This window comes from Mus musculus, chromosome 6, assembly GCF_000001635.26.
Source record: "Mus musculus strain C57BL/6J chromosome 6, GRCm38.p6 C57BL/6J".
Taxonomy (NCBI): domain Eukaryota; kingdom Metazoa; phylum Chordata; class Mammalia; order Rodentia; family Muridae; genus Mus; species Mus musculus.
The window spans coordinates 19,216,344-19,360,522 of NC_000072.6; the positions used below are offsets into that span (position 1 = coordinate 19,216,344).

General features: G+C 37.9%; 1 long non-coding RNA gene and 1 pseudogene across 1 annotated transcript; both read right to left on the bottom strand.

The window, feature by feature from the left end:
- Nucleotides 1-31,555: 31,555 nt before the first annotated feature.
- Nucleotides 31,556-62,500, bottom strand: 4930524B17Rik (RIKEN cDNA 4930524B17 gene). The gene is made up of 5 exons (NR_126084.1): nt 62,364-62,500; nt 60,950-60,993; nt 53,476-53,665; nt 52,421-52,452; nt 31,556-33,022 (listed from the first exon to the last, which is right to left on the bottom strand). It is a non-coding gene; the product is annotated as an RIKEN cDNA 4930524B17 gene (long non-coding RNA).
- Nucleotides 101,678-103,057, bottom strand: Eif3s6-ps4 (eukaryotic translation initiation factor 3, subunit 6, pseudogene 4; annotated as a pseudogene).

Here is a 144,179-nt window from a genome sequence, read left to right on the forward strand (position 1 = left end):
AGTAAACTCTTTTTTATTTAATTTAATTGTATTTTTATTAGGTATTTTCCTTGTTTACATTTTCAATGCTATCCCAAAAGTCCGCCATACCCACCCCACAATGCACTACCCACCCACTTCCCCGTTTTGGTCCTGGGGTTCCCCTGTACTGGGGCATATAGAGTTTGCAAGTCCAATGGGCCTCTCTTTGCAATGATGGCCAACTAGGCAATCTTTTGATACATATGCAGCTAGAGTCAAGAGATCCGGAGTATTGGTTAGTTCATAATGTTGTTCCACCTATACGGTTGCAGTTCCCTTTAGCTCCTTGGGTAATTTCTCTAGCTCCTCCATTGGGGGCTGTGTGACCCATCCAATAGCTGACTGTGATCATCCACTTCTGTGTTTGCTAGGCCCCGGCATAGTCTCACAAGAGACAGCTATATCTGGGTCCTTTCAGCAAAATCTTGCTAGTGTATGCAATGGTGTCAGCGTTTGGGAGTTGATTATGGGATGGATCCCTGCATATGGCAATCAATAGATGGTCCATCCTTTCGTCACAGCTTCATATTTTGTCTCTGTAATTCCTTCAATGGGTATAGTTCCCATTTCTAAGAAGGGGCAAAGTGTCCACACTTTGGTCTTCGTTCTTCTTGAATTTCATGTGTTTAGCAAATTGTATCTTATATCTTGGGTATCCTAAGTTTCTGGACTAATATCCACTTATCAGTGAGTACATATTGTGTGAGTTCCTTTGTGTTTGGGTTACCTCACTCAGGATGATGCCCTCCAGGTCCATCCATTTGCCTAGGAATTTCATAAATTCATTTTTTTAATAGCTGAGTAGTATTCCATTGTGTGAATGTACCACATTTTCTGTATCCATTCCTCTGTTGAGGGGCATCTGGGTTCTTTCCAGCATCTGGCTATTATAAATAAGGCTGCTATGAACATAGTGGAGCATGTGTCCTTCTTACCGGTTGGGACATCTTCTGGATATATGCCCAGAAGAGGTATTGCTGGATCCTCCAGTAGTACTATGTCCAATTTTCTGAGGAACCGCCAGACTGATTTCCAGAGTGGTTGTACAAGCGGCAATCCCACCAACAATGGAGGAGTGTTCCCCTTTCTCCACATCCTCGCCAGCATCTGCTGTGACCTGAGTTTTTGATCTTAGCCATTCTGACTGGAGTGAAGTGGAATCTCAGGGTTGTTTTGATTTGCATTTCCCTGATGATTAAGGATGTTGAACATTTTTTCAGGTGCTTCTCTGCCATTCGGTATTCCTCAGGTGAGAATTCTTTGTTCAGCTCTGAGCCCCATTTTTTAATGGGGTTATTTGATTTTCTGGAGTCCACCTTCTTGAGTTCTTTATATATATTGGATATTAGGCCCCTATCCGATTTGGGATAGGTAAATATTCTTTCCCAATCTGTTGGTGGTCTTTTTGTCTTATTGACGGTGTCTTTTGCCTTGCAGAAGCTTTGCAATTTTATGAGGTCCCATTTATCAATTCTCGATCTTACAGCACAAGCCATTGCTGTTCTATTCAGGAATTTTTCCCCTGTACCCATATCTTCAAGGCTTTTCCCTACTTTCTCCTCTATAAGTTTCAGTGTCTCTGGTTTTATGTGGAGTTCCTTAATCCACTTAGATTTGACCTTAGTATAAGGACATAGGAATGGATCAATTCGCATTTTTCTACCTGATAACCACCAGTTGTGCCAGCACCATTTGTTGAAAATGCTGTCTTTTTTCCACTGGATGGTTTTAGCTCCCTTGTCAAAGATCACGTGACCATAGGTGTGTGGGTTCATCTCTGGGTCTTTAATTCTGTTCCATTGGTCTACTTGTCTGTCACTATACCAATACCATGCAGTTTTTATCACAATTGCTTTGTAGTACAGCTTTAGGTCTGGCATGGTGATTCCACCAGAGGTTCTTTTATCCTTGAGAAGAGTTTTTGCTATCCTAGGTTTTTTGTTATTCCAGATGAATCTGCCGATTGCCCTTTCTAATTCGTTGAAGAATTGAGTTGGAATTTTGATGGGGATTACATTGAATCTGTAGATTGCTTTTGGCAAGATAACCATTTTTACAATGTTAATCCTGCCAATCCATGAGCAAGGGAGTTCTTTCCATCTTCTGAGATCTTCTTTAATTTCTTTCTTCAGAGACTTGAAGTTCTTATCATACAGATCTTTCACTTCCTTAGTTAGAATCATGCCAAGGTATTTTATATTATTTGTGACTATTGAGAAGGGTGTTGTTTCCCTAATTTCTTTCTCAGCCTGTCTATCCTTTGTGTACAGAAAGGCCATTAACTTGTTTGAGTTAATTTTATGTCCAGCTACTTCATTGAAGCTGTTTATCAGGCTTAGGAGTTCTCTGGTGGAATTTTTAGGGTCACCTATATATACTATCATATCATCTGCAAAAGTGATATTTTGACTTCTTCCTTTCCAATTTGTATCCCCTTGATCTCCTTTTGTTGTCTAATTGCTCTGGCTAGGACTTCAAGTACAATGTTGAATAGGTAGGGCGAGAGTGGACAGCCTTGTCTAGTCACTGATTTTAGTGGGATTGCTTCCAGCTTCTCACCATTTACTTTGATGTTGGCTCCTGGTTTGCTGTAGATTGTTTTTATTATTTTTAGGTATGGGCCTTGAATTCCTGATCTTTCCAAGACTTTTATCATGAATGGGTGTTGGATTTTGTCAAATGCTTTCTCAGCATCTAACGAGTTGATCATGTGGTTTTTGTCTTTGAGTTTGTTTATATACTGGATTACAATGATGGATTTCCTTATATTGAACCATCCCTGCATCCCTGGGATGAAACCTACTTGGTCAGGATGGATGATTGTTTTGATGTGTTCTTAAATTTGGTTACCAAGAACATTATTGAGGATTTTTGCATCGATATTCATAAGGGAAATTGGTCTGAAATTCTCTATCTTTGTTGGGTCTTTTTGTGGTTTAGGTATCAGAGTAATTGTGGCTTCATACAATGAGTTGGGTAGAGTACCTTCCGTTTCTATTTTGTGGAATAGTTTGTGAAGAACTGGAATTAGGTCTTCTTTGAAGGTCTGATAGAACTCTGCACTAAACCCATCTGGTCCTTGGCTTTTTTTGTTTGGGAGACTATTAATGACTGCTTCTATTCCTTTAGGGGATGTAGGACTGTTTAGATCATTAACCTGATCTTGATTTAGCTTTGGTACCTGGTATCTGTCTAGAAACTTGTCCATTTCATCCAGGTTTTCCAGTTTTGTTGAGTATAGCCTTTTGTAGAAGGATCTGATGGTGTTTTGGATTTCTTCAGGATCTGTTGTTATGTTTCCCTTTTCATTTCTGATTTTGTTAATTAGGATGCTTTCCCTGTGCCCTCTAGTGTGTCTGGCTAAGGGTTTATCTATCTTGTTGATTTTCTCAAAGAACCAGCTCCTTGATTGGTTGATTCTTTGAATAGTTCTTCTTGTTTTCACTTGGTTGATTTCACCCCTGAGTTTGATTATTTCCTGCCTTCTGCTCCTCTTGGGTGAATTTGCTTCCTTTTGTTCTAGAGCTTTTAGGTGTGTTGTCAAGCTGCTAATGTGTGCTCTCTCTAGTTTCTTTTTGGAGGCACTCAGAGCTATGAGTTTTCCTCTTAGGAATGCTTTCATTGTGTCCCATAAGTTTGGGTATGTTGTGGCTTCATTTTCATTAAACTCCCAAAAGTCCTTAATTTCTTTCTTTATTCCTTCCTTGATCAAGTTATCATTGAGAAGAGTGCTGTTCAGTTTCCACATGAATGTTGGCTTTCTATTATTTATTTTGTTATTGAAGATCAGCCTTAGTCCATGGTGATCTGATAGGATGCATGGGACAATTTCTATATTTTTGTATATGTTGAGGCTTTTTTTGCGACCAATTATGTGGTCGATTTTGGAGAAGGTACCATGGGGTGCTGAGAAGAAGGTATATCCTTTTGTTTTAGGATAAAATGTTCTGTAGATATCTGTTAAGTCCATTTGTTTCATCACTTCTGTTAGTTTCACTGTGTCCCTGTTTAGTTTCTGTTTCCATGATCTGTCCATTGGTGAAAGTGGTGTGTTGAAGTCTCCCACTATTATTGTGTGAGGTGCATTGTGTGCTTTGAGCTTTACTAAAGTTTCTTTAATGAATGTGGCTGCCCTTGTATTTGGAGCATAGAAATTCAGAATTGAGAGTTCCTCTTGGAGGATTTTACCTTTGATGAGTATGAAGTGCCCCTCCTTGTCTTTTTTGATGACTTTGGGTTGGAAGTCAATTTTGTTAGATATTAGAATGGCTTCTCCAGCTTGTTTCTTCACACCATTTGCTTGGAAAATTGTTTTCCAGCCTTTCATTCTGAGGTAGTGTCTATCTTTTTCTCTGAGATGAGTTTCCTGTAAGTAGCAAAATGTTGGGTCTTATTTGTGTAGCCAGTTTGTAAGTCTATGTCTTTTTATTGGGGAGTTGAGTCCATTGATATTAAGAGATATCAAGGAAAAGTAATTGTTGCTTCCTACTATTTTTGTTGTTAAAGTTGGCATTCTGTCCTTGTGGCTGTCTTCTTTTAGGTTTGTTGAGGGATTACCTTCTTGTTTTTTCTAGGGCATGGTTTCCATCCTTGTATTGGTTTTTTTCTGTTATTATCCTTTGAAGGGCCGGATTCGTGGAGAGATAATGGGTGTATTTGGTTTTGTCGTGGAATAATTTGGTTTCTCCATCTATGGTAATTGAGAGTTTGGCTGGGTATAGTAGCCTGGGCTGGAGTTTGTGTTCTCTTAGTGTCTGTATAACATCTGTCAAGGCTCTTCTGGCTTTCATAGTCTCTGGTGAAAAATCTGGTGTAATTCTTATAGGCTTGCCTTTATATGTTACTTGACCTTTTTCCCTTACTGCTTTTAGTATTCTATCTTTATTTAGTGCATTTGTTGTTCTGATTATTATGTGTCAGGAGGATTTTCTTTTCTGGTCCAGTCTATTGGGAGTTATGTAGGAGTCTTGTATGTTCATGAGCATCTCTTTCTTTAGATTTGGGAAGTTTTCTTCAATAATCTTGTTGAAGATGTTTGCTGGTCCTTTGAGTTGAAAATCTTCATTCTCATCTGCTCCTATTATCCGTAGGTTTGGTCTTCTCATTGTGTCCTGGATTTCCTGCATGTTTTGAGTTAGTATCTTTTTGCATTTTCCATTTTCTTTGATTGTTGTTCCAATGTTCTCTATGGAATCTTCTGCACCTGAGATTCTCTCTTCCATCTCTTGTATTCTTTTGTTGATGCTCGCATCTATGGTTCCAGATTTCTTTCCTAGTGTTTCTATCTCCAGTGTTGCCTCACTTTGGGTTTTCTTTATTGTGTCTACTTCCCTTTTTAGGTCTTGGATGGTTTTATTCAATTCCATCACCTGTTTGGTTGTGTTTTCCTGCAAATCTTTAAGGGATTTTTGTGTTTCCTCTTTAATGTCTTCTACCTGTTTGGTTATGTTTTCCTGCAATTCTTTAAGGGATTTTTGTGTTTCCTCTTTAATGTCTTCTACTTGTTTAGCAGTGTTCTCCTGTATTTCTTTAAGTGAGTTATTTAAGTCCTTCTTGATGTCCTCCACCATCATCATGAGATTTGCTTTTAAATCCAGGTCTAGCTTTTCAGGTGTGTTGGGGTGCCCTGGACTGGGCAGAGTGGGAGTGCTGGGTTCTGATGATGGTGAGCGGTCCTGGTTTCTGTTAGTAAGATTCTTACGTTTACCTTTCATCATCTGGCAATCTCTGGAGTTAGTTGTTATAGTTGTCTCTGTTTAGAGATTGTTCCTCTGGTGATTTTGTTACACTATATCAGCAGACCAGGGAGACTAGCTCTCTTCCCTGAGTTTCAGTGGTCAGAGCAGTCTCTGCAGGCAAGGTCTTCTCTTTCAGGGAGTTGCACAGTTATCTGGTGTTTGGACCTCCTCCTGGCCGAAGATGAAGGCCCAAAACAGGATCTTTCCCAGAAGCTGTGTTGCTTTGGCCTGTAGACTGCCTGCAGTGGAGTCCAGGAACCAAGGTGACTCCCGCAGAACGTGAGGCAGAAGCCTCTCGGGCTGGGCAGACACCTGTGCTCTGACCAGGAAGGTGGCAGGTTTTCTGGAGCCGAAAATGGCGCCGCCTCAGAGGCTCTGTGGCTCTCACCTGTTCCAGAAGCTGCTGGCCTCTGTGTTCCACACTCTCACCCGCAGACTGCCCGCCGCGGAGTCCCGGAACCAAGGTGGCCACCGCGGAACGTGAGGCAGAAGCCTGTTGGGCAGGGCGGACCCTTGTGCTCTCACCAGGAAGGTGGTCGGTTGTCTAGAGCCGGAAATGGCGCCGCCTCAGATCCAGAGTAAACTCTTGTTCTTTACTTAAGTTTAAGAGTTAAATGATGACTGAAATGGAGGAGACAAGACTTTGGGCAGATTGCTTAGATTTGATAGAAAATAATGCCAATATGTGCTCATATTGTCTTGGGCACAGCCCAGTACTGAGTCTAGCCTTTAGTCTTGTCAAGCACTCCTCTCTTTCTTTCTCTTTATATCTGGCTTGGCCTTGGCTGCCACCCACAGGAATCTATTTTTCTAGAATATACCTCAAGCTTCCCTTCATAGATTTTATTTCCTTTATACAGTAGTTCTACTATTTGTTATTTCCAATTGAAAGTTTTCTTTTTTCTTTCTTTTACACACACAACAAACACATACAAAGACACACACACATATCTATCCCTATCTATCTATCTATCTATCTATCTATCTACCTATTTATCATATTAAATTATCTATCTCATATTAGATCCTCACCACAGTTCCCCTCCTTCTACTTTCTCCCCAATCTCCTCTCTCCTCCATACTCATAGAAAAATGAACATTAAACCTACATTGAAATCCATTTCTTATTATGCCATTATTTTTATAAAGTGAAATGTCTATGGTTTCTTTCTTTCTTTCTTTCTTTCTTTCTTTCTTTCTTCCTTCCTTCCTTCCTTCCTTCCTTCCTTTCTTTCTTTCTTTCTTTCCTTTTTCATGGAGGGATGTTCTTTACTGGCTTGCTTTCTTATAGAACCCAAGACTCGGCCAGCACCAGGTCACCTTGGGCACAGAGTCGGTGGACACCCCTAAGGTCCCCTAGAGGACTCTCCACGCAATCTCAGGACCACCTGTGAGTGGAGCACAACTTCTGTTCCAAACCAATCGCACGGGACCTGAGAAAGCACTAGGGAAGCAGGAAACCTGGCCTGACCAGGGTCACAAGTCCCTTCCGGTCAGTTACAGCAGTGGGTCACCTGGGCGCAGACTCAGCAGACACCCCCAAGGTCCCTAGAAGACAGCTTCCAAGACAGACCCCGTTTCAGGCTCCAGACATCCGGGCACCTTCCTGGCCAGAGGAGAGGTGTCCACCCTGCCCAGGAGGGCTTTTGGAGCACCTGGGGGAGCCATCTTGGTTCCTGCATCCCTCTGAGACTAGTCAGTGCAGGTGAGAGTGTGGACTACAGAAGCTAACAGCTTCTGTGACAGGCAGACACAACACAGATTCTGGGTCAGGTCCTGTTTCAGGCCTTCATCTTCTGCCAGGAGGGAGGTCTGAATGCCAGATATCTTTGCACCTTCCCTGTAAGAGGAGAGCTTGCCTGCAGAGAGTGCTCTGACCACTGAAACTCAGAGGAGAGATCTAGTCTCCCAGGTCTGCTGATAGAGGCTAACCAAATTATGAGAGGGACAATCGCTAACCAGAGACGACTATAACAACTATCTCCGGAGATTACCAGATGGTGAAAGGCAAATGTAAGAATCTTACTAATAGAAACCAAGACCACTCCGCATCTCAGCACTCCCACCTCACCCAGTCCTGAGCACCCCAACACATCAGAAAAGCTAGATCCAGTTTTAAAAGCATATCTCATGATGATGGTAGAGGACATTAAGAAGGACTTTAATAACTCACTTAAAAGAAATAAAGCAGAACACTGCTAAAGAGTTACAAGTCCTTAAAGAAAAGCAGGAAAACACGACCAAACAGGTAGAAATCCTTAAAGAAAAACAGGAAAACACATCCAAATAGGTGATAGAAATGAACAAAACAATACTAGACCTAAAAAGGGAAGTAGACACAATAAAGAAAACCCAAAGTGAGGCAATTCTGGAGATAGAAAACCTAGGAATGAAATCTGGAACCACAGATGTGAGCATCAGCAACAGAATACAAGAGATGGAAGAGAGAATCTCAGGTGCAGAAGATTCCATAGAGAACATCGGGACAACAATCAAAGAAAATACAAAATGCAAAAAGATCCTAACTCAAAACATCCAGGAAATCCAGGACACAATGAGAAGACCAAACCTACGAATAATAGGAGTAGATGAGAATGAAGATTTTCAATTTAAAGAGCCAGCAAATATCTTCAACAAAATTTTAGAAGAAAACAGCCCAAACCTAAAGACAGAGATGCCCATGAACATACAAGAAGCCTACAGAACTCCAAATAGACTGGACCAGAAAAGAAATTCCTCCTGACACATAACAATCAGAACACAAATGCACTAAACAAAGATAGAATATTATAAGCAGTAAGGAAAAAGGGTCAAGTGACATATAAAGGCAGGCCTATCAGAATTACACCAGACTTTTCACCAGAGACTATGAAAGCCAGAAGATCCTGGACAGATGTTATACAGACACTAAGAGAACACAAAATGCCAGCTCTGTTCCCACTATTATTGGTCCCATAAATAAACAAGCTGAACATTCAAAATACATATGCAGAGGACCTAGGTCTTACCTGCCCAGGCACCTTGACTGTTATTTCAGTCTCTGTGAACTGCTATATGCCCAGGTTAGTTGATTCTGTGTGATATTTTCTCATGGTGTCCTTGACTCTTAAGGCTCATAAAATCCATCCTCTCCCTCTTCTGCAGAATTCCGCAAACTCATCTCACGTTTTGCTTTGGATTTTTGCATCTGTTCTCAACCACTCACAGTTGTTGGGTAAAGCCTATCCCATGAGCAACATGCTAGGCTCTGGTCTACAAATATAGCAGAGTATCATTAGTAATCATTTTATCGACTTTTTTTCCCAGTTGTGCTTGCTGTGTTTGTGTTTGGTTTTATGATTCCCCCATTGCCATTTTCCTGGCCATGTACAACAGCAAGCTAAGTTGCCATCTGATTTTCTATTCTCCACAGAAACTTAATTCATTTGTGATAAAAAATATCAGTTCTTTATAACTTCTCCATTATTATTGTGAGTTATTATTTGATCCTGTCCCCACATATACACTAAAATTCAAAGGTTGAGGAATAGTACTAAGGAGTATGAGTAATATTGTATGAAACACTGTGAAGAGGTAGTTTCCCACTTAATAAGCAGCCTCAAGAGCTAGTTCTTGTTTTCTGTTTTGTTGTTTTTGTTTGTTTTTCAGAGCAGTTCTTCTCTTGTTTTCAGTTAGTTATTTGAAATGACTTACTGAATTATAGAATCATTCTCTACTAGTCACTCAAAGGAATGGTGTAGAATTAAAATGAAAAGGTTTCATACTTGATCCAGAACACATTTTGGGTTGTAGTGTTTGCTTCTTCATTACCTGTAAACTGTGTAATAGCAAAGGCTCAGGTAACACCTAATACTGGACATTAAGGTAACTGAGTAAGAAGGACACTACTTACATTCTGAAATCAGCTCCAGATTGATGGACATAGAATTCTGCTGCTGGCCATCCCAAGACATTTCTACAACATGCCTTTAAAGAAACACACTCTTAGGTTTGAGTCAAATATTATTTGTTATTTGATTTTTCACCACCTAATTATTAATAAAAGATGAGTTATTTCCATTCAGTTTCCTGGCCCTCTGGCCCTCTTTTCTGCAGCTGGCAGGTATGGGAGTGTATGGGGCATCTTTAGGACATGCCAGAGATTGTGGATGGGGGAAGATACCAGGACAATGCAGGTGACCTTAGCTGAGATGTATAGCAGTGGATTTGTGGAACCTGAAAAGACCACCTCACATAGCCAGGCAAAATCTCTCATTAGAGAAAAGAAGACACTGCCCTACCCATAAAACTTGCTCTCTCTCTCTCTCTCTCTCTCTCTCTCTCTCTCTCTCTCTCTTCTTCTTCTTCTTCTTCTTCTTCTTCTTCTTCTTCTTCTTCTTCTTCTTCTTCTTCTTTCTTCTTCTTCTTCTTCTTCTTCTTCTTCTTCTTCTTCTTCTTCTTCTTCTTCTTCTTCTTCTTCTTCTTCTTCTTCTTCTTCTTCTTCTTCTTCTTCTTCTTTCCTTTTTTTTCATTTCTAAAGTTGTCTCTTTTCCTGGTCTCACCATCATGAACACCCCCATACCACTATTCTCCCTTTTGCCTCTAAGAGGGTACACACTCCCACTCCTACCTCACTCCTTTGGAGCATCAAGCCTCCACAAGACCAACTGCCTGCCCTCATACTAATGCCAAATAAGGCAGTCCTATGCTACATATATAGCAAGAGTCATAGACAGGCCCATGTTGGTTAGTGGTTTAGTCCCTAGGAGATCTGAGGGGTCTGGGTTAGTTGATATTGTTATTCCTATAAGGTTGTAATTCCCTTCAGCTCCTTCAGCTCTTCCCCTAACTCTTCCATTGGGATCCCCCAGCTCCATCCAAAAGTTGTGAGTATCTGCATCTGTGTTAGTCAGGTGCTTGTAGAGCCTCTCAGAGGAGAGCTATATCAGGATTCTGTCTGCAAGCACATCTTGGCATCACCAATAATGTAGGGGTTCGGTGCTTGTAGTGCCTCTCAGAGGAGAGCTATATCAGGATTCTGTCTGCAAGCACATCTTGGCATCACCAATAATGTAGGGGTTCGGTGCCTGCAGGTGGAATGGATCTCAAGATAGGGCAGTCTCTGGATGCCCTTTCCTTCAGCTCCTGTTCTTTTACCCACCCCCCATTCATTTCCTTTAGTCTGGAACAATTCTGGGTGAAAATATTTGAGATGGGTGGGTTGCTTCATCTCTAAACTGAGGAACTCGTCTATCTACTGGAGGTGATCTCTTCAGTTTCGATCTCCTCTCTGTTTGGCATTTTGGCAAATGTCATCCCCGTTGGGTCCTGGGAGCCTCTCATATCCCTAAAATCTGGGACTTTCTAGTATTTCTGCTCTCCTGTTTCCCACCCCCTATTGCTACATATTTTTATTCATTCTTCTGGCACTCTGGACTTCTTGCCTTTCTCCTCCAATACCAGATCCTGTAGCCCCCTTTTTCCCTCATCCTCCCCTCTCCCACCCAGGTCTCTCTTTACCTCTGCCTCCATGATTATTTTGTTCTCCCTTCTAAATGAGATTTAAGCATCCACACATTGGCCTTACTACTTATTAAGCTTCACATGGTCTGTGAGTTATATCATGGGTATTATGAAAATTTTGGCTAATATCCACTTATCTGTGAGTACATACCATGTATTTCCTTTTGGGTCTGGGTTACCTCACTCAGGATGATAATTTCTAGTTCCATCCATTTGCCTGCAAAATTCATGGAGTCCTAATTTTTAATAGCTGAAGAGTGTTTCATTGTGTAAATATATCACATTTTCTGCACCCATTCTTCTGTTGAGGGGCATTTAGGTGGTTTCCAGCTTCTGGGTATTATAAATGAGGGTGCTATGAACATAGTGGGACATGTTTCCTTGTGATATGTTCTAGCATTTTTGGGGTATATGCCCAAGAGTGGTATAGCTCTACAGATAGAACGATTTCTATTTTTCTTCAGAACTGCCAGATGTGGTTGTATTAGCTTGCAATCCCACCAGGAATGGAGGAGTGTTTCTCCTTCTCCACATCCTTGCCAGCACATGCTGTTTTTGATCTTAGCCATTCTTATTGGTGTGCGGTAGAATCTCTGGGTTGTTTTGATTTGCACTTTTCCCTGATGACTAAGGGGATTGAACATTTCTTTAGGTGCTTCTGGGCCATTTGAGATTCTTCAGTTGAGAATTCACTGCTTACTTCTTAACCTCATTTTTATTTGAGTTATTTTGTTTCCTGGCATCTAATTTCTTGAGTTCTTTGAATATTTTGGATATTAGCTGTCTATTGGATGTAGGGTTGGTAAATATCTTTTCCCAATCATTAGGTTGCCAGTTTGCCTTTGTCTTACAGAAGCTTTTTAGTTTCATAAGATCCCATTTGTCAATTATTGATTTTAGAACCTCAGCCACTGGTTTTCTGTTCAGGAAATTTTCTCCAGTGCCAATGTGTTTGAGGCTATTTCCCACATTCCCTTCTCTTAGATTCAGCATATATGGTTTTATGTTTGGGTTCTCAATTCACTCTGACTTGAGCTTCATACAAGAAGATAAAAATGGGTAAATTTGCATTTCTCTATGTGCAGACAACCAGTTAGGTGATTTAATGATGATAATTTCTTTTTTCACATGTCATAAAACTTTCCAGATTTTTCCTGTCTAATAGGTTTGCACGAACAAAGATGGAGCAGAGACTGATGGAATGGCTAACCAATAACTTGAGACCCATTGATGGGCAAGCACCAATCCTTGAGACAATGATACTCTGTTATACTTGCATATAGGAGCCTAGTATAACTGTACTTTGAGAGGCTCCACCCAGGAACCACCTGGAACAAATGCAGAGGCTACAGTCTAACACTGGATGAAGCTCGTGAACTTTTATGGATGAGTTGGGAAAAGGATTGAAGGCCCCAAAGAGGAAAGGAACTATACAGGAAGACCACAAAGTCAACTAACCTGGACCCTTGGGGCTCTCAGAGACTAAGTCACTAACTGAAGAGAATACAGGTGCTGGAATGAAGTCCCTGTCACATATGTAGCAGACATGCAGTCCAGTCTTTTGTGGGTCCCCCCTGACACATATGTAGCAGACATGCAGTCCAGGCTTTTTGTGGGTCCCCCCAAAATTGGAGCCCACTGCTTGATTTGGGCTGCTCAGTCTGGCCTCAATAGGAGAAGATAAACCTAATACAACGAGACTTGATGTACCAGGGTTTACAGAATACTCAGGGGGAAGTGAGGCATGCTTTCAGAGGAGAAGGGGAGGAACAAATGTGGAAAAGACTGTGTGATAGGGGAACTGGAAATGGAACAAGATGATCAAGATGTACAATGAATAAACAAATGAATTCATGGTAAAAAAAAAAGGTAAGGTATATTTCCATTTTTAAATGAACATATTTTATAAAATAATTTGTCAGTAAATGTGGTATCGCAAGTTAGAACTTATTTTTGGTACAAGAATATTTGAATAATATACTGAATATTTTCTTCATTTTTCTTTCAACTGTCTACTTATTTTAAAACTGAGAGACATTTAATATTTTAATAAAGGAAGATTTTGGAAAACATTAGTATTTGTATAGTGTTGACAACCTGGGTATTTGTAAAATGTTATTTTATATAAACTCATTTGAAAGTCCAATTGAGTGGCTTGGAAATTTTCCTTTTCTGTATTATGTGAATGCATTTATATCTGTATGGGGAGTTACAGAAAAGGTATGCATTATTCTGTTCTAGAAATATAAGAACTTGAATGTGCACATGAGTGTTAATTTATATACCAAATGTGTGTTTCTACAAAAAAAAAGACACATATACTGTAAAGTGTTTTTTATACTTTATATATTGCTTGTTGTATTCTGTTAGTAGTATTCCTTGACATTTCACACTGATACACTCAAGGAATTACAACTGCTAGATAGTGTTTAATTGTATTAATATAGAGCAGGTTATATAACACTTTAATATATATTTACAAATTCCTTGCCTTTAATTTATTACTGATCTGTCTTTCTTATTCCTGTAGTTTATCTAAAAATAAAATTTGCCAATTAGATGAATGAATGTAATTTAAAGTACAGTTTGAGTTGTTCTAAAATTATATTTCACTAAATATTAAAGTAATAGTTCTCCATAATTTCTCTGATTTTCAGTGTCTTAAAACTCTGAGGGTTTATTTCACTTGAATGTGTGAAAATTTCTATGATATGTGCAATATATCTCTGTACTATAGCTACTTTTAGTTTCAGTATCTCCTCTACATATTTATTTGCAATATTTTAAAGAACTAACAGCTCTTCACTATGCTTTATAAGAGAATTTTCTTTTTTAATAATGAAAATAAATAATATAGTTTTATATTTATTTATGGTATAAAATATTTTCTAATTTCATTCAACTATTACCTTAAACTAATTTTATTTATATGAAGTTTTAAATAAACATGGATTAAAATTTATGAAAATAGTCTTAATGTCTTTTGGAAAGTTATTTTAGAAGACTTCTTATTTGTTAGTTTAAAAATATATGTGTGTGTGTAATTTTCAAAGTATATTAAATATATATTTATTAAATAGTTATAAATTTTAAATATATATATTTTAAATGAGAAAACTTTCTCATCTTATCAACTGAAAATAAGTTTGAAAAACAATGTGTGACTGTAACAGAAACCTTATATAGTCTAATTTTTTTAACAAGGGCATGGTAGTAGTTTTATTAGCTACATTATAAATTGCTAAGACCATATTTTTCACAGAAAATAAATCACTTTTAACAAAATGAAACTTTAGTAGTATAAAAAAAATCACAAGAAATTAGAAATGCAGTGGATACATTCAGATGCCTCAGTGGAATTTTAAGCAAAGACAAACAAATTTAATTTAGTAAAAACTATATTCCCAAGATTTAAGTAACATTCAAGTAGCATCTTAATTCTAGTCTTTTCTAAAGTGTTAATGTATTTTTCAAAATTCAGGAATTTTTCCTGCATCTAACTAGAGTAGACACTTGTGAAAACAGTAGCTTGAGAGCCTCTGCTTGAGATCCAGTGCACCTGAAGTACTGTAGTTTTGGACTGGATCAATTTTATATCTATGTGTGTATAGAGAAGGAAGCAACTACAAAATTAGACTTTCAAGATTTGCATTCTTTACACAGGATCCAAGAATTCAATGTCCAGTGTCTGTCTAGCTAGAGAATTTTAATCACAACCTTATTGACCTTGATATAAATGTATAGTATCATCTAGTAATATAAAATTATCATTGGTGCAGAATCATGAAAAAGTCACAGTCTATTTTTTTAAAAAGCTATTCTTTCCCATTATTGTTAGAAATGTCAGTGTATGACATTATATGAAGAAGACATCTAGTTAGACAATCCTATGTTTGTACAGACTGCTCTATCATTAGACATATTAGGTCTTGGCATGAGTTACTTGCGTGGTTGTTGTAAGAAAATATCTGGCAGAAACTACTGAAAACAAGAAGCGTCCATTTAGGCCAAAACCTTATAAGTTTCAACTTCAGAGTTACTAGGCTGTGTGTCTCTGGGCTGACTAGGAGGTAGAACGGCATGGTCATAGATGTCCGGAAGCTTTGTTATAAGAATACCATGGTGGTAGGTTTATGTGGAGGGCTTCTCCATCTCAGGACATCCTGGCAATGCCTGTGGAAAGCTTCTCATCTCTGTACAGCGTGGTTCTATAAATGCATTTTCAATTGCAAAAGATGTATCAGTGCTCATGATTTTTGACTATATAGTCCTGCTCCTAAATTTACCATTGCAATTTATTTATAGAAACAACATTTGTAATAATTTATAAGGACAAAACTTTTCTTTTGACATTTAGCCACAGCACTGAATCATTTCTCAAAAGAAAGCAATGAAAGACTAGGCAAAGAGGAGTCATAACATGCCATTGCTAATAAGCAGTTTGCATCTAGAACTCATCTGCTCAGATTTACTCCTTTGACCATTTTCTCATAAAGGCCCAGTATCCTGCACCATCTCCTGTCATTTGGATAATTCTTACCAGTGATCATATTTAATTATCTCTCACAGTTTAAAAAGATTCTTTAGTTCCATGTCAGATTTTAGCTCCAAACGATTTTCATGCAACCTTTTACAGCAATCCTCCTTGATGGAGCTCTTTATCCTCATTTTCTTCCTTCTCCTTCTCTTCCTCCTGCACCTCCTCCTCCTCTTCCTTCTCCTCCTCCTCCTTCTCGTTCTTTTTATTCTTGCTGAAGCAGCTCTCTTGATATATTTATGTGTCACACTGCAGTAAGTCTGAAAATACTTTATATTTGGCTTTCAAGTGGCTGTTCAGGGTTCTTAGCAAGGTTACTGTTCATCTTAGCTAATGCCTTCTCTGTACTCAGTGTGTTAGAAAGAAACCCAATGCTATCATTAGAGGCCTGGAAAAACACGCATACTGCATTCATTTCTCTCTGTCAATTATTTCCCATCATTACAAACCTCAGGAAAAATTAGAGTCAAATTTCTGCAATAATGCCTAAGCTACCTAAGTGTGGGACCACTGCTCATTTTAAACTGTTATCATTATCAGAATCGATGAAACATATATTCTGAGAAATATAGGACAGAAAATATAATTAAGATCGGTGACAGTCTTTACACATTCATTAGCTCAAAATAAACCTAAACCTTTGTGAGTATGATTTTCTTTCTCTATTTAGTGATAGGTTGATCAATGTGTCTGTCCGTCCTCATCTGAGAAGCTCCTGTGTGCTGTGGAAACTAAAGAAGTAGTGGCTACATAGCCTAGCCTCTTTCTCCTGAGTGGACTGATGCTGTCTCCAGTGAGTAGGTCTGGTCTCCTAGGGATCACTGTTGCTTCTGCACACATAGATTATGATGAATGACTTCACTGTGCCCTACCTTAGCCTTTGTTTCTTTGCTCGCAGAATCGTCCCTATGCATGTAGATAGTCAACTTTCCACTTTTTCTGCCATGATGTGATGCTGTCTGAGGGTCTCCACCTGAATGGTGCTATCACAATGATTTTTTAAATTTATTTTTCAGCTCCACAACCATAGGTTATATAAACTTCTTCATAAAGTACTCACCCTTGAGCATTCCTGTGTAGCAACACATAACACACTAAGACAAAGGACATCTTTAGCTTGTCATTACTGTAACTATGTACTAAACCAATGTCCTTGCTCTCAGTGCTGTGAATATTTTAAAAATTATGGTCACAGAGAGCTATAGCACAGCTTCTGAGGTCCTCACTGTGCTGAAGCTGTGAGGCCATGAGTCTTCGTCTTTTCTTCTTCTTCTTCTTCTTCTTCTTCTTCTTCTTCTTCTTCTTCTTCTTCTTCTTCTTCTTCTTCTTCTTCTTCTTCTTCTTCTTCTTCTTCTTCTTCTTCTTCCTCTGTTTATGTTTTGCTACCTGAATACAATCACTGTAAGACACAGCAAAGAGACTAAGGCCTTCTAGTTTTCAACTCTTTATTACTACTGTTTCCTAGGGTATCTTTTGTAATGGCCTTTTGTCTATGTGCCCAGCAAAAAAACTTTTAATGAGTATTTATTTGTCTAATATGATAAAATAATATAAAAACTAAAAGGCAGGAAGTTTCTGGTAGAAATATATTCTAACAAGGGAGAGACAATCTGTATATGAAGAAGCACTTGAATATCCTTTCAGAACACTTTGTCAAAGACACATTTCATGGACACAGCATCTGAGATAGAAAATATGTAGAAGTAAGAAATTCAACAATAATCAATAGACAGCTGAGAAAAAAATCACAGGACAAAGTCAGGAACTTAATTAATAAAACCAACATTCAAACAAGAATAATAGTCTAAGAAGAGGATAAATGTTGTGAATGACAAATATAAATATCTAGAGATGTATTGAAGTTAGCAATTCTCTAAAAATAATCACTAAAAACAATCACCCCAAGAGCTGAATAATTAAATCACCATTCTTAATGACATGGAAAATGGATCAGATAATTCATCCTGAAAAACAAAAAAAAAACATTTAAATTCAATATAGAAAAATATATATGATCAAATTTTGCTTACTACTTAAATGGAGAAATAGGCTTTGACATTACAATGAATAAATAGCAAAGCAATTAAATAAATATAACACATCAAGAATGAAATGCAATTTTTAGAGGGAAATGAATTTCAAACACTAAGCAGGACGCAAGACTACTTTCATCTAGGCAGATCTTAATCAAATTTTTGACATCAAGAATGAAAGATTAAGACACTTTTTAAAAATCCAAAGAGACACTCATTAAATCATTACCACATCCGATGTTTAATGTAATTAAACAAAATTAAACTGATTTACAGTGCACAGTGCCAGCAGAAAATACAGGAGTGTTGAGAAAGGTTTTAGCTATTGACTCCTAAAAGGCATCAAAATAAATGTATGGAATTGGAAAATAAAATTATTTTCAAATATATGAGTCAGAAATAGTATTACCATCTAAATGTCTATTAGAGAAATAAATGTAAAAAAGACTTACAATGAACCTAAAAATCAATAACAAAAGAGAAATAGAAAGACTCAGAAAACCAGTGAAGACAGAGCAACAGAAAACAAAGTAATTCCAAACTGATGTTTGTAATTCACATTTAAAATAATAACATGGGTAATGACTATTTGATTATGGTTGTTATCTGCATTATTAACTCATGAAAGCATTACCTAATAAGTTTGTTAATATATATTTTCCTTTGAGGACTTTAATATACGAAGCAGACCAATGATTCTTTTACTACTGATGGGGAAATAAATAAACAGTGAAAATTCCTTACAAAGGACATACAGTTGGTTTCTAGTACCCATGTCGTTACCTGAGAGATGGCTTTAGCTCTAGGTCCAGAGGACAAATTGCTTTAAGCCTCCATGACCACCTATACTCATATAGACAGACAGATGGACATAATTAAAAATGATAAAAATAAAATGTTAACAAGTACGCTCTTCTTAACTGTACAAACCTTTACATACAGAAAAACAAGAAAAATTTTATGAATGCATTGGGTCTTTTGTAGAACAGCTTGATGTGTAGATGGAAGGAGACCTCTAACTTTTAAACAATTAAGCAAATAAACTCTCTGTGTTGGGTTATGGTGTGTCCCACATCCACTCGAGGTTCTGGAGGCTCCAGATGCTGAAGTGCTTACCCCACTTTGGCACCAGGCTGGAATCAGGCTATGAGAAGCCGCTGGACCCTGGTTGGGGGATGAGAGAGTGAAGTCTGAAGTCCTGGGGAACAGCCGCAGCCAGCGGGCCTGCATGGAGGCTGGAGCCATCTGGTTCTCAGGCTTTTGGTCACCCAGGTGCCACTGGGAGCTCCAGAAATCTGAGAACCAGAGTGGGGACCCAAGGGCTGGATCTAGTCTGGGGCCAAAGGGGAAAAGCATGGAGAGATCCAGCTGGATCCTGAGAGAAGAGTCCTTGGCTTATTTGGCCGGGTGTTTGGCTTGGTGGAGGTGGTGACTGGGAGTGATTAGAGACATCCTGAGGGAGACTAGATAGCTGGCTCTTTAGGTGAAGACCTGTTCCATGTCTCCCCACTGTGGATTCCTCCTTAGAATAGGGATCAAAATACCCAAGGCAGGAGTTACAGAGACAAAGTTTGGAGCTAAGACGAAAGGATGGACCATCCAGAGACTACCCCACCTGGGGATCTATCCATAATCAGCCACCAAACCCAGACACCATTGCATATGCCAGCAAGATTTTGCTGACAGGACCCTGATATAGCTGTCTCATGGGAGGCTATGCCAGTGCCTGGCAAATAGAGAAGTAGATGCTCACAGTCATCTATTGGATGGAACACACGGCCCCCAATGGAGGAGCTAGAGAACGTACCCAATAGCTGAAGGGGTCTGCAACCCTATAGGTGAAACAACAATATGAACTAACCAGTAACCCCAGAGCTCGTGTCTCTAGCTGCATATGTAGCAGAAGATGGCCTAGTTGGCCATCACTTGGAAGAGAGGCCCCTTTGTCTTGTAAACTTTATATGCCCCAGTACAGGGGAATGCCAGGGCCAAGAAGTGAGATTAGGTGGGCAGGGTAGCAGGGTTGGGGGAGGGTATAGGGGACTTTTGGGAAAGGATTTGAAATGTAAATGAAGAAAATATCTAATAAAAATATCAAAAAGAAGAAGAAGGAGGAGGAGGAGTAGGAGGAGAAGGAGAAGGAAGAGAAGGAAGAGGAGAAGGAGGAGGAGGAGGAGGAGGAAGAGGAGGAGGAGGAGGAGGAGGAGGAGGAGAAGAAGGAGAAGGAGAAGGAGAAGGAGAAGGAGAAGGAGAAGGAGAAGGAGGAGAAGAAGAAGAAAAGAAGAAGAAGAAGAAGAAGAAGAAGAAGAAGAAGAAGAAGAAGAAGAAGAAGAAGAAGAAGAAGAAGAAGAAGCCGCCCTTGGTCTTGTGAAGATCATATGCCAAGAAGAAGAAGAAGAAGAAGAAGAAGAAGAAGAAGAAGAAGAAGAAGAAGAAGAAGAAGAAGAAGAAGAAGAAGAAGAAGAAGAAGAAGAAGAAGAAGAAGAAGCAGCCCTTGGTCTTGTGAAGATCATATGCCCTAGTACAGGGGAATGCCAGGGCCAGGAAGTGGGAGTGGGTGGGTTAGAGAGCAGGGCAGGGGAGGGTATAGGGGACTTTTGGAATAGCATTTGAAATGTAAATGAAGAAAATATCTAATAAAAAAGAGAAACCTTCATTTAAGCAAGGAAAAAAGAAAAGAAAAAAGAAAAGAGAGAGTCCATGGTTTTAAGACCATCTATTGTCTTGGTGGAGAGTGGATGAGTAAAACCATACCCCCTTTCTCAGGGCGGGCCTGAGGTTACATACCTTTTGCAGGGAGGAGTGTCTGGGAAGGAGAGTTTATTGGCTAAGCCTCCAGGCCTTTAGGTGCCTCATTAGAATATATACATACCTGAACCTTAATAAATATCATTTCCTATGAATGATATTTTCAGAATTTGTTTTCTCCTTAAATTTAAATTTTTCTATTTTTCCTATTCAGATAATTAATTTGAATTGTCATATGTACATAGTCTTTTATTCTCCTATTCACTTTTATTCATCTTGAGCTTTAAGTTTAAAGATTGATACTCATCATACTTACTCATATAAGTATTCATTCTACCTGTTCACATACTTACTTCTTCACTATCATTCTGAAGAATTACTGGTTATTTTGAGGTGAGAATGTTTTCTTTCTAACATTAGAATCTTGACATTTTAAAATGCTTTATTTTATTTTATTTTTACTCTGGGTGTTTTGCCTACTTGTATGTACTTGTACCTCTTGAATGCTTGTTACCCAAGAAGGATAGATGAGGAGTCATATCTTCTGTAGCTGAATGGTTATGAGCTACCCAAATGGATGTTGTCAATTTAGCCTGTATCCTTTGGAAATGATTTCTTTACTCCTGAACCATCTCTTCAGGCTCTTGAGTAACTTTTCTTCGTCATCTACATAATCTTCTCAGTCTTCTGTTCATACCCGCTGTAATAAATCTAGGGTCAACATGTATGGGGTAAATTAAAAATTGGCACTTGTATTAAAAAATAGTAGATGATTTGGGTAATTAGATGTAATTGTCAACAGAAAAATATTGACCAAATCTAGCACTCAGTACATTGAAACAGGAGAGAAAATCACACAGTAAGATAGTCTGAACTACAAAGAAAATTTCAGGTTGCCCTGACTTATACAGTACACACCAATTCAAAACCAGAATACAGAAAACACATAGAGGCTGGGAGATATGAATGGAGGGAAAGGGTACTGTGATAGGAATGGTGGGCTTGGAAACAAAATCTCAAGTTAATCAAAGCGCTAAGACCTTGAGAGGGCAAGAAGAGAAGATATCCACACAGTAAGAACATTGTCAATGTAGCGAATGAATGAGTAAATGATCCATTAAATGCTCTCAACAATCTATCTGAATGTCTATTTAATTACAATTTTACCTCTCCTGTTTGGACCATGTTCCAATTCTCACAAGTTTATCATGTTCTTTCTTTCAGAAAGAACTACCCGTTCTGCTTTTACAAGATAATTAAGGCTTTAAAGTTCATTTTTACCCACTGGCATATATCATATCTATGACATTCAAATTGCACATACTTCTACAGTGGGGAAGAAACTAGAGTAAAGATTAGGGGAAATAAGCATATTAGTAGGTGATAATAGGCCATGCAGAGAGAGTCAGACACGATTGTATATCATGCCATTTTAGTTGAGATGTTTATTAAAGCTTTCTTTAACAGACGATCTTTGAGTTATCCTCAGTGATATGAACAAGGTTGACCATTTTATGCAGAAGTTTCTTAAACAATTTCCTCTATGAAATATACATGTACAGGTACATATACATATACATATACATATACATATACATATACCCTTCACTTGTTCATGCAAGTTATTTGTGTTCAGTTTATTTTCCCTCACAAACTACTCATTTACTTTGCAGCCTTAACTGATTTTCAATATATAAAGAGTCAAAAACATTTCCTCTCTCATTTGAAAACCTTGTGATGGTTTTCTCCTTTAAGCTATTCACTAAAGTCATGTTAAATTGTCTAATGATCCTACTGCTAGAGCAGCCTCTACTGGTACCTTTCTGACCACTGGATAGCTGCTGACAGTAGATAGACTGGATAAGGGCTTTCACAGCTGTGTGGCCAAACTTCTTTATTGCATTTTTCTGAACTTTAGCAATAAATTACTTCTCTGTAATGACTTTTGTAAATGAAATAATGTTGTCTGTTTCTTGCTATTGTCTTCATATTAAATTCTGAACTATTAATAATCTACACAAGTCTCCTAATGGTTGTTGTTACAGCTTACCATTTCATTCTCATCTCTTCGTGTTGAGCTTCCCCAAACCACACCTCTTATCACTACACATCTCTGAATGTGTCACACTTATATTTATTTAAGAAATATAATGTGTCATACTTATATTCCCTTAAGTACCATCTGTTTCCTTGATGTCTGAATAAGTTTGGTATGGCTATGCAAAAATCTCAGGAAATAGGTAATTCATAATGAGAGAAATTTATTTCTCAGGAGTCCAAGTTGGAGGTACTAGCAGGTGATTCCAATTCCTTTTCTTTATGGTTGTTCCTTTAAAGTTTCCTTCTCCAGAAGAGAAAGGATTCCTTCTCCAATATCAGAAAAGCAAGAAAACCTCCTCTATGATGTCAGTAATTTGTTCATGAGGAAACAGCCCTCCCAGCCTTACCCTCTCAAAGACCCCCATGTAATTTTAGAAGCTTATAATTAGTCAGATTATATATCACCAAATTATCAATTCATAAGATGCCCACACAATAACTTCAGAGCCAGTTGATAATTGTTTTAAATTAATATTTTTATTACACATTTTCCTCAATTACATTTCCAGTGCTATCCCAAAAGTCCCCCATACCCTCTCCCCCACTTCCCTACCCACTCATTCCCATTGTTTTTGGCCCTGGCGTTCCCCTGTACTGGGGCGTAGACAGTTTGTGTGTCCAATGGGCCTCTCTTTCCAGTGATGGCCGACTAGGCCATCTTTTGATACATATGCAGCTAGAGTTAAGAGCTCCGGGGTACTGGTTAGTTCATAATGTTGTTCCACCTATAGGGTTGCAGATCCCTTTAGCTCCTTGGGTACTTTCTCTAGCTCCTCCATTGGGAGCCCTGTGATCCATCCATTAGCTGACTGTGAGCATCCACTTCTGTGTTTGCTAGGCCCCGGCATAGTCTCACAAGAGACAGCTACATCTAGGTCCTTTCGATAAAATCTTGCTAGTGTATGCAATGGTGTCAGTGTTTGGAAGCTGATTATGGGGTGGATCCCTGGATATGGCAGTCTCTAGATGGGAGCCAGTTGATAATGATACAAGCTGTCCACCTAGAGTAGACAAGTTATCCCCATTATTCTACCCTTTTGTGATATTCACCTGTGGATATTTAAAACCATTTGGAATCTGGATTGTCTTCCTCTCCCTCCATCGTCCTTCCTCCTCCTCTATAGCACTGGGGAGGGTGTTTCTAATAAACAGATTTGGTAGAACATAATCACCCAAAAGTCCTATGTTTTCTACTTCGACTTTTTTTTCCTTATTTTATTAGATATTTTCTTCATTTACATTTCAAATGCTATCCCCAGAGCCACCTATTTCCTCCCCCTGCTCTGCTCCCCAACCCACCCACTCCTGCTTCCTGGCCCTGGCATTCCCCTGTACTGGGGCATATGATCTTCACAAGACCAAGGGCCTGTCCTCCCATTGATGGCCGACTAGGTCATCCTCTGCTACATATGCAACTATAGACACAGCTCTGCAGGTTACTGGTTAGTTCATATTGTTGCTCCTCCTATAGGGTTGCAGACCCCTTTAGCTCCTTGGTTACTTTCTCTAACTCCTCCATTAGGGGCCCTATGTTCCATCCAATAGATGACTGTGAACATCTACTTCTGTATTAGCCAGGCACTGGCATTGGAATATACCCAGAAGATGTTCCAACTTGTAATAAGAACACATGCTCCACTATGTTCAGAGCAGTCTTATTTATCATAGCAAGAAGCTGGAAAGAACCCAGATGTCCCTCAACAGAGGAATGGATATAGAAAATGTGGTACATACACAATGGAGTACTACTCAGCAATTAAAACAATGAATTCATGAAATTCTTAGGCAAATGGATGTATCTGGAGGATATCATCCTGAGTGAGGTAACTGAACCACAAAAGAACACATATGATATGCACTCACTGATAAGTGGATATTAGCCCAGAAACTTAGAATATCCAAGATACAATTTGCAAAACACATGAAACTCAAGAATAAGGAAGGCCAAAATGTGGATACTTCGCTCCTTCTTAGAATGGGGAACAAAATACCCATGGAAGGAGTTACAGAGACAAAGATCGGAGCTGAGACAGAATGAAGGACCATCTATAGACTTCCCCACCAGGGGATCCATCTAAACCCAAACACTATTACATATGCCAGAAAGATTTTGCTGACAGGACCCAGACTTTTTTTTTCTTATGTTCACTCTATGTCCTAAAATATGGAAAGCAATGAGAATTTTTCTCTCACATATGCACACTTTTGTCTCCCACATTATGGGTGGGTAATGAGTATCTCCCTAGTCCTGTATTCTTGTAAGGAATCCATTATTACAGAACTCATTGCATAAAATTAATGTTAATGTTTCTCTTCTCTCAACCATATGTAGAACTGATAAATTATAAAAGCATTGAATTAAAATATTTTCAATTTACATTGTTATAAAAGTAATTTTTCTACAGTCCATATAAATATCTTTCATAATATATTTACCAAAACTTATAAGTACACAAACAACTTTATCTGAGGAAATCTGTTTCTGCAGTTGCTGTAATGGCTTTCTCCATTTTAGGCTTCAGGATAAACTCTAGCCTCATAATTACCAGAATGCATATACTTTTAAAGCACTGTTTAAGCCATAAATATACTTTTCAATGTGTTTTATATTTTCTTTCACATTTAATCATTTTCTGTCCTATATTTACTTTTATATTTATTTATAAAGTCACATGATTATGTAATACTTTGTGTGTGTGTTAGTAAAATTAGGACAAATTGGTACATATGTCCACCATACTCTAGATAGCTTTCTGTCCAATTATACATGATATTATAAAATAAACATGAGTTGATTTTCAGAGAAAATATATTGAAACAGAATAGAATTAACTACTTTCCCTTCAGTGGATTACATAGCTATGACTGTGCCTAGGAAATTAATCATGTAATCTTTTATAATTTAATTTAAAAAATAGTAGAAATTATATTAAGCGTTATGGTAACCCGAATGGATATAGGCTTTGTAAGGTATGGGTTTGGACTTGTTGGAGGAACTGTGTCACTAGAGTAATCTTTGAGGTTTCAAATGCTCAAGCTAGGGCTAATGTCACTCTTTCTTCCTGATGCCTGACAGTGCAGATATAGAGTTCTTGGGTACCTCTCTAGCACTATGTCTGCCTACCATGTCTGCCCACATGATGATAATACATTAAACTTCTGAAGTGTAAGCCAGCTCAATTAAATAGTTTCCTTGTCAAAGATATCATAGTCATGGTGTTCTCCACAGCAGTGGAAGCTCTGATTACAACAGAAGTTGGTGCTGGCGACCATGTTTTTGCCTGGAGAAAAATGGAACACGTTGAGACTTTGGGCTGTGTAAGTGATTGCACGAGTTAAGCAGGGCTTAATGAGTCATAATTGTAGGAGCATGGAAGACAGTGGTGTTGAAGATGATTTGAACTGTGTGGCCTATCTCATAAGGTTTTAGTGAAGAAGAATATTAATATGTGGCCTAGAAACAATTATTGTAATATTTTAGTAGAGAAAGCAGACAGGGTGCTTTCTGCCTTTGTCCAAAAAAAAAAAAAAAAAAAATTCTGCCTGAGGCTAAATTAAAGAGTTATGGATGAACAGTTTTGGCAAAAGAAATTTCCAGTCAGCCCAGCCTAGTGTTGACTGTATTGGTTGGTTATAAGCCATTCTTATGCACACACATATACACACACACACACACACACACACACACACACACACACACACACACACACACATATGAGCAAAATCAAGAAGGAAAAATATCAAATATACAGTTTGAGTAGAAAAGGGATACCAGGAACTGAAAACAGATTATTAGAAAAGCTTGATGCTGAAGTAAACAGAGAATTCTCAACTGACGAATCTTGAATGGCTGACAAGCACTTAAAGAAATGTACATCATCCTTAGTCATCAGAGAAATGCAAATCAAAATGATCCTGAGATTCTACCTCACACCAATCAGAATGGCTAAGGTCCAAAACACAAGTGACAGAAGATGCTGGTGAGGTTGAGGAGAAAGAGGAACACTCCTCCATTGCTGGTAGCAATGCTAGCTGGTAAAACCACTTTGTAAATCAGTCTGACAGTTCTTGAAAAAATTGGGAATAGTTTTACTTGAAGAACTATAACAGAATTTTCCCTGTTCAATTAATTTAAATAACAAAACAAGAAGCCTGAGTTTGGACAGAGAAAAGGGATGTTGAGCTAATTGTTTCAGAGACAGAGACAGGGACAGAGAGAGAGGAGAAGGAAGGAAGATGGAGGGAGAGGAAGACAATCCAGATTCCGCGTGGTTTTAAATAGCCGTACATAGCTATGAGTATCATAAACGGGTAGAAAAATTGGAATAACTTGTCTAATCTATGTGAGCAGCTTATATTATTATCAATTGGCTCTGAAATTATTGTGTGGGCATCTTGTGAATTGAGAATTTATTGATATATAATCTGATGGACTAATTATAAGTTTCTAGAGTTTTGAATTACTGGATTAAGGGGATTTGTGATAACTAGCTACAGTGGATAGGTGTCTGAGAAGGTACAGGCAGCTCTGAGGCAGGTGAACTGGAGCAGGGAAGACCACCAAATGGACCTGGCCTAGAGACAGAGAGACAACAGTCTGAGAGTAGCTGGGTATAGTGCAAGATGGAGTTGATTTTTTAATGATTCCCTCAACAAAGACTATATCACTACTGGGCCTATACCCACAAAATGCTCCAACATATAACAAGGACACATTCTCTACTATGTTCATATCAGCCTTATTTATAATAGACAGAAGATGGAAATGAACCAGATGTCTCTCAACAGAGGAATGGACACAGAAAATGTGGTACATTTACACAATGGAATACTACTTAGTGACTTACTTCATGAAATTCACAGGCCAATGGGTGGAACTAGAAAATATCATCCCGAGTGAGGTAACCCTGACACAAAAGAACACACATGGTATGTACTCACTGATAAGTAGATACTAGACCAAAAGCTTACAATGTCCATGATACAACCCACAGACCATATGGAGCTTAGAAGAAAAGAAGACCAGGATATAGATGCTTTCCTTCTAAGGTGAGGGGAAGAACAGGATGATCATGAGAGCTGGAGAGAAAGGGGGAACTGGAAGAGAGAGAGGAGGAGCAGGAAATAATGGGGGCAGTATCAGGAACTGGTGGGGATGTGACAGATGTACAGGGGGTCAGGAAATGGAACAAAATATGTAGTGGCGGGGGTATGAGGAACTGGGGATAGCCACTTGAGGGTTCCAGACACCAGAGAATCATGAGGTTCCCAAGAGCCAATGGGAATGACTTTAGCTGAAATGCACAGAGAAGGGAGAGATAGAACCTGTAGAGAGCACCTCCAGTAGATAGGCATGGCCCCTGGTCGTAGTGATTCCTTGAGAGGTCTGGCTAGCAACTGACCAATGCAGATGTAAATGCTTGGATCCAACTATCAGACTGAGCTTAGGGAATCTTGTTGGGGAGCTGGCAGAAGGACTCGGGGAATGAAGGGACATTGCAACCCCATTGGAAGAACAACAGAGCTTGGTTTGACCACCAGTTCTCCCAGAACCAACCAAGGACTGTGCTTGGAGGGAACCATGGCTACAGATACATATGTACCTTGACTGAGAGCAATGGGAGGGGAGGCCCTTGGTTCAGTAGAGGTTTGATGCCCCAGCATAAGGTGATGCTACCATATTGGGGTGGGAGAGGGTAGGTAGGTGGGTGAGCACCCTCATACAAGCAAAGTGTAGGCAGGAAGGAGGTTGTGGTATAGGGGGTTGGTAGAGGGGTAATGTCAAGAGGTGAAATAGAATATCATTTGAGGTGTAAATAAATGGAATGATTAATTTGAAAAAAGAAAAAAAAAAAGAAAAGAAAAGCCTGATGCTAGATGAAATAAAGGGAATGGTAACCTCAGAGCAAGACGTCATATAGCTAAGGTTCCAACTTGTGCAAAGCAATTAAAGAAAAGTTAGGTCCTGGCTTTGTGCTGCATACCTTTCAGCCCAGCACTCAAAAGGCAGAGGCTGATGGGTGTTTGAATTCAAGCCCAGCCTGATCTACAGAGTAAGTTCCAGAACAGCTAAACCCAGTTAACGAAGGAGACCATCAAACAGAGAAAACTGGTAGAGATGTAACAAGGGCGGTATATTCCATCCCCAGCCAGCAGCAGAATTTGGCAGCTTTGGCCATGTTCTGGCTTTAAAGTCAATGATAGAAGAAGGGGGTTATGGAATCTCTCTGTGTCACTAAGGAAAGCCACTAGTTCAGGAATTTGTCAGAGTTGTCTCTGTGTGGACATCAAGTAAGGGCATGTGTGAAACTGTGAATGTAGGCCTAGATTGTCTCGGGACCCCCAAAATGTTGGAGATGCCAGAGTCATGAGATATCCATGGAGGAAAGCTGTTAACAGGGAGTCGAACCAGCCTAAAAAGAAAAAGAAATATATTATCAGTAATAAAAATGAAGGGAGTTTGAGATCTGACATCTGACATGTATGTAGACACAGAGCTGAGTTTGCCCAGCTGCTTTTCCACCTTGCTTTGGTCCAGTGTTTTTTCACTCCACTCTTTTTTTTTTTTTCATTGAAATGGTAATGTATATTCCATGCCATTGTATGTTGGAGGCCTATGATGTGCTTTTTAAAGTTTCATTTTACAGGGGCTACAGTTAAGAGACTACCATGAGTTCTCCTCCACCCTTCTAAGTAAGACTAGGTGCATCTTCTTCTATTGAGGCTAGACAAAGCAGCCCAGTTAGAAGAAGGGGATCCAAAGGCAGACAATGTAATCAGAGCCAGCTGTTGCTTCTGTTTCAGGAGTCCCACAAGAAGACCCAGCTGTACAACTATTACATATGTGCAGAAGGCCATCTCATGTCCTAGGCTTATTCTATAGTTTGCAGTCCAGTCTCCATGAGGTCTTATGTATTCTGGCTAGTTGATTCTGTAGATTTTCTTGTGGTATTGTTGGCCTGTCTGGTTCCTTCAATTCTTCCTCCCATTCTTTTACAGGATTCCCCAAGCTCCACTTAATGTTTGGCTGCTGATCTATGTGTCAGGTTCCAACAGTTGCTGGGTGAAGTCTTTCTGACGATAGTTATGCTAGGCAACTGTCTCAAGTATAGCAGAATATTATTAAGAGTAACAAGGGTGGTCTCAGACTCATGACTGTGATACCACTCCTGGGAATATACCCAAAGGAAACTCCACCACACCAATAGGGTACCTGCTCTAATATATTCATAGCAGGTTTATTCGTAATAGAAACTGGAAGAAGAGTGGACAAAGAAATGTGCTAAATTTACACAATGGAGTATTACTCAGCTATTCAAGACAAAGTTATCACGAAATTTTCAGGCAAATAGAAGGAACTAGAAACATTATCCTTAGTGAGGTAACACAGACCCAAAAGACAAACATGGTGTATACTCATATACAAATGGATATTAGTCATAAAGTACAGGATAACCATGCTACAAACCAGAGACCCAAAGAAGCTACATAACAAACAGGGACTAACGAAAGACCCTAAAATCTCATCGAGAAGAAGAAATAAATTAGACATCTGATGTGGATGAAGGGGTTGGGGAGGGGTAGGGATAGGAACAGGAGGGATGAAGTAGGGGAAAGATAGAGGGAGAGAGTATTTGAAGAGGCAACTGCATTTGGGGTGACAATTACAAGTGAGCTAGAAACCTAGGACAATAAAATTGCCAGGAATCTCTAATGATGCTCCTGGCTAAGACTCTTAAGGTATATGGAGCCTGAAGTGGCTACCTCCTGTAACCAGGCACATCTTCCAATGGACAAATTGAACACTAACCTAGCCATTATATCTTAAATCTACAATTTACCCTGCCTATAAGATGAGCAGGGATAAAACATGGAGCCGAATTTGAGGGAAAGACCAACCAATGACTGGCCCAGATTGAGACTTAGGACTTCTAAGAAGGGTTGATATTGTTATAGACTATGAGTGCTTTTGAAACTGTACTGAATGCATTTCTGTATTATGATGTGGCTACAAACCTATGGGCCAAGGACTAGAAATTGGTGGTTTGAATGGAAATGACCTCATAACACCATAGGGAGTAGATGTTGATTTATTTAGCATATATTTATCAACCTTTCTATCTAACTGGAAGCTCCTACTGATAACAAAGTCAAGTTGGAGACATACGGAGGGAAATTCATGTGAGTAGAAACACACTTTTCCTTCAAAATATCACATAGAATAACATTGCTGTGTTGTAATAACACAATTATAAATAATTGCTTTATTCATAAAACCAGATAGACTACTTCATTTTGTCTTAGGTAAACTTTGCACTATCCATGTAAAATAAGCAGATTGTTCATAGGACGAAAATATTTCTAAAGTTAATAGTATACACTTCAAGACAGTGTATGCTAGAAGCACTGAAATTCTAATATTCTGCCTTTCCCTTCACTATTTGTCAGATTTCACCATAGAAATAAAGACATGCTGATAATACTCAAAGAAGCTAGAATCTTACCTGTAATTTAAATGACTTTAGCATTTTAATACATACATCTTCCCATTTCTTGATGGGCTATATAAAATTAACTGATACCAGCTAATTTCAAATCTTCATTTCTGTTTGTTGTTCAGCACTTAATGAGGACAAGCAGGCAGAAAAAAACATTTTTCCATATTTATCTTTTTGTATACTGAGCATAATGTTGGCTAATAGTACACTCCTAAAAGATAGATAAAGAAGGGGGGGGGGGATAGAACTACCTGTACTATTATTGCAGTCTCTTTCTGTAAAAGAAGCATTCATATTAGGTACTGGGTTAAATATTTCTAACTTCTGAATGTGGTTTGGAGTAAGAGACTATAACCTGTCAATGAAAAAAAAAACCTGGCCATAAATCATTTTTTATTCTGATAATACATTAAAAAATACTGGTAGAATCATAGAACTTCTTCAAAGTCTTAGACATTTTGAGTAAAATTTATAACATTGAAAAAGTACATAAAGCAGTATTATCCCTTAGGGGAAGGTCTGTGATTGCCTGACTTTCTAGTTTGAAATGCTTCACTGACTGACATTTTCATGCACTGAGACTTTGGTTATACAAAAGAATGAAAATACTTAGGTTGGAAAATTACATGACTTCTGGAATTAAATATTCATAAATCCAGACTTAATTATTTTTTCAAAAAGAAGTATCTCGACTTTAAGCATTTTAGCATGCTATTTTATTCATTTTGTAGCGTCCTATGCATGGGAGAATTGTGAACACTGACAGTGTGTTTGACCAATCAATTATGAACACTTTCAGTGGAGAGCTCTCCAGTAAAGGTAATAATACAGAGAAAGTAACATGGCTACTTGGTGGAACTGTGTAGTCATTTCCTCTGACAAACAATGGGAAAGCTTCCTTGGGGAATCAACTAAGAAGGTCTCATGGGTTTTACAGAGACTGAAGGGGCAATAAGAAAGTCTGCATGGGTCTGAGCAGGGTCCTCTGCATATAGATTAAAGTTGTTGGCTTGGTATTTTGGCTGAACTCTTGAGAGTGAGAGTAGGGGTATCTCTGACTTTTCCTCCTATGGGTTTACCCTTTTCAGCCTTGATGTGAGGGCTTGTGCCTCTTCTTATTAATATCTTATTGTGCCTTCTTTAGTTGATGTCTCTGAGGGTGGATGCGGATGTGTACATATGGGGTAGAGGGGAATTGGAGAGGGTCTGGGAAGAGTGGACATAGGAGAAGCTGCAGTCAGAATGTATTGTATGAGAGAAAAATAAATAAAAATTAAAAAGAAATGAGTTCCTTTGATCATAGATTATAACATGAGGAATCAAGGTGATTATTGTAAATTTACATAGAAAATGTGTTTAAATAAATGACCCATGGGGTAAAATTATACATTATGGAATGACGAAAGCAGGCAGAAGATTCAATGAGAAAGCCTGAACTGAGATGAATATTGTGGTCATATGAAGATTGGATAGTTTTGTCAACTTGATACAAGTTAAAGTCCTGTGAGTGAAGGCAACCTCAATAGAGAAAATACCTCCATAAAATTGGGTTGTAGATAGGGCTGTACGGCATTTTCTTAATTTTGATGTGGGACTGCTCAGCCTAATATAGATAGTGTCATCTCTGGGTTGGTGATCTTGCATTTGATAAAAAAGAAGCACAAGTAAGCCATGGAGAGAGCAAGGCAGCACGCAGTATCACTCTGGTCTTGCATCAACTCTTTCCTCTAAGTTCCTGCCTCATTTGAGTTCCTGTCCTGATGTCTTCCTTTGATGATGAATACTGCTGTGGAAGTAAAAGCATTTCCATTTCCTTCCCACATTGCTCGTTGGTCACTGTGTTTCCTGCAGAAACAGAAAGACTAAGGTCATATGCTAAGGTTTCTTTGGACACAGAATGTTCATGAATCGTCAATCTCATCTGGCTTATTATATTCCTTTCTAAGGAAAGGGTGACAATTTTAAGAAGAATGAGGTGACTCATACTTTAAACGATTATCCTTAACATCAGTAGAAATAGATGACATCATAGCGTATTTCTTCGTATATTCTATCAAAACAAACAAAGCCATTAATCATCTAATTTACAGCTCACTTTGTAAAATAATTGGAAAGTATTCTTTAAAATAATTAATGTGATGAATGAAGCCAAAATGCCACAAAGTGATTATAGATTAAAATAAGTGAGACATTAAATCTCAGAATAGTACAGGATTGTGAGAGTTTTGGTCTCTCTCTCTCTCTCTCTCTCTCTCTCTCTCTCTCTCTCTCTCTCTCTCTCTCTCTCTCTCCCCCTCTCCCTCTGTGTGTGTGTGTGTGTGTGTGTGTGATTGTGTATTTAGGGATGTATGTTTGTATATGTGTTCATGCACATGTGAAGATACATTTACATGTTGATGCACATGTTTATGGAGGAAATAATGAAACCTCAACTATTGTTTCTCAGGAGTTTTCCAACTTGAATTTTGGCATGTGGATACCTCAATTAGGCTAAATCAGCTAGCCAGTGAGTGCTTGTCTTTACATCCCTGGAACTGGGATTACAACTGTAAGCCACTGTACTCAATTGGATTCAGAATTTTTCAATAAAATTGCAATAAATCCTATTAAGACAACTGGAATGAGAGGAATATAATACAGAAAGTATATAGCACGATAGAAATTAATTTGTCCAACTTGCTAAGAACTTGAGTTTCATCTCCAGCACTAAAATTCTATCTGTCATGCAGCCATCCAGTGCTGTACTTTAGGTAAATTATCTGAATAGGCTCATGAGTTCAAATACTTGTTCTCCAGCTATCACTACTGTTTCCAAAGGGTCTGCAACCTTTAGAGGGTGGAGGAGCCCAATTTGAGTAAATAGGGCACTGGGTACAGCTTGAATGTATAGCCTAGCCATAATCCCTGTCCATTCTCTGCTTCCTGGATGCAGATAAAATTAAAAAAGAATGAAGACTGAAGTGTGGACACCATGTCCCTCCTTAGAATTGGGAACAAAACACCCATGGAAGGAGTTACAGAGACAAAGTTTGGAGCTGTGATGAAAGGATGGGCCATCTAGAGACTGCCATATCCAGGGATCCACCCCATAATCAGCTTCCAAACACTGACACCATTGCATACACTAGCAAGAATTTGCTGAAATGACCCAGATATAGCTGTCTCTTGTGAGACTATGCCGGGGCCTAGCAAACACAGAAGTGGATGCTTACAGTCAGCTATTGGATGGATCACAGGGCTCCCAATGGAGGAGCTAGAGAAAGTACCCAAGGAGCTAAAGGGATCTGCAACCCTATAGGTGGAACAACATTATGAACTAACCAGTACCCCGGAACTCTTGACTCTAGCTGCATGTGTATCAAAAGATGGCCTAGTCGGCCATCACTGGAAAGAGAGGTCCATTGGACACGCAAACTTTATATGCTCCAGTACAGGGGAACGCCAGGGCCAAAAAAAAAAAAAAAAAACAATGGGAATGGGTGGGTAGGGAAGTAGGGGGTATGGGAGACTTTGGGGATAGCATTGGAAATGTAATTGAGGAAAATATGTAATAAAAAAATGAAACCAACTTGATCATGTTCCTGTTCCTGATCCCAGGCTTTCTAACATGGAAAGACCATCTTTTATCATAGCGTGCAAATAAAAGCTTCCTCCTTGAAGAAAACAAACAAGCTAACCAAACAAAAGCCTCTATTATCATTGCATTTTTGTGTATGAAAATTATATTCTTTAGGTTTATGATTAGAAAATATCTGTGAAGTATTTAAAGATTGTTGGAACAGATTAGAAGAAATACATGTTTTTTAAGAAACCTGTTAGTGATGATTTATCCTAGATGAAAGCATACAGTATTAATTATGCTACACTTTTCTAATGTTATCTGTGTCTATGAAGTATTTCTAATTATCTTTATAGTCAATATCATTAATATTTATTGATCTTTTGTGAAATTTTGAGTATTGGGTGATGAAATTCTAAGAATACCGTTAAAGGAAAAATGACATATATAGCATGTATAAAATTTTATATGGGATGAGCATGTTTCCTAGATGCATATAGATGTCCCTTCTGTCCTATTTCCTAAGAAAACACCAAGGATACCAAAATTCTTGAATTCTTTTAAAAAATGAAAATGAAATCTTCATTAGCTTCACAGTTTAAAGTATCAATAAAACATGCAGTTTTTGTAAATTTTTCACGAAAAAATTCAATGATAACTTTTTGGCACTTAATGGGTACTTAACGTTGACTAGTTCTTTCTCTTATTTTTTACGAATCTCCCATGAATCCAATAATAGCTCTGTAATAACTACTATATTTTAACAAAACCCCTCAAACTTAAATCATATTAGTCATAAATGTCTGAGCTAGAGTTCAAGTAATATCTGCTCTTTCAAATACTTTGCAATTCCCAATACATTCAAATAAAGATGACATCTTTTAAAATATCAGGATGCAGGATTACATAGCAAAAAATAGATTTAACAAACCATTTATATGTTAACAGGGGAAAGAAATAAATTGAGCTATTTCCACTGTCCCTATTGAATTTTGACACTCCTCTTGAAAGATTATTCTGCCTAAAATTAAACCTATGGGGACAGAAATAATAGTGGAGTGTTTGGAGACGATTCCCTGTATTGAGCAGTGTTATAATAAATCTCCAGCTGGAATCACTTCTTCAAACTAAGAATGCAAAACTACACAATGTCCACTTTGCTTCTATATCTCGTCCTTCACTCTCCTCTCCTTACTATCCACAGTTTGTATAGACAAGACAGTGTGATTGGTTTGTCTTTTTAATTAGATTAGGCACTATTTGCTGTGATAAACACTATACTGTCATTACTTAAGTATTCACAACATATATCCTTATTGCAGTTTATTATTTTTGACTTCTTTCATAAGTACAAATTGAAAATAGAATGAAATCTCCATGTCTGTCTGTCTCCCTGTCCTCTTCCTCTCTGCCACATTCCCAAATACCCAGTTTAGTCACACATATGAGGTTTAGTACTACTTTCTTCCTTACTGATGCATAAAAATATAATAATAATACATGTTAATGTAGTACCATGTAATATGTTAAAACATATATACTCTGTGTAATGTTCAAATGGAATCAACTGTATCTCTCTTATCAAATAGTTATTATTTATTAGAGAGAAAGACATTAAGTCTGTTCATCTTTCTTTATGAATTAACGTCACTTTATATGTATTTTAGCAGAGCTAGAGATTACTTTTCTACACCAAGCAAGTGAATATAGAAATGTACTTTTTAAAAATAGCAAAATGTGGGTAATATAGTCACTCAAGAATATTGTTTCCAAAAGAATACTCAGGTTAATCACTGAAATACGATGACCTTAGATAGCAAGTGAAAAAAACAATGGTCCTAGATGAACCAAAAGGTAGCAAGAACTATCAAAAAATGTGGAAGTGAACTTGGGATAAGGAAAAGCTCAGCTCACAGATAGGAAGGGAGACCATGGTGAGACAGTGCAAGAAGACTTTTATGGTGAACTTAGTGGGACTTTTACGGTGAATTTAGTGGAGGTGGATTTTTCGATAGGACCTCAAGTGGAGGGACAGAGTTACTAACCAACAGTCAGAATTTCTGATCCAGAATTGTTCCTGTATCAAAGAACTTCAGGGATAAAAATGGAGATAAGACTGAAGGAGAGGAGGTTCAATGACTGGCCCAACTTGGAATCCATTTCATGGGAAGACACCAAAGCCTGACATTACTATGCTATGATGTGTTTACAGACAGGAGCCTGGCATGGATATCCTCTGATAAGCTCTACCAACAGCCTACTGAGACAGAAGCAGATACTTACACCCAACCATTGAACTGATGTTGAGGAAGCCCTTAAGGTTGAATTAGGGGAAGGATTGAAAAAGCTGAAAGGGAGAGCAACCCAATAAAAAGACCAGCAGTCTCAATTAACCCAGACCCCAGGAGCTCCCAGAGACTGAGACACCAACCAGGAGTGTACAGGGGCTGGTCCAAGGTTCCTGGTACATATGTAGCAGAGGTCCTTAGTGGGAGAAGATGTGCTTCATCCTTGAGACTCCAGAGAATGTGGAGGACAGATTGGGGATGCCCTCTTGGAAGAGAAGGAATGAGATTAAGAACTGTGGGAGGGGGAGATGAGGGAGGGCAATGACTGAAATGTAAATAAATATAATAACTTAAAAAACAAAAAGAATAAAAGGAATAAAGGTATTCAATTAGAAAAATAAAATTTCATTCCATTTATACTTAACTGTGGTCATACTACAGGTTTATTTTAAGTTATATAGTTATATAATCATAGGATGAGCAAAAACACTGTTCACTCTTATGAACTTTATTTACTTGTTTTCACGCAGATTCACATTTAAATTTCTAATTTATGTAGTATATAATTATGCAAATATTTTGTTGTTTGATATTTGTTTCATAATTTTATTTACATTATTCAATTCACTCATGTTGTTACAAATTACTTTATCCATTTTTTTTAAAGAAAGAGGCCAAAACTAAGTATAGTATTCACAAGCTATCAAAAATGGTGTACTTACCAGATAGTTTTAAAAATGTAAAGTCAAGTCATGAGTGAAGAATAGGTATGAAAATTTTTTTTATTAGGTATGTTTACATTTTCAATGCTACCCAAAGTCCCCCATACCCACCCCCCCCCAATCCCCTACCCACCCACTCCCCATTTTTGGCCCTGGCTTTCCCCTGTACTGGGGCATACAAAGTTTGCACGTCGAATGGGCCTCTCTTTGCAGTGATGGCCGACTAGGCCATCTTTTGATACATATGCAACGAAAGACAAGAGCTCCCGGGTACTGGTTAGTTCATATTGTTGTTCCACCTATAGGGTTGCAGTTCCCTTTAGCTCCTTGGGTAATTTCTCTAGCTCCTCCATTAGGGGCCGTGTGACCCATCCAATAGCTGACTGTGATCATCCACTTCTGTGTTTGCTAGGCCCCGGCATAGTCTCACAAGAGACAGATATATCTGGGTCCTTTCAGCAAAATCATGCTAGTGTATGCAATGGTGTCAGCATTTGGAGCTGATTATGGGATGGATCCCTGCATATGCCAATCACTAGATGGTCCATCCTTTCGTCACAGCTCCAAATTTTGTCTCTGTAACTCCTTCTATGGGTGTTTTGTTCCCATTTCTAAGAAAGGGTAAAGTGTCCACACTTTGGTCTTCATTCTTCTTGAATTTCATGCATTTGGCAAGTTGTATCTTATATCTTGGGTATCCTAAGTTTCTAGGCTAATATCCACTTATTAGTGAGTACATATTGTGCGAGTTCCTTTGTGATTGGGTTACTTCACTCAGGATGATACCCTCCAGGTCCATCCATTTGCCTAGGAATTTCATAAATTCATTTTTTAATAGCTGAGTAGTATTCCATTGTGTAAATGTACCACATTTTCTGTATCCATTCTTCTGTTGAGGGGCATCTGGGTTCATTCCAGCTTCTGGCTATTATAAACAAGGCTGCTATGAACATAGTGGAGCATGTGTTTTTCTTACCGGTTGGGACATCTTCTGGATATATGCCCAGGAGAGGTATTGCGGGATCCTCCGGTAGTACTATGTCCAATTTTCTGAGGAACCACCAGACTGATTTCCAGAGTGGTTGTACAAGCTTGCAATCCCACCAACAATGGAGGAGTGTTCCCCTTCCTCCACATCCTCGCCAGCATCTGCTGTCACCTGAGTTTTTGATCTTTGCCAATCTGACTGGAGTGAAGTGGAATCTCAGTGTTGTTTTGATTTGCATTTTTCTGATGATTAAGGATGTTGAACATTTTTTCAGGTGCTTCTCTGCCATTCGGTCTTCCTCAGGTGAGAATTCTTTGTTCAGCTCTGAGCCCCATTTTTTAATGGGGTTATTTGATTTTCTGGAGTCCACCTTCTTGAGTTCTTTATATATATTGGATATTAGTCCCCTATCCGATTTGGGATAGGTAAAGATACTTTCCCAATCTGTTGGTGGCCTTTTTGTCTTATTGACAGTGTCTTTTGCTTTGCAGAAGCTTTGCAATTTTATGAGGTCCCATTTATCGATTCTTGATCTTACAGCACAAGCCATTGCTGTTCTATTCAGGAATTTTTCCCCTGTACCCATATCTTCGAGGCTTTTCCCTACTTTCTCCTCTATAAGTTTCAGTGTCTCTGGTTTTATGTGGAGTTCCTTAATCCACTTAGATTTGACCTTAGTACAAGGAGATAGAAATGGATCAATTCTCATTCTTCTACATGATAACCACCAGTTGTGCCAGAACCATAGGTTGAAAATGCTGTCTTTTTTTCCACTGGATGGTTTTAGCTCCCTTGTCAAAGATCAAGTGACCATAGGTGTGTGAGTTCATCTCTGGGTCTTCAATTCTGTTCCATTGGTCTACTTGTCTGTCACTATACCAGTACCATGCAGTTTTGATCACAATTGCTCTGTAGTACAGTTTTAGGTCCGGCATGGTGATTCCACCAGAGGTTCTTTTATCCTTGAGAAGAGTTTTTGCTATCCTCGGTTTTTTGTTATTCCAGATGAATCTGCCAATTGCCCTTTCTAATTCGTTGAAGAATTGAGTTGGAATTTTGATAGGGATTGCACTGAATCTGTAGATTGCTTTTGGCAAGATAGCCATTTTTACAATGCTGATCCTGCCAATCCATGAGCATGGGAGATCTTTCCATCTTCTGAGATCTTCTTTAATTTCTTTCTTTAGAGACTTGAAGTTCTTAACATACAGATCTTTCACTTCCTTAGTTAGAGTCATGCCAAGGTATTTTATATTATTTGTGACTATTGAGAAGGGTGTTGTTTCCCTAATTTCTTTCTCAGCCTGTTTATCCTTTGTGTACAGAAAGGCCATTGACTTGTTTGAGTTAATTTTATATCCAGCTACTTCATTGAAGCTGTTTATCAGGCTTAGGAGTTCTCTGGTGGAATTTTTAGGGTCATTTATATATACTATCATATCATCTGCAAAAAGTGATATTTTGACTTCTTCCTTTCCAATTTGTATCCCCTTAATCTCCTTTTGTCTGTCTAATTGCTCTGGCTAGGACTTCAAGTACAATGTTGAATAGGTAGGGCGAGTGTGGACAGCCTTGTCTAGTCCCTGATTTTAGTGGGATTGCTTCCAGCTTCTCACCATTTACTTTGATGTTGGCTATTGGTTTGCTGTAGATTGCTTTTATCATGTTTAGGTATGGACCTTGAATTCCTGATCTTTCCAAGACTTTTATCATGAATGGGTGTTGGATTTTGCCAAATGCTTTCTCAGCATCTAACGAGATGATCATGTGGTTTTTGTCTTTGAGTTTGTTTATATACTGGATTACGTTGATGGATTTCCGAATATTAAACCATCCCTGCATCCCTGGGATGAAACCTACTTGGTCAGGATGGATGTTTTTTTTTTCTTGTTTTTTCCCAGCTATATCACAAAGATCGATAGATGATAAACTAGTTAAAGTATGATTAGATTTTTCCATGTAAGTTTTCTTATTATGTATTAAATAGTCTTAAAATCCTTATGGACTCAAACGCCAGCCTGTGTAGGGGATAGTTTTTCCTTGGCCTGTATCAAATGTGATAAAGCTTAAGATGAATATATGCAAGCTCTGTTTTGTTTGGAATCAGTCCTATAGAACATTGCACAGGTGTTCAGAATGTGCCGAGATGGCTAGATTCTTAATTCTGCTAACGCTATTAGAAAGAAGTCTCTGAGGAACCGCCAGACTGATTTCCAGAGTGGTTGCTATCCCACCAGCAATGAAGGAGTGTTCCTCTTTTTCCACATCCTCGCCAGCATCTGCTGTCACCTGAGTTTTTGATCTTACCCATTCTGACTGGTGTGAGGTGGGATCTCAGGTTTATTTTGATTTGCATTTCCCTGATGATTAAGGATGTTGATCGATTTTTCAAGTGCTACTCAGCCCTTCAGTATCCCTCAGTTGAGAATTCTTTGTTTAGATCTGTACCCCATTTCTAATAGGGTTATTTGAATTTCTGGGGTCCAGCTTCTTGAGCTCTTTGAATATATTGCATATCAGTCCCCTATCAGAGTTAGGATTGGTAAAAATCCTTTCCCAATCTGTTGGTGGCCTTTTTGTCTTATTGACAGTATCTTTTGCCTTACAGAAGCTTTGTAATTTTATGAGGTCCCATTGGTTGATTCTTGATCTTACAGAACAAGCCATTGCTGTTCTCTTTAGGAATTTTTCCCCTGTGCCCATATCTTCAAGGCTTTTCCCCACTTACTCATGTATAAGTTTCAGTATTTCTGATTTTATGTGGAGTTCTTTGATCCACTTAGACTTGATCTTTGTACAGGAGATATGAATGGATCGATTCACATTCTTCTACATGATAACAACCAGTTGTGCCAGCACCATTTGTTGAAAATGCTGTCATTTTTCCACTGGATGGTTTTAGCTCCCTTGTCAAAGACCAAGTGACCATAGGTGTGTGGGTTCATTTCTGGATCTTCAATTCTATGCCATTGATCTACCTGTCTGTCACTGAAAATTGGACATAATACTACCGGAAGATCCAGTAATACCTCTACTGAGCATATCCCCAAAAGATGTTCCAACTGGTAATAAGGACACATGCTCCACTATGTTCATAGCAGCCTTATTTATAATAGCCAGAACCTGGAAAGAACCCACATACCCTTCAACAGAGGAATAGATACAGAAAATGTGGTACATTTACACAATGGAGTACTACTCAGCTATTAAAAACAATGAATTTATGAAATTCTTTGGAAAATGGATGTATCTGGAAGATATCATCCTTAGTGAGGTAACCCAATCACAAAAGAAGTCACTTGATATGCACTCATTGATAAGTAGATACTAGCCCAGAAATTTAGAATATCCAAGACACAATTTGCAAAACACAAGAAAATCAAGAAGAAGGAAGACCAACGTGTGGATACTTCATTCCTCCTTAGAATAGGAAAAAAATTGTCCCTGTCTCCGCAGTCCTCGCAGCCTGTGGAGACATGAATGACAGGGACACCAAGATGGCTTCATGCAACAGCTTCTTTACTTGTTCTCCTTCTTGCAGCTTTTCTTACAACAACTGCCCTTACAACAGCTTCTCTTACTACAACTAGCTTCTACTTAGGGCAATGGCTAAACTTCCTCTTCCTCCCCTCGAGCTGGCTGACCTCATCTAGCTCCACCCCACCTCATCCAATCAGAATTTACACATGCTCCAGGCACAAGCTCAGGTTGGTCACTGATAGGCTGACAGGTTCGGATCACAAGGAACAGTCCAGCCTAGCAGGCAGCCCACACATTCTTTTTCACTGCTCATGCTCGGGCAAGGCAGAAAACAAGTGGTTTTCATGGGGCCTGTGGCCGCACCCACTTCCCACACAAAATACCCATGGAAGGAGTTAAAGAGACAAAGTTTGGAGCTAAGAGGAAAGGATAGACCATCCAGAGACTACCCCACCCTGGGATCCATCCCATAATCAGCCAGCAAATGCATACCCTATTGCATATGCCAGCAAGATTTTGCTGAAAGGACCCTGATATAGCTGTCTCTTGTGAGGCTAGGCCAGTGCCTGGCAAATACAGAAGTGGATGTTCACAGTCATCTGTTGGATGGAACACAGGGCCTTCAAAGGAGGAGCTAGAGAAATTACCCAAGGAGCTGAAGGGGTCTGCAACCCTATAGGTGGAACAACAATATGAACTAACCAGTACCCCCAGAGCTCATGTCTCTAGCTGCATATGTAGCAGAAGATGGCCTAGTCGGCCATCACTGGGAAGAGAGGCTCCTTGGTCTTGCAAACTTTATATGCCCCAGTACAGGGGAAAGCCAGGGCCAACAAGTGGGATTAGATGGATAGGGGATCAGGGTGGGGGGAGGGTATTGAGGGCTTTCGGGATAGCATTTGAAATGTAAATGAAGAAAATATCTAATAAAAATTGTAAAAAAGAAAGAAGTCTCTGAAAATCATTGTTCTACATAGTATATCCAATATTATTGATTTCATGAATCACATCTCTCTAGTAATCATTATCTAATTGATTATAAATTAAAATAACAATATTATAAATCAGTTACTGTTCTGCAACATAATAAAACCAGTGATGATGATGAAGTACATGTTGGAGTATATTCTGAGTATATGCCCAGGAGTGATATTAGTGGGTCCTCAGGTAGTCCTATGTCTAAATTTCTGAGGAACTGCCAGACTGATTTCCAGAGTAGTCATACCAATTTGCAATCACACCAGCAATGGAGGAGTGTTTCTTTTTCTCTACATCCTCTCCAGTATCTGCTGTCACCTGAAATTTTAATCTTAGACATTCTGACTGGTATGAGGTGGAATCTAAGGGTTGTTTTGATTTACATTTCCCTCATGACTAAGGATGTTGAACATTTCTTTAGGTGCTTCTTGGCTATTCCATATTCCTCAGTTGAGAATTATCTGTTTAGCTCTGATCCCAATTTTCAATAGGGTTATTTGGTTTTCTGGAGTGTTATTTATTGAGTTCTTTGTACATATTGGATATTAGCCCTCTATTCAATATAAGATTGATAAAGGTCTTTTCCCAATCTGTTGGTTGCCATTTTGTCCTAATGACAGTGTTCTTTGCCTTACAGAAACTTTGCAATTTTATGAGGTACATTTGTTGATTCATGTTAGAGCACAAGCCATTGGTGTTCTGTTCAGGAAATTTCCCCCTGTGCCTGGGTTCTTGGTTTTTCCCCACTTTCTCTTCTATTACATTCAGTGTATCTAGTTTTATGAGAAGGTCCTTGATCTACTTGGACTTGAGCTTTGTACATGGCAATAAGAATGGATCAATCTGTATTATTTTGCATGTTGACTACCAGTTGAACAATTACCATTTGTTGAAAATCTTTTTTTCCAATGGATGGCTTTCATTCCTTTGATAAAGAGCTATTATAAATAAGGCTGCTATGAACATAGTGGAGCGTGTGTCTTTATTAAATAGATGTATGTGTTCATTTCTGTGTCTTCTATTCTATTCCATTGTTCTACCTGCCTGTCACTGTACCAATACTGTGCAGTTCTTTTCATTATTGCTCTGCAGTACATCTTGAGGACAGGGATGGTGATTCCATCAGAAGTTCTTTTATTGTTGAGAATAGTTTTTGCTATCTTGGGTTTTTTGTTATTTCACATGAATTTGAGAATTGCTCTTTCTAACTGTATGAAGAATTGAGTTGGAATTTTGATCGGGATTGCATTGAATCGGTAGATTACTTTAGGAAAGATGGCCATTTTACCATATTATTCTTGCCAATCCAGGAGCATGGGAGATCTTTTCATCTTCTGAGGTCTTCTTCAATTTCTTTTTTCAGAGACTTGAAGTTCTTGTCATACAGATATTTCATTTGTCTGTTTAGAGTCACACCAAGATATTTCATATTGTTTGTGACTATTGTGAAGGGTGTTGTTTCCCTAATTTCTTTCTTAGCCTGTTTATCTTTTAAGTAGTGGAAGGCTACAGATTTGTTTCAGTTGATTTTATATACAGCCATTTTGCTGGAATCTTTTTTCAGGTTTAAAAGTTCTCTGGTGGAATTTTATGGTCATTTACATATACTATAATATCATGTTCAGATAGTGATATTTTTACTTCTGCCTTTCCAATTTGTATCCCTCTGACCACCTTTTGTTGTCTAATTGCTCAAGATAGAACTTCAAGAACTATATTAATTAGATAGGGAGAGAGTGGAAAACCTTGTCTAGTCCCTGATTTTAGTGGGATTGCTTCAAGATTCTCTCTATTTATTTTGATGTTGGCTACTTGTTTGTTGTATATTGCTTTTAATATGTTTAGGTATGGGTCTTGAATTCCTGACTTTTAATATGAACAGGTGTTGAATTTTGTCAAATGCTTTTTTCATCATCTAATGAAATGATCATGAGGTTATTTTTTTTCTTTGAGTTTGTTTATGTAGTGGGTTACATTGATGGATTTCTGTATATTGAACTATTCCTGTATCTCTGGCATGAAGTCTACTTGATTATGGTAAATAATTATTTTGATGTGTTCTTAGATTCAGTTTGTGAAAATTTTATTGCGTATTTTTACATCTATATTCATAAGGGACATTGGTCTGATGTTCTCTTTCTTTGTTGGGTTTTCGTGTGGACTTGGTATCAACATAACTGTGGCTTTATAGAACGAGTTGGGGAGTGTTCCTTCTGTTGCTATTTTGTGGTATATTTTAAAGAATATTTGTATTAGGTCCTCTTTGTAGGTCTGAGAGAATTCTGCACTAAACCCATCTGGTCCTGGGCTTTTTAATTTATTTATTTGTTTTTAATTTTCTTTAAATTTTTATTTATTTATATATTTTTGGTTGAGAGACTTTTAATGAGTTTCTACTTCTTTAGGGGTTATGTGACTATTTAGATGGTTTATCTGATCACGATTTAACTTTGGCACATGATATCTGTCTAGAAAATTGTCCATTTCATCCAGATTTTCCAGTTATGTTGAGTACAGGCTTTTGTAGTAGGATCTGATGACTTTTTTTCTTTTAATTTCCTCATTTTCTGTTGTTATATCTCCCTTCTCTTTTCTGATTTTATTAAATTGGATACTGTCTGTGTGCCCTCTGGTTACTCTGGCTAAGGCTTTATCTATTTTGTTGATTTTGTCAAAGAACTAGCTCCTGGTTTGGTTGATTATTGTTATAGTTCTTTTTGTTTTTACTTGATTAATTTCAGCCCTAGGTTTGATTGTTTCCTGCTGTCGACTCATCTTGCATTTATTTGCTTCTCTTTGTTTTAGAACCTTTAGGTGTGCTGTTAAGATGCTAGTGTATTTCTGTTAAATGGGATTTCTGTGTGTATGAATGTGTGTGAGTCTCAGTGTATATATGTTTCTCATGATTTTTCTTTGGCTCTTTTTCTTCTGTCCCATTCTTGGTTTTTGTTTTATTTTATCTTATTTTATTTTATTTTTGATACCTTTTCATTTTCTAGTGAGAGATAAAAAGGATGTGGTTACAGGTGGGAAGGGAGGTGGAAAGATTTCAGTAGAGTCTGCAGAATATATCGTATAAAAATAGTAAAAAAAAAACCTACATATGCCATAAGGAATCTGAATTTCCAAATTATTAAAAGAAAGCACTCTAAAACAAAAAGGAAATGTCTCCTTTTGACTCTAGGGAGAATATTTATTTCCACCTAAGTTTTGTAATTACCCTTACATCAGAATTTCTGCTGAATCTCCTTTTGTGGTGACAAGAGATGAGGATAGTTCCTACTTAATGTTTCCAAGCCAGCTGACTGCAAATGGTCCTTTCCTAACATCTCAACAATGCTAGTGGAAAAAAGTGATATTTTGGTGCCCACTGGCTGTGGAAGTGTCCTAGAAGTTATACCAATTTGAAACAATTTCTGGTCACATCACAAAGCATTGGCAGCAAGGCACACCAAGAAATCTGCAGTCAGGAACATCGTAGGAGAGAGAGTATGCTTCTTACACTTCACAGACTATCAGGAAGAATACTCTTAACAGATGCATGGCCCCAAAATGTGAAACATTTCAGGCATACAGAAACTGGACTGGTACCCTATATATCTACCTCCTTTGGTTTTGGATTGGTCAGCACAGATATGCTTTTGAGAATATCCACGGGGACTGAAAGGACTGGCTGGAGAGTTCTGTCTCCCCTGCGATCGCTTTCAGGTTGAACAAAACCTGGAAACAGAGCACTGTTTCAGCACATCAGATTAATGGGAAACTCAGCATACAGAATTTCAGCACTGATAGCAGAAATTAAGATTGCACAGAAGAAAAACTTTATTCCAATTTGACATTAACTCTCCGCAATCATATATATAGTTGCTCTTTATCAGAAAGACAGACAGACTGGGAACAATGGAAATGCCTTTGCAAATTAACTTACCCACAAACAGATTTCCAGTATCAGGAAATTTATTTAAATCCCCTTCTCAATTCTCTTAGTTTTAAAATGAACATGAGGCAAATGTAAATGATTTATCAGTGAGTTATGTGTAATTGATGATCCAGAAAGAATGTCAGAATTATTAACAGATCATAAAAATTCTACCAGATACTTGAACACTATTCCACATCCTTAAATAAGGGCTATTAAAATGAAAATACTAAGCACCCCTAATATCTCCAAATTTGAATGCAATATAATTTTAAGTGTTTCCATTTTTAAATTTCTACTTCATTTTGTTTATTACTTAGTATTTTTATGGATATACTTTCTGCTAATTTCTATGTATTTACCTTAGATAATTTGTTATTGCTGTGGCAAATTGTAATAAAATTTCTAAAAACTGTTAGAAAGCAAATGGATCTCTTAGATCCTCCCCATTGCAACACATTGTATGCCACTGACACAAACTGGAAAATGTAATAAAGTTAAACACACAAAAAAGCAAGTTAATGAATAAATGAAATTTATAAATTTTGTTCTCAGGATTGTTCCTTATATGATGGGTTTCCATTCTCAAACAATCAGATAAAATGAAAAATAGTGCTAGAGTTTATAACAAACATCCTTGCTTTGAAACTCACTGATGATTTAAAAGTTATGCACAATATTAAATAAACTATCTCAGTAAATATCAAGTTCCCCTTTAAGAAGCCTTTAACTGAAGAAGTTTATGCGTCATTAACCTTACTGTAAAGCTTCCTAGGGCTGCTGTGGTAATTCTGTTTACAGAAAGCAATAGAGGTTTGGTTTGGTTTCTTTACAGAATTAACAGCCTCACTAATTACTGGAAAACCATTCTTGCTGCATGTGAGAGTGGGTGCTTAAAACGAAAGAGATTGCTACTGCAGCAGCTCACATTTTTTTTTAATATACATAGTATTACTTTGGGATCTTTAAAACTTTATAGCCTCAGCTCTACCCCCTTCCCTCCTATGCCACTGGACTCATAACCCAACCAAAATTAATTAAGTTATTATCTCAAGGGGTGAGAAGGCAGACACATGCGTATGTTTCCTATTCATTTTTATTGAAGCTGAAGGTAGGCACATTCAGAAACTACCAATGGCTTGACATATGGTTCGGATTTCATGGCTTATATTAGTAGTAAGAGCAGGCACTCTGCATCAAATTTAACATTCCACTAAGGCGTGTTAAGACTTTATTTGTGTGCCTACTGGAACTGCTCAGGAGAAAAAAATATCTCTGGAAATCCTGATTTATATATTTATTATTCTTTATGCTATTGCTTTCCCAAGTGGCAGGAGCATATTTATCTGTCATGAAAATAGCAACATCTAGATCCACAGTCCAATAGCACATTTGCAACCGTTTAGCCTCATGGTGTAATAATATATGAGTAAACTCAATAATAGCAGTAGCCAGCCTAGCTTATAGTGTGGTAAAAAGTGATATCAGAATATTCTTCAAAAATATCAAGAAGTGCACATCTCTAAGGACTTCAAGTTATGGTTTTTAAAACGACATACGTTGCTTGTCATAATTGTTATAACAACCTTGTTTCTCCACCCCTCCCCAGATTTTGTGTATTATATGTATGTGTATGTACGCACAGGTTTGCATGAGTTGGGATGTATGTAGAAGTACACATGAACACACACACATGAAGACCCAGGGTTTATGTTAGGAGTCATCTTTGTTAACTTTCATAATTTAGTAACTGAGGCAGGATCTCTCACTGAAACGCATAATTTACTGATGAGTCTAATCTTAGCTGGTTTGCTCTGGAGTTCACCTGTCTCCGAGTTTCAAGATTGTAATTATACCTGAGAAGCTATAGCTACATAAATGCTATGTACATGAATTTCTAGAATCTGAACTCTGTTCCACACACATGCATGACATGCTTGAAATGCTTAACTCATACCACAACCAGATCTATGGCTATCAATTTCTTATCATCTATGCATTTAAAAGTTGTCTATTACTAAAAGATAAAAGTGTCTAGATTTCTATGATTTATAGATAATATTTGGTTGGTAACTAATATCTCAAAGGAACTTATAGACAAGGAAAGGGCAGTAACACTTATTTACTTCTGAAATAATGCAAATGTGACATGAGTAGGATTCTTCTCCTTGTTTCACAGACGCTGAAGCTAACACTTGTAAAAAGTAACTTTTATTTACCCAAGTGGCAATTTGTTCTCTCCTTTTGGTTCCTTCTTCTTCGCTGACTTCAACTGCCTCTGCTGCCATGCACTGAACTGAACGAACTCAAGGCTGAATTTGATTTCACTGCACTGCATTCACTGCACTGACTCCGAACTGACTGACTCCCTTCCTCTTCCTGGCTTGCTCTTAAATAGCGTCCCTTTCCTGTGCTGTTCTCACGAGAGTTTGGCTCATCCTATCTCTGACTCATTCTGTTCAGTCTTTCTCTGATCCATGACTTTGTCTGTCCCTCAAATGGACTTTGTTTTCAAACATGGCTGCTTCCTTTTACAAACTAAGCTTACCTACATTGTTTGGGGTATTGTTAAGATATGTACTGATGGCATATCTGCATTCTAGCCAGAAGGATGAAATGAGTGTCATTTCAGCCAGATTACACAGACCTAGGTCTTTGGATGTGATCCCTTGTTGGAGTAGCCATGTTGCTGGATTAAAATTTTCTACATATACCTCTAGGTATGCCTGGAAGACGTTTATGGCTACATTTTTTTCCTTGAGAGGACCACATTTGTGCTTCCGACTTTCCTCACTGGTCCCCTCTTTAGTTATGGTGGGCTGAGTAGGTCAATGACTCCTCTCTCAGTATATGGTTATGTTTGTTGTATAAAATCTTATCACATAAGCAAACAGTCTCCAGGAATCACAGCATTGTCACACAACATCACTTATACTCTTTATGCTGACCTCTAAAATGTCTCATGCTTTCAGCCTTTCTGATCTTTTGATCCAGGTCAGTTTGCCCATTTTAAGAGGGTTTGTGGCCTCCCTCTTATGAGAGATCTTAATAAAGATGAAAAACTGTATAACATACACTGGATGCTCAGTATATACACTACATCTCAGAGTATCTAGAATCAAGAAGCCTCTAGCATCAGCTTCCCATGTAACTGTGACAACATACATTTGCCATCCATCTTCATCTCTGAGTTCACTGATTGGTCATACCTCAGTGTTTGCTCCTTAAAAAGGAGGTGGGGATATCTACTTTTTTGAAAATAACTTGTATGCACAGAAATTATTTTCATATGTAGAGAGATATTATATTTAATTTCCTGTGTATTGAGTAAAAAAAAAGATTAATTGTACTCTAACATATATTTATATTCTGTCTCTGGTGATAACTCATCTCCACCATTCAAGACAAAAAATTAGGTGAGTAGTCTCACTCACTCATCATTTAAGGGGGTTTCTGAGGATCTAAACACTTTAAGTATCAAGTCAAGCTGTTGACAAGAAGAACAAGAAGAACAAGAACAACAAAAACAACAATGCACAGAGACAGACAGAGAAACAGACAGATAGAGATATAGGTCAAGAGAGATGGAGAGATACAAAGACATATAATTTCTTCCATTACTTATGAAAAAAAATCAAATGCTGAAACTATAGAGTCCACTAGAACTTCATTAGTATCTAGGGTCAGAGAAGTAAGTATGTAGTTAAAAGACATGTATATTTTCAAACTGTTAAGAAAATGCAATTATATTATTTTCAGGAAATGGGCAATAATGAAGATAATCACATTAAAATTTACCTCATCTCACAAAAATAGATATCATATATTTTCTCCCATTTATGCTCCTTAGACTTTCTGTAGACACATAAGATTAGGTATGTGTCCATGGCATGAAGGCAGATGGAAAAATTTCTAGATTAATAAAGCAACTAATGGAAATGGGGAAGAATGATGAAGTGGGTAGTGGGTAGAGAAAAATGCTCAACATACAACGTGTACTTGTGTGAAATAAGAAGATAAATACCCCCCCAAATTAAGAAGATAATTTATACCATATTAAGGAGGTACGATGAAAAAGTAGAAACACTTTTTGTAGAAATTGAAATATCAGAAAAAAATTCAAAGTTGAGATGGCATTTAAAGTGAATCTTAGAGATTATATGTGTATAATTATGCTGTCAAAGTCAATGTCCAATTGTTGGAAACATATTTTCCAATCATACTGCTCTAGGTTGCTTATCTTAAATTGATCTATAAAAAATAATAGGTTTGGATGAGCAAAATTAAGTTCAATTAAAATGACATTTCAAGGTAGGATAACACCTATGGACACTTATCTTTATCATTTTAAAAATAATTTATAATAGAAAATAACTATTGTATAGGAACAATTGAATTAAATATGTTGAAACTTGCTGGGCAGTGGTGGTTCATGCCTTTAATCCCAGCACTTGGGAGGCAGAGGCAGGCAGATTTCTGAGTTTGAGGCCAGCTTGGTCAACAGAGTGACTTCCAGGACAGCCAGGGCTACACAGAGAAATCCTGTCTCAAAAAAAAAAGAATATATATATATATATACATATATATATGTTGAAAATTTAATTATATCATTGTGTCTTCTAAAATTGTTTCTTCTAGTTTAATTTAATTGCTTCCCACCATATTATGAGATCTATCTGTGGCTGTGTCTGATTCTTTGGAATATAAAAGCTTAATATTTCTGTGTGATTTTTTAAAGAAATTAAAGTAAATTTGAGCTTGGCAAAACAGTGTATTTCCACATGTATGAAGACATTATAATATGAAGAATAACTTGAATTTTTGGAAGGTTTATTTTGGATGGGAACTAGGCTAAGAGGTTTGAATAAATGCTCTTTTTTGATATCTACATAACCCTTGTAAGCTAGAGAGTATAATATTTGAAACTACATTTGCAGACAAATAGATGGAAGATCCAAAGCAATGCCATCTCCCCAGTCATAGGCAATAGATGGCTGAGTTCCAGCTGAGGCAGCATAAATTCTATGAAGTATTATTAACTATGACTTATTACTCTGTCTTATTTCTGCCTATAACACAGTATCCATATTGAATTAAATGATTCCTACACATTAGTTTTTATACTCTTGCTGATATTATGAATTAGATTTGGAGATTATTTGTATTCTGGTAGACACTATATATATATATATATATATATATATATATATATATATATATATGACATCCTAATATGCACCATGAATTGAAAGTCTAATTTACTAAAACATCACTTATTTTTCATTAAAAGCATATCAAATGTTACGTACCTCCACTGTAAGTGAGTTACTGAATGAATGACCTAGGACATAAAAGGTCAGAAAAGAAAGCATTATTTAAAGTCATGAGACAGTATTTTTTTCCTACTTGAATTTTCCAACAATTACAGGTATCTTGATTTGGTTTAAGCACTTCTTCAATGGAAAAAAAATTCCCTGCTCCAGTTTAAAGTAAATAGATGTAGACAACATGTATAATATCTTTCTTATACATTTAGAGACCAGATATTATTAACTTAATATTATGCAGATTGTGGGGAAGGTAATAACTGCCCCTAAAACAACAACCATAAAGCCATGTTGTATATTAGCATCATGAGTAGATTGTTTAAAACACAAGACCAAAGCTGCTGATGAGTAGCAGAGAGGTAAGAAATTTCACTTCAAGTACAGCTCCTATCTATAGAAGTTAAATTGTTCCCTGATCATGTGATTGATTCTTTTCCACTTGGAAGGATTTTACAAGACCCATAGGGATGACTATAAGATTACTTCTCTTACTAAAATCAAAACACCAGGAATTAAGATCCTACCCACTGGCAAAATAAATAGTTTAATCGACTATATATCCATATCAGTGCGGCTGCTGTAAGCTGTCATTGATAACTGTGCTATTTAAAACTTTAATTTTAACACCACGCATGGTCATGCATTTCAAATCAGACAGCCAAGAAACCCGCATTCCTGTGTCATTAAACACAAATTTAATTCTGGAAAATATACGGGTGTCATTTTACTGTTCTGAAGTACTTTAGGTTGGGCATAATATTATTAGCTCTGGGATTCATAGTTTCTCATCTGCCTGGCATGTGCTGTAAGGTGGATAGTACATTCTAATGCTGCCATCACAGAATGATCTTATGCATGTTTATAAATCTCTGACAATATCATTGTTTCATTTGTACAATACTTATATTAAGACATAACATAGATTCATTCACTGTAAAGAAAAAAATTAAATAGGGTGGAAAATCCAGTTGCAAGATTCAGAAAAGTTTTTAATTTATGTGTCTTATCTTTGTATTGTACTATAATTACATAATTACATAATATTCTCATTCTCTTTCCTCCGTCTATATTCTCCCATGTGTTCCTCCTCAGCTTCTTCCAGCTTTTCCCTAAGTCAACCACATGGATCAGCAGCTTCTGTCCATTGGTTGGGTGCAAATAACTGTATCTGACTCTTTCAGCTGCTTGTCGGATCTTTCTGGATTATCACCTTTGACTGAAGACTTTCTGATAAAAAAAAAAGTAGGGTTTTAACCTACACATTCACAGAAATGCCAGAAATTTTTCTTATACAGGTAAACAACAGAGGGTTGGGTCAGATAACTGATTTCAAAATGGACCCCAATGGAGGAGTTAGAGGAAGGACTGAGGAAACTGAAGGGATTTTCAACCCCATAGGAAGAACAGCAATATCAATTAAACAGACCCCACCCCAGAGCTCCCAGGGACTACACCACCAACCAAAGAGTACACATGGAGGGACCCATGGCTCAAGCTGCATATGTAGCAGAGGATGGCCTTATCTGGTATCAAGGGAATGAGATGCCCTTGGTCATGTGGAGGCTTGGTGCCCCAGCATAAGGGAATGATAGGGTGGTGAGGTGGGAGTTGGTGAGTGTGGGGGGAGCACTGATATAGAAGCAGGGGGGGATGGGGGATATAAAGGGAGTTTGAAGAGAGGAAACTGGGAATGGGGGGTAATATTTGAAATGTAAATAAATAAAATAACCAATAAAAAGAAAGTAAAATCAAACAAACCAAAGACCCCAATATGACCCCCCCAAAAGAAAACCTTTAATAAAGGCAGTTTACCAAAAAAATTTTTTTTGTAATTTTCTAATCCACCAACCCTAACCAGTAGGCCACCAGAGTTGCATTTTAACAACTCTCTGAAGTCTCTCTTGAAAAGCAGCAAGGATTATTTCCAGGTTCTGGCTATTATAAATAAGGCTTCTATGAATATTGTGGAGCATGTGTCCTTGTTATATGTTGGAGCGTCTTTTGGCTGTATTCCCAGGAGTGGTATAGCTGGGTCCTCAGGTAGTACTATGTTCAATTTTCTGAGCAACTGCCAGACTGAATTCCACAGTAGTTGTACCAGCTTTCAATTTGACCAGCAATGGAGGAGTTTTCCTCTTTGTCCACATACTTGCCAGCATCTGCTGTCACCTGAGTTTTTGATCTTAGTTATTCTGACTGGTGTGAGGTAGAATCTAAGAGTTGTTTTGATATGCATTTCCCTGATGACTAAGGATGTTGGACACTTCTTTAGGTGCTTCTCCAGCCATTTGATATTTCTCAGTTGAGAATTCATTGTTTAGCTCTGTACCCCATTTTTTAAATTCTTTTTTAAAAAAATTTTTAATTAGGTATTTTCTTCATTTACATTTCAAATGCTATCCCAAAAGTCCCCCATACACTGCCCCCCCACTCCCCTACCCACCCACTCCCACTTCTTGGCCCTGGTGTTCCCATGTACTGAAGCATATAAAGTTTGGAAGACCAAAGGGCCTCTCTTCCCAATGATGGCCGACTAGGCCATCTTCTGCTACATATGCAGCTACAGACATGAGCTCTAGGAGTACAGGTTAGTCCATATTGTTGTTCCACCTATAGGTTTGCAGACCCCTTTAGCTCCTTGGGTACTTTCTCTAGCTCCTACATTGGGGGCCTTGTGTTCCATCCACTACCTGACTGTGAGCATCCACTTCTGTGTTTGCCAGGCACCAGCATAGCCTCACAAGAGACGGTTCTATCAGGGTCCTTTCTGCAAAATCTTGCTGGCATATGCAGTGGTGTCTGTGTTTGGAGGCTGATTATGGGATGGATCCCCAAGTGCGGCAGTCTCTAGATGGTCCATCCTTTTGTCTCAGCTCCAAACTTTGTCTCTGTAACTCCTTCCATGGGTGTTTTGTTCCCAATTCTAAGAAGGGGCAAAGTTTTCACACTTTTGTCTTCGTTCTTCTTGAGTTTCATGTGTTTTGCAAATTGTATCTTGGGTATTTTTAATAGGTTTATTTGATTCTCTGCAGCCAGCACCATATGTTGAAAATGCTGTCTTTTTTCCACTGAATGGTTTTATCTCTTTTGTCAAAGGTAAAGTGACCACAGGTATGTTGGTTCATTTCTGGTCTTCAATTTGATTCCACTGATCTTCCTGCTTGTCTCTGTACCAGTACCATGCAGTTTTTATCACTATTGCTCTGTAGTACAGCTTGAGGTCAGAGATGGTGAATGTAGCATTTACACAATGGAGTACTACTCAGCTATTAAAAAACAATACATTTATGAAATTCTTAGGAAAATGGATAGAAGTAGAAAATATCGTCCTGAGTGAGGTAACCGAAATCACAAAAAACCACACATGGTATGCACTAACAAAAGCTCCGGAATACCCAAGATACAATTCACAGATAACATGTAGCTCAGGAAGAAGCAAGATCAAAGTGTGGATCCTGTGGTCCTTCTTAAAAGGGGTAACAAAAATCTCACAGGAACAAATATGGAGACAAAGTGTGGAGCAGAGACTGAAGGAAAGGCCTTCCAGAAACTGCTCCATGTGGGGATCCATCCCATATACAGTTACCAAACCCATACTCTATAGCAGATACCAAGAAGTTCATTTTACAGGAGCTTGATATAGCTGTCTCCTGAGAGTCTATGCCAGAGTCTGACATATATAGAGTTGGATGCTTGCAGCCAACTATTGAACAGATCATGGGGTTCTCAATGGAAGAGTTAAGGTAAGGACTGAAGGAGGTGAAGGGATTTGCAACTTCATAGAAAGAACAACCATATCAACCAACCAGAGCTCCCAGGGTTTAAACCACCGACCAAGGAGTACACATGAAGGGACCCATGGCTCCAGTTATATAAGTAGCAGAGGGTGGCCTTGTCAGGCATCAATGGAAGAAGAGGCCCTTGATCTAGTGAAGGGTCAATGCTCCAGGGTAGGGGAATATGAGGTCAGGGACATGGGAGTGGGTAGGTTGGTGGGGGTACACCTTCATAGAATCAGGGGGATGTGGGATGGCATAGGGGTATTCTTGGGGGGATTGGGAAAGGGGATAACATTTGGAATGCAAATCCAATAATATAAGAAAAAAGAAAAGCAGGAATGTCATCCACATGACCATGTTCAATTTTGTTGTCCTTAACAAGGTATCTTCCAGTTGTTGTAGACTATGACCATCATTATCTATTAGCAGTTATTAATACAAATACAAAGGGATGAAATCCTACTTTTTGTGTAGAAACACAATTGGGGAAAAAACAAGAGTGTCTCACCAATGAATCAGTTTAGGATCACACAGACCAGGATCTGATTTGAATATTTTGAGTATGCCTTTCTGTTTGTTGAAGGTGTGAAAATGAACGATACTGAGAAATACACAGCCTTTAGTTAGATTTCAGAAGCAAAGATGAGAAGCATGAGGAGAGAAATGTGTACTCTTTCACTGTCAGCAATGCAGCTGAGCATGCTCTGTATCCAATGCTGCAATGAAGAGTTGGCTATTTAAATTTATTTGGCCTCTTCTTCAATAAGCTGACACTTACTTGAACCTCCCCGAGTGGGTCATTCGAAAATTCAGATGTCCCTCTCCACATTGCAGAGGCACACAGAAATGGAGAGCAAAATAATGTTTATTTTTAGACTAGAACTGGGCACATCTGTTCCAGTTAGACTTTCTGCAAGAAAATAAAATGAACTGTATATAAAGGGACAGGCAGGATGTAACTGTTATGCCCAGAAAATTTATATCTGGCTCAGAGCCTGTAACAATCACCTTACAGATACTAGAAAATGACTTTTCAAGTTGAATCAGCCAAAATGTCAGAATCTTAAGTCACTAAGGGGAAGAAATTAAGGGAATAAATACAACTGCAGGAATGTGAATATTCCATTGAAGAGAGGCAGAAACTGGTTCAAATCTTTTTCTTGATGGATCCCTTTCCAACCTCACTAAATAAACTGACATTGGGTGACATGCATTTCACAGACCAGCAATGACACATACACATTCACAAACCCAGTCAAACTTGCAAGCCAAGTGCCTGCTGTGTGCAGGGATCAAATTTACTGAAAAGAAGTAAGAAAGACTTGCACTTGAACATCACATATGTCTTCAAAACTTACTTAGAGAAAATAATCATATTTTTTTCATATTGATTTATTTTTTAAGTACTGATTTCTCTGGCATTTGGAATCAGGAGGCAATTTTATTATATCAATTATTTAAGAATCTGGCATGTGCTGTAGCGTATAGAGATACCTAATTATCTAACAATGGAATTGTTTAGAGATATTGTTGCCAGATGGTGACAACAAATGTTATTGATATCTAAAGATCTCGATAGCACAGAACTTCCTTTACATTGAAGTAGATGTTAAATATCACCTCCATCTTCAACAGTTCTTAGTGACATGAAACATATGTGGTGCTAGACATACACACAGACAAAAAAACAATACAAAACAAAACAAACAGACCGACCGTATGAAATAGAAATAAATAAGCCTTCTAAGAAACAACAATTCTCAAAGACCAAAATAACTTTCATTAAGCAATCTTAACTCCACTAAAATTTGAGAGCACAGAAAACTTCTAAATGGATAAACATGTATCATTCAGTTGACTTCACAGAGAACATTTGAGTTTCTTTCTCATCAAATATGAGCAGCTAAATTTGCCAATTTAGAACAAACTAAAAAGTAACGCTAAAAACTTTCTAAAAGCAGATTTTGGAAACAACTTAAACTCCGACAACTAAGAATAGATATATAGAAAATTGGTAACTGAAATAACTAAAAAATGATAGACTTTCGATCCAGGCTTGGTTTTACCTGCCTTTTGTCTCAGAAGTTGGAGACAGGCACAGTTGGATTTCTGTTACTTTGAGGCTATCCTGGCCTAAATAGTGAGTTCTAGGCCAGTCAAACCTATATAGGAAGATTTCATCTTTAAAGTAGAATAGTATAAATAGTTTCTGACACATCATTGTTCTCAATTAATATCTCATAAATCATTTAGATAATTGAAGCAGAAAGTAAAGTATTGAAATGGTCAAACTAGAGAGTTTTTTTTTATTAATGTAGTTACCTATACATTAAAAAGGCAGTTTTTAATTGAATTGCTATATGTCAATTACTGTAGCAGGGAACAAACAAACAAACAAACAAACAAAAAAACATTGATAGTGCAATTACCCCTAGTAGACTTTATTCATTTCAAAAGAATATAGTAACAGAGTAAGAAATTACAATGGGTCCTCACTGCCCATGTAAGATGGTTAGTCATAGTTGTCAATCTGATGGCATCTGGTAGTAACCATGGTTGGTCTACCTGGACCACTGCCTATGTACCTGTCTAAGAAATCCTCCTACTTTCAGTTCAATTTCTTTAGAGAAACCCGACTAATACACTGTGCAAATCAGAATTCCAGTGTTTTAGTTGGTTGTCTCAAAAGTATATTCTGAAGGTAGAAAATGACTCCTGGACATTGGCTACAATATTACCTCTTGAACATTTCCTCTTTTGATATGTTTCTCTTACTTCCCAACAAACTGTTACTCACATGCAATATACACAAAATGATCTCAGTGCATGGCTCTGGGTCAGGTAGGTGCAGAATGCCCCTTCATTTACTTTCTGGAATGTAAGTGAGATGGACAACTAGGTACATGTTAAGCATGTGTTCTTCCTTTGTGACACAGTGGTTGTTCAAGACTGGGAATTTCATAAGGATTACTTATATAACAAATGCACACTATTATCTTACCTAGAAATGTATTTCTCAAAAAAAATTACATTGGCAGAGCCAGGAGCTTAGTATAACCATTTTAAATGTTTAAACAAAGTTGGTAAAATGAATAAAATTGCTCAAAATTACAATTTGCAGATTCTTGAAATTTATCAACAGTTCACAAAAAATTAAAATGCATTTACCGTTAAAGGAATACTGAGTCTGAAGTACAGCCAACCAATCAACAACAACAGAAAAAAAACAAAAAACAAAAAAACAAAAACACCAATGGAATAGAAACCTATTTAATTTTCTCTGAGACCTCTTTCACAAATTCATAGCTCATTTTCTTCAGAGTAGTAATTTATATTAATTGGTAAGACAACATGACATTTTTAACATGCAAAAACTGTGAAATTAATATAAAGATTAAACACATGCAACAGACAGTATAATTTCAGTTACATTTCTAAGAGGAAATGTTATCTTTATTTTCAAATTAATGAAAACACAAAGATTCAATGTAGTTTTTTAAAAAATTACTTCAAGATTTTATCGAAAGGACCCAGATATAGCTGTCTCTTGTGAGACTATGCCGGGACCTAGCAAACACAGAAGTGGATGCTCACAGTCAGCTATTGGATGGATCACAGGGCCCCCAATGGAGGAGCTAGAGAAAATATCCAAGGAGCTAAAGGGATCTGCAACCATATAGGTGGAACAACATTATGAACTAACCAGTACCCCGGAGCTCTTGACTCTAGCTGCATATGTATCAAAAGATGGCCTAAGTCGGCCATCACTGGAAAGAGAGGCCCATTGGACACGCAAACTATGCCCCAGTACAGGGGAATGTCAGGGCCAAAAAAAAAAAAAAAATGGGAATGAGTGGGTAGGGAAGTGGGGGGGAGGGTATGGGGGACTTTTGGGATAGCATTGGAAATGTAATTGAGGAAAATATGTAAAAAAAAAATTACTTCAAGTCCACACTAATCAAGACATTATGATACTCTCAAGAATGTACATATTGACTAGAAAGGAGCGTTCAAGAATTGCCTACTGCTTCTGTAGTGAGATGCTTTTGATAAAGGATGAAAAGATATCTCCAAACAGATTGAATAATCTTTTCAACAAATAGTCTTTCAAGAACTGGATACATATTTGCAAAAGAATGAACTTGTGTTCCATCTTATGCTTCATGTAGGAATAACGCTGGGGATCAAGTGGATGGCATGGTTAACTAAAGTCTTGCTGCACAAGCAGACCTGAGCCCTATGTAATTGTGTACACTTGTAACCCTGGTCCTGGGAGGACGAAGATATGCCTGGCTAGCCTGGCCTATTCAGTGAATTGCAGGACAAGGAAGAGATTTTGTCTCAAAACACAAGATGGTTGGTGACTGAAGATAGTATATGAGGTTGATTCATATCAGTTCAAACATAAAGACACACACTTAGACAATGTCCTGTGCATTACGTTTTACAACATAATATTTTTATTGATTATTTGAGAATGTCATATTATGCACACCAATCACAAATATTTCCCAGTTGGAAATGATCTGAACTTGTAAATTAATTGATAGACAAAATTTGGCTACCATATAGTGGAATGGTATACTCTATAGAATTTACAAGAATAATGAACTACTAATGGGTGATACAATGCAAATAAAAGTTTAAAACATTATGCTAAATGGAATAAATCAATGTAATAAGTTTTATATGTTATGATTCTGTGTATGTTAAACATTAAGGAAAAACAAACCTATATGCTGAGATTCATGATGGCATTGGGCATTAGGACAGCAACTGTAAAGAAAAAGCGAAACATTGTTTACATGAGGTTAATAAGCTATAATTGGGCTATGCTGCTGATGACACAATCTTAAAAATATAAAATTATACAATGAAAATGGCTGACATTTTATAGCCTGTAATTCATTTCTCCTAAAGAAGTTGGAAAAGACCTTGCCCTGATTTTTTTAATACTTATTTTTTCTTTCACAGAGTTGATGATGCACACAAATTGGATGGGTATTTTGGGTGGGTATTCTTTTAACAACAGGCTTCAGCAACACTGTTGTTTGTTTCTACATGAGAGTTCCTGCCACAACTTGCTGGATGTCTCTGCTTATCAAAATGGTTATCATGGGTAAGGCTCTATCTGTCATCTATCATCTGTTACCTGTCTGTTTATCATCTATCTATCTATCTATCTATCTATCTATCTATCTATCTATCTATCTATCTATCTATCTGTCTGTCTGTCTGTCATCTAATCTATCTATCTATCATCTATTTATCTTTTGGAAAAATTAAGAGTTTTTCTATTAGTCTGTGCATTTTTCTGCTTTTATCTGGACCCAGAGCAGTAAGCAGAAGGATGAGTTTTAGCCTCATCCAAGTTCAAATCCAATATGCAAAGGTAAATTGCATCTTTCAGGAGATTTATTTTTCTCTCTCATGAACACAGGAATTTAAGTGAGCAATTGTGTTCAAATAAGCAGAGAAAAATTGCTGTGGGCCTTCCCAGAAAGTTGTGGAGTAGGCTTGTGGAGTATACCATGGCACATTGAGAAGAAAGCTGGAGTTTTCAGCCAGTAACTAGGGGAAAGGACCAGTTGGCACAAATGAGAGGCATGCATCTACAATGAAGTTTCACTTTAGCTTTCTCTTAAAGAGATTTTCAACAAACATTTCTTACAATGAAATGCATTTGTTACCCTGAGACTTTTAATATGGCTATACTAAGTATAGTACAAGAGTCGTGGTAAGTAAAACAAAAAAGGTTAGACTCAAGACATATACAAGTATAAAACACCTCGTGTACCTTCCTAAGTAATGCAGACTCAATTCTTTAATATAAGGCTTTCATTTTATTTTAAACAAATAGAAAATAGGTTTGCATTTTGTAAAATAATAACTTTCAAGTGTTCTATTAAAAGGTGACAATCATAATGTCTTAGTTTGTTTACTTGTTATAATAGTAAAAACCAGACAAAACCACCTTAGAGGAGAAAGGGTTTATCCTGCCTGACAGTTCCGGTTTCAATAGTACATCATGGCAGTGAAGAAAGTAGAGAAGTAACTTGAAACAGCTGGGTACACTGCACTTACAATTAAAAGCAGGAAGAGATGTTCCTACTACATGGCTCCCCCAGTGCCCATCTTCAACTTACACAGTGCAGAATCGCCTGCTCAGAATTTTTTTTTTCACAATTAAGACGGAGCTCTTCATATCAGTTAGTGTAAGCAAGCTTCTCCCCACAACCGCACCACAGAATCTCTTTTTCCTTCCTTGTGGTTCTGAACATTTAGACAGTGTCATAAGGGCAGGGAAGTTGAAAGGTAACTCATTTTTGTGACCTTATCTGATGTTGCCATAGATTTCCACTGACTTAATTATGAACCACATCACTATATGACTTCATAATGAAACCAGAGAAGAAGGATGATTCACTGTAAATATCCAAACTAGGAAAATATTTAGAGAATATAACTCTTGTGCAGTATGAATCTCAAAGTAAGGTGAGGTGTATTTGAATATTTCTTCCCATTCTCATTCTCTCTCTCTCTCTCTCTCTCTCTCTCTCTCTCTCTCTCTCTCTCTCTCTCTCTCTCTCTCTCTCTCTCTCTCTGCCACATACACATTTTTCTCTAAGCTTGTCCAAAATTTAGCAAATGCATGGCAAAGAGAGAGCTTTCCACTAAAAAAAAAAAAAGAGTGAAAAATCATCATATATGCAAAACATGAAATTTATTTTAAACTAGTTATGTAAGATGCCTTTTGGTTTATGATGTGACTGCTTTCTCTCCGTGTACCTTGGGCTAGTCATAAACCTCTGTTTACTGAAGTAGAAACCCAAGTATCAATTACAGGATTATGTGCAGTACTACAATATTGCGCACATTACATGAATTGATCCACATAGGTGGCACATGCTCACAAAATTTAAGAATAGCATCATGGTACAATGTGTAAGATGCAAAAGTTGAACTAACAGTCATATTCTATAGAGAAATTTGATTTGTTCATGTAGTTCAACAAATTTCTTTAAAATTAGAAAGTTTTTCACGGAAATAAAGTGCTCTGGACCACAGACTTCAGTTTAAAACCAGATACACTGAATCTGAAAGAAAAGAAAGTGTGGAATAGCTTTGAACTCTTTAGCACAGAGACTCTCTGAACAGAACATTGTTAGCATAGACACAGTTTATACATGGGACCTCCTGAAACTGAAAAGCTTATACAAAGCAAAGAATAACATCATTTGGACAAAGCAAAAGCCTAAAAATTAAAAAAAAAACATTTTTTTACCAACTACACATGCAATAGATGATGCCCAAATGTGTAAAGAATCCAAGTAACTAGATATAAAGAAAATAAATAGCCCAGTTAAAAATAGGGTACAAATCTAAACAGAAAATTTAAAAATAGAAAAATTCAAATGCCTAAGAAACTCTAAAAGAATTTTTCAATATCTTTAGTTATCAGAGAATACAAATCAAAATTATTTTGAGATTTCATCTTATATCACTTAGAATGGCTAATATATATATAAAATGATAGTTATTTCTGGGGAAGAGGCACAGTAAAGGGAACACTCACCCATTGTTGTTGGTGGTAAAAATTTGTACACCTACTCTGCAAATCACTGTGATGTTTCATTGGGAAGACGGGAATCAATTACCTCAAGATCCAGTAATACTACCATTGGCTATATACCCAAAGGTGGCTTTATCCTACTACTTGTTTCACCACATTCATTGCTGCTTTATTCATAATATCCAGAAATTGGAAACAACCCAGATGTTCCTTGAAAGAATAATGGATAAAGAAAATGTGGCACATTTACTTATTAGAATATTATTAAAACACTGAGATTTGCAGGTAAAGAGAGAGGTCTAGAAAAAAAAATCATCCTGAGTGAGGCATCCCAGACTAAGGATATATTAGCAGTGCCTTGCTAAGGATAACCAGAGAACCTTTCTGCCTGCAGCACATTGGAGCAATCACAGAGATCCACAGCCAGACATTATTAAAAAGAGTAAGAGATCTAGATCACAGAGTCCTAAATTGGATTAGTCTGCCAAATTCCTTCTTTTAAGGCTCAAGGAAGACTATAGAAGAGGAAGCAGAAAAAATATAAGATTCACAGGCTATGAAGGACACGCAAAAACAACGCCTTTAAATCAACTTTATCAAAGCTTGGATGAACTCAGAGATTGCATAGGTCAGCACGCATAGGGCCTGCATGGATGTGTGTCAGGTCCTTTGTGTATCTATTATGGCTTCAAGCTTAGTGTTTGTTTTGATGGGGTTCAGAAGTGTGTAAATAAGTGGTTCTCTGTTTTTCTTTCTTTTTTTCCCTTTCTTTTGTGTGTGTGTGTGTGTGTGTGTGTGTGTGTGTGTGTGTGTGCCTTTTCTTGGGCTCTTTACCTTCTCATTGCTTGTTTTACCCAATTCTGTTGTGTTAGCTTTTGGTTTTTTTTTTTTTCTTATTTTATTTTATTAATATTCCTTAGAAGCTTGTTTGTTGTCTAATGAGACAAAGGGGTGGAAGAGAAAGGAAAGAGATAGGGGAAGGAGTAAAGGAGCAAGGTCAAATGGGAAAAGCGAGAGAGAAAGAGAGAGAGAGAGAGGAGAGAGAGAGAGGGAGAGAGGGCAAGAGGGAGATAGAAAGACAGGGAGTCAGGGAGACAGGGAAAGAGGAAGAGGGCAAGGGAGAAGGAGAGGAAATAGGGAGAAAGAGAAGGAGAAGAAAGAAGAGAGGGAAACAGAGAGGCTGCAGGTGTGATGGGAAGTAGAGGAATTCTGAAAGTAAAGGAGAGGAAACTTAATGAGGATATATTTTGTGAGGAAAATATCTGTTTTCTTTGTTTATAAGATATTTTTTTTCATTTACATTTCAAGTGTTGTCCCCTTTCCTGGTTTGCCCTCTGAAAACCCCCTATGCTCTCCCCCTTCTCTCTGCTCACCAAAGCCACCCATCCCCACTTCCTGGCCCTGGTATTCCCCTGGCATACAGCCTTCACAGGACCAAGGGCCTCTCATCCCATTGATGACCAATTAAGCCTTCCTTTGCTACAAATGCAGCTGGAGCCATGAGTCCTACCATGTGTGCTCTTTGGTTGGTGGTTTAGTCCCCGGGAGCTCTGGGGGTACTGGTTAGTTCTTTCTCCTATTGTGCTGCAAACCCCTTCTGCGCCTTGGGTACTTTCTCTAGCTCCTTCATTGGGGATCCTGTGCTCAGTCCAATGGTTAGCTGTGAGCATCCACTTCTGTATTTGCCAGGCACTGGCAGAGCCTCACAGGAGACAGCTATATTGTTGGTATCAACAATAGTGTCTAGGTTTGGTGATTGTATATGGGATGGATTCCCAGGTGGGGCAGTCTTTGGATGGTCATTCCTTCAGTCTCTGCTTCATACTTTGTCTCTGCCACTACTTCCATGGGTATTTTGTTCCCCTTTCTAAGAAGGATCAAAGTATCCATACTTTGGTCTCCATTTTCTTGAGTTTCATGTGGTTTGTGAATTGTATCTTGGGTATTCCAAGCTTCTGGGCTAATATCCACTTATCAGTAAGTGCATAGCATGTATGTTCTTTTGTTATCTCACTCTAGATGATATCCTCCAGTTCCATCCATTTGCCTAAGAATTTCATAAATTCATTCTTTTTAATAGCTGAGTAGTACTCCATTGTGTAAATGTACCACATTATCTGTATCCATTCCTCTGTTGAGGAACATCTGTGTTTTTTCCAGCTCCTGGCTGTTATAAATAGGGCTTCTATAAACATAATGGACCATGTGTGCATGTGTTTTCAATAGAAGAATAAAAATAAGTGAAGTGCTCACAATGTAAGGTATTCCGTATGTGAGGTCAGATTATTTTCCTCTAATGGGAATTTCAAGTGTGTGTTGAAATGGGTAGTCTTCAAATTTTCTGAGGAACCTGGACTGTGAATGTAGTATCCTGGTAGGTATTTTAGTTACTTTAATTATAGTAAAAATCATAATGACTGTGGTTCTCAACTTCAGAATAGGCAATTTTGATATAACTATTATTTTTATTTCAGCTTTCTTTTGTATATTTCAACCTATTGCCAATTGAAATCTTACTTTGTGTGCTGTGTGCAGGGATATGTGTGTATGTATATAAAATGTATGTATATATATATGTATATATACATATATATGCATCAGAAATGTTCTAGTCTGTGGTATTTATCTTCATTTTGTTTGAAGTTCAAAGCAACACTAGCATCTAGGTCTGGCTTGTGAGCAAATGAATTTGGTTTTGCTTCTAGCAAAGAAGTCCTGAAACAGAGCCCTGCACAACAAGACTGCACTGTCTGCATTGTATTTTCTTTTTATTGACTATTTCATTATGTATGAGGACATGTTCCACCTTTGTTAACCAGTCTGCTTACTCTTGCTAAATATCTCTTTCTTAAAGGGCTTTTGGAATTGAAAACAACCTGAAGCTCTGCTGAGATTTGTGACTGTCATCCTTCTGGCTAGAATTGCTCAAAGCTTGTGTAACAGTAGCAAGGATACATCCGTAATAGCTGTCAGCAGAATGGTCATTAAGCGCAGTCTGCCGTCAAGATTTCTGTGCCAGATGGCACCTCAGGAACACTAGACAGAGCATTTGAAGCTGCCAAGATTTGTGCTGTGCCCTTTTAACTTAGTGCTGGTGGAAAGATAAAGCAAGCTCCCTCGAAACTCAACTCCAAGCAGTAGCTTTCCAGCCCTGTGCTCTTTGTAGATACACAAAGACAAGTCAACCTTTATATTTAGTAATATATATATATATATATATATATATTTCTCCTAATATTATACCATATGCAACATTAACTAATTTTCTAAAACATAGTTCTTGCAGTACTATAATGAGAGGTTGGATTTTTTTCAATTTTTTGTGACATATTTAGAAGATACTTTTACCAACATTTCTGACTCAAACATTTTTGTTTTAAACTTTTCTTTTCTTTTTTTTTTTCTGTATGTGAAAGTTTTGATTGGCATGGTTTTGCAGCCTAACCTTCTATCAGTATACTGTTAGTTACCTTAGGAGCCCTTATTATACATCTAATTGTTGTGTTTTATATTTCCTATATTAGATATTAAAACTAGAGTCCTTTTTAGAATATTATTCTTGAATTAGAATATAAGTTTCCTTATGTCTGCTACTGTAGCATTTTTATTTAGTATCGTCTTGTAGCACATTATGAACATAACCAGGGGATAAAATATTTTGCAAATATTAATTTTAATTTTATCTATTGTGAATTCCTTCCAATATATTTCACTCTACTTTATCCTTAAGACAACAGCCTGTTGAGAGGTAGGATTACAAATATCATGATAATCATGCTTGCTAATTTTGTGATTTTGAAAATAAATCTCAAAACATTTCTCACTGATTAATACTTATTTTACAACACACATTCACATTGTAGTATCTTGGAAAATTAATTTTAAGTCTAATTATATCAATTTAATATTTCAATATTAGAATGTATTTGAACTTACAACAGTGAATATATTATAAACATCACCTTGAAGAAATTAACATAATTACAGTCAAATAATGGATACTTATAAAATCTTGTTTTCTTTATGGAAAAGCTGCCTCAAGCATTAGTTAGGTATCACTTTATGTTAAAATGCATAGAATTTTCTGTGTGGTATCTAAAAACCGTGTGGAATATAAACTGATGTGAAAATAAATTCCTGGAAGAATTATAATGTTATATGACTGTGTAGATAGATAAGAAATTGAATCTGCAATGCAGAATAGGATATCAACTGCACTATTTGGCTGACCTAATTTCATCTTAAGAGTAATATGAGTTTTGGAGGGGATATTTGCAGAAGGGTAGATGATTATGCAGCCAGACTTCCATGAGTCATTCACCTTGTTCTTCCAAGCTCTTATTTTAAGTGTTTCAAAGAGACTAGAGAAAACTGATGCAGACCTGCCTTGAGAGTGAGACCTATGTGTTAAGGGTATTGTGGCACCACTAGGTTCACACAAGATGGGGTACAAACAAAGCAAACTCTGTGAAACACACATCTTTATGTGAACTAACCTTGCCCTTATCATGAATCCTGCTGGTAACTCTGTGCACCTCAAGGAAGAATGGACTGCTCTGATACAGTCTTGCGTGTAGGACAGATGGACACTGGTTTGTTGGAACATGGAGCTCCTCTGACTGGAAGCTGGGGATGAGGCCCCCTAGAGATGGGTTATATTAAGGAAAACATGGGTAAGTACTTTCTGATTGGCAGGCACAGGAAATTCCAAGGTAAAGAATAGCTGTTAAACAACTTAGAAAGTTAATTTCTTTTACTCTTATTTGAAGTTCTTTTTAAAAAGACCACAACATCTCTTCCTCTAGATCATACATGGTTAGAGTAAGAATGGAAGTGATGAAGGGCTGGTACTTTTCAGTCATGATAATTCATATCCTCATGTGGCTGGTACAGAAAGGAAACATTGAGTCTCCTAAACATCAACAAACTGAGGATTATAAACATACAAAGGGACTGTACAATGACCTGATATCTGGGATAGAGGTGTGTAAATGGACTGTAAAGGAGCTTCAGATATGAAGATGGGGCAAAAAATGGCTTCTTAGAAGGTCTAATTGGAAAAATCTAAAACAGCAACTAACATGTTTCTAGAACAGCATAGGAAGTGTGGTGGAAATGTCTAGATGGAATGCAGGTTGGTATTCAAGGTACAATAAATGATGATACACCCAATAGCCGTGATGTTATTAACTAGTGCATATCTGCTCACTTTGCCCCACTCTCAACTTACTAATTTCCAAAGATCTTTCCTTGGATACATGACCCAGTGAGTCTTTCCTTTGTTTCCAAAGAGTTAAGTTTTGTGTTCTGGATTGTAGTTGCTGATCATTAATCTCTCTAAGGATTGCCACAATGAAAATTAGTCCAATGGTATCTTATGCATGTTCAGGAGGTCTCTTATCTGTGAACAGGTAGAAAGTAGGAAAATAGACAAATGCTATTGTTTTTCTTGCAAATTTACTATTCCTAACATGTTGACTAATGCATCAGCTTCATTTTAAGGCCAGAGTAAAATACAAGGATGAACCATGAAAGTGAGCAAAGTAAAAATCAAAAAGACTTTCTACACGTTAAGTTATTCTTCTCAAGCATTCTTAATAATTGTCCTTGGGTAATCCACTTGTTACTTAACTATTTATTGAATATTTTAATCAAGGTTAAATTTTAGGCAATGTGGTTTGAGGAATAAGACAATTTGGTTTAACTTTCAACTCTGCCTCCTATAATATGCTGAAATATAAAAGCCCTGGAGTGTCAAATTCATCATTTTTAAAAAGGGCATTTTCCAATTCACAGAATTTTTCTCCACAATTAATTATTCACATTTGACAAAGACTTCAACTCAGATTACTTTCTGACTAAATTCTTGATTCCTGTCCTCACTTTTAAGAAGTAAGTGGGATATGAGAACTACGTATATTTCATCAGGAGGGTTTATTGTTATTTTGGACTTTCTTGCTCAAATTCACAAACAGTTGAAGAAAATATAAAATCATAGAAAACAATAATATTAATCTTAATATTTTACTATCATCCATTGATTACACATAGCAATGATTTTGTAATCACACTGCCATACAAATATAAAATGTATTTTGATCACATTCAATTCCTTCACTGCTTGTTGTCCACTCCTTTTATGATCAATCAGTCTTCTTTTTTTGTGTTTGAGTATGCAGGAGTCTGTGAGTTTAATAGACTTGCTTACAAAACTGTCAGTGGGAATTCCTATGCAGGAGTGTGTACCTCATCAGTAGGTACAATGTTGAAGAGCATGCTCTCTTTTCTATTAACCTTTAACCAGCCAGAAAGTCTTAAGGAGTGATGGAGACATGTGAGGGCCTTCCCCTTCCATGACAGACAGACTCATGTTTTTTTTTGTTTTTTTGTTTTTTTGTTTTTTTTTTTTTTTTTTTGGAGATTTTGATAAAGTGGCCTTTTCATTAAATTTGCTGTTAAAATTACTGCAAAACCTTTGGATATTTCTCTTCACCCTGTACAAGAATACTTGTTTAATTGTAAGTTAGTAATTCTCTTTTAGGGAGCCCCCCCAAAACCTGTGAGTTATATGCTTTTTATTTTTTTATGGAACTTTAACCATTTTCAACATATTATCTCAACATTTCGGTTATGTGATTTGTTAGTAATAAAAATAACTTTTGATTATGACTATGGATATCTCCAAACTAGAAATCAAGAGGCATATTAAATATAATTGGCATGACAATTAACTGACTTTTTCACAAAATAAAATGTCAGCATGTGCTGCCTGTAAGTTATCTTATTTGACACTAAAGTTAGGAGAAGTAACCACTTTAGGATCCTTCTCATTTGATCCTGTTTGGTTATGTTTTAGCAATCTAAAAGATATACCTTTTTTGTTCGTTTGCTGTATGAGCTAAATATTAACAAGAACTAACTATGCATACTAGGCATGGTATTGCAAAGGCAGAGGGAGATAAATTCTTGTGGAAGGCCAGCCTGTCATATTGTAAGTTCCAGACCAGCCAGGGATGTATAATAAGACCTTGCCTTCCCATGAAAAGAGAATAAATTGTCCCTAAATCCTAAGGAATAGTCAATAAATTATCAAGAAAAAATGGAGGGCACACTTTGGCTTATATCGATAGAGCCAGGTAGGACTGAGTCAAGAGAAGGCACTCCTCTATGAACTCTGTCAACACTAAGATTATTTATATGATTTCTTTAACACTTTTGTTCAAATATTCTTATGGTCATGAGTGGCAGGTTTTATGGTTCTTATTATAGTATTGGGAAATCTGATTTAGAGTTTTCTTCTCATGCAATTTTTAGTTAAGCACATTTTCAGATAACTAAGCCTATGACTTCTTGCTTTGAAATGTGCTGAACTAGTAATAGTTTTATTTCTAAAGATCAAGTTCAGAAGATCCATATAAAGTTATTGATCTTAGCGGTCAGTGGCAACTGAAGTTGAGCTTCCAAGCACTAAAAGGATTTGATTTTATCTCTCAAGCAAAAATATCTTCTAACAGTTAATAGAAATTGTTTGAAAACTTTGTTGTTAGGCTAATGCATTGTTTTGATATTTTAATTTTAAAGGAAAGAATGATTAGGACATTGGAAAACAGCTGTGTTTACTCCATGCATGGCTGACATCAAAACAAAGTAACTAAATAGTTAATACCATTACCACTTACTAACCTAAAAAAAGAAAGCAAAGGAAAGGAAAACAAACAACTTTGTAAGCTGTTTCACAGGAAACAGACACTCTCCTTGTAAGAATCAGTAACTTCTCTATGTTATTAACTACAGACTGTGAGGACCTGGTCATTCGGATTTCTAAGTGTTTCAAAACATTTGAAACTAGTATTTTCTTCCTTTCTACATGTTCCTGGACCAACTGAGACATCCTTCAGCAAACAAAATACATTGATTCCATTATTGGTCACTGTGATCACTCAATGGGAAGTCTGCAGCTGCTGATTTTCTATGTAGGTCATGCTTTTAGTGTAAGTCCTTGACAAAAATAAATTTAAAATAGTCCTTGTGGTAATGAGAGGATCTTTTTACTTACTTAAGTAAGGTGTATTTTTTAGAAACAAGCATACAAAAAAAATTACCTTATAATGCAAGATAATAGTGTTGGCTTTGAGACCAGAGGATTTAGTTCCTAGAATGACAAAACATATTGACTCAAGGGAGAAATAGCTTAGATGTTTGGATGTTAATAGTACTTCATTATTATTGCTGATTGGTTATAGCTTTCTGTGTCTTTAAAGTTACCATAATCACTGATGTTACAAAGACAAAAGAAACATAGACAGAGACCCTGTTTTGTAATGATTAATATGATATTAAAAGTAATTATTAGAAAAAATATCACTGAAACAGAAAGTAAAATGCAATAATGTTGGATTTCATTTAAAGCTTTCAACTGTAAATTCCCACATTTATGAAAGACACTCCAGAAGCAAAAGTGGACAAAAACAGAGAAGTTCAAGGATGAGACAAAGATCACAAACAGATTCCCATTTTATTCAGTTAATTGAGGTGTTCCTCATCTCATCAGCATGTTAAATGATACATTTTGGAATAACCTGTCTTCGGTGAACAAGTATCAAGATGTTTATATACATCATCATTTACACTAAAATAACAATTAAGACTCCATGAAGAAATCAACCAATCTTGGAGTTGAGATTGTAGTCCATTATCAAGATTTAATTGACATGTCCACTTCCAGTGAATTAAAAATGACATTTGTCAAAGAGCATGAGGAAGGAGGGTAGCACAATGAAGCTCAAAAAGTTTTGGAAAATAAGAGGATGATAGTTGTGAAAAAATAAGCGAGATGTCATAGTGACATTTCATTCATATACAACTCTTCTTCCAAAAACAAAATAAAACAATAGAAAACAAGGGACACGACCTTTAATACACAAGGTAAATTCGCAGTTCATAGCTGGACTATAAAGATACACTATGACCATGAGTTAAGTAAAAAAAAAAAAAAAAAAAAAACAAAAAAAAAACTATGGTCAAAGCAATAACTTGGAACTTACAAAGTACTTTTAAGCTTTAAAACATAATAGGTTTCATAACTGGCAAAACTATCCGATACAGATTGCTTTACTATTGAGAGGGGATTTCTTAGAAATCTTCTGAATGCCAGACTTTTCACACAATACTTGAGGTCTTGCAGTCATAGACTCAGCATGGTCCTTTGTCAGCAAAACAAATGGCCTTGGTTGAGTTGGAAAATGGGAGGTTTTTTGGATCACTCCTGCTTGCTCTTCTCTTACCACATTCTTTATCTGCACCTCAATCAAAGTCCTCTGGGACTGAGTTCTATAGTGCTGCAGAATACTTCACATGTCCCAAACAAAGACAACAAGCAAGCTATCTATCAAAACCAGGAGAATGGAACCTGCTACAAGGATGACAGCAGAGGGTGGGTTGGAGGAGGTGGGAGTGGATGGGGGAACTCAAAGAGAATGAAATTTCACTGTGGCATGGATCTCAGAAGCACTGATGAATTCATTTCACTGTGATTTTAATATGATTTCTAAAAGATCAGTTGTATCCATAAAGATATCATACAAGGTAATTAATGAGAGTAATCAACAATTGAAAGCATTTGGACAACTGGACTATCAAGTGCTTTCTTCCCCAGCCTCCAAGACAGGGTTTCTACCCTGATTCTCAGGGTTCAGTGATGGGCAGCTCTAAGCTGTGTTACTTTACTAGTTTGTTTTCTAAAAATTACACCATCTGAGACACAACTCATTTCTTGAAAACAAGCTGGTTTTCAGATTTTGAAAATTATAAGGCTAGAATCTGTTTCAGGCACTTAATTATATATCTTTTTCTTTTTAAAAAAAATTGGATTCTTCTCTCATAGAATGCTCACAATCCTGACAATAGTTTCCTCTCCGTTTACTCTACTCAGTCCCAAGCTCCACTCTTCCCTTGCTTAACTGCTCCTCCATTTCTCTTCAGAAAACAGCAGGGCTCATGGGGATAACAACCAAACTCTGCAGAACACAAGGCAGTAAGACTAGGCACAAACTTTTTTTTTTGTTTTCCTTTTTTTATTAGGTAGTTTCTTCATTTATATTTCCAATGCTATCCTAAAAGTTTCCCGTGCCCTCCCCCCCACTCCCTCCCCCCCCCATTCCCAGTTCTTGGCCCTGGCGTTCCCCTATACTGAGGCACATAAAGTTTGCAAGACCAATGGTCCTCTCTTTCCAATGATGGCCAACTAGGCCATCTTCTGATATATATGCAGCTAGAGACACGAGCTCCGGGGGTACTGGTTAGTTCATATTGTTGTTCCACCTATAGGGTTGTGGGTCCTTTTAGCTCCTTGGGTATTTTCTCTAGCTCCTCCATTGGGGGTCTTGTGTTCCATCCAATAGCTGACTGTGAGCATCCACTTCTGTGTTTGCTAGGCCCAAGGATAGCCTCACAAGAGACAGCTATATCAGGGTCCTCTCAGCAAAATCTTGCTAGTGTATACAATGGTGTCAACGTTTGGAGGCTGATTATGAGATGGACATCAAAGTTTGGATGAGGAGAGTCAGGAGAAATGGTGCCAAGAGCAGCAAACAAGTCATAGATACTCCCAGTCCCACTGTTAAGAATCCCATAAAAGCCCCAAGCTAAACAAAATCCTGCATGTATGCAGAGGGCCCACCACAGACCCATGCAGGATCCGTGGCTGTGATTTAGTAAGTGGTTGTGCTTTAGTGTCTGCAAGTCCTTATGAGTGCTGCATAGTTGACTCTGAGGGCCATGTTCTCTTGCTGTCCTATACCAGATACTTAATTTTTAAAGGATATGATTTTATATGAAAAATATCCATGTTATGGAAAGCCATATCCCTGAAGTATAGAGCATATTAATACTGCTGAGGTAGATGTTATTAGATGTCGTATGCCAATTTTCTTATTCTAAACAATACTCTCTCCAAAGTTTTCTTGCTGTAAAAGCTTAGTAATCAATTTTTTCTTATTTGATCAGTATCACAAGTTAGGTGAAGGTACTGACAATTAGCCTCAGACTGAACTATGATCATAGTAGACTGCAGTATTATTTGTTATTCTTATTTCTTATCATACAGTTTTTCTCTTTGCATTTTTTATTAAGTGGGAATGCTCAGGGATGACTGTAGAATTTACCAAATATTTATCTCTTTTACAGAGATTAGACAATATATTGCTTTGGGCATATTTACTAGTTCTCAAAAATAAAAATAAACTGGAAACATAACTACTTCCAGTTATTTTTCTTGGCATAACTATAATCAAATCTATATATGTCTGCTTTATATTCAGACAAGTTTTCAAATGGTAACAAATATTTCTTTAATATTATTTTGCAGAACATCATTATAGTCTGCTTTGCTCTCTTTTATCTTTCTCGGTAAAAACAAAAACAAAAACAGAAAGCTTCACTTAAAAAAAATCATAGGTTTTGCTTCTCTTTGTAAAGCAGGGGCATATTAAAATAAGAAGATTGTATGCTACACAAATGCAAAGAGGAGACAATAATTTTATAGGTAATTATAGGTATTTCTGTATACCTTTACTAAGTAGTAATTTGTTATTTTAAATTGTACATTTTAATGGAATACAAAAGACAGCAATGGATTCAAATACAAAATACTGTTTCAGCTAAGTGGGGAAAATTATATTTCCTCAAGACTAGGAATTCTTTACTTGTTCCTATTATGTACTATAATGTTATATAAAAGCCACCCCCATTGGCTTTGTCAAACTCTATAGTTATCTTGTCTTGATGCTTCTTTACTTTTACCCGTGTGGCTATAAATACGACATAAGCTGTGGCTCAGTGAACAGCACTGGTGGGTCCTGAAGCAGTGATTCACTTCACTAAGTCCTACAGCCACTCTGTGAGGAAGCTACAGTGACAGTAAGGGATCTGAAAAGTGAAATGGTTGGGTGATGTAGTGGCTATTTCTGGTTGTCAACTTGACTATATACAGAATGAACTACAATCCAGAATTGGAGGCTCAACAGTGATCTAAGCTGGAGACTGGGAGATACAAGTTTCAGACCTGGATCTTGGCATGGAGATCTTGAGGCATAGTGGCTATGAATTCCAGAAGATTAAGACAGAGAGACCTCTGAGTTCAAGGTCATCTGGGATTAAAGGTGTGGTGGCACACACCTTTAATCTGGGCTACACCTTCTGCTGGAGGCCTACATGAGGACATTGGAAGAAGGAAGATTTACTCTCTCTCATCTTTGCCTGCTTGCTTTGTGGGACTGAGCAACTGCTAGATCCTTGAACTTCCATACACACCTGCTGTTGACCATTGTTGGGAGTTGTACTACAGACTAAATTTCATCAATAAATAACCTTACTATATAGAGACTACCCATAAGTTCTGCGACTCTAGAGATCCCTGACTTATACAAAAGAGTCCCAATTAACAAATAATCAAATTCTTATTTATCAAGTTGAACAAATACAATATATACCATGATGATCAGTATGCACAATATTTAATAACAAGGTATAAAATCAGATTCAGAGATGAGGTACCTAACTTTTCAGAGGTATGTGTTTAGAAAAAGATAGTAAATAACTCTAAAGAGCAACTGAAGAGCATTACATAGCTTCATATGTTTCTATGTGTTTTATAGCCTATATTCATCTTATGGACAACCAATATGCATAATGCACAATAAAATCAGAAGTGATTTCTGTCATCGCCTATTAAATGACATTTATAATATACCATTACTTATTGTATATTCAAATGTGTACTTCTCAACTTCATAATTAGAAATTCTTAAGAACATGAAATATTTGCTATTCATTTCCCTAAATACTTAGGACTCTTCCAATCTAATTACCCCTGCTTTGAGAAGTTTCCTCAGAGTCACTGAAGTTTAGCCAAGCTGCCACGTAATTTTGTTCTTGTCACAACCTTGAGGAACACTTTTTTCTTGTTTGCCAGCTTAGAGCTATTTCTACTGTAAAATACAACGGATATTTTCTGCTTTTACATTAAGCCTTTTATTATTTTCTCTCTTTGCATGCAAATTATATCCTTCATTGGCCCCTGTGCTGCCCACATTTTTATATGACCAAACCACTCATCTTTCTAAATTTACCTTTAGACGCAAAATACACACCAGTCATAATCAGCTTCTTGTTAATCAAACTGAACAAATACAGTGGATTTAGAGACTCAGTAAACAGAATGTTTTTTTTTTTTTAACACAACATTGTTTTTATTTTTTAAAAAAATTCCCCTTATTTTTATTAGATATTTTCATTATTTACATTTCAAATGTTATTCCATTTCCTGGCTTCCCCTCCAAAATCCCCTATCTCACCCATCCCCTTGCTCCACAACCCACCCACTACCGCTTCCTGGCCCTGGCATTGCCCTATAATGGGGCATAGAACCTTCACAGGACCAAGGACCTCTCCTCCCATTGATGACTGACTAGGCCATCCTCTGCTACAAATGCAGCTAGAGCCATGATTCCCATCATATGTTTTCTTTGTCTATGTAACTCCTTTCATGGGTATTTTGTTCCCCCTCTAAGAAGGATCGAAGTATCCACAGTTTGGTCTTGCTTCTTTTTGAGTTTCATTGTATCTTGGGTATTCCAGGCTTCTAGGCTAATATCCACTTATCAGTGAGTAATATGAAGAATATTTAATAATAGTTGGGGTATAAAATCAGTTTTACAGATGAGGTCCTAACTAAATCAATGAGAGCTAATATGGCTATGTTTGTTCACACCAATTAGCTGTCAGACTTGAAAATATACACGTTCACAGAAAATCAAGAGAACTGAGAGGAATCAGTTTTGAAGACTGAGCTGCTTTCCTAGAGCAGCTGTAACCAATTATTAGGAATTTGATATTGTAAATTAGTATAAATATGTCCTGCCCAGCACTGGAGGCCAAAAGTCCACACTTACCTTGTTGGCCAATACTGATTCTTTCTGGAGAGGCTTAGGGAATCTCACTTGCTAACTGCTCTACCAACCTTTTGTGACTGCTTAGAACTCGAAAATTGATTGAGAGCAGTGTCATAATTTCTACCTGTGCTCATTTTTCCCTATTATCTATGTATCTATGTATATAACTCTAGCTGATTTATTTTTTAGTTTCTGCTCTCTTTTTCTTTTATAAAATTTTATTTATGAGTACACTGTCACTATATTCATTCACACCAGAAGAGGGCATCAGATCCCATTACAGATGGTTGTGAGCCACCATGCGGTTGCTGGGAATTAAACTTAGGACCTTTGTTTAGCAGTCAGTGCTCTTAACCACTGAGCCATCTCTCCAGCCCCCTTAGCTTCTGCTATTAAAGTTTATCATGTTTTCCTGCTTCTGTGCTTTCTTGCTTGGAAGAAGCTTAATAGGATAAGAAAATAAGAGAAAAATACATTGCTATTTTTCTCTACAACAATTTCCTTTGAGTGTTGAATTAGAGACTTTTGCATAGCCATTCTTCCATGGTTGCCTTGTCCTAATCCTTGTTTACAGAAGCCCTGTCAATAATTGCAGCCTTTCTGGTCACATTTTTTATTAATATATTTCACAAAAGTTTTCAAGTGTTTTTCTGTTGTGTATTTTCTCATCTTTTAGCTTTGTGTTAGTATAAATAATGTATGGTAGTATATATACATATATGTGTTTGATAAATATTACATTTTTAAATGCTTGGCCAAATACAAAGTACTTTTAGGTTGTATTTTATATATACTGTTTAAAATATTATATTACCAACAAACCTAATTATAGATATGCTTACCATAAAGTTACAAAGGCATGATTGAACCTATTACATTAAAATTTGTATGATGAGCTTGGTGATTATAAAAGGCTTTCAGCTAATGATTTGCTCTTTTCTATAGAAATTTTAGTTTATAACATTAATGGAAAGGCAGACTCCAGGAACTACTCAATGGGTTTTTTTGAAGCTTTTAAAAGCCTGTTATGGTATATTTACCAAAATATGAGTTTAGCTGGCAATATAATCATATGGTAGAATGCCTCATTAGGAAAGACCATACCTTAGTTCTGACAAAAAATATTAGTGTAAGTAAATTTCCAAATAATTAGTCTTGTGATAACATTTTGAATACATGGGCATATTGCAATTTTGATGAATATATTTTATTTGTAAAACACAATATGTGTGATAAAATATATTAAAATCACCTGTGTATTTTCAAAATACTTCTAGTCAAGAAAGACATTAGTTTCTGAAACTTTTATAGTCCCAACTGAGTTACTGATTGCAAAGATTTGTATATAAGGATAAAATTGCATCCCTTCTATGAGATCCATGTAGATCTTGCTCAGAGCTTGGAACTTGCTCTCATTGTTCAAGTGTAGCCGAGAGCCATAGTTTTATTTACAATGTTTGTCCTAATCATGTAAAGAGAAACAAAAGCAAATCAGAGGAAAGCATTGTTTTGACAAATTTTAATATCTCATACAAATATAGACATATTTGTATGAGATATTAAAATGATGCCCCATTGAGAACAGAGATTGCACAAATGGGCATTTGATGAGTAGACACACACACCCATTCTTTGATAGATGGCTAGTTTTACATAATTATAGTCACCTCATCTATGAGTGTGAGGTTTTCTTCCTCTTCATTGCCTTCTTTGTTTCTTCTATTTCTCTTTCTGTTATGCTGCTAAACCTGGGTAGAAAACGCTAATAGTAAATTCAGGCAATTTCACTCCTTTGCACTGGAACATATTAAAAAGTTGAGGCATGGCACTTTACTATTATTATTATTTTATAGTTCATTGATTATTATTCTTGGCAATTTAAACTTGTATATAATGAAGTCTTATAATTTTCATCCTCCACTATACCATTTCATCTCCTTCCTCTGAAGCTCTTGACTACAGCAATTCCAATCCTTCTTTCAAGCTTTATTTTTACATTTTTAAATTTATTATTCTCTCATATATCACATCATGACTGTACACCCCACGACCTCTCCCACCTCCACTTTCCCTCTACCTGGATCTCCTCCTCCTTCATTTTTCTTCAGAAAAAAGGCAGGTCTCTAGGGATATCAACCAAACATGGACTATTATGTTGCAAAAAGACTAGGCACCTTCCATCACTAATGCTGGAGGAGACATCCCAGAAGGAGGAATTGCATTCCAAAAGCAGGCAAAAGGAGTCAGAGACTGACCCTCTTCCCACTTTTAGGAATCCCACAAGAATACCAAGCTACACAACTATAACATATATGCAGAATGCCGAAGTCAGACTTATGTACTCTCTCTCAGTATCTGTCAGCCCTTATGAGCCCAAGTTATTTGATTCTGTAGGTTTACTCTTGGTGTCCTTGAGTCCACTGTCACCTACAATTCTTCCTCCTCCTCCTCTTCCACAATAGTTCTCTAGTGTTTGACTTTTAGTTTCTGCATCTGTTTCCAGTAATTGAAGTCTCTGATGATAATTATGCTAAGCTCCTGTCTATCAGGATTTTGAACATCATTAGTAATCGTGGCATAGGACTCAAGCTGGAATAGTCATTGGTTGGTCACTCCTACAATTTCTGTGCCACCTTTACCCCAGCATATCTTGTAGGCAGGGCAAAGTATAGGTTTATCATTTTTGTATCTAGTTTGGTGTCTCAATCCTTCTGCTGGAAAATTTGCTTGGTTACCATAGATAATCAATGCAGGCTCCATATTCTCCCCTTACTAGGAGTTTTAGCTAGCCTCATCCGTAGAGATTACTATGATTTCTATTGCTCTATGTTTCTAGCTTGTCCTCAAGATACACCTCAATTCCAGTTGCCTTTCTCAGTATACTTTTCTTCCATCTTTCCCATACTGGATCCCTTTCTGTTCCTTTCTCCACCCACACCTGCTATATCAATTATATTTCCTCTTCCCAGGGAGATTTTTGCATCTCCTCTTGAGTCCTTTTTATTACTTAGCCACTCTGAGTCTATGAAATATATAATGATTATCAATGCAAAGCCTATCAAGAGACACCCATATCAGGCTCCCATATTTTTATATACAAAGAACTCAAGAAGGTAGCCTCCAAAGAACCAAATAACTCTATTTTAAAAATGGGGAAAAGAGCTAAACAAAGAATTTTCAACTGGGGAATATCGAATGGCTGAGAAGCACCTAAAGAAATGTTAACATCTTTAGTCATCAGGGAAATACAAATCAAAACAACCCTGAGATTCCACCTCACACCAGTCAGAATGACTAAGATCAAAAACTCAGGTGACAGCAGATGCTGGCAAGGATGTGGAGAAAGAGGAACACTCCTCCATTCCTGGTAGGCATGCAAACTGGCACAACCACTCAAGAACTCAGTCTGGCAGTTCCTTACAATATTGGACAAAGTACTACCTGAGGACCCAGCTATACCATTCCTGGGCATATAACCAAAAGATGCTCTAACATATAATAAGTACACTTGTTCCACTATGTTCATAGCAGCCTTATTTATAATAGCCAGAAGCTGGAAATAATCCAGGTGTCCCTCAACAGAAGAATGGATACAGAAAATGTGGTACAGTTACACAATGGAGTCCTACTTAGCCATTAAAAACAATGACTTCATGAAATTCACAGGATGAAAGTAGAAAATATCATCCTGAGTGAGATAACCCAGTCACAAAAGAACTCACATGGTATGTACTCACTGATAAGTCAATATTAGGAAAAAATCTTGGAATACCCATGATACAACTTACAGACCATATGAATAAGTGGATATTAGGAAAACATCCTGGAATACCCATGACACAATTTACATACCATATGAAGCTCAAGATAAAGGAATAAAAAACTGTGGATGCTTCAGTCCTATTTACAAGGGGGAACAAAATAATATTGGGAGGTAGAGGGTAGGAGGGACTTGGGAGGAATAGAAGAGGGAAGAAGAAAAAAAGTGGCAGGATCAGGTATGGGAGGAGACAGGGCAGATGTTCAGAGGGTCAGGAAAATGAACAGAGGTGTATAGCAATGGGGAATGGGGATCTGGGGGCAGTCAACAGAAAGTCTCAGAGGCCAAGAAAGCAAGAGGCTCCCAGGACCCTACAGGGATGGCATTAGCTGAAATACCCAACAAAGTGGAGAGGGAACTCGTTGAGAGCATATCTAGAGGTTAAGCATGGTCCCCATTTGAGGGATGATGAGGACACTCACCCCTCACCCGTCTCAAAATTTTAACCCAGAATTGCTCCTGTCTAAAGGAAATACAGGGACAAAGAGTGGAATCAATACTGAAGGAAAGGCCATCCAGAGACTGCCCCACCTGAGGATCCATCCCATATGCAGCCACACCACTGCTGCTGTCAAGCAGTGTTCTTTTGGGGGGATGGGGAAGCTAATTTTTAATTGGATATTTGTCATAGCATTATTCCACACTGGGGTATCAAGTCTTCACACAACCAAGGGCCTCTCCTCCCACTGATGCCAGATAAGGCCTCTTCAGCTCCTTCAGTCCTTCCTTTACTTCCCCCATTGGGGTCCCTGTTTTCAATCTGATGGTTGGTTGTAAACATCCTCATCTGTATTAGTCAGGATCTTCCAGAGCCTCTCAGGAGACAGCTGTATCAGGATCCTGTTATTAAACACTTCTAGGCAAAGAGCATAGAATACCCACAATACAACTTACAGACCACATGTAGTTCAAGAAGAAGGAAGACCAAAGAGTGCATTCTTCAGTCCTACTTAAAAGGGTGAAAAATATTATCAAGGGAAGTAGAGGATGGGAGGGACTTAGGAGGAAGAGTGGAGAAGGAGGTGGAAGAGAGGGGCAAATCAGGTATGGGAGGAGACAGAAGAGATGTACAGATGGTCAGAAAATTGAACAGAGGTGTGTAGCAATAGGAGATGGGGAACTGGGAGTAGCCACCAGAAAGTCCCAGATGCCAGGAAAGCTAGAGCCTTTCAGTATCCAACAGGGATTGCATTAGCTGAAATACCCCACAAAGGTGAGGGAGAAACCATTTAGACCATATCCAGAGGTTAGGCATTGGCCCCCCCATTTGAAGGATGTGGCCACCCACCCATCTCCAAAACTTTAACCCAGAATTTCTCCTATCTAAAGGAAATACAGGGACAAAGAGTAGAATAGAGATTGAAGGAAAGGCCCTCACAAGACTGCCACACCTGGGGATCCATCCCACATCCAGACACCAAAGCCAGTCATTATTGCTAATGCCAAGAAGTTTTTTTTTTTTTTCTTATTGTATACACTGATGGATTTTCAGATGTTGAACCGTCCCTGAATTTCTAGAATGACACTGATGACACTGGCTTGGTCATGGTTTTTAATGTGCATTTTGATTTTGTTTGTAAATATTTTATTTTTATTTTTGTTTATTTTTGCATAAATGTTCATAAGGGAGGCTCTCTTTCTTGGTTGAGTATTTCTCTTTCTTGGTTAGGTATCAGGGTGACTGTGGCCTCATTAAATGAATTCAGCAATGCTTCTGGTTTCTATTTTGTGAGTTACCTTCAAGAGTTGGTATTAACTCTTCTTTAAATGTCTAGTATAATTCTGCACTAAAGCCATTTGGTCTTGGCCTTTTGTTTTTGTTTGGGAGCATATTAATGGCTGCCTCTATTTCCTTAGGGTTTATAGTCCTAATCAAATTTTTTACCTGATATTAATTTAACTTTGGATGAGTGGAAAATATCATGAGTATCATCTCTTTCATCTAAATTTTCCAGTTTTGTGGAGTACAGGTTTTTGAACTAAGACCTAATGAGTCTTTGGCTTTCTGATGTGTCTATTGTTGTACCTCCCATTTATTTATTTTTCATGTTTTATTTATTTACATTCCAAACATTGCCCCAGTCCCAGTCCCCCTTCTACGAGTTTTTCACTGCTGCAGACCCTCTTGGTCCCTTGTTTGCATGGAATGGGTCTCTGATCACAGGTGGGCAAGGAATCAGTGGGAATTGACAGAGAGTCTTGACACAAAGGAGTGTGGATCTGAATGTAATTTGTCAAATCAAGCATCAAACTTTTTATACAGAAGAAAATAGGGAAGTTGGGTGACACACCGGCAAGGTACAAAGAGGTTGCTGGATTTTTACATGAAACAGAGGAATGCAAACATGGAAGAACTGACAGGAACCAACTGGGATAAAATTCAATGTTAACAACTGGGATCAAAAACAGCTCCACCTAAGATTCACTTAATCTTAGAAGACAGGGGCAAGGGCTTTGTGCCCTAGCCATAGTTCCTACTCTAGTCTATTGAATAGTCCACCTTCCCCCTAGGCCATTTTAAATACTTGTATATGGGTGTAACTCAGCTATCTATAGTTCTAAGTATCTACTATGGTTCCTCTTTAGGTCACAAACTTCCTTATTCCTAGATAATGGTAAATATCTGTGTAGGGCAGTGACTTAGCTATCCATGCCCAAGGTTGATCAAGGACTGCCTAGAATCTAACTTAGCTATATGTCAAAATATCAATCCTTAGGAGCACTTGTAATAAAGCAATATTAAGGGAAAGCACACAGATCCGTTTACCAACTAAAGCAAGGACATTGGAGCATTCTTTATACAGGATGCCACCATTCCAGGAGACTAAGTTTTTGTGAACTTTTCGCCTAGGGACAGCACCCAGGTTTTCGGGGCCTGTCACACTTGTCACTACTGGAGTGAATGTAGCATTTCACCATATCCCTTTCCCCTGTGACTCTAAGAGGGTGCTTCTCACCTGTAACACAACCCTACCCAACTCCCCCACCTTATTCCCCTTTCCTGGGGCATCAAGTCTCTACAAGATTAGGCATATCCTCTCCTACTGAAGCCAGAAAAGGATGTGCAGAGGGCCTTGGCACAGCCCATGCATGCTCTTTGGTTGGTGGCTTAGTCTCTGGAAGGTCCTGGGATCTGGGTTAGTTAACAAAGTTGGTCTCCCTATGGGGTTGTCATCCCCTTCATCTACTTCAATCCTTCCCCTAGCTCTTCTATAGGGGTCCTTGATCCCTGTAGTATCTGCCTCATAAATGTACTGGTAAAGCCTCTCAGATGATAGCCATGCTAGACTCCTATCTGCAAGCACAATTTGGATTCAGTAATAATGTCAGGTTTTGTTACCAGCCCATGGACTGTATCCCAAATTGGGCCAGTCACTGGATAGCCTTTCCTTCAAACTTTGCTTGATTTTTGTTCCTTTATTTCTTTTAGACAGGAACAATTATGGGTCAAAAAATTTTAAGGTAAGTCGGTGACCTCATCCCTCTTCTGAGGACCATGTTTATCTACTGGATGTGGGATACAAATTTGAAGGAAAGAAGTCAAGCTATCACTATTTGTGAATAATATGGTAGTATACACAAACAACCCCAAAATTCTATTAGAGAATTCCTACAGCTTTTAAAGAAATTCAGCAAAGTGACTAGATATAAAATTAACTCAATAAATCAATAACCTTTCTTTTACAAATGATAAATGGGCTAAGAAAGAAATTAGAGAACTAACACCCTCACAATAGCCACAAATATTATGAAATATCTTGGTGTATCTCTAATCAAGCAAGTGAAAGATCTGTATGACAAATATTTCAAGTTCCTGAAGAAAGAAATTAAAGATCTCAGAACATGAAAAGATCTCCCATGCTCATGGATTGGTAGGATTAACATAGTTGAAAATGGCTATCTTACCAAAAGGAACCTAGAGATGTCCATTAAAATTCCAACACAATTTTTCACAAACATGGAAAGAGCAATTCTTAACTTCATATGGAATAAACAAAACAAACAAACAACAATACTAAGCAAACAGTAGGATTACCAAAATAATTCTGAACAATAAAAGAACTTCTAGAGGAATCACCATCCCTGAGTTGTACTACAGATCAACAGTGTTTAAAAAACAAAAAACAAAAAACAAAAAACAAAAAACCAACCAACCAAACAAACAAAACCCCCAAAACTACAGTAAAGGTACATAGACAGACAGATGGATCAATGGAATGGAACTGAAGACCCAGAAATAAACCCACACACCTATGGTCAATTGATATTTGATAAAGAAGCCAAAACCATGCAATAAAAAAAGAAAGCATCTTCAAAAATGACTCTGGTCTCACTGGTGGTCTGCTTGTAGAAGAATGGAAATTCATCCATATTTATCACCTTGGACAATGCTCAAATTCAAGTGGATCACAGACCTCAACATAAAACTAGTCAGATTAAATCTAAAAGAATAGAAAGTGAGTAAGAGGCTCAAACACACTGGCACAGGGGGAAATGTCCTAAACAGAACACCAATGGCACCTGCTCTAAGATCAACAATTGACAAATGAGACCTCATGAAACTAAAAAGGTTCTGTAAGGCAAATGACACTGTCATTACGACAAAATGGAAACCTACAGATTGGAAAAAGATCTTCACTGAAAAATAGTGGGCTACTATCCAATATCTATCTATCTATCTATCTATCTATCTATCTATCTATCTAGAGAGAGAGAGAGAGAGAGAGAGAGAGAGAAGGGGGAGAGAACTAAAAAGTTAGTTCAAAAAATTGAATAACCCAATTAAAAATGGGGTACAGCGTTAAACAGAGAATTCTCAACAGAGGAATCTCAAATGGCTTAGAAACACATAAAGAAATGTTCAAGAATCTGAGTATTCAGGGAACTTCAAATCAAAATTATTCTGAGATTCTACATTATACCAATCAGAATCTAAGATCAAAAACTCAAGTGACAGCACAGGCTGCCTAGGATGTGGAGAAAGAGGAACATTTCTCCATTGCTGGTGGAACTGCAAACTCTTACAATCACTCTGGTAGTTTCTCTGAAAATTGGAAATAGTTCTACCTGAAGACAAGCTATATCGTGCTTGGGCATATACCCAAAAGATGCCTCCTATACCACAAGGACACATGCTCATGTGCACAGCAGCCTAATTCATAATAGCCAGAAGCTGGAAAGAATCCAGGTGTCCTTCAACCAAACAATGGATACAGAAAATGATTCATTTACACAATGGAGTACTAGTCAACAATTAAAAATGAGGATACCATGAACTTTGTAGGCAATGGATAGCACTAGAAAATAGCATCCTGAGTGAGATAACCCAGACCCAAAAGGACATACATGGAATGCACTAACTGATAAGTGGATATTATCCTAAAAGTACAGATTGTGTTACAACCCACAGACCATAAGGCTAACAAAAAGAAAAGTCCAAGTAAGATGTTTCAATCACACTTAGAAGGGAGAGCAAAATAATCAGGGAAAGCAGAGGGAAGAGCGGACATGATTGGGACAGGGGAGGAGAACTGGAAATGGGAAGAGGATCAGGTATGGGGAGAGACAGAAGAGAAGCCCAGGGACCCAGAAAAATGAACAGAAATATGCAGTTGCAGAAGGTAGGGGGAACCTCTAGAAAGTCCCAGACTCCAGGGATGTGAAAGGTTACCAGGACTCAACGTGGATGGCCTTAGCCAAATGATCACACCCTTTTCATTTCTGATTTTGTTAATTTGGATATTCTCTCGCTGCCTTTCAGTTTGATTGGCTAAGGTTTTTGTCTAACCCGTTGATTTCCTCAAAGGACCAGTTCTTGGTCTTGTTGATTCTTTGTATTGTTCTCTGTTTCTAATTCATTGATTACAGTCCTGAGTGTGATTATTTTCTGCTATAGTTTCCTCTTGGGTGTGATTACCTCTTTTTCTTCTAGTGTTTTCAGGTGTTATGCTAAGTTGTTAGTATGAGTTCTTACTAATTTCTTTATTAAGATACTTAGTACTATGAAGTTTTCTCTTAGCACTGCTTTCAATGTGTCCCTAGGTTTGGGTATGTTGTGTCCTCATTTACATTGGAGTCTAGAAATCTTTAGTTTCTTTATTTATTCCTATGAGTTTATAGGCTTTCTGTTGTTTTGTTGTTCAAATTCAGCTTTAATCTATTGGGTCTGAAAAGAAATTATTTCAATTTTCTGGTATCTGTTGAGACTTTATTTGTGTCTAAGTGTATCATCAATTTTTGAGAAGGTCCCATGAGTTGTGTTTTATTTTCTTTGAATTCTTATTAAGTTATTTATTAAGTTAAGTTATTTCCCCTTCCCAGTCCCTTCTTCTCACCTTCCCTCCCCAACATCCACCCCTCCTGGGATTCCATTGTTCTAATTTCCCTACTTGCCCCACAGATGCCTCCCTGCCCCAAGTAATTTGTATCTTGCAGGACTCTCTCCCTCTGTTCTCCTTCCATCTCATCCCTCCTGCTCCCATTCCCACCCCATCCCCCACCAAGACCCCAGCTTCATTCACTCCTGTTTAATCTATTTCTCCTCACTGAGATTCAAGGACCTACATTGGATCCTCCTTGTTACTTACCTTCTTTGTGTCTGTGGTTTGTAGCATGGTTATCCTGTACTTTATGACTCACATTCACTAATACGTGAGTACTTACCTTTCTGGGTTTGTCTTTCTGGGTCTGGGTTGCTCATTGAGGATAATCTTTACTAGTTTGAATCACTTGCCTGAAAAGCTTCTTTATGTCAAAGGAAATTTTTAAAAGGGGGAAACATCAGCCTACAAAATGGGAAAGAATTTTTGCCAACTCTAAATCTCAATGAGGAGTGATTGTAGAGAGAAAGTGGGTTTCTTTAAAAATCACATAAATATAAGAAAGTTTTCGTTTTAATCTCAAGTGGGGGATATGGAGATGCTTCAGATCATCTACAGCAGCTCGTTATAATTTGCCTTTTGCTCTAGCAGGGGTGTGGTTTTGCCAGGTGCAGATAGTTTCTGCAGCTGTGTAATATTGGAATTCTTGGTTCTCTTCAGAAAGTATATGAATGCTGCATCCCATATAGTGTCTGGTGCTGCTAGTTATCCAGTTAGTGGTTGGATTCTGTTGTTGGTTTTGGTTTATTGCAGTTTCTCAAATAGTGGTGTACAAAGAGATGAGAATAAAAAACTAGATATCCTGATGGTGAAGATCAAACTTTCTCCAAGGAAGTAGATGACCCCTATCAGCAGGAAATAGTCTAATGGCTTTTCTACCCTGAATATTTATTCAGGGATCTCTCTCTCTCTCTCTCTCTCTCTCTCTCTCTCTCTCTCTCTCTCTCTCTCTCTCTCTCTCTCTCTCTCTGTCTCCCACCTACCCTTCTTTGTCTCCTATCTAGTAGTAAGTGGTTTGAAGGAAATACGAGGAATAGTAAAGGGTGAAAGAATAAAAAAAACATAAAATAATAAAAAGTCAAGCTACATATGCAGCTAGAGTCAAGAGCTCCGGGGTACTGGTTAGTTCATAATGTTGATCCACCTATAGGGTTGCAGATCCCTTTAGCTCCTTGGGTACTTTCTCTAGCTCCTCCATTGGGAGCCCTGTGATCCATCCATTAGCTGACTGTGAGCATCCACTTCTGTGTTTGAGAGGCCCATTGGACACGCAAACTTTATATGCCCCAGTAAAGGGGAACGCCAGGGCCAAAAAGGGGGAGTGGGTGGGTAGGAGAAGGGGGGTGGGTGGGTATGGGGGACTTTTGGTATAGCATTGGAAATGTAAATGAGCTAAATACCTAATAAAAAATGGAAAAGGAAAAAAAAAGTCAAGCTACAGTTGATATCTAAAATATATAAAGAACTACAGAAATTAGATATCAGCAAATTAAATGAAAATTTCAAAAATGGGGTGTAGATCTAAACAAAATTGTTATTCTCAACAAAGGAATCTCTAATGACTGAGAATGACTTAAAGAAATGTAAAACATTCTTATTAATCAGGGAAATGCATATCAAACATCACTAGATTCCATCTTACACCTGTAGGAACGGCTAAGATCAAAAATTGAAGCAAGAGCTCACACTGTCAAGGATGTGGACGATTGTGAAAACTCCTTCATTGTGGGCTGGAGTACAAACTTACAAAACCACTTTGGAAAACATGGGATAGATCATTCTCACTACCCAGCAATATCACTCCTGGGCATACAACTAAAAGATGATCTGCTATGCCACAATGAAAGTTGCTTAATTATGTTCATAGCTTCTTTATTCATAATAGGCAGAAACTGGAAACAACCTAGATGTCCCTCAATCAAAGAATGGTCAAAAGAAATGGGGTACATTTACACACTGGATATTTCACAGCTATTAAAGGCAAGGACAATTAATGGCACATCTTCAGACCCATCCCATGGGCAAGCGCCAATACCTGATACTTCCAATGACACTCTGTTATACTTGCAGACAGGAGTCTAGAATGGCTGTCTTCTGAGAGGCCTGACCCACCAACTAACTCAGACAGAGTCAAACAACCACAGCTAAACAGTCGATGGAGCTTGGGGACTGTTGTGAAAGAATAGGAGAAAGGATTGCAGCCCCTAAGGTAATAAGAACTCAACAGGAAGACCAACCTGGAACCTTGGGGATCTCAGAGACCAAACAGAGAACATAAACAGAATGCACATCTACCTGCTCATATGTAACAGATGTACAGTTTGGCCTTCATATATGTCCAAGCAACTGGAATGGTGTCATATGTTACCTGTATGTGGGATATGATCTTCTAGCTGAGCTGCCTTGTCTGGCCTCAGTGGGAGAGGAAGTGCCTAGCCTTGCAGAGAGTTGAAATGCTGGGGTCGGTGGGCGGGAGGGTAGCAGGGGGGTGATACCCAGAAGGGAGTCATCTCCTGTACTGGCTAGTTTTGTGTCAACTTGACACAGCTGGAGTTATCACAGAGAAGGGAGCTTCAGTTGAGAAAATGCCTCCATGAGATCCAACTCTAAGGCATTTTCTCAATTAGTGATCAAGGGGGAAAGGCCCCTTGTGAGTGGGAGCATCTCTGGGCTGGTAGTCTTGGTTCTATAAGAGAGCAAGCTGAGCAAGCCAGGTGAGGCAAGCTAGTAAGTAACATCCCTCCATGGCCTCTGCATCAGCTCCTGCTTCCTGACCTGCTTGAGTTCCAGTCCTGACTTCCTTGGTGATGAACAGCAGTATGGAAGTGTAAGCCGAATAAACCCTTTCCTCCCCAACTTGCTTCTTGGTCATGATGTTTGTGCAGGAATAGAAACCCTGACTAAGACATCTCCATAGAGGAGAAAGGGAGAGAGGGGAAGGAGAAGGAATGTGGGAGGAATCAGGAGGGGGCAGTGAACAGGATGTAAAGAGAATAAGTAAATAAATAAATAGACAAATACAAACAACAAAAACAACAAAACAAAGCAAAAAACCCAAGGACATCATGAAGTTTGCAGGTAAATGGATGTAACTAGAAAATATCATCCCAAGTGAAGTAACCCAGAGACATACATGGTATGTATTCACTTATAAGTACTTTATTAGTCAGGAAGTACTGGATAGCTATGCTACAATTCATAGACCCAAGGAAACTAAGTAACAAGTAGGGCCCAAGAGAAGATGTTTGTGTTTCACAGAGAAGGGGAAATAAAGCAGTTGTCTGAGATGGATGGATGAATGGAAGGAACCAGGTGGTAGAGGGAGTGGAGAGGGAAATGGAAGAAATCAAATCTGGAGAGGGTGAAGAGAACTGGGAGAGAAAAGTGGGATTCATGGTGATGGGAGAGTCATCTCTGGGATGAACTAGAAACCTAGCACAAGGGAAATGGACAAGACTCTATCAGGGTGACCCTACCTAAGCCTCCTAGCAATATGGGATATGGAACCTGAAATGGCTAACTAGGAAAAACTTCTAATGAATGAAATCTAATGAAATCTAATGAAAACTAACCCACCCATAAAATCTTCAACCCACAATTTATCCTGAATATACATGTCTTAGGGTTTTACTGCTGTGAACAGACAACATGACCAAGGCAACTCTCATAAGGACATTTAATAGGGGCTGGCTTGTAGGTTCAGAGGTCCAATCCATTCATCAAAGTGAGACTGTGGCAGAATCCAGGCAGGCATGGTTCAGGAGGAGTTGAGAGTTCCATATCTTCATCTGAAGGCTGCTAGGCAGCTAGGCTGAGGGTCTTAAAACTCCTACACACACTGACACACCTACTCTAACAAGGCCACACTTCTAACAGGGCCATACCTTCTAATAGTGCCACTCTCTGGGCAGAGCATATGCAGAGAACATCATGATAAACAGGAATAAAGATGGGGCAGGAATTGAGGAAATGGCCAACCAATGATTGTCTCAATGTGAGACCCACACCATAAGAGATACCACCTCTGACACTATTAATGATATTCTTCTATACTTGCAGACAAGAACCTAGCAAAATTATTGGCTGATAGGCTTTGTTCAGCCTCTGTGGAAACTGATTCAGAAACCCACAGTAATACATTAGGAAGTAGACAGAGCCAGAAGAATCTTATGGAAGAGGAGAGGGAGTCAGAGTCGTTAAGGACACCACAAGGAAACCTATAGAATCTACTAGCCTGGATGAATATGGGCTCACAGAAACTGAATCATCAACCAAAGAGCATGCCTGAGTTTAACCTAGGCCCCCTACACATATGTAACAGATGTGTAGCTTGGTTTTTCAAGTGGAACTTCTAACAACTACAGCAGGTGCTGTCTCTGACTCTGTTGCCAGTGCTTAGACCCCTTTCCCCTAACTGGGCTGCCTTGTCAAGTCTTAACAGGAGAAGATGTGCCTAGTCCTACTGGAATTTGATATGCCAAGGTTGGTTGATATCCATGGGAGACATTCTCTTCTCTGAGAACAAAAGGAAAAGAGGATGTAGGGAGGGAAAGGTTAGGGAGGGGTTGGGACGAGAGGATGGAGTTGTAAAGCAAATAAATTAAAGAAAGAAAGAAAATAAGTAAAGGAAAAAAAGATTATTCTCCTTTTTCTATTTCAGTTGCTCTTATGTTTGTTCTTTAAATGTGTCCGAATTTTTTGGATGTTTTGGTGTCAGGAATATTTTAGATATAGCATTTTCTTTGACCACTGTATTTGTTTCTTCTATCTTATTTATTATGCTCTAGATCCTCTCTACCATCTCTAGTATTCTGTGAGTGATGTTGTAACTGTTGTAGTTCCTGTTCATTTACCTAGATTTTTTGGCTCCAGGATTTCCTCAGCTTGTATTTTTTTGATGCTTCTATTTTCATTTCCCAGTTTTGAATAGTTTGATCATTTTGCCACCTTGTTTAATGTTTTTGGCTTTCTCTAAGGGATTTATTCATTCCCTCCTTCTGTTTGCTTACTTAATTTTTTGAAGGTACTTATTCATTTGCTCATTAAGGCCTCTCTCATCTTTATAAAGTTAGTTTTAAATCATTCTTTTATGTGTGGGAAGATCCATGCCCTGCTCTAGTTAGGATTGCTGGGCTCTGGTTTTGCCATATAGAAATGGCTGCTGTACATTGTGTTCTTGTGCTGGCGTTAGGAATATGGATGATGGGAAATTATAGGTATAGGTGTTGATTTCTGGGTTTATGTTTCTTGAATGGATGTTTTTACCATTAGTTTCTGTTTCCTTTCTAGTCTTGTGGCCTAGGTAGAGTCCTGGAAAGTCCACAGGGCAAGCAGGGTGTTTTTGCTGAGTTTTTGGTGGCCAGTGTGAACTCTGGGGTTTTGGAGACTAGCATTGCCTCTGGGATCTCAGAGTTATAATGGCTTCTGAGTTTCTTTTTTTTTTTCCCATTTTTTATTAGGTATTTATCTCATTTACATTTCCAATGCTATACCAAAAGTCCCCCATACCCACCCACACCCACTCCCCTACCCACCCACTCCCCCTTTTTGGCCCTGGCATTCCCCTGTACTGGGGCATATAAAGTTTGCAAGTCCAATGGGCCTCTCTTTGCAGTGATGGCCGACTAGGCCATCTTTTGATACATATGCAGCTAGAGACAAGAGCTCCGGGGTACTGCTTAGTTCATATTGTTGTTCCACCTATAGGGTTGCAGATCCCTTTAGCTCCTTGGGTGCTTTCTCTAGTTCCTCCATTGGGGGCCCTGTGGTCCGTTCAATAGCTGACTGTGAGCATCCACTTCTGTGTTTGCTAGGCCCTGGCATAGTCTCACAAGAGACAGCTATATCTGGGTCCTTTCAGCAAAATCTTGCTAGTGTATGCAATGGTGTCAGCTTTTGGAAGCTGATCATGGGATGGATCTCTGGATATGGCAATTACTAGATGGTCCATCCTTTCGTCACACTTCCAAATTTTGTCCCTGTAACTCCTTCCATGGGTGTTTTGTTTCCTATTCTAAGAAGGGGCAAAGTGTCCACACTTTGGTCTTCGTTCTCTTGAGTTTAATGTTTTTAGCAAATTATATCTTATATCTTGGGTATCCTAAGTTTCTGGGCTAATATCCACTTATCAGGGAGTACATATTGTGAGAGTTCCTTTGTGATTGGGTTACCTCACTCAGGATGATGCCCTCCAGGTCCATCCATTTGGCTAGGAATTTCATAAATTCATTCTTTTTATTAGCTGAGTAGTACTCCATTGTGTAAATGTACCACATTTTCTGTATCCATTCCTCTATTGAGGGGCATCTGGGTTCTTTCCAGCTTCTGGCTATTATAAATAAGGCTGCTAGGAACATAGAGGAGCATGTATCCTTCTTACCGGTTGGGGCATCTTCTGGATATATGCCCAGAAGAGGTATTGCGGGATCCTCCAATAGTAATATGTCCAATTTTCTGAGGAACCACCAGACTGATTTCCAGAGTGGTTGTACAAGCTTGCAATCCCACCAACAATGGAGGAGTGTTCCTCTTTCTCCACATCCTCGCCAGCATCTGCTGTCACCTGAATTTTTTCATCTTAGCCATTCTGACTGGTGTGAGGTGGAATCTCAGGGTTGTTTTGATTTGCATTTACCTGATGATTAAGGATGTTGAACATTTTTTCAGGTGCTTCTCTGCCATTCAGTATTCCTCGGGTGAGAAATGTTTGTTCAGTTTGTAGCCCCATTTTTTAACGGGGTTATTTGATTTTATGGAGTCTACCTTCTTGAGTTCTTTATATATATTGGATATTATTCCTCTGTCCGATTTGGGATAGGTAAAGATCCTTTCCCAATCTGTTGGTGGTCTTTTTGTCTTATTGACAGTGTCTTTTGCCTTGCAGAAGCTTTGCAATTTTTTGAGGTTCCATTTATCGATTCTCGATCTTACAGCACAAGCCATTGCTGTTCTATTCAGGAATTTTTTCCCTGTACCCATATCTTCGAGGCTTTTCCCTACTTTCTCCTCTATAAGTTTCAGTGTCTCTGGTTTTATGTGGAGATCCTTAATCCACTTAGATTTGACCTTAGTACAAGGAGATAGTACTGGATCAATTCAAAATCTTCTACATGATAACAGCCAGTTGTGCCAGCACCATTTGTTGAAAATGCTGTCTCTTTTCCACTGGATGGTTTTAGCTCCCTTGTCAAAGATCAAGTGACCATAGGTGTGTGGGTTCATTTCTGGGTCTTCAATTCTGTTCCATTGGTCTACTTGTCTGTCGCTATACCAGTACCATGCAGTTTTTAATCACAATTGCTCTGTAGTACATCTTTAGGTTGGGCATGGTGATTCCACCAGAGGTTCTTTTATCCTTGAGAAGAGTTTTTGCTATCCTAGGCTATCCTAGGTTTTTTGTTATTCCAGATGAATCTGCCGATTGCCCTTCCTAATTTGTTGAAAAATTGAGTTGGAATTTTGATAGGGATTGCTTTGAATCTGTAGATTGCTTTTGGCAAGATAGCCATTTTTACTTTATTGATCCTGCTGATCCATGAGCATGGGAGATCTTTCCATCTTCTGAGATCTTCTTTAATTTCTTTCTTCAGAGACTTGAAGTTCATGTCATACAGATCTTTTACTTCCTTAGTTAGAGTCACGCCTAGGTATTTTATATTATTTGTGGCTATTGAGAAGGGTGTTGTTTCCCTAATTTCTTCTCAGCCTGTTTGTCCTTTGTGTAGAGAAAGGCCATTGACTTGTTTGAGTTAATTTTATATCCAGCTACTTCACTGAAGCTGTTTATCAGGCTTAGGAGTTCTTTGGTGGAATTTTTAGGGTCACTTATATATACTATCATATCATCTGCAAAAAGGGATAATTTGACTTCTTCCTTTCCAATTTGTACCCCTTGATCTCCTTTTGTTGTCTAATTGCTCTGGCTAGGACTTCAAGTACAATGTTGAATAGGTAGGGAGAGAGTGGACAGCCTTGTCTAGTCCCTGATTTTAGTGGGATTGCTTCAAGCTTCTCACCATTTACTTTGATGTTGGCTACTGGTTTGCTGTAGATTGCTTTTATCATGTTTAGGTATGGGCCTTGAATTCCTGATCTTTCCAAGACTTTTATCATGAATGGGTGTTGGATTTTGTCAAATGCTTTCTCAGCATCTAATAAGATGATCATGTGGTTTTTGTCTTTGAGTTTGGTTATATAATGGATTACATTGATGGATTTCCATATATTGAACCATCCCTGCATCCCTGGGATGAAACCTACTTGGTCAGGATGGATGATTGTTTTGATGTGTTCTTGGATTCGGTTAGCAAGAACTTTATTGAGGATTTTTGCATCAATATTCATAAGGGATATTGGTCTGAAGTTCTCTATCTTTGTTGGGTCTTTTTGTGGTTTAGGTACCAGAGTAATTGTGGCTTCATAGAATGAGTTGGGTAGAGTACCTTCTGTTTCTATTTTGTGGAATAGTTTGGGAAGAACTGGGATTAGATCTTCTTTGAAGGTCTGATAGAACTCTGCACTAAACCCATCTGGTCCTGGCCTTTTTTTGGTTGGGAGACTATTAATGACTGCTTCTATTTCTTTGGGGGATATTGGGCTCTTTAGATCATATCCTGATCTTGATTGAACTTTCGTACCTGGATTGTGTGCTTTGAGATTTACTAAAGTTTCTTTAATGAATGTGGCTGCCCTTGTATTTGGAGCATAGATATTCAGAATTGATAGTTCCTCTTGAAGGATTTTACCTTTGATGAGAATGAAGTGCCCCTCCTTGTCTTTTTTGATGACTTTGGGTTGGACGTCAATCTTATCAGATATTAGGATGGCTACTCCAGCTTGTTTCTTCATACCATTTGCTTGGAAATTTGTTTTCCAGCCTTTCATTCTGAGGTAGTGTCTATCTTTTTCTCTGAGATGAGTTTCCTGTAAGCAGCAAAATGTTGGGTATTGTTTGTGTAGACAGTCTGTTAGTCTATGTCTTTTTATTGGGGAGTTGAGACCATTGATGTTAAGAGATATTAAGGAAAAGTAATTGTTGCTTCCTGTTATTTTTGTTGTTAAAGTTGGCATTCTGTTCTTGTGGCTGTCTTCTTTTAGGTTTGTTGAGGGATTACCTTCTTGTTTTTTCTAGGGCGTGGTTCCCATCCTTGTATTGGTTTTTTTCTGTTATTATCCTTTGAAGGGCTGGATTCGTGGAGAGATAATGTGTGAATTTGGTTTTGTCGTGGAATACTTTGGTTTCTCCATCTGTGGTAATTGAGAGTTTGGCTGGGTATAGTAGCCTGGGCTGGAATTTGTGTTCTCTTAGTGTCTGTATAACATTTGTCCAGGCTCTTCAGGCTTTCATAGTCTCTGGTGAAAAATCTGGTGTAATTCTGATAGGCTTGCCTTTATATGTTACTTGACCTTTTTCCCTTACTGCTTTTAGTATTCTATCTTTATTTAGTGCATTTGTTGTTCTGATTATTATTTGTCGGGAGGAATTTCTTTTCTAGTCCAGTCTATTTGGAGTTCTGTAGGCTTCTTGTATGTTCATGGGCATCTCTTTCTTTAGATTTGGGAAGTTTTCTTCAATAATTTTGTTGAAGATGTCTGCTGGTCCTTTGAGTTGGAAATCTTCATTCTCATCCACTCCTATTATCCGTAGGTTTGGTCTTCTCATTGTGTCCTGGATTTCCTGGATATTTTGAGTTAGGGTCTTTTTGCATTTTCCATTTTCTTTGATTGTTGTGACGATGTTCTCTATGGAATCTTCTGCACCTGAGATTCTCTCTTCCATCTCTTGTATTCTGTTGCTGATGCTCGAATCTATGGTTCTAGATTTCTTTCCTAGGGTTTCTATCTCCAGTGTTGCCTCACTTTGAGTTTTCTTTATTATGTCTACTTCCCTTTTTAGGTCTAGTATGGTTTTGTTCATTTCCATCACCTGTTTGTATGCTTTTTCCTCTTTTTCTGTAAGGACTTCTACCTGTTTGATTGTGTTTTCCTGTTTTTCTTTAAGGACTTGTACCTCTTTAGCAGTGTTCTCCTGTATTTCTTTAAGTGAGTTATTAAAGTCCTTCTTGATGTCCTCTACCATCATCATGAGATATGCTTTTAAATCTGGGTCTAGGTTTTTGGGTGTGTTGGGGTGCCCTGGACTGGGAGAAGTGGGAATGCTGGGTTCTGATGATGGTGAGTGGTCTTGGTTCCTGTTAGTAAGATTCCTACATTTACCTTTTGCCATCTGGTAATCTCTGGAGTTAGTTGTTATAGTTGACTCTGTTTAGAGATTGTTCTTCTGGTGATTCTGTTACCGTCTATCAGCAGATCTGGGAGACAGATTCTCTCCTCTGAGTTTCAGTGCTCAGAGCACACTCTGCTGGCAAGCTCTCTCTTACAGGGAAGGTACGTAGATATCTTGTGTTTGGACCTCCTCCTAGCCGAAGAAGAAGGCCCAAAACAGGACCTTTCTCAGAAGCTGTGTTGCTTTGGCAGGTCCCAGAAGCTGTCAGCTTCTGTGGTGCAGACTCTCACCTGTGCATACTAAATTCCTAAGTTCGGTGGAGTCCAGGAACCAAGGTGGCTACCGCTGCTCCTGAGGCTGAGGCCTTCTGAGCCAGGCGGACACCTGTCCTCTGGTCCTGACGGTGGCCGGCTGTCTGCGGCCCGCAAAGGGTGCTGCCTAAGTGGCTCTGTGCCTCCACCTGTCCCAGAAGCTGTCCGGTTCTGTGGCACACCCTCTCAGCTGTTCAGACTAATTTCCTAAGTTCCGGCTTCTGAGTTTCTATGTAACTTTGTGGCCTCTGGTGGGGTTGAGGCTTCTGCCAGAGTTTTGTGACAGAATATGGAGACTAGGGAAAGGCGTGCTCTTGGGGAAGCTGGATAGGCTCTGAGGGAGAGTTGGATGTCTGTGGGCAGTGTTTTACCTGGGCTTCTGGGTACTGGCTTAGTCTCCTTTAGAGCATCGCCAGGGCATGGATCTTTTAACATGAAGAAATCATTCTTTCAGTTACTATTGCAGTGATAGCTTTTCCTTAAAAAGAGGAGTGGAATGATTAAGAATCAAAGAAATTTACATAAAAAACTGTAATTAATGTTTGTATTTGTAAAATAATGTGAAGGCAGGTCAGGAGTTGATTTTCTTCATTAAGTCTATCCATATCAACCAGAAGAACATATTTATGACAAGATAAGTGAGTTTCCCTGTTGAATACTGTCTGAAGGTCCAAGATTTAGAGAATATAAAAAACATTTAAAAAGTGTTTGCACTAGCCTTGGATGACAACTGTTAACAAAATAATATCTATCAATAGATTAGAGAGATGAATTATATGTAATAAATATGAAAACCAATTCACAAATCCATGTTTAGAAAATCAGGCCTTTAAGTTATTGTAAACAGTATACTTTATAGATTATTACTACAATTAGTGTTGTCCTAAATTAACTCTTGCTGTAAGAAGCTACACTTCCTCCTTTGGCTTTGAATTAAGTTCCTCTTTGAGAATTACTGCCAGAGAGTAATAACCTGCTACTGTGATGAACTCAAATCCCATCCACCATTGAAACTGAGTAGATCATCTTAGACACAGTCCAACAAGGCAGTATTAAACTGAAAGAATTTTAGAAATATGAGACTACTAGAAAACTCGAAAGGGCCAAGAAGCCAACCATAAAATGACAGTAACAAACTGAATGAGACAGGGGGATACAGCCTAATACTAGACAAACTTCTCAATACAATTATTGTAAAATCACCACCTGGACTTACAGTTGTAGAGGGATTGATCTTCATTTAAATGCATTTAGATCTAATCTGTTAATATTATGTCACATTATTTGCTATCTATAATGGAATCATGGGAGTAAAACCAATAAATAAAAATTAGTCCATGAGAAATTTGACTATTTTGAAAGTCCTGTGCAGATATCAGAAAAGACTCCATTATTGAATACAAATTAGATGAACACAGGGGCCAGGAAAACTCCTCCCCTTGAAGCTTACAGAAGCTCATTATCTGCTAAAGGGTTTGCCACTGATTCTGGCTAGATGCAGCCCTCACTTCTACTGAGGCCAAGCTCGTGTTCTTTGTTCCCATTTATGAATAAAGAGTAGGAGCTTCCTTAGCAGAGGTAAATATAGTTTTCCGCAAGTGAATCAAAGGAGCAAAGTTCAAACACACAGGACACACCTCAGTTCCAAACAGACAGAAAAGATGAAATAAAGAAGCAGAGGAACTGTTTAGTTTTGCATTTTACAAAGTTGTTCAGGGTCTCCTTCACAAGCAGCTAGATAAAGCTGCAATAAATTAGAACCACTATTCCCAATATTCAATTTGTCTTCTAAATTGCATTTTGCCTTGAACAAAGCTTGAGTGTATTTTCCAATATTGTAATAATGACAAAGGCCACATCAATTCTAGAGACTCCTGTAGCTCACCTCTCAAAAATAAAGTGTTAGACTGAAGTCTATTCATTTGGTTTAACATTTTCTGAAAAACTAATTCAAGCAATTGTCTCCACAGTTTGACCTAAGATATGTAGCTGGAAGGGAAACTCAGATACTATTAGAGGAATCTGATTCTTGCTCACGTTCGCCTATAGTCTTCAGCCAGTTAATTACCTACATGAAGTGTTTTCTTGAAATATGAAAGATAAGGAAATATGAATTAACTCTACAGTTTTTTTATAACTGGAAATTTACACGTAATTATTGAAAATGGTATTCAAAGTGCAGTTTAATTTGATCTGGACATTCAGTTGATACATTTTAAATCTTGTTTCTCAAATGTTCCCATAGATGTTTGCCTGCCTTGCCAGGTAATGGTCTTTTACTTTTTATAAATGAATAATAGCCAATTTTATTTAAATTCTCCAAACTTTGTAGAAAACATTTTAATTGCTTCTAAAAATTTATGTCATCTTTTATACACAATGACTACTGTGTTTTTCACCTATTCCATTTTCTTCTTTTCTTTATAATCCTTTAATAGAAGCCAGAATCTTGGGTTGGGGAGCTCTGATGTACTGTTCTGATTAAGTTTCTTTTTGTTATTCATGGCCAACATTTGGCTTCTTTTTTTTTTAATATTTTTTATTATGTATTTTCCTCAATTAAATTTCCAATGCTATCCCAAAAGTCCCCCATACCCCTCCCCCCACTTCCCTACCCACCCATTCCCATTTTTTTTTTTTTTTTTTTTTTTTTTTTTTTTTGGCCCTGGCATTCCCCTGTACTGGGGCATATAAAGTTTGCGTGTCCAATGGGCCTCTCTTTCCAGTGATGGCCGACTAGGCCATCTTTTGATACATATGCAGCTAGAGTCAAGAGCTCCGGGGTACTGGTTAGTTCATAATGTTGTTCCACCTATAGGGTTGCAGATCCCTTTAGCTCCTTGGCTACTTTCTCTAGCTCCTCCATTGGGAGCCCTGTGATCCATCCAATAGTTGACTGTGAGCATCCACTTCTGTGTTTGCTAGGCCCAAGCATTGTCTCACAAGAGACAGCTATATCTGGGTCCTTTCAACAAAATCTTGCTAGTGTATGCAATGGTGTCCGCGTTTGGAGGCTGATTATGGGTTGGATCCCTGGATATGGCAATCACTAGATGGTCCATCCTTTTGTCACATCTCCAAACTTTGACTCTGTAACTCCTTCCATGGTTGTTTTGTTTCCGATTCTAAGAAGGGGCACAGTGTCCACACTTTGGTCTTCATTCTTTTTGAGTTTCATGCATTTAGCAAATTGTATCTTATATCTTGGATATCCTAAGTTTTGGGCTAATATCCACTTATCAGTGAGTACATATTGTGTGAGTTCCTTTGTGATTGTGTGACCTCACTTCTAAAAGAAAGGCTTTCAGTCTTTTCAATCACTTGCTGGTAGGGTGAGACTGCATTGTTGCCCATTACCAGATGACCTAGTTTAGAATCAATCTTGTCATCCTACCTCGCATTTCTAATCAAATTCACATCCCATCTTTCAGCTTCTTCTGGAGTCATATTCAGTTTGTTTGCTAACATATCAATGCTGATAAACTAGTGGATATGACAAAAAGTCTCAAATATGAAGACACTTAAATTCTCAATGAAGTCCTCAAGACAAGCTACCAGGAAGAAGTCATCTAGGAGCACTGATTCACATTCTCCCAGATTTTTCTGAGCCCCGTCAAAATCAAAGTTAACATATAGGCATTCAACAAATTCTGTAATTGGGTCTTTATACGTGTAAGACTCCTGTTGACTAACTTTCACTCGATCTTTCAGCACCTGCCAGTGTTTCCGCACATCTTTGTTGGATATGATGGCAGTGGTCAAATAGCGGAGAATATGTGGACACGTTGTCTGAATTGCGTTAAGGTACTGTGGTTGGTAAAGGAAGACATCAATAATATTATCACGGCCCTTTGGATGGTTGAAAAAAAAAACAAACAGAGACCAATGAACGAACCACATTCGGTGCTGAAGAGACTGGAGTGGAGAACTCACAGAATATTGTCTATGGTCTCTTTTAATCGAGTAAGGTCTTCCATGGCTGCATCCCAATTCTGCATTAAGATTTCAGAGGCCAGTTTTCCCCAGAGTGAAGTTACAGCATTTCTATCTGTTGCTGGGACCAAAACTCTAAAGAAGTAAAGATACTCTGTGGCTCCAGAGTAATTTCCAAACTCATACTGGAATTTTGAGTATCTGTAGAGTGTATCTAAGTACTCTCGCCTAAACCCATGTTTGTCTGCCAGGTAGTCAAATAACAAACATCCTGCCATCCCTGGTTGGCTGCATCTGCCTTGTAGTTTCTGGATCTTCAAACATCTTCACAATTGGTTCTGTTTCTGCCTGGAGCTGGTTCAGGTGTGCAACAACTGTGGTTTTTTGTTTGTTTGTTTGTTTGTTTTTGTTTTCTCTCAAAGAATGAAGGATATCATCAGAATAAAGGATTTTGTAAACATCAATAGCAAAGTCCACCATATTGGTATCACTAAGAAGATCTAATTTTTCTTATAATAATTCTTTTTCATTATAAATCTCTTTTGCAGAGAGAAACTCAAGAAGCAGAAAGACCGGGTGCCAATCAAGAAAGTGCACAATGCAAGTAGTTAAGTCATACTCTGCCTTCTTGCGGGGGAAAGGAGTGCTTTTAATTACTTGGATCTTTGACCTGTGAGCATCAAGTGTCTGGCAAGGTGCAAGGTAACCTAATATTTCAATGTAGATAACAGGTTGTAATTAATTCAAAGGATTATTTTAGTTGAGAAGACAACAAATTTGAACAAATTATAAAAATAGAATAGACAGAAAATGCTGAGGATGTGAACAAAGGAAAGGGTGGAATGCAGATGTTTGGAGAGCTGACTATTCTTCTAGGCAACTTACTGCTCACCACAGATCGCATAACATGGGGAACATCCACCGAGTACCAGTAATGTGTCTTCTCTCTGCCCCTGTGTTCCCATTGATTTAGATTCCCCATTTAAGTGCAAAGGAAGGTGTTTCTCTATCTGAGCTGGTTTCTTTTATTTGTTAGAACACTTCACAATTCCATGCACATACACAAAGATGGTATATTTATTGGTAAAGACCAAATAGTCATGCATATGGGGCTTTAGTTATGCTTATACTGATTTAGATTATTTTATTCCAGGGACTGACATCTTGATTTTGTCAGTGGGATGTTAACACAGTGAAAGTATCTTTGACTCAATCTAACTTATGTAAGACAAGAAAAAAGGTACCATAATGTTGCGGCCGCCAGCAGCTCGCAACGTGAACGGTTCGACTGAGAAGGCCGCTCGAGCTGTAAGAGAGGAATCTAGACGGGGCGGAAGAAAAAACGGAGCTAAGACAAATTCATTCTGATCAAAGCTCAAATTTTATTGTTGGGACACTAGTTATGAAGGAAAGGGGAGGGGACCCGATTCCCGCCGAATAATCTCGGGTCCAGTAGAAAGGTGCACGTGTGTGGCTCCTCAGGTTCCAGCAGTGGGCGTGGCAGAACGAATGAGCAGGAAGCTCCACCCCGAGCAAGCAGGTTTCAGGCTGGGGGAGGGGAGACTACATCTCCTCCCTATTATTAACAAAATTTAAAAAAAGAAAAAGCAGGCCTGAGGGGGAAAATTTATCTACGCTCAATAGTTCTGCCTGGAATCTAGGGCTAAAGAAAAAACTTGCTTCACTGGGATTCTTTAACTTTTCTTATGGTAAACTGTATCTGGCTTAAGACTGTCCTTTCTAGTAAACAACTAACTGAAAGGCCTGGAGCTGCAGACTCTGACTTTATAATGCTAATTAGTACTTGGTAGGTAACTTTCTATTTGAATTTTAAGTAGGGTGTTGGAACTCTGGCTAAGTTTGACTGAACGATGTGAAAATAACACTAAGTTGATATTCCTCTGCATTTTTGGAAGATAGGTGGGAAACAGGGAGAAGGCGTTCGACCGGCTCTTTTATTTGGGTGGGAGGCAGTGAAGGGCTTGCCCTTTCAATAGTACGTCTCCAATCTCTCTCCCCCCTATTAATTAAGTTAAATAAGGCAACGCTTAACTGAGGTGATCAAATGATTTTCTCATCCGTAGATGAGTGGGCTTTTAACCTTGGCTTGGGTGGACATGGACCCGATTCCTCCCGTGGGTAAAACCCACACATGTGGCTCTCGGTACCTTTTGGGGAGGCGAGGTAGAGCCGGAAAATATTTTTTATTTTTAACCAAAATTTGGTACCAACCTCTTTCAAACCGGGTTTATCTCACAGGAAACTCAGAAATGGTCAAGCCGGACCTTCCCTTGCAGTATCTCTGCACCAAGAAGTGCCCATATTGAATTTGTACAATCACAAACCAGTATGCACAGTTCTGAGTGCTGTGCAGCTCCTAAAGGAGAATTATCAACCTCAGAATTAGCAAAGCCTAAGCAAGAATTATGTCGTTAGTAACACCACGATTTGTGGCTAAAATAGGAGCTGGAAGTCGTTCCTCCTCATCCCTGTTTTTTCCACAGCCTATTGAGCTAAGGACACCTTGCAGTAACAGCAAGGGTGAAAAGCCAGAGGTCAGCTAAGGGGCTAAGCCTGTCTATCAAAATAAAAACCAATCTTTATTAATATAGAAATATCTACTCTTCTAGCCCTCTAGGTAAACCTAAATTTTTAACTCAGACTGAAAACCACGTGCTGGAAATGTCCTGAGACTGGGGATAACAGCTGCCACCTGTGTGCTCTAGGGGGGTGGGGATGCACATCCACTGGTCCGCCTCGAGAATGTTGATTTACCTGCTTGAAAGACAAAATCTTGAAAGACAGTGAGAAAGTAGGAAAGCAGAACTTCTTTCGGGGAAGTCTAGGTACTTTATTCAAATGCAAATTGTAAAGCTGAGGCTAGTCTCCGGCCTCCTGTCGGGAGCTGGCTCAGAGAGTAGCTGGAGAACAGCTTTGAGAGCTGTTGCTCTCAGCTGAATTTTAAGCACAAAAGGAATTTTAGTCTTTAGAATGATACTTACCAGAAGAGTCAGAATCTGTGTTCATCTGACTAATTAATCTCTCTGGCAGCCACCACGCTCCATCTTCATCTCGTGAAAAAACACAAACTGAGCCCCTACCCCAAATTAGAACTGGATCTGGACCCTTCCATTCATTAGTCAGGGGGTCCTTCCATTTTACCAATGCATAAGAATTAGAAGTAACTGGATGCCAGTGGCGATCCGCTGCAGACTGGCCCTTGATATCGGTGTGCAAGAAATTTAGGACAAATAAAGTGAAGGCAAGGTGGGCCTTTGGTGACCTTGGGGGATATAGCTGCCCCTCTTTTGTCTTAAAAAGCCAATTCTTTAAGGTGCGATGAGCACGTTCAACTATTCCTTGTCCCATGGGGTTGTAAGGAATTCCAGTTTTATGTTTAATACCGAATTCTTTACAGAATGAAATAAAGTTTTTACTGGAATAAGATGGCCCATTGTCTGTCTTAATAAGTTTAGGCAATCCCATGGCATTAAATGCTTGTAGGCAATGATCAATTACGTTTTTTGAAGCTTCTCCTGTATGCAGAGAAGCAAAAAGAAATCCTGAACAAGTATCAATGCAAACATGTATATATTTTAGTTTTCCAAATTCTGCATAATGGGTTATATCCATTTGCCAACTATGATTAGGCATAAGGCCTCTAGGATTAACTCCTAGATGTGGCACTGGAGATAAAGTAATACATTTAGGACATTGTTTTACGATCATTCTCGCTTGCTCCTTTGTGATCTTATGTCGGAGCCTTAGGGTATGGCTAGAAAGATGAAACCTTTCGTGATCACGTTGGGCCAAAGCAACCCGATCTGAAACTAAGGCTTCTCCTATTAGAGCTCTGTCAATGCGATCATTACCCTCTGCCAGAGGTCCAGGAAGGCCAGAGTGAGACCGTATGTGGCCAATATAAAACGGATTTTTCCGGGCGAGAATGATGTTTTGTAATTCTGAAAATAAAGATCCTGACGGCGTATTGAAGTTAAACGTACCACAGGTTTCCAATAAGGGTACTGACTGAGCAACATATAAACTGTCAGTAAAAATATTAAAAGCCTCATGTACAGACTGAAAAACCTTCAGTACTGCTGTTAATTCGGCGAGCTGAGCCGAGAGACCAGGAGTCTCTACGATAACCTGTTGATTACTAATAAGATATCCAGCTCGCCCTTTAGAGGAGCCATCAGTAAAAATCAATAGAGCATTATTTAAAGGCTGTAAGGAAGTCATCTTAGGAAATATCATATCATGCACATTTAAGAATTTTATCAACCTATCTTGGGGGTAGTGGCTATCTAGAGTTCCTTCAAACCCTAATTTCGCAAGCAACCAATCTGTACTATGCTGTTTCAGCCAAGTGTCCTGACTCACGCTGTAAGGCTGGACAATGATATCTGGCTCCTTTCCAAAATAAGTCAATGCCTGCCTTCTTCCAGTGATAATCATCTGAGCCACTGCTTCGTGATATGGCAAGATATTACATTTGGGAGAAATCCTCGAATGTATCCACATTATAGGAAATTTTTGCCATAGCAATCCCGTAGGCACATGAGTCGTATTAAAAATTAACAGGTGCAGCGGCAGGGAGTAATCTATGTAAGTGACAAACTGTTCTTCAATAGCCTTTTCCACTAGCTGTAAGGCCAGTAATCCTTCTGAGGTTAGGGATCTAGGGGAAGTGGGATCAGAACTCCCTTTAAGAATATCAAATAAAGGTTTCAACTCCCCTGTAGTAAGCTTTAGATAGGGGCGAAGCCAATTTATATCACCTAACAATTTTTGAAAATCATTTAAGGTCCTTAAGTTATCTCTACGAATAACAATTTTCTGGGGAAAAACAGCTTGATCAGTGAGTCTAAAACCCAAATAATTATAAGGATCCTGAGTTTGTATCTTTTCAGAAGCAATTTGTAATCCCTTATCAGCCAGGGCCTTTCGTAAGTCTCCATAACACAAAAGCAAATCTTGGGGGTCCTTTCCCGCCATCAAGACATCATCTGTGAAATGGATGATGTAAATATTTGGCCATTGTTGTCTAACAGGCTGAATTGCCTTTGCCACAAACCTTTGACATAAGGTGGGACTATTAGCCATGCCCTGCGGGAGAACTGTCCAATGATATCTTTTCATGGGTTCCTTGAAATTTACAGAAGGAACACTAAAAGCAAATCTCTCACAATCCTTTGGATGCAAAGGGATGGTAAAGAAACAATCTTTCAAATCTATAACAATCTTATAATATCCCTTAGGAATGGCTACTGGGGAGGGGAGCCCCGGTTGTAAAGTTCCCATAAGTACCATGGTTTCATTAACCTTTCTTAAATCTTGCAACAGTCTCCATTTTCCCGATTTCTTCCTGATAATGAAAATGGGTGTATTCCAGGGAGAGTGGGACTCCACCAAATGTCCTGCTTCTAACTGCTCCTGCACTAGCAAAGAAGCGGCCTCTATTTTCTCTTTAGGTAAAGACCACTGATCTACCCACACCGGAATATCATTATGCCATTGAATTTTTTCGGCGTGGAATGCAGGCAAGACAGTGGCCGCTACTGAAAATACTTTAAACCTCTCACGTTAGAGTGGGGTTTAAGATCCTCAAAAGTCTTAATTTTCTGTCCCTTCTTTATTAGTCCACGATCAGGCAGGGGTCCCTGCCTGAACGTCTGTTCAGTCACCATCTCCTTAGAACTGCACAGGATAACGCCCATCTGTGACAACAGATCTCTTCCCCACAGGGTTACAGGCAAATTTGGCATAACATACGGCTGAATATTTCCTGATTTTCCATCCTCATCTCTCCAGGTTAGCAATTTGGAACTACGTTTTGGGTTACTGGCATAACCAATTCCTTGAAGGTGAGTCAAGGAAACAGACAGGGGCCAGTTTGAGGGCCAGTCCTGCCCTCTAATAATCGTTACATCGGCCCCGGTATCTATTAATCCTTCAAAGCTTTTTCCATCAAGAATCAATTTAAGGTTAGGTCTCTGATTGGTGATAGATTTCACCCAATTTACGCCAGAGGAGTCAAAGTTATTCTGTCCTTCTTAATTTTTAAAGAATTTAGATAGTGACCAGCGCAAAGGGATCAAAGTAAGTTGAGCAATTTTCTGATTAGCGGGTATAGTTATAGCACCACGAGGGCAAGCGGCTATGATTTTAATTTCTCCCTCATAATCATTACTTATAACACCTGGATAAATCTGCAGGCCTTCTACAATAGAACTGCTTCGTCCTAAGAGAAAACCACAGGTTCCTACAGGTAGTGGTCCAAAGACTCCGGTAGGCAGAGTTTGGACTCCCACTTCTGGGGTTAATGCTGCATGGACAGTGGAACAGAGGTCCAGTCTTGCATTTCCTGGGTTTGACCTGACAAGCTCAAGAACTGATCTTGTTGGCTGGGCAGCAGATTTATAGCCCCATAAGCTGTCTTCTTTGAGTAACTCGGGGCCTGGGGCTGACCCCTTTCCTCGTTTCCCGCCACCGGGTGGCTCAAAACCCTCGTTTTATGCTTACAATCTTTTGCCCAGTGGCGGCCCTTCCCACACCGGGGACATATTCCTGGGGCACGGCCTGTTTGTCTAACCTCGGCACCCTTGTTCTGAGGACAATCAATTCTAAAATGATCTAAACTTCCACACTTAAAGCATACATTTTTCCCTCGTTTCCTTGAGAACATTGCCTGTGCGTGGGTTCCCTGCAAGGTCTCGCAGGAAGGCCCGATGTCTGCGCAAAGGCGGACATATCCCGCCAAATCTGTCGTTCCCTTATGTGGTTGAATCGCAGCTCGGCAAATTGCATTAGCATTCTCATAAGCCAATTGCATAACGAAAGGACTTCCCGTGTCCGGATTCCCAAGGATTCTACTAGCTGAAATCAATAGCCTGTCCACAAAATCCTGATATGGTTCATCAGAACTCTGCCGAATGCTAGCTAAACTTCCACCAATCTCTCCTTTGACTGGCAACCTTCCCCAAGCACGGCGTGCGGCCGTCGCAATTTGCGCGTACACTGCAACGGGAAAATCAATCTGATTTGTCTGTCCCTCATAAGGGCCCTCTCCTAAAAGCATGTTGCTATCCCAGTCTGAATTACCAGCCTGAGCGTTAGAAGCAGCAGTTTTCTTACTGGCGTCTCGCCATTCAGAATCCCAAAGCAAAAAATCTCCTCCTGACAGGGTAGCCTTAGAAAGAGTCTTCCAATCTAAAGGGGTTAAGTGTGACTCCACAACTGTGTCCAGTAATGCTTGAGTGAATGGGGCTGAAGGGCCATATTGCACAACAGCCGCCTTTAACTCTTTTATCAACTTGAAATCTAAGGTCTGGTAATGTCTGCCCCTAGTATTTTGCTGATCAACTACCTCGACCACCGGAAAGGCTAGCGTATTAGACATATTCTGTCCTTTCCCACGAGCCTGACTCACAACCTTTTCTAGCGGCACCTGGTGAACTACAGAAGAGTTACTCTTCTCCGCTTCTGACATCTTTTTTAGTTCCCGAAGCTCATTAGTCAGCCTCTGAAGGTTAATCTCAAACTCTAACTCGCTTAGTCGTGTGTCCCTATGAGTGGCACCTCCCGAAGTGGGGACTACAGGTGGAGTGGGAGATTCACAAGAGGACCAATTCTCATTAAGGTAATGGGCAGCTCCTCTATCTGAGTGATTTTTGTTAAAAATCAGTTTTTCATCCGAGTTTCCACATTTATCAATTTTTGAGTTAAGAAGATCTTTTTCTGAGGAGGCCCTCTCTGACAGGCACTCCTCCTGAGATACCACAAGCTCCCCCTGGGGGCAACTTAGCCCTGGGGAAGTGGCATCTTTTATTGCATCATTTACGAGCGCCCAGAGGCCTAGGGTAAAATTATCTGCCTGAGTGATTTTTAAGGCCTCACCAACTTTCTCCCAGGTTCCACAATCTAGTGTTTCTTCTTCCTTGAACCATGGGCAACAGCTATCTATCTTACCTAAAAAATTTTTTACTAATTGTATTTCAAGCCTTACTCCTCTGGCCTGAAACAACTCCTGAAAACTATGGGCAACTGCCTGATCCATGACTTTAAACCCTTTCTTCTTCCACCTAAGCAGCTTCCTAAAAAGCTGCGGCTAACCTGCCTGTTTCCGTTTCTAGTTCCGATTAACACGCTGCTGACCCAAGCAGAACCAGCGTTGGGTTAGCACTGATTCAAGCTTAATTCGTATCCTACCGCATCCTCAGCAACACTTTACAAAACTGAAATTTTAAGCTAGCGCTAGCATGTGTACCTGTCCGTTGCTCCGATGTCCGATACGAAGATCCTTTCCTGTGGAGCTCCTCTTAGCATCTCTCTGCCATTCTTCAGGTCCCAGTTCTGGTGCCAAAATGTTCGACTGAGAAGGCCGCTCGAGCTGTAAGAGAGGAATCTAGATGGGGCGGAAGAAAAAACGGAGCTAAGACAAATTCATTCTGATCAAAGCTCAAATTTTATTGTTAGGACACTAGTTATGAAGGAAGGGGGAGGGGACCCGATTCCCGCCGAATAATCTCGGGTCCAGTAGAAAGGTGCACGAGTGTGGCTCCTCAGGTTCCAGCAGTGGGCGTGGCAGAACGAATGAGCAGGAAGCTCCACCCCGAGCAAGCAGGTTTCAGGCTGGGGGAGGGGAGACTACACCATAAGACTTGAGTGACAGTTAAGGCCAATTACCTTTTTAGGTTCCTGAATCCTTAAAATGGAGGGACCTAGCATGATTCCTGCTAGTACAGTAGTGAGGAAAAATATTTGAGGAAGAGAGACCATAAGCAAGAAAAACTGAAGTACTAAGAGCAAGCATATCTAATACAGTTATCATGGAGGTGATCCTGATCTAGTATGGGCAAAGGATACAAGAGCCTGATAAAGCTGTCTCCTGGGAGGCTCTGCCAGTGCCTGACAAATACAGAAGTGGATGCTCACAGCTATCCATTGGATGGAGCACAAGGTACCCAATGAAGGAGCTAGGGAAAGTACCCAAGGACACTGTCCCATCCATTTGCCTAAGAATTTCATAACTTCATTGTTTTGGATAACTGAGTTGTGTAAATGTACCACATTTTCTGTATCCATTCTTCTGTTGAGGGATATCTGGGTTCTTTCCAGCTCCAGAATATTATAAATAAGGCTTCTATAAACATAATGGGCCATGTGTGCATGTGTTTTCAATAGAAGAATAAAAATAAGTGAAGTGCTCACAATGTGAGGTATCCAGTATGTGAGATCAGATTATTTTCTTCTAATGGGAATTTCAAGTTTGTGTTGAAATGGGTAGTCTTCAAATTTTCTGAGGAACCTGGACTGTGAATGTAGTATCCTGGTAGGTATTTTAGTTATTTCAATGATAGTAAAATGCATAATGACTGTGGTTCTCAACCTCAGAATAGGCAATTTTGATATAACTTTATTATTTTTACTTCAGCTCTCTTTTGTTTGTATTTCAACCTATTGCCAATTGAAATTTTACTTTGTGTGCTGTGTGGGACTCATGGCTCTTGTTGCATATGTAGCAGAGGATGCCCTAGTCAGTCATCAATGAGAGGACAGGTCCTTGGTCCTGTGAAGGTTCTATGCCCCAATATAGGCAAATTATAGGACCAGGAATGGGAGTGGGTGGGTTGGGTAGCAGGGGGTGGGGGGAGGTTATAGGGGACTTTCAGAGGGGAAACTAGCAAATGGGATAACATTTGAAATATAAATAAAGAAAATATCTAATAAAATGAAAACATAAAAAAGTGATTCTTATCTAGTATGGGCAAAGGTTACAGTCAAAGGTGGTCCATATGATGCAGACTGGGGCATCACACTGGCTTTAGTTCTAAAAGATGTGAATTTTCATTTAATATTTATTACATCATGTAATTTTTTGTTTCTCCCATTACAACAAGCATTGCACAGAAATTAGGTACCACAAAGGAGTAAAAATAACAATGACATATATGCCTAACATTATTTGGATACATTTCATATTAATCCATAACCAAGTGTTAACTGACTGAAGATATATACAAGCACTTTATATTCAACTTCTTAGTCGTTCATTATTTTTCTATTGCTACAAAATTTTCCGTAAATAAATGATATCATTTTCAATCATGTTTTCTTTTCTCATAAACACTGATGCATATTTGTGCCCTTCGTAGTGATAGAACTCATCAGATTAACAATTAACACATGCAAATATTTTCAATTCTAGAACGTAGTATCAGAAGTTTATAATGTCACAGTTGGCCAAATTATATGTGTTAGTTCATAGGTGACACTATTTAAGTTTTATCACCATTTGAACTCCACAGTGGCAAGGCCAGTCCACCTTCATCTTTCCATTTCTGTTCTTCAGTTTCATCTTTAAGTTCTTCCAACCGTTTTCTGACAAGTTCATAGGCATTTTACATTCCAACTGGGTCCTGTTTTCTCTGCACAATAATAGTTAATTGAAAGCATTTTTAGTCTTTATCTACATTTATTCCTATAGTATTTTGCATCAAACAACCATGACACAGATTCTAATATGATTCAAAATATTACATGTTTCAATGAAAACAAAAAGATGAAATCTGAATGAACTGATGTAGTTTGATTTCATATGGAAATTGCAGTGGGTAGTAGAGTTGCAGGAAGATTCTGTATATGTGCTGGCCAAGAGAAAATGATTACTCAGTAAAGGATAAGTGCTTAGCATGTGCATATGTCTTAACAATAATAAATACTCAAAATGGTCTGTCTCTAAAAAATTTAGAAGGTATGAATTAAATATTTTTTCATTATACCTCAGACATATTTGCCTAGTGAAACTACACTCATAAATCTTGATGCTGGGTTCCCATAGCATTTTCTCTCCACCTGATTTCTACACACACACACACACACACACACACACACACACACACACACACACACATCCCTAATCACCGCTACAACTTTTGGAAGATTTATCATTATTAATCCAACTCAAAATTATCTTAATCCAAATGATTGTATTAAATTTAAGACAAAATTATTCCTAAACTTTCTTTATCTGAACACTAAGCTGGACACTTGCTTATCTGTACAGATGATGTCATAATGCCAGTACCCTGCTCTAACTCATCCCAATATTTTGCCTGCTAGGATTATAAAAGGAACAATGCCATTGCTTTTTTCTGTCTTTCATTATACTTTTCTGTGACTCTCTTTCTTTTTACCATTTTATATTGTTCTCATTGTCATCATCCTGAGTGAGGTAACCCAATCACAAAGGAACTCGCACAATATGTACTCACTGATAAGTGGATATTAGCCCAGAAACTTAGGATAGACAAGATATACGATATAATTTGCTAAACGCATGAAACTCAAGAAGAACGAAGACGAAAGTGTGGACACTTTGCCCCTTCCTAGAAATGGGAACAAAATACCCATGGAAGGAGTTAGAGACAAAATTTGGAGCTGTGACGAAAGGAAGGACCATCTAGTGATTGCCATATCCAGGGATCCATCCCATAATCAGCTTCCAAACGCTGACACCATTGCACACACTAGCAAGATTTTGCTGTAAGGACCCAGATATAGCTGTCTCTTGTGAGACTATGCCGGGGCCTAGCAAACACAGAAGTGGATGCTCACAGTCAGCTATTGGATGGGACACACGGCCCCCAATGGAGGAGCTAGAGAAAGTACCCAAGGAGCTAAAGGGAACTGCAAACCTATAGGTGGAACAACAATATGAACTAACCAGTACCCGGGAGCTCTTGACTCTAGCTGCATATGTATCAAAAGATGGCCTAGTCGGCCATCACTGGAAAAAGAGGCCCATTGGACTTGCAAACTTTATATGCCCCAGTACAGGGGAACGCCAGGGCCAAAAATGGGGAGTGGGTGGGTAGGGTATTGGGGGGGTGGGTATGGGGGACTTTTGGGATAGCATTGGAAATGTAAATGAGGAAAATACCTAAAAAAAAAAAAGACCATTGTAGCAGTACTGTTCTTTTGAAGAAAAGAAGGTTTTCTTTTGTTTCTTGGCATGTATTATTCACAATATAAAGAAATAGAATTCTTTCTGTATGATTGTAAACTGTACAAAAATGTAAAGGTACAGGTTATTTTCATTTCTACATGTGTATGTACTTGTGTGTTGTGTGTCTGTTTATGTTCATCGTGTGTTTACAGGTTCTCACAGAGGCAAAGGGCTTCAGCTCTCCTACAATAAATGTTATAGATGGTTGTAAGCTGCCGGACATGGACACTGGAAACCAAACCTATGTCCTCCACAGAGTATTAAACCTCTCAACTACCAAGCTCTCTATTAGCATACAGTTGTTTAAGTAGAATACTTATCTTATTTTGGTTTGAAGATACTTGATATCATAAGCATACTACAGGTAATGGTCAATATTTAAAGTGGTGAACTTAATTTAAAGCTGAATATTTTGAACATTGTTATAAATATTGCTTATTAGCTGCTTTTATATTTTATTTTCGTCATGCTTACTGTAACCAGAGAAAGCTTTTATATTCTAAAAATTTTCATCCTTTCTTTTCTAAATAACTGGAAAAAAAAAGAGATGCAGAATACAAAGAAACAATGCACTCTCATGCTGAGGAATTATGAGAATATTCATTTTGCCTAAGGTGATTTTCTGCTTCTGCAGTGCTTAGAACCATACTCAGGGGACATTTATTTTTATGAAATGAATTTCAGATGAAACATTTAAACAGTCGTATAATATACACTATTTATTATTATGTGCATTATTCATTTTCTGAAATTCTTCCTATTGATGCCTATGAGGAAATAAATAAAATTTGGCAGTTTCAAATTATAGCTTTGAAAATAAAGAACCAGATCCCCCGAGTTTGACAAAGACAATGTAAAATTATTGAGAGGAAATTTATTTTTTGTGATGTATTTAGTACTGTGTTTGCACCACCACAGTGTCTACCTTTGAGACTTATGAACTCTGTGTGAATAGGATCATGGATAGAAAAATACCAGGTTTACTTCTCCAAACTCTTACATCGGTCCTGAGATACTGTCTACAGTACATGCATAGTCTGTTTCAAATAAGCTAAATAATATATAACAATAAACTCTGAATCTATAATACTGATTTTTATATCACATTTTGCTTTATATAACTCAAACATATTTTCTTATGAGTATTCACATATAATATTCTTTTTAGTTTTATATTTTTATCCTTATCTTTATCTTATTGCTCTTACCTCAAGTGCAATTTGATCTGTTATTTATATTTTTAAGTATAATTTTTATGTTATATGTGTTATTACACATATCTATCTATTTTGAACTTGTCTTGTTATTTAAATTTCTCCTCTTAGAAATAAAATTGATTCTGTATACAGTCTACTTCTTAAATATTCAAAAATCTAATTTTTTTGAATCACAGTTGTATACTTATCTGTACATATGATGTTTGATTGTGTATATAATTGTGCTGTGCATATATGAAGGTCAGAGGTCAAAACAGAACTTGATTTCTCTTCTTCCATTATGAATCTCAGGGATCATACTCAGGCTCTTATTTCGAGTGCAAGTACCATTATGTGCTGATCCACTTTACTCTCTGAGATAACTTAAAACTTAAATGTATTAAATTTAATATGATCATTCTTTGTAAAACAATTTGACAGCATTTTGTCCTTTATACTTGTGCTGTGATTTTATTTTTTTGAATTATTAAAGTAATTCAGTCACTTTCTTGAATAATATTTTAACATTTTTTGTACCCAGTAGTTCCTTTATAATTACACTAGTTATTTATGTTTTATTTCTTAATGCATTTATAATTTTATAATTAATTTATAATTATATAATTATAAATTAAATATCATAATTAATTAGTAAATACTGTATATTTATGTTTTATTTATGATTATTACTTTTAAGGTATCATGTAAAACCTAGGACTATAACATTCTTTTATGTTTCAATTACTCTTATTTTTTATATTTATACTTATAATTCATTTCTTTTTGTTTTTTATTATTTATTTATTTTAAACTCTAGATTTTATTCCCCTCCTGGTCCACCCTCTGACTGTTCCACATCCCATATCTCCTCCCAGCCCCCTGTCTACCAGGGATGTTCTCACCCCTGCCCCCACCTCACTAGACCTCTAAATTCCCTGGGACCACCAGTCTCTTGAGGGTTAGGTGAATCTTCTCTAATAAACCCAGACTGAAGAGTCCTCTGCTGTATATGTATTAGGGGCCTCATATCAGCTGGTGTATACTGCCTGGTTGGTGGTCCAGTGTCTGAGAGACCTCTGGAGTCCAGGTTAATTGAGACTGCTGGACCTCCTACAGGGTCACCCTCCCCCTCAGCTTCTTCCAACTTTCCTCTATTTCAACCACAGGCTTTAGCAGCTTCTGTCCATTAGTTGGATGCAAATATTTGCATCTGAGTCTTTCAGCTATTTGTTCTATTTGTTGGGTCTTTTAGAGGGCAGTCGTGATAGGTCCCTTTTTTTCCCATTTTTATTAGGTATTTAGCTCATTTACATTTCCAATGCTATACCAAAAGTCCCCCATACCCCCCCTCCCACTCCCCTACCCACCCACTTTCCCACTTTCCCTTTTTGGCCCTGGCATTCCCCTGTACTGGGGCATATAAAGTTTGCAAGTCCAATGGGCCTCTCTTTGCAGTGATGGCTGACTAGGCCATCTTTTGATATATATGCAGCTAGAGACAAGAGCTCCGGGGTACTGGTTAGTTCACAATGTTGTTCCGCCTATAGGGTTGCAGTTCCCTTTAGTTCCTTGGGTGCTTTCTCTAGTTCCTCCATTGGGGGCCCTGTGGTCCATTCAATATCCAGAGATCCATCCCATGATCAGCTTCCAAACGCTGACACCATTGTATACACTAGCAAGATTTTGCTGAAAGGACCCAGATATAGCTGTCTCTTGTGAGACTATGCCAGGGCCTAGGTCCCTTTTTTTGAGTGCTCCATAGCCTCAGTAATATTGTCAGGTCGTGGGGTCTCCCCTTGAGCTGGATCCCATTTTGGGCCTGTCACTGGACCTTCTTTTCCTCAGGCTCCTCTCCATTTTCATCCCTGCAGTTTTTTCAGGCAGGAACAATTATGGGTCAGAGTTTTGGCTGTGGAATAGCAACCCCATCCCTCACTTGATGTACTGTGTTTCTTCTGGAGGTGGGTTCTACAAGTTCCCTCTCCCCAACGTGGAACATTTCATCTAAAGTCCCTCCCATTAAGCCATGAGAGTCTCTCACATCCTGGGTTTCTAGTACATTATGGAGTGTCCCCACAACCTCCTACCTCCTGAAGTTGCATGTTTCCATTCTTTCTGATGGCCCTCGGGGCTTCAGTTCTTTTCACCCACACAATACCAGATCAGGTTCCCCTCTGCTCCCCATCCTCTTTCCTTCCCAGGTCCCTTCCTCCCCTCCCCCAACTTTGGTTGCTTTATTCTCCCTCCCAAGTAGACCTGAGGCATCCTCACTTGGGCCCTTCAGCTTGTTGAACTTTTTGAGATGTGTGGACTGTATCTTGGGTATTCCATACTTTTTTTTTTAAAAAAGCTAATATCTATCTATTAGTGAGTACATACTATGTATATCCTTTTGGGTCCGAGTTACCTCACTCAGGATGATATTTTCTAGTTCCATCCATTTACCTGCAAAACTCAGGATGTCCTAGTTCTTAAGAGCTGATTAGCATTCCATTGTGTAAATGAACCACATTTTCTGTATCCATTCTTTCGTGGGACCTCTGGGTTGTTTCCAGCTTTGTGCTATCACAAACAAGGCTGCTATCAAGATAGTGGGACATGTGGGCATGGTGGGGTATCTTTTGGATATATTCCCAAGAGTTGTATTGCTGGGTCTTCAGTTAGATCTATTTCCAAATTTCTGAAGGACCTCCAGATTGATTTCCAGAGTGGTTGTACCAGTTTGTAATCCCACCAGGAATGGAGTAGTATTCCTCTTCCTTGACATCCTAGCCAAAATGTGCTTGCTGTCGCCTGAGACTTTGATCTTAGCCATTCTGATTGGTATAAGGTGGAATCTCAAGGTCATTTTGATTTGCATTTCTCTGATCACTAAGGACTTTGAATAGTTTTTTAGGTGTTTCTCATCCAGTTGAGATTTCTTGGTTGTGAGTTTCAGTTTAGTTTCTCAGTCATATGGAGAAGGCATGGATCTCATGACAGGCTTTCTTTCCTTTGGCTCTTACAGCCTGGCATGAAGGACTGTGCTTCTTAAGTCTTAAGACTTAAGTCTCTGAAGCTTAAGTGCAAAAATTGTGATACGTATGTATCCACTTGGTCTAGGCACTTGACAACCCACTAGGTTTTTTGCATTTTGAATAGCTATAGTTTACCACAATGATTTCCATATGCTGCATAAAGAAGATTCTCTGATTACAAATGTAATTTTTGTGTGTGTGTGTGGATGTAAGTTTAAGTATTTAGAATGCAGTTAGGAATTACATGGATTAAAAAAGTATATGACTGCCAGACATGGTGGCGCACTCCTTTAATCCCAGCACTTGGGAGGCAGTGGCAGGTGAATCTCTGAGTTTGAGGCCAGCCTGGTCTACAGAGTGAGTTTCAGGACAGCCAGGGCTACACAGAGAAACCCTGTCTCGAAAAATAAAAAACAAAACAAAACAAAACAAAAAAATTGTATATGATTTAATTAAAAAATTATTTCACCTCTTTTTGTTTGTTTGTTTGTTTGTTTGTTTGTTTGTTTGTTTTCTCTGTATAGCCCTGGGTGTCCTGGAACTCACTCTGTAGGACCAGGCTGGACTCGAACTCAGAGATTCACCTGCCTCTGCCTCCCAAGTACTGGGATTAGAGGAGTGTGCTACCACCGCCCAGTTTATTCATCTTTGATTATCTTTAATCTTTTCTTGTTTTACAATCCAGTTCTTGTCCCTCTCCTCTTCTGCCCTCTGACAGTTCCTCATCCCATTCCTCCTACCCCCACCTGTCTCCAAGAAGATGTCTCCCTCTCTCCTCCCCCAACACACCCATACCCTGCCAGGTCTCCCCACTCCCTGGGGTCTGAAGTCTCTCAAGAGTTAGGTGTGTCTTCTCTAATTGAGGTCCGACCTCTGCTGAATATATGTCCGGGGCCTCAGACCAGCTAGTGTATGCTGCCTGGTTGGTGGCTCAGTGTCTGAGAGATCTCAAGGGTCCAGGTTTGTTGAGACTGCCGGTCTTCCTATGGGGACACCCTCCACGTTTACTTTTGCCAATCTTTCCCTTATTCAACCGCAGGGATGTCAGACCGTTGGTTATTTTATTTTTTCAGATTTTAATTAATGTATATAATTTTAGATCAAATCTGGATCTCTTGCATATGCATCAGTCACTTGACACATGGAGTGACAATTTATCTTTGTGTTTTAAAACTTGTATTAATTTAGCTATAATGTTTTGATCTATGATCTGTTTTGGGTTGATTTTTGAATATAATATAAACAAGTCCTTCTATATTATTCCATATCTGTTAAATTGCCCTAATGTGTTTATGTTATTCTTCCTTGTGCTATGGATGAAAAGTTCTATCAGCAGAAAGAAAAAGTGAATATGTGCTGATGTCTTATGTTTCCCTTCTTGTCGACTGAACAGCCTTCTGCTACTTCTTGGCAGTACATGAGGAACAGGTCCTTTTATCTTTTCTTAGTTTTCTACCCATAAGTGTGGAAGCAGTGGACAAAATATTGAAGGATCCAGTGAAAGTAAGCAGATACACTATCCCAAGGAAGTGGTGATTACTCACAAGCTTACACCTTTAGGTTACTTTTAGGGATTACTTAAGGGGGAGGCCACAATGATAAATATTTGCTCTACTTGGCAATGTGTAAGGTAACTCTTTCTTCATTGAGCACAGACTGGTTGATAGAAAATTATATTAAGCTTCTTATTTTCTGAGATACCTGAACATAATAATAATTCCAGTTTTGTGTCATTGTAGAGAGGGACATGGAATAGAGTATGCTTTACTTATTATAATAGCTATGTGTATATAACAAACTGAACTTGTATGGCTGCTGCCATGTATTACACACACACACACACACACACACACACACACACACACACACACATCTTTCAATTACGGGGAAAATTATGATAAATGAAACATTTGATCCCAACAGGCAATAAAATCTTATTGGCACCAATCTTATTGTAAGTGAACTGTATCAACAGTTGAATTCTCATTATACTGTATATAACTGTATCCATGTTTGTATTTATATTTGTGAGTATGTATATCAATTAAAGCTATTATATGTCCAGAGAATCCATGATTTATCAAAAATTGCAGAACCATAAATTTTTAACAGGGTGTTTCCTAAAGCATCAAATTAATTAGAAATGAAGAAATTGAAGACAAATCTGTAGTCATTTCTCATGGTGAAACACTATGATGTCACAATCAAGTCCTTTAACAGTTTCTTTGGTGGATCATTATATCCTCTAGTCATGGTTTGGAAGTATCACATTGGGCAATAGAAAATTGGTGTCCATGATGTCCTTTTCTCAATAAAAGATTTTGGTTTTGGTTTTGATATTGTTTTGTTTTTTGTTTAGGATTGCTTCTTTTGTATGATTTCATTTGTTGTTGTTTTTTTGCTTTTTTAATGCTGGTGAAATTCCTCTTACTTAATTTCAATTGACAAAATTTAAAGTAACTCATTGAACTTGAATATTGATCTATAGGTCCTTTTACAAGGTAAGATTGCTATAGAGTCAAAAAACACTGCATTAACTATTATGTTTAAGGCAGCAGGGAAATGAGTTGCCCATATTAAGCTTTGTGCAAATTTGGACATGGGAGAAAAAAGTGAAACATGGTAAAATACAAATTAAAGTGCTATAAGTAATGATAAAATACTTAGATGTGGAATAGAAGGAATAAGTCAACTGGTGCTAAGTAGAACAGCCAGGGAAAGAATACATGAGACCAAATTAAGAAAAAATAAGCCTTTAATATAAGGAGGAAAATAGCTTTGGGTAGGAGAAACAGCACATATTAGCAGTTAGAACTGGGAAAGAACTTAGCTTTTTAATTAATTGAAAGAACAATGGTGTGAAGAGAATATAATGAGAAGAGCGGGCATGGACACTGTACAATTAGTGTTTTAGGAAGAGACCAATCATTGGAGACCTTGGGAGCTGTATTCAAGAATCTGGCTCTTCTCCCTCACCCTGAGGTGTTGTAAAAATGATTCTGGATGGCCTTATAGGGATGAATAGAGCTAAAATATGTTTTTATTAAAAGAAGCTATCACTTTGGCCAGTATAATTAAGAAAAAAATTTGATTGTTAATATTGAGAAAAGAAAGAGGCTAAGGATCACATGTATTAATTGAAGTAAAAATTAATGGCACTATTTAAATTGGTGGAAGAAGAGAGAGAAGAGGATACTAGAGAGGAATTTGTTCTGAAGAATAGAGGCACTGAGAGGTTAAGAGATGTGTTTGACGTTGATGGAAACGTGATGGCAGGTGGGCACATTTTTGCTTTGGAGGTCACTTCTGAGAGACATAGAATAATGTGAGTCAATTTTTGCTTACAAAGTTTTGAATTAAATTTCCATGTTGGTCTACTCAAGTGTAGACTTTCAATAGCAGCTACTTATGCAAATATAAACATCAAGAAAAATATTGTTTTCTGAATCATTAGATCTACACACATAATTTAAAAGTCCATGAAAATTGACATACAGTGGAAAATAGAAAGACCAAACTGGAGTGCAAAATATTAAAAGGCAGGGCAGAAAATAAGCAGCTGGCAAAGGGGACAGTGATAAATCAGCGAGGAAGAAAGGCTGGAAAAGGTCACAGCATTAAATACAAGAAATAACAACACATCAAGATCAGGAAGTAGCGCTCAGTACGACTGTTCTTCAAATGAGCTGAGGACAAGGGAATGTTGGCAACTGTGACCAGAGCAAGTTCAGTGACATGATAACAGCAAAGTGCTTCCTCTGGGAGGTCCAAGTCAAGGCAGAGAAAGATGACAGCAATCGTTGAAACCGGGAGTTGTGTGAAGTGGGACATACTGAGTGAATTTTTTCCAACAGAAAAAATCACAGTAGGCTTGTTTTTGAAAACTACATCTTTATGTTTTCATTAAATCTTCCTATAGTATGTACAGGATATAAAGACAGCCCTATAGCTTTGATGGAGACACAGTCTCTATAGCCCATTGTAGGTGGAAAAATGCAGGGAGTTCAAAATCTGTAGGTTGAATAACAATGTAGTTTAGCAACAGGGCACATTGCAGAGTGCTGGGTATTTCCTCTCATGCTCTTACAGTGACAGGGAGCTGTAGCTCACTGTCAGTGCCTACCATTACAAGATAAGGTCAGACTATATTGGCCTTTCTTGGGAAAAATCGAAATGAAAGTTCAAAGTATGTGCTGATTGAGTTACTTTTGGATCAGTGTAAAAATCACAAAATTGTTCACTAAATATATCTCTTTATTTTGAAATAATATGGACTTAAAGGGGTTCATTTTCAACTATAAATGCTTCATGTCTGATCTATCTTATTTCTTTCCTACAAATGTACTTTCCAGAATAAATGACATATAAGAGTATTTCAATTTTTTTCCTTAACAGAGAAAACAGCATGAAAATTATCACTACATTTTGGAAGTCATCTATATATATAAAAAAGAAGATACTTAAAATTAAGAAATCCTGACATTAGTTTAAAAGTCTTCATGGTTTTATTTTAAATCACTCATTAAAAATATTTGTAAAAATAATGTAATTTTATTCTACTTGTTAGTTTGCAGTCATTTATAAGATTCTGAAAGGAATGTATATGCTATTTCCATATTTTGTAGCATACTACCTGTGAGTCACAGTATATTCATATAAGAAAATTTGATAGCTTGATGAAAGCATTTGATTGAATATTTGACAGAATATCAGTACGGACAGGAATGGGGGGATTAGTGTAACCTGCAGAAGAAGGAATACAGAGGGTGAACAGGAAATAATCCCACAGTGGCAGAAATAACAACTTGAAACCTATACAGGTCATTAAGTAAAATAGCACTTACGTTGAAAGTGCATGGGAGAGTATGGATTAGGCAACTCTAAGAAAACAAGGAGGGCTGTAAGAACTCTTCTGAGCCATTAGCGTCTGTGTATAAAATAATACACTGATAACAGAAATCCTTTGCAAGGAAATCTTAAGTAATAACTTCATATTGTCAAGGTGACATATCAGGTCAGTCAAAGAGGACTTCAATCCTTTCATCTTAGTCATTAACAGGATGACACTGAATTTACTCAAGGAGACAATTTGATTTGACTTTGAGAGCTTGAGTTCCTTTAAAGCAATGTGATATTCTTCAGGAAGCCCGAAACCTGACACAATTATAAATGACTTCCACTGATTGTGATGAGTAGTCTATAAAAAATATGGATGAGATATGAGACCAAAAATTAAGTTTCAAAAAATTAAACATAAAAGTTTTATTTGTCTTCAGCTTTTCAAAGAACAGAGAGGGTAAGAGATGATTAAGGCTACAGTGTAGGAAGAAACCATTTGAAAATTTTTTTAAAAAGTATATAATGTTCTTTTGGAGTATAATTTTGTGTTATTTTCCTCATTGAATTGTTATGAAAAATAAGAGGAGAAATTGTTCTCATTTCAATAGGGTCTCAGAGAAATTCTCTAATGTGTAGAAGGCTATGGTGCCCACCTGACTGAATAAGGGTCTTACTTCAGGTCATCCTTTTCCTCAAACATAACAGAGTAAGAAACTGGGGCTGTCAACAACTACGATATAATCTGAGGTTCTGAGAGTAGAGCTCCTCAGTGGTGCTGAGAGCCCCATGTGGTCATGCCATTAGTGGCAAGTAGGGGATCAGAATTGAGGCACTTGGGTTCCAGAAAAACGTTTTTTATCAAGAAGAAAACACTAGCACATTTTCCTACTTAAGTTAGAGAATATACTTGGCACACTCAAGCATTAAACTAGAAGTCAGCTTTAGAACTATTTCAGCTTCTATGATAGAATATTTTTTACTTTTATTTATTCTGAAAGGAATGTATATGCTCTTTTCATATTTTGTAGCATACTACCATATTACAAAGTGTTTGATTAAACGGGTAAAATTGTAATCATGCTCAAAGACAGTTTTTTGGTTTTGTTTTTTGAAAAACTATAGAAAAAAAGGAAAATCTATGATTTTATTTAGAGGCTTTTTAAAAATAATTGTTTGACACTGGCACAATAGACAGGAAGGGCTAGCCAGCATCTGTGAAAACAACTTTGGTGATGAGATACAACATGGATTCTGTGCTTGAGCCCTCTACCATGGTATTGGTGGTGTGGCTGTTACAGTATGGAACAGAAACATGAATGGACTAACCATTGGCTCGTGGTGTGGAAAATAGTACTGAAGATTCCATAGTGATGTAGTCTTCACAGAGAAGGCTTCTACACATGACCTAACTAGTGAGTACTCCATAACTAAATCTGAGCAGCAGTTACTTTATTGCTAATTTATTGTACTGAAGATGTTTGGTAACTTTTGAGTTATGATATTTATACTAGAAAGTAACACTATTAATATGTTCAAGAAATGGAACCATTCATATTTGACCTTGAGAACATGTTTAGAGGTTCTAGAGGCGGAGCTCGGTTACATGGATTCTGGAGGCAAAAGAATGATGTTCCGCAGTCAGGAAGGTTCCTCCTTGACTAAGACTGAGACTTCAGGCGGGATACATGAAGAACTTCTGAAGGACACACTCTCCTAGGCAGCAAGGTTAGCCAAATTAACACTGGGGTGAAAAATGTGACACCCAAATTGTCCTCACATTCAACTTTATGCCTAGAAATTGACTTAGCTGTTTGTACATTCTCATGCACATGTTGAAATTGAAATTTTGGTTATTCTAACATTCCACCAAAATCTAATAATTTTACAACTCGTTACATTAAAAATCTGACATATGTGAACTACAATAGCATACTTAAGGAACAAGCAAAGAGAAAAGAGAAAAATGACTTTAAATTTTTCAGAATTTACCCTTATGAGAGCATACGCAAGGACCCAGTAAAGACAAAAGAGAAACATGGTTTTAAATTTTCATAATTTACCCTGATAAAAAATAGCCTTTTAAATATTGATATTAAGTTTTACTGATATACATGTGTATATCTGTGTGTGAGTATGGACATGTCTGGGAAGGTGTGTACTGGGTGCAGAAAATGGCCTTGAATTTCTGGTGTTGGAATTGTAGGAGGTGGGGAGCCCTTGATGTGGGTGCTAGGAATGGGATATGGGTCCTCTGCAAGAGTACAAGGTACTCTTCATCAAGGATACCTTAGAAAGACAAACTTTAATAGGAAAAAAATGTAAAATTTAAGCAATTGAGTGATCTAGGATGACAAACATAGAATCAGAACTTTTTATCTTTTCAAAATTTTGGCCTACTTCAGAATGAGAGCCAAACACAAATTTTACCAGTTCTCTCTCTCTCTCTCTCTCTCTCTCTCTCTCTCTCTCTCTCTCTCTGTCATTGGATATTTTGTTTATTTACATTTAAATTTTAGCCCCATTCCTGCCCCCCTGGAACCCCTTATTCCATCAACCCTCTGACTGATTCTATGAGGGTGCTCGAATATCCACCTACCTACTCCCACCTCCCCACCCTGACATTCCCCTACAATGTGGCATCAAGTCTTCACAGGACCAAGGACCTCTTTTCCCATTGATGCCTGACAAGGCCATCCTCTGCTACATATTCAGCTGGAGCCATGGGTCCCTCCATGTGTACTCTTTGGTTCGTGGTTTAATCCCTGGGAGCTCTGGGGCAGGAGGGCTGGTTGGTTAATATTAATCTTCCTATGGGATTGCAAACCCCTTCGGTCCTTTCAGTCCTTTCTCTAACTCCTTCACTCGAGTCTCAGTGACCAGTCCAGTGGTTTGCTGTGAGTATCTGCCTCTGTATTTGTCAGGCTCTGGCAGAGCCTCTCAGGAAGCAGTTCTTCAGGCTCCTGTCAGCAAACACTTCTGAGAATCCACAAGTGTCTGGGTTTGGTGATTGTATATGAGATATATCCACAGGTGGGGCAGTCTCTTGATAGCCTTTTCTTCACTCTCTGCTCCACACTTTGTCTTCATATTTCTTACCATGACGACTTTTCCCCCTTCTAAGAAGAACTACATTTTGTTCTTCCATCTTCTTGAACTTCATGTTGTCTGTGAATTGTATCTTGGGTATTCTGAGCTTTTGGGCTAATATTCACTTATCAGTGAGTGAATACCCTGTGTGTTCTTTTGTGACTGAGTTACCTCACCCAAGATGATATTTTTCTAGTTCTATCCATTTGTCTAAGAATTTCATGAAGTCATAGTTTTTAATAGCTGACTAGTACACAGTTGTGTAAATTTACCACATTTTCTGTTTCCATTCCTCTGTTGAGGGACATCTGGATTCCTTCCACTTTCTGATTATTATAAATAAGGCTACTATGACCATAGTGGAGCATGTGTCGTTGTTATATGTTGGAGCATCTTCTGGGTATATGCCCAGGAGTGGTATAGCTGGGTCCTCAGGTAATACTATATCCAATTTTCTGATGAACTTTATTGAAACATGGTTTATAATAAATCATACCATAAGTTTTTGTTGGCCTTGTAAAGAAAATGACCCTGTTTGCTTCTTTCTGTTGTTTATTATAGTTCTGAGAAATTACTCTTTATCTCATGTAACCTCATACACTTGTCTTTTTGTCTGACTTCTAAGAGATTGCAGATGTTTACTACCATAACTTCATAATGATTCATTATTTATGTGAATATATAGAGATGCCATAAGGAAATCATACTGTAAGAGAAGACATTTTTTATGTACAAGGACTCATACTTCTGAAAAATATTACATGGTTAATGTGGCCCTGTATTTTGTAACTGATTCTACTCAGAGTTTAGTTATGTTTATATTAACATTCTAAATTGTAATAATTTCAGGCCAAGAGCATGTATTAATGGAATACAGGGTGATAACATTAAGCAAACAATCTAATTCATTGTTAAAATATATTTTGAAAACTATTTGGTGGCTTAAAATAACACAAGCATTCTACTAAAATAATTATTCTCCTGGAGAGTTGCTAGCTCTCATTATTTGGCACTGCTGTATCATGTATAGTGTTATAAAACATATTTTTTAAATATATCTTAAAATTAATACTTTGTACAATATCCAGAGAATTAATAATTTTGGATATTTAAGAAATTATTACAGCATATTTTGTGGATTTTATTATCATGTTTGTAGGAATTATGCCACTTAAAGCATTATTTCTTGGGAGAAAAACTAAATAAGTTATTGTGTATGGTGAAAATGTATGTCAAAATGTGTTTTCTTTTCTTTATATATATATATATATATATATATTTATTACATATTTTCTTTATTTACATTTCAAATGCTATCCCAAAAGTTCCCTGCACCCTCCCCCCCCCCCGCCCTGCTCCCCTGTCCATCCACTCCCATGTCTTGGCCCTGGTGTTCCCCTTTACTGGGGCATATAAAGTTTGCAAGACCAGATGTGTTTTCTTTTATCTTCACAGGGTAACTCTTCCTGCTCCTCATTGCTTCCACTGTTCAAGAAGGCACCTGCCCTATGGCACAGAGATTACAGAACTGTAATCATTCAGAGTTGTAATCCTGGCCTCCTTGGTTAAGTACAGGATGTTATTTCTTACATTCCAACTGTGAACATGTGGTTTATTGGAGTAGAATTATTTGAGGACACATGCTTTTTGAGAAATCTTCAGATTGCTCATTTCCTCTATCACTGTTGCCAATTTTAAAGAAGAGCACTCAGAATATATTTGTCTAATGTTGTGACTGTCTTGAGAGCTCCTTCTTTACATGGCACATGATTAGAAGTCAGCAGCCTTTAAATGAATGAGGTAAGTAGCACCAAGATTGAATTAGGAAACACATCTGGTTACAATGTAGCTACAGAAAAAAAAAAAAAAAGCTACTGTGTCTTTCATGCTTATGAAAATACTGACATCTTAAGTCTCATCTGATCATTTGGTATTAGAAAGAATAGTGAGAAACTCAGCCAATAAATGCTTTAATTGATTTTATCTTCCCTAAACTAAATAATTTTTTCACATTATGCCTTTACTAGTATAGTTACCTGACAGATTGATATCTATAATATTTTCTGTCATAGAGATGTAAAAGGAGGATCTTCTTTGGCATGAATACACTAAACAAACTTAAATTTTCTCTTTCTTTAATTTTTTTGAGAAATGTTTTTCCTAGTCTATATTAGTTAATATTTTCATGTAAAGAAATATATTAATAACACAGCAAGAGTAGTAAGTCTCTCTATGTATAGAAAACAGTGGTTTCTGGTTTATAATTAGGTTTAACATTCAAATAATATGTTCATATCTGTAAAAATGTAAAATTATTAGTCAACCAGGACAAAAACTCCACAAGATGGGTTTTAAAGAAAGACAGAAAGGAAGAACCAGAGGGACACAAAAATGTGAAGCTGGGATTGTAGTAGAGTGGACTGGGATCTTGGAGGAGTTAGAGGTTGTAGCTAAATTCTATATTTGTTTTAAGTTCATTAAACACTGTGTTTCACAAGAACACTATTATCATTATCTGTAAAAATTATTTCATCCAAAAAGGTAAATAGACAACAGAATGTCTCCATCATTATGATTCTTTTGACTATGAGCAGAAAGTACTTTAATGTTTTCATCATCTGTAAAAGTCATTATGCCTGGGATAGTTGCTAGTCATTATAAAACTATCTCAGTCTACAATCTTATTAATGTGCATGCGTCCTATGGCAGTGTTGTGTCCCATATAATAATTTAACCATGTGATTGGAACAATTCCATTTTACATCAGCAAACACAAAGTTTCCTATTGACTTTAGAGATTTATTTAGTGGAAAGATTAAATCATGTCTTTCCTAGACTTCAGGGGATTTTGTGACCATAAGATAAACAAATAGGTCTCATGGTTCTATTTTGACCTAGAAGATACATATTGTGCACCCTAAATCAGACATTTGTAAGCATTCCAAAGTGCTTGATGCTTGTGGCAAATGTACAAAACCTTTAGCAAGTAAATGGCTTTGAAAATTAGTCAGAGGTTAATTCTCTGCCTCATTGGCACCCCAAATTGGACAAATTGTAATTGATTTTGGTCACATTTACAAAGCACTTTTTCTACTGAGCACTGGAGAAAATTCACAGAACTATACTACCAACAGAAAAACATCAGGATTTCAATAAAATGTATGAAGGGTTGATGCCTCTGTATTTAATAAACTGTACCATAGTGGCTTTGTTGCTTTATAAAGGAGCATGGTTTTTCTACTAATTGATTTAAGTTTTTTTTTATTTATTATTCACTTTACAACCCAATATCAGTTCATCCTCTCCTCTCAGTAGCCCTCACACAAATTCTCCCACCATTCCACATTTTCCTTGTCTCTTGGAAAGGGCAAACCCCTTCTGGGTGTCACCCCCTGAAGCCCAGACAACCCACCTTCCTCATGCCCCACAAACCCCCAATAATGCACCTGAACTCCAAAAGAGCCACACAAAGGAATTTTTTATTTAGATATGTTGACCTGTCACATGATTCTGCCTGTTTTTATTCTATAAATGGGAATAGGTCTACAGTGTGTGTGTGTGTGTGTGTGTGTGTGTGTGTGTGTGTGTAACCTATTAGGAAAAGTATAGAGTACTGAGAGAGTGATACCCTCTTATGCATCTTGAGGATTAAGCAGAATTAATCAAATGCCTCTTCATGGTCCTGGACTTTGCTCAATAGTTAAATGGAAAGGCTAACTCAATATTTTTCTATTTAAATGAATTCTTTTAATGTCTAATTAAAAAATCAATTGTATCTGTATTCCTAAGGATGTGTTTTGCAAAAGTTAAACTTAACCTAGATTTTTGGAGATAAAAGGCTGGCTGGTATTTAAAATATACTGACAATATGTCTTTGTGATTTGGGTGAGGTGAATAATGAAAAATATCAAATTGAATCATGTCTAGTTTCTTGTTGTGAAATTATAAAAATAAGTAGGCCCAATTTTTCATTTAACTCTACTACACAGACTAGGGTTTGAATCTAATTTATTGACAGAAAGAAAAATAAAATGAAGATAAATGACTGATGAATTTTTGCTAAAATCTATATTAAGTAATTTTTACATGTCTTTTTGTTTTGTTTAATTTTCTTTCTTTTTTGGTTAGCTACATTTACTTTTACTTTTTATTAATTAATTATTATAATAAATCCCAAATATTTCCCCCACCCTGATCTCCCTTTGTAGAGTTCTTCCCCCATCCACCATCAGTCCTTTGCCTCTGAGGGGGAGTCCCTCTCCCATCCTGGGTTATTACTTCCCCTGGGGCATCAATTTTCTCCAGGATTAGGCACATCCTCTTCCACTGAGGCCAGAAAGGCAGTCCTCTGCTACATATATGCCAGGAATCTTGTACCAGCACATGTATACTCTTCCCTATATTTTATAAGCAATGTAAACTGTTTAACCAAGTTTCATAGTTCTCATTTTACAATTGTTACAGCATAGACTTTAAGAATGAGAGGCGAGAGGTTTTCTTTATAGTAGGTACTATTCTAGATTTTTAAAGATGCACAGCAAATGTAAGTGACTCACTAATCAATAAAAGTATTTTAAGACACCTAAAGCACCTTTTACAAGGTATAATAATAGAGAGTAGAGAAAGCACTCCAGAGGCATTAGACACTAGGAAGCATAAACCTCCAGGAGAAAAAGTGAGAACAAATTTCAAGTGCCTTCCACATTCACAGAGCTGGAATGAAGAGCAGAAAGGCTGCAAATGAACAGAGAAAGCCATTTTTGTTCATTTGAAAATAGTAGACCTTTCCTCTTAATAATTAATAAGGCACACATAAGCTTATATCTCAGTAGGATTTGGGCAGGAGTATGGAACATGTATGGTTAGAGTGTAAGTAATATACAGAAGCACTTGATCAAACAAAAAGGAATACTAAAACTTCAAATCTTTACCTCGGAAGCTTAGTTCATTTCCTTCTTGTATTACCTGTTTGTTTATAGCCTGATTTTTTTTCTCCTGTAATGAAGGATTTTTTATGCGATGCAGAAGAACCACTGCAATGCAAACAAATATACAAGTAAGTCAAGATATGTATTTCTTATATTGATTTCTTGTGTTATTAAGGAGAGAGGACTAAGGCTTTAGTTTTACACTTAGTGTGGGAAGAAGACAATGGCCTAACACATACTGATCAGTGCTCAACTTGTGGAACTTAGGTAGTGAAATCATGATGTCACAATCAAACACAAGTGCAGTGGCATAAACTACAAAGAATGTTTTGTTTTCTACTGGGTTTTGAGTTGCAAGTCTTTAGCAAAGTGTGATAGGTTGGTGGTAGAAAGGGCTCTCCTCCTGACTTACTTGTTGGTGGACCAGCTCTGTGTATCCTTGCATGATGAATCTGTCACTCTTCTTCATTATAGGAGCCAAAAATAGTACAATGAAATATGCTTGAGACTGTATTTTACCCTAGCTACTTACTATAACTTCATCTCAAAGCTTACTCACATAAGAGAATAAGCTGTGCTGTGAGCTTTTCTGTATGTTGAATGGAAAAGAAGTGAAGTCCGTAGAAAAGCTCCTCCCAGTATCTTAAAAATAATTGTAAAAATTACTCATTAGTTTGTAAATCAGGAAAGTCACCGACACCCTCAAAACAATACAGGCTATTGTAGTTGCACTTCATTGCCTCCCAGAAGTCAAAAGTAATTCCTTATTGTTGAATGTACTGTTTACTTTGAAAATAGGACTCAGAATATTTGATTTGGGTTTGACCTTTTTTTTTTAATTAGGTATTTTCCTCGTTTACATTTTCAATGCTATCCCAAAGGTCCCCCATACCCACCCCCCCAATCCCCTACCCACCCACTCCCCCTTTTTGGCCCTGGCGTTCGCCTATGGCCTAGCATTCATGGTGCCAGAAGGTGGTATATAGTCTAACAAATGCTAAGGTAGAACAACAATAAATAAACTTATCCAGTTTGTCGTGGATTTGGTCTAATTGGTTTATTATGTTCATCCAGTCCTCCGAATTACACTGGAATCCACACATAGATGTTTGGAAGTAGCCTAACCATTGAGCTGTTTAAGCCATACTAAAATGTAAGGTTGTGTGTGTGTGTGTGTGTGTGTGTGTGTGTGTGTGTGTGTGTGTGTCTCATTCAGGAACCCAGAACATTAGGGCAGATTGTGAGCAGTATGCAGCTGCTGCTGCCTCAGATCAATTTTAGTAGAGATAATTGGACACTACATAACTGTTTAAGACCTATGGACAAAAACAACAATCAACATGACAAGATTTTCCTAGATGTATAGTAGAATCAACAAATTCTTGGTGATAACCAACAGCTGTCTAATTGTGCTTAAGGTTCTCTTACCAGGGTGGGAATCATGCCTGGTCCTGGAAGCCTGATCAAATACTCAGGGCCCATGAAGTTCTATTTTCTCTCTTCTAGACTAGGCAGGCACTTGAATATGCACATGCTACACATACACACACACACACACACACACACACACACACATACACACACACACACTAAGCATTTTAAAGGTTGCTTATTAGTTGAAGCTCTAGTAGTTATTAAATTGAAATTAAAAGATATATATTAGTTTTGTTGGTTTTTTTTTTTTAAATTATTGTGAGAGTTACACTGGTGCAGTGTCTTGATAAACTCACTTGCTCTCTGTCTCTATTTGTGAGGAAACAAAGAGAATGTTTTACTTTGTGCTTTTCACTCTGTGAACTGTGCTTGACACGGGAAAGGGCAGCTTCTTTAAGACCGTGTGGAGCCACCATTGAGACTACTTGGCATCACAACCATAATTGCTCTTCATTTCAAGTCTTTTCCAGGAGATTATTACTGCCCAATCAAAGCTATTTGAGAGCTGGCTGCTTAAATAATGATCTTTTTACTTCCTCTTTATAATTGAAGCTACAGACTCCACAAATTCTGTTTCCAATTTTGGGAGTCTGGAATTTTTGAATTCCCTATATGTCTTTCTATCATGTCTTTTACAATGCTTTGAAAGTTGAGTGCAATTTTATTTCTTATTTCATTAAGTTATAATAACTTGGAAGATTAAAAAGTAGATTTTCAGAGATTAAATACTCCTGATACTGCTAAAATAATCAACTAAATGTAAATTCTACATAAAACATAATCACAGACACACTGAAATTCATGACATATTCAATAGATAAATTTTAGTAGGATATAAATGTATAAAAAGTAAATCAATAGCATACGTTCAAACTAAAAAAAAAAAGAAAAAGAAAAAAGAGAGAAGTCAAGCTGTGTACAAGACAGACAGAGACAAAAGAGAGACAGGGATGGGCATGGGAAGTAAGGAAGAGAAAGAAAACATACAGAAACATATGCCATGAAGTGTAGTCCAAATTTCTTTCAAGTGGTATAAGAAATGAATGCTCCGATTTCAGAGTCTCTTAGAAATCAAACAGAATAAAATAAAATAAAATAAAATAAAATAATAAAATAAAATGAAATAAATTAAAATAAAATCCATATGGTCAATTGATAACAAAGCAAAAGAAGATTAAAAAAGCATGTCCTTATTGTTCCAAGCAAAAATCTGGTAGCCAACTTCTAGATAGCAGCAGGTAGAATTCAAAAATTGTGGAAGTTCTAAACAGATCAAATATAATCTCCATAAGTAAGATTAAACAAAGAAGCTGGGTGTGGTGGTACACGCCTTTAATACCAGCACTCGGGAGGCAGAGGCAGGTGGATTTCTGAGTTCGAGGCCAGCCTAGTCTACAAAGTGAGTTCCAGGACAGCCAGAGCTATACAGAGAAACCATGTCTCAAAAACAAAAAACAGAAAAACAAAAAACAAAACAAAACAAAAACCCAAATAAGTAAATAAATAAATAAATAAACAAAGACAAATTCATGTAAGAATTTATTGTTCTTGACATTTTCTCCAGAAGTGCATTTTAAGACGTTCATGTAACAGCTAGGAGAATTTAGCAAGATAGCATGACATCAGAAACAGCACTGTGTGCAAGCAGTCAGACAATGCAACTTAAACTGTGTAGCTGAAATCATATAAAATATACATGGGGTTATTGCTGGGGATGAAGAGACTGGAGATTGGAATGCTTGTTGTGGGAGTTTCTCAGGGTAATCTGCTTTTGGTCTGAGAGCTGTAGATTGCAAGTATTCTCTTTTTGAACGGTCAACACGTTGGAGACTTACATAAAACTACACACATCATATAACAGAAAAATAGCAGGGTAATATATAAGTACTGAGTATATTCCTAATTCCCAAGTACTATTTAATAGCAGATAGAAACAAGCATAGTCTATAAAAAATGTTTATTTCATTTAAAATATACTGGAAAATATATATTGGTTTTCCTATTTATTCTTTTATATTTCTTCTTTAAATTCATTTTGGCTTTATTTTAAAAACTAGTTTAGACTGAAACTAATATATCCAATAGACTATACAAATCAAAATATATTCAATATTTAGTAACTATATTTCTTACTGTTTTGAATTCATCATTCATTCATTAAAATTCTATGTGATCAATTATAAAAAAGTATATTAAAAATCATAGTTGAATATCAAAAAATAAATCAATTTTTAGTTGAGTTGTAGTCCTAAATATCTTTTTGACTCTTTACTAATCATAAAAATATTAAGTAGTATCACATTGGAAACAATAATTTAATTTATGGAAAATTGGCTTATTAACTTTGGTATCTTCTCTGAGATTCTGGAAACAGGATTAACAGAAGCAAAATAAATGTGGTTTCACATGGGCATTTTGTTGAGATAGTAGTCAGATGTTATTAACTTCAGAGCTGTACAAGTTTTCATAGTTATAAGAATACTAAAAACATACTTAGAAAGTCCTTTGTATATTCTACTATAGGCAGCCCCCAAAGTGGAGACAGTTTTTATATATCTTATTTTTCTTTTTGGTACTGGAAATTGGCCCCAGTCCATGTGAATGTTAGTGAGTATTATAACTGAGTTATATCTGAACTGCTATGTTTTTAAGACATAGGTCATTGTGAATCCCAGGCTGTCCTTGAACTCTAAATTTTCCTCTCTTTGCCTCTCAGGTGCTGAAATTACAGGTTTCTGCCACCTCTCCAGGCCAAGTGTTCCTATCTTGAAAGTAACAATGTTTCAGCACGTAGCCATTCCTATGTATAATATGATAAATTAAGTAATGAATTATTAAAATGATAAATATTTACAGAATGTGATGAAAATTTTAATTCTTATTAATTATTATATACAATATTTAAATTGATATAAGTGCAAGAAACAACTGTTTGTAAATGCTTAAAACTGTCCTAAGTAGTTTATAATTAATATAATATGATTGTATGTCTTTTATTTATCATAAATTGAAATACATTGAAGTGAATATTTATATTTCTTATTAATCATGAAAATGCGAACAGGCACATAATGGTCAACTGCTTCTCAGGACTGTGAGTTAAATAGTCAGGGAGTCATGTTTAGTTTTCACAATGTATGTTTGTTTTTTATATTTTACATAAATTATATTTGACTTATGAATAGGATGCTCTAGTAAACTTATTTCCTGGAATGTATTTTTAAATACAATTATGATCTGTGCATTGCTGCATATGTGAATCATTAGGCAACATCAAGAGACATGTAATTAAATTTCTTAGGTGGATCTCTTGTCATCTTTGGTCATAATCATGAAAGTCTCTGTGACTTGTAACTAACTCTCAGGGAGTCTCATATATAATTCTATTGCCTCTTTCCTCTAGTCTTCCTCACCAATGTCTCTTACACTCCCAACCCTGTGCTGACAGCCCTATCAGCATCACCTTGGACCTGGTGTTCCTGAGTCAGTAGGGTCTTTGATCCCTGAGATTCCTTGTGCCTAACCAGGCTCATGTTCTGGTACAAGTGACTTTTTTTTTTTTTTTTTTTTTTTTTTTTTGTCCGTTTACCAGGTATGTTAAGGTCCAGCCAAGAATGTGGAAGGAAACTGAGTATTTCATGAGAGGAAATGGGATTTCTTACATAGAAATTTCTTTTTTTCCCTTTTTTTTATTAGGTATTTTCTTCATTTACATTTCCAATACTATCCCAAAAGTCCCCCATGCCCTCGCCCACCACTCTCCTACCCCTCCCCACCCCCCCAACTTCTTGGCCCTGGCGTTCCCCTGTACTGGGGCATATAAAGTTTGCGTGTCCAATGGGCCTCTCTTTCCAGTGATGGCCGAATAGACCATCTTCTGATACATATACAGCTAGAGTCAAGAGCTCCGGCGTACTGGTTAGTTCATAATGTTGTTCCACCTATAGGGTTGCAGATCCCTTTAGCTCCTTGGCTACTTTCTCTAGCTCCTCCATTGGGGGCCCTGTGATCCATCCAATAGCTGACTGTGAGCATCCACTTCTGTGTTTGCTAGGCCCTGGCATAGTCTCACTAGAGACAGGTATATCAGGGTCCTTTTATCAAAACCTTACTAGTGTATGCAATGGTGTCAGCGTTTGGAGGCCGATTATGGGATGGATCCCCGGTTATGGCACAAATGTTCTTATTTTCTCTAATGGTTTCACCTTTGTAAAGTTTGTCTTTTGGCATTTTGAAGAGAGGACACATATTCCTTCTATCTTTAGCCTCTGTGTCCACAGGCTTTCTCCAGAGAACAAAGGTCAGAGAGTCCAGCAACTGCTAAGCATGTGCGACAAACCTTCAAGTTCCTCTCTGAGTGTTTGCTCCTTCGGTTCTCCTTAAGCAAGATGTGCTTCTCTTGAAACTGGGATCAGTGTGGGCTTCACCAGAGCAGCCCTACAGAGATGAAGCTTGAGTGGACCTGACATTGATATTAGGATTGCAAAGGAAAGGAAAATGTGTGTGAATGGATTATGAAACAGCTTAAAAAAGAGAGTTCACAAGCACTTTTACATATTGTGATGGGAGCTTATTATGTTTCCCTGACATCAAGCTTTTAACTGAACCTGAAGAAGCCTCTGGGCCTCATCTTCATTTCCATAATAGGCTGACTTACTTAATCTACTCTTTTATGGAGTTCTTTAAGTAAGAAGCTGTTTTTGTTTCCCTTGGATGCAATAAACTCCAAAAATAGGCTCAGCATCAGAATTATTTTAGACTTACTTTTGCACTTCTCAGTTTTGTGTATGTTATGCTGGATAAATAGTCTGTATTTCAAAAAAAGATAACAATATTTCTTGATCATGTTTTTATGACAGTTTTTTCAAACAGTCACTATGACTGACTTAAAGCTGTACTACAGCGCAATTGTGAGAAAAACTGCATGGTACTGCTGTAGCAACAGACAAGTAGACCAATGGAATAGAATTGAATACCCAGAAATGAACCCACACACCTATGGTCACTTGATCTTTGACAAAGGAGCTAAAACCATCCAGTGGAAAAAAGACAGCATTTTCAACAAATGGTGTTGGCACAACTGGCAGTTACCATGTAGAAAAATGCAAATTGATCCATTCCTATATCCTTGTACAAAGGTCAAATCTAAGTGGATCAAGGAACTCCACATAAAACCAGAGACGGTGAAACTTATAGAGGAGAAAGTGGGGAAAAGCCTCGAAGATATGGGCACAGGGGAAAAATTCCTGAATAGAACAGCAATGGCTTGTGCTGTAAGATCAAGAATTGACAAATGGGACCTCATGACATTGCAAAGCTTCTGTAAGGCAAAAGACACTGTCAATAAGACAAAAAGGCCACCAACAGATTGGGAAAGGATCTTTACCTATCCTAAATCAGATAGGGGACTAATATCCAATATATATATATAAAGAACTCAAGAAGGTGGAATCCAGAAAATCAAATAACCCTATTAAAAATGGGGCTCAGAGCTAAACAAAGAATTCTCACCTGAGGAATACTGAATGGCAGAGAAGCACCTGAAAAAATGTTCAGCATCCTTAATCATCAGGGAAATGCAAATCAAAACAACCCTGAGATACCACCTCACACCAGTCAGAATGGCTAGGATCAAAAATTCAGGTGACTGCAGATGCTGGAAAGGATGTGGAGAAAGAGGAACACTCCTCCATTGTTGATGGAATTGCAAGCTCGTACAACCATTCTGGAAATCAGTCTGGCAGTTCCTCAGAAAATTGGACATAATACTACCGGAGGATCCCGCAAAGCCTCTCCTGGGCAAATATCCACAAGATGTTCCAACCAGTAAGAAGGACACATGCTCCCCTATGTTCATAGCAGCCTTATTTATAATAGGCAGAAGCTGGAAAGAACCCAGATGCCCCTCAACAGAGGAATCGATACAGAAAGTGTGGTACATTAACACAATGAAGTACTACTCAGCTATTAAAAAGAATAAATTTATGAAATTCCTAGCCAAATATATGGACCCGGAGGGCATCTTCCTGAATGAGGTAATCCAATCACAAAAGAACTCACATGAATGTACTCACTGATAAGTGGATATTAGCCCAAAACTTAGAATACCCATGATATAAGATACAATTTGCAAAACACATGAAACTCAAGAAGAACAAAGACCAAAGTGTGGACACTTTGCCCCTTCTTAGAATTGGGAACAAAACACCCATGGAAGGAGTTACAGAGACAAAGTTTGGAACTGAGATGAAAGAATGGACCATCTAGAGACTGCCATATCCAGGGATCCATCCCATAATCAGCTTCCAAATGCTGACATCATTGCATACACTGGCAAGATTTTGCTGAAAGGACCCTGATATAGCTGTCTCTTGTGAGACTATGCCGGGGCCTAGCAAACATAGAAATGGATGTTCACAGTCAGCTATTGGATGGATCACAGGGTCCCCAATGGAGGAGCTAGAGAATGTACCCAAGGAGGTAAAGGGATCTGCAACCCTATAGGTGGAACAACAATATGAACTACCCAGTACTCCCCAGAGCTCGTGTCTCTAGCTGCATATGTATCAGAAAATTGCCTAGTCGGCCATCAGTGGAATGAGAGGCCCATTGGTTGTGGAAACTTTATATGCCTTGGTACAGGGGAACTCCAGGGCCAAGAAATGGGAGTGGGGGTGGGGGAGAAAGAGGACAAGGGGAGGGTATGGGGGACTTTTGGGATAGCACTGGAAATGTAAATGAAGAAAATACCTAATAAAAAATGTAAAAAAAGCAATCACACAAGTGAAATTGTAATATCAAACCATTTCAATGTATGATTTTGTCCATTGTGCTATACTACAGGTGTGTATTCAAATTAATTTTTGAACCATGAAGTTTTTTGTGGGTGTGTCTGTATGTAGATCTCAACTGGTAAATACCTTCACAAATATTACTGTAGGAAACAGTATGTACACAATATTATGTGCTGTCATTCTATTAAATTCTCCTCCCATTTTTATTTTAACCACAGTGTATTTGTAAATCTGGTAGAGATTTATATAATGTTGAGAATTTATTAAGGTACTGAATATTTATTTACATGCTATGATAAAATCGTATAGTTATTCTCTGAAATCAGAATGTTGTTGAAAATTCTTGAGCCCCTCAGTATGGCCTGCTTCCATGATGATTCTGATTAAATTGATTTCTTTATTCTATTCCTTTAATGAAAACTCAATTTTGCTTACACTGTTGGTAATACACTCTCAGAAATTGTGTTCAATTATGGAATTATGTTTCCTCTTCCATACCTTCTTCGTTTTTGATATGCTATGTTAACAAGAGGTCAATATTTCAAAGAGAAAACTCAATTATTCCCAACTTTTTTTTGACAACTTTCCTAAGATTTAAGTTATGCTTACAGATTTCAGTTATTTAAATAAGTTAATAGTCTAACAGTTTTGTATTATAATTGGAGTTTCAATTTCATTTTAATTATTTTTTCAGCAAAAATGTAAATTAATTCAGCATTTAAAGGATGATACATCTACTGGCTGGTTATTAATACAGGAAATACTACTGATGTGTTGTTTTTTTTTCCTTTTCTAAGTGATCTGATGGCCTACTTTTTATACAGAATTTTGAAAGTAAAGGAAGGTAAGAATGGAAAATGATTAGAACCTGTTCTCTATATATTTAAAATACATTTTCAGAACAAGAAAAATATGGATATAATAAGCCTTAATATAGAAAAAATATGTGCCAAAAAAATGAAAACTGAAGAAAGTATCTTGAGGTTTTCAGAAGTCATGGAGAGATCAGCTCTTGTGGGGCCTCAGGGTATGCCAATGAAAAGACAGTCTAGAGACTGGAGATGGAAGACTGTTGAAGAAGTAGAAATGTAAAATGTCAAGGATGCCAGATTAAAATAACACAATGAAAACCAGTAGAAAGAAAAAGTAATAAAAACCAATGACTTCAATTTTAAGAGTGAGCAATTTGCTAAACTTTAGTATAAAAAGTTTTGGTATGTTATTTGAGCTGCTCACCTCCAACACCCCCAATTTGTCTCTGTTCCTTTCTCCCTTCTTTCTAGAACATTCTGGAACATAAAACTATTGGTAATGCAAAACTTAATCATTCGTTAAAAAGGAATCTGTTGTCAGACATCAGATATAAGAGCAGATGATTTTAATAACTATTGTTAGCAAGATACTATCAAGGGAGATTCTAGTATTTCCTAGGAAAACAATAGATTGCACCGATGATGGTGGTTTGGTGTTGTGTAGATGATGCATCAGGAAACTGCCTAAGAGAAAGCACAGAAGTCAGTCAAGCAACAGAAGGTCAGGTATGAGTGCAGCAAAGGCATTTCATGAGGGCAGGGGACAAAATCACCAGACCACATAGTACAGTAAACACTACTCTAATGCATTCAGCGCTGATTTTTGGCAGACTCCAACGACACAATGCATTCAAAAGCATTTTATTTTAGAAAAATCTCACAGATCAAACCATATTAGAATGGGTTCCAGAATGAGGGACATATTCCTTTGGCAGGTGTTCCTTCCATCAGGTAAACATTTAGGAAGGTCTAATTGCTAGAAATGGGTTTGTGTTTCAACCTGCCGAATATAAGAGAATTTAGATGTTTTAATGAAAAGTTTTAATTAAATTTTTAAATGAAATTTATACAAACAAGAGTTTTGCCTACGGACATGGACATGTACATACATGCTAGCATAAACACACTTGTGAACACACACAACACAGTACACACATACATGTATTTGTGCACACACATGCATACTTACCACATCCATACATGCACATATACACACCCATATAAAAAGGTCCAATATTTGGAATGATAGAATTATTTTAAAGTATTGCAAAATCATCAGTATCTTCATTAACATATAGTAAAACTTCTACTTAATTGTTGGATTTCCTTCTCCATATTTGAAATTATCTCTAATACACAACCTATCCAAGGTGATTGTTGTGTGCAAGTTGGTAGATAATGGTGTCATTTTGCATTTGAGAAATGGGGAAAAAGAAGACTTGTTGGGAACAAAATAAAAAGGGGGACCCTGGGGAAGAAGGGAAGGAAAAATATGCCCACACCCCGCCAGATTTTCCCTAATCTCTGGTCAGTCAGGCGTGGGAGGGCTGCTATCTACCCTATCCACTCATCCCTTGATGGGCATTCCTCTATCCCACTCTTCAGGGGGTGGCCAAGGGGCAGCCCTGCCTGGGGATGCCCCCCCCCTCCCCGAGCTACTTTGCTAAAGCCACCAGGGTTGTGGGAGAGAGGAAATAGGGGAAGAAGTTCCCAACACTGACCAGAGTGTGCAGCAGGCCTTAATGGAGCAAAGCAGAAACTCTATGGTTTAAGAGCTTTATTATAGAAATGCAGGGGAAAGAGAAAAGGTAGAAAAGAGAGGGGGAAAGGCTAGAGGGAAAGAGAGAGAAAGATAGAGGAGTGAGGAGAGGGGAAGACAAAGAGAAAGGGAAGAGGAGTGAGAAGTGAGAGAGGTGAGAGGTAAGAGGACAAAGGAAAAAGAAAGATAGGTGGGGGCTTAACAGTCCCTTTTATGGTCTTCACTGTTGCTAGATAACTGGGGAGGAGTTTAGCCTGAAGGTCAGAAGCTTGGGCCATTGCCTATGTGACTACTGACCATGCTTCTCTTGTGGGGGCTGTGGGAGGTGATACTTTAGGCAGGGGCCGGAGTTCCAGGAGCATGAGAGAACACCTACCATGTCATGGAGGTGAATTATGACCATCGAAGTTCAGACCTCAGCTCTACTGGAGACCAGCCTGCAATTCCCTTCAAAGGCGTATATGCTGAGGTACAGATGGTGACCTTAAAGAATCGATGGGATTGCTTCAGGAAGTATTTTTCTTAGGAATGGCAGCATACTAGAAAGGTAGATTTTATTATACACACTAAGAGTCTCTCACAACTGGTGAGGAGTTTATTACCACTGAGATGAGGAACTATGAGCAGGGACCAGAAGTCATGAGAGCAAGTCACATCATCACTAAAAATCATTAGATAATTCCATATCTAAGGAAGGAGGAATGCAGCAGAGCATCCAAGACAGAAGGAAACAGCATTGCCGTCAAAACATTTTTTGGATCCTAGATGTCCACAATATACTTATAGTCTTTTTAAAAAACGAAACAAACAAACAACAACAACAAAAAAACTTTATTGTAGAGATGGTTCAGTATATAAAGGCACCTGCCACTAAAACCAAAGTTCTGAGTTTAATACCCAGGGCTGACACAGAGAAGCAATTCTCAAAAGTTATTGTATGGGCTTCTTCAAAGAGCTGAGAGACACACATCTACAGACACCTACATCCACACCTATACCCATACACACACACACACACACACACACACACACACACAAACACACACACACACACACACACACACACAGAGAGAGAGAGAGAGAGAGAGAGAGAAAGAGAGAGAGAGAATGAACAATAAATAAATAAAATACTGTAAGAATTCTAGCAATTTCCTTTTCATAAACCCTTTACTATAACAGTTTTCTTATTGTCCTTACAATGAAAAGTAAGTGTTTTAAGTAACCACATGGTCTCCTCATTAGCTGTCCTTGCAGCTAATGCTTAGAGTAAATGTAACATTTTGTGAGTAAAATGACTTCTGGTGCATTACTATCAGACCCAGTTTGATGACTCTGCAAGACAGAGTCATTTACTGTAATCTTACCTCCATTATATTCAGAATGTCAGGAAAAATTTGTGTGATTATAGCCCTCAGAAAAATTTAAGGATTTAATATGTCCTACCACCTAATAGTTTGACAAAATTACTCCTGGAAAGAAATAACACTTGGTGACACCAACACGTATTACATTTGTTAGGAATCTGCTTAGGAATTTGTTATCTCTTGTATAGTTTTAATTCTATCCAAGTTGATCTAATTCTAAGCTGTGACCTGGTGTGAGGCTTTGTCTTGATTGACTATAAAATATAAAAATGATAGAAATACGATATTGTTATTACTAAGTTTAAATAGAAAAGTATTAATAGCAATTATTTTCTACCTTTAGTTAATTGTAATTTTCTGTGGTTTAATACAAAAACAAAGAGTGCCACAGTGAACACAAGCCTACCTTTTGCACAGAGCTGATTTCATGTTCTTCACTAGACTCAAAAGTCTTGCTAAAGCACATCATGGTTATATTTTTGGCTTTTTGTGCTTTTCCCATCCATGTGTCTTTTTAAATTACTACCCAAA